General features: G+C 42.9%; 1 protein-coding gene across 11 annotated transcripts; it reads left to right on the top strand.

Moving 5' to 3' along the window:
• The first annotated feature begins 54,329 nt into the window (after window positions 1–54,329).
• Window positions 54,330–119,097, top strand: chl1b (cell adhesion molecule L1-like b). Of its 11 annotated transcripts, XM_028997806.1 has the most exons (32): window positions 82,428–82,559; window positions 89,491–89,713; window positions 90,225–90,242; window positions 90,954–91,062; window positions 91,630–91,820; window positions 92,270–92,392; window positions 93,218–93,388; window positions 94,217–94,252; window positions 94,440–94,551; window positions 94,893–95,074; window positions 96,034–96,165; window positions 96,241–96,381; window positions 97,650–97,761; window positions 98,170–98,336; window positions 98,422–98,587; window positions 98,856–98,980; window positions 100,628–100,729; window positions 100,977–101,174; window positions 101,426–101,496; window positions 102,350–102,572; window positions 104,218–104,333; window positions 104,725–104,929; window positions 105,028–105,150; window positions 106,554–106,733; window positions 108,319–108,372; window positions 109,805–109,876; window positions 112,993–113,106; window positions 113,271–113,432; window positions 113,798–113,929; window positions 114,022–114,094; window positions 114,963–115,044; window positions 118,293–118,429. In XM_028997806.1, exons 2-31 carry the CDS (start codon window positions 89,614–89,616, stop codon window positions 115,024–115,026), a joined length of 3,774 nt encoding a protein of 1,257 aa, XP_028853639.1. In that variant the 5' UTR covers window positions 82,428–82,559; window positions 89,491–89,613; the 3' UTR covers window positions 115,027–115,044; window positions 118,293–118,429. The 11 variants fall into 11 exon arrangements, with proteins under 11 accessions (XP_028853632.1, XP_028853639.1, XP_028853635.1 ...); XM_028997799.1 differs by lacking the exons at window positions 82,428–82,559; window positions 114,963–115,044 and adding an exon at window positions 54,330–54,658 and having other exon boundaries at window positions 118,293–119,097; XM_028997802.1 differs by lacking the exon at window positions 114,963–115,044 and having other exon boundaries at window positions 108,319–108,348; window positions 118,293–119,097.
• Window positions 119,098–144,179: the final 25,082 nt, after the last annotated feature.

Here is a 144,179-nt window from a genome sequence, read left to right as displayed (position 1 = left end):
AACTCATAAAGCCTGCTGAGCAGTGAACAAGATTAGCACAAAACCTGGCACAGGACCACAGAACTACCACAGGAGCTGGAAGCTGAGGCAGGAAAAAAAAGGCTGTGCTAGCCTGGCTGCTGCCGTGAACAGCAGCAGGTAGCAGGTGAGCTCAACCTTCCTTGGGCCCTGCCTCAGAGTTGTAATTATCTTTTTTTTATGGTGGTTTGTTACACACAAGCTCACAGAAGAAAGGCCACGCTCCCACTTCTGATTGTTATATTTGATTTAAAACCAGCAGTTCCACTGGGTCATAGCTCATTTCACCTCACACTGTACTGCACACTCTACCCTGTGAACACTGTATTTTTTTATTGTAATAACAGGATATCCTGGTGATATATCAAAGGGTCCCCAAGGCTAGTCCTAGTGGGCTGGAGCCCTGCACAGCTTAATTCTTTCCCTGTTCCACCACACCTGAACTGAACGAAAAGTTGAGGGGAATGTGGGTTAAATGAGGAGAAAATCGAAGCACGGACAGGGCTGTGTTTCACCACGACTGGGATTGGAGAGGACTGGTCCATAGGTAGGAGCTCATGTAGATCAGTAAGTACCGTCCTCGTGTAAGTCATTAAGTACCAAGGCAAGCCTCTTTGAATTATGCAGGGCTCAGGATGTGCTTGAATTTGTGTGATTTTTTTTCCTTTTATTGTGTAGTGTTTTTATTTATATTGTGTTTTTTTCATTATTACATCACCTGCATCACCACGAACTGCGGACTTAAGCCAGAAATATATTTGCCTGCGTATACGAACACAGTTGCTTTGTTAATGTTTGCACTGATATATATATATATATTGCATCCGTACTGTGAGGTGTAATCTATGTCCCTTTGAGCAGGTGTAATGGGTTAAATGCAGAGACCACATTCCATTGTGTTCACTGTGTTCTTGTGTTCCACTCCCATGCCCAGTAGCTACTCCAGTCAGACGCCTGGCTGCTACAAGAACTGTGTCTCTCCCAACTCTAAACTAATGAATGATCTCCTACATCCAATACATACATGCTGTGTTGCTGCTCTGAGAACAATAGGATTTACATTTTACATTTACATTTACATTTATGGCATTTATCAGACGCCCTTATCCAGAGCGACTTACAATCAGTACTTACAGGACAGTCCCCCACTGGAGCAACTTAGGGTTAAGTGTCTTGCTCAGGGACACATTGGTAGTAAGTGGGATTTGAACCTGGGTCTCCTGGTTCATAGGCGAGTGTGTTACCCACTAGGCTACTACCACCCAGGATAACAGGTTCTCTTTCTCTAGACACAATTCTGCAATAATAGGCTCAGTGAAATCAATATTTGATCACCCTTTTTGTTACGTTATCAAAATTGCTTGCAGTTTTGATTAGTTTTGCACAGTAATGCACATGTCAGTTTTTTTTATGTTCTTATCTTCTAAACTTGTCCTGGACTAGACAGGACAAGACCTTGAGAATAAAAAAAGGCCTTTTAAAATGATAAGAAAAGGTAAGGTATTAACATCTAATTCTTCTCTCTTCAGTTGCCCAGCGTTAGGGGTTGCCACAGAGGATCAGCCGGTCTGAACATCTGCAAAATTGGCCTGGCAAAAGTTTAATGCCTTCCTGACACAAACATTACCATTTGCCCGAGCTTCGAACTGTCCCCAAAAAATGCACTGTGATTGCATCCCCAGAGGCTGGGTTGTGGTTCTAATGAAGTTATTTCAAAAGTCCTTAACTTAAGTCATGAATTATTTAGGATGAGGGTGACAATATCAAGTCTTTATCGAGAATGTCAACTCCATCTTCATCAAAATAACCTCGGTTAGATGGGTATTATTTCTGTTATATTGATTGAATCTGTGTTCATAATTATTTCAAAATGGGATTGCCATAAAACTTTTCAGGGGTGCACATGATGTGGGTCCTTTGCATTGTATTTTTTGCTTGGATGTGGCAGTTTTGTATATTATATGTGTGTTAGGTTGAAATATCTATAATAAAAACACCAAAGAGCTCAGAACTGACATTTCTTTGCTGAAACATTTTTCAACACTGTTCACTTGTAGAAATCATTTGGTTTGAACTCCGCACACAGTGTTATGCAAACTGATGATCACAAATGAGCATTGATTACATCAGAGGTCTCTACCTTATGTCTGTTCTGTAATTCTACTGGAAGCTTTACTAAAAAAAAAGCAGGATAGACTTGGTACAATAAGTCCTAAAGAAAGAGCCATATTAATGTGTTTACTGGATCTTCTGTGTTTTTAATGAATTTGGAAATCAACCTGATTTTTACACAAATGATCTGATGTTGGAGCAAAGAAAAACGAGTACAGGTGGAAGATGGCACTTTTGTTATGCCTTTCGGCAACGTGTAAGGAAATACCTGGACGCTAAGTGTTTCTGATGGGCAGATATTCTATAGCTTTCATATTTTTCTCAGATCTTGCCAGTATCTTGTTTCATTTTGTTGAGGTTTGTGCAGTCCAGACAATGAGCTGTGACTGGATGATCATTAGACTTATTCATTACATCAAGCTTGCTGTTTGATTTCATTCTTCAAAATGGGATACAAAACATGGAGATTCGTTATCCATGATCTACATCTCCAGCTAACATTATTAATCATTTTTCAAGCTGTGAAAGAACCAAAAAGCTTTCGGAATATTATCTGTGTTTCTGTACTTATGAACAACATCACAGATATTCATGAACCACTGAGGATGTGTTTGGCCTCTACTTTGACTGCTCTATTTATTTGACCTCTTAGACATTCATAACTAAAATGTAAAGGCCCCTAGTAATTCCTTCTTCAGAAGAAATGTTGTCTGCCTCATGGACACTCATCGTATCAAAGGCCTGTTTATTATATGCAATATTAATTAAATGTTTTGGGTGTGTGGGTGTTAAGAACGCTCCGTACTAAGGCTCTGGCCCCCTTATTTCCATGTGTTCCCTTTTATTCCCAATGTGTTTCATGCTCAAGCTGTGATAAGACTGCATCTGATCCACACTCCTTCCACATTTTATTTCCACTCATGTTTCATTTTCCTCTCAGTATTGCCAGTAGTCCAATAGGTTCTTTTGTTGATTAGTTAGTGTGTTCAAAGCAACAGATTTCTGTCCTAATTGTTTGAGTGACATAAGAATTTAAGGGAAATGATTCATATAATAAACATTAAATATTTGCCTTAAGATTATTTTATTATTGTCAGGATTGCCTGCAGCTGGCCTCCACACCTGACTTTAATCCTGACGCCCCATAAATGCCGGAAGTTTCCGCCCGTTCGGGGTCGCTGGCATTTTCGTGAACTCGCTGCACGAACTTGACCTAGTTTTGTTTTCATGTGTTTTGAGTTCTGGCAATCGCCACACGCCTACGGGTTTGTTTAAGTTCTTTATTTACGTTAAACTGTTTTCGGCCACCGCGCCATTGTTTCTTTGAGTTTATTGTTTATTTGTTGTAGAATAAAAACCCCTCCCCAGTATGTCAGACCTCTGCGCTTCCTTCCCTCGTAAGTCCGTAGTCGTGACAGAATGCCAGCGACCCCCCCAAAAGCGCAGAGGTAAAAAGCAGAGGAGAAGAAACGCCGCGAAGGACGCAGCGCGGCGCGGCGAACGCGGACACCAGGGGAGAGACGCGCCGCCCGTTCTGGTGGAGCGTTTTCTCCCCGAGAAGCCGTGGTACGCGGCGCCGCGTGATGACGTCACCCCCGGGAAACTCCGCGAAACCCGGAAGCGACAACGTCGGCGGGTGAGTGGGCGGAGCGAGGACGTTGGCGTCAGCAGCAGCGAGGAAGTGACGTGGGCAGCGAGCGCAGAAGATGCGACCCCCACGATCTTCGCCATGTCGAGCCAAGAACTCTGCGCTCTGCTGGCCAGGCTCCCCATGGACTGGGACGACACGGACGACGACGAGAGCACGGGAGACGAGAGTTGGGCTCCGCCCATCGCACCAGTCTGCGATCGTCGCAAGGTCCGTGGGGACCCACGTCACTTCCAGGGGGGTGAGAAGCGGCAACAACAACGGCGGCGTTCCTCCAGCGAGGAGGTGGGCAGCCTCCAGCCCGAATGGCCAGAGTACTGCCCATGGGAGCTTATCGCGCCATGGGTCCAGGATGTCCGCAGGGTGGACGACCCTTGGAGTCACCGGTGGGAGGACACGGATGACGAAAGCGATGATGACGTGGATTTTCGGTGGGCGGTCGGTGCCGGGATGGCTCCGCCCAGCGTGCGCGTCCGAGATCATCGCGGCGTCCGTGATGACCCATGTGACTTCCGGGGGTACGAGGTTGACACGGACGACGACCAGGATGACGCCGTTTGGGCAGTCGGTGCCGGGATGGCTCCGCCCATCGCGCCCATCCAGGAGCGTCACGAGGTCCGTGGAGACCCACGTCCCTCCCAGCAGTGTGAGGAAAGCTGGTGGAAGAGGGCGACGGGAGGTCGCCAGCCAGCAACTGCGCTGCCGGGACTGCCTCGCAGGGAATCCTCCATTCCTGCTCCAGTCGCCGACCCGCCTTCCCTCTGCCCGGACGTTCCCCAGCAAAATGGCAGCGCAGCACCAGCGTCCACACCTGCTGGAGAAGACGTCCACCCCCCTCCACACCACACACCTACCACCATCTCCAGCGACGTGCCCAGCCCCGTGTGGGACCGCCCAATTGTCCCGGGACCCTTCAGTGGGGCAGCAGACACAGACGAGATCACTACCATCCTCACGTGTCTGACTGGATCAGCATGGGGCTGGAGCACAACCCTCTGGCAGCAGGGAGAGACAGACAGGAGTTTTCGGGACTTCCAACAGAGACTGAGGGCGGAGTTTGATCGGCCTGAGCCAGGGATCGAACTCTGCCCCTCCACCACATCCAGTGCCAGTCAGGATCCGGGGCAAGAAGACCCAGCACTGGTGGGCGACGAGAAGGTCGCTCCTCCCGAGATCCTGGCTGTGCCCCCTGAGGAGGTCCCGGAGAGCCCAGAGAGGGAGCCAGACGACCCTCTCTTCTGTCTGTCTCTGTCTGTGTGTGTCTGTGTGGCATATGTGTCCGTATGTCGCCCCCACTTCCCCTCTTTGTGTCCACCAGATGGCGACCCAGCCGCGGAGCTGAACCCCAGGGAGGAGGTTCCTGACCCGAATGTGCTGGTCCAAGGCGAGGTGGACAAGCCCCAAGGTACCCCTAAGTCCAGCCGGGGGGGGTGCTCCCCCAAAGAATTTTTTGGGGGGGTGCAGTTCGGGTTGGGGACTCCTCCTGAGGGGAGGGGAGGTGGGGAAGCGATGGAGCTGGGTCCTCCGGTAGCCAGTGAGGAGGGCGGGGCAGGCATGGGCCTGCGTCTGCCTCCAGAGGGGTGGAGCGCCATAGAGCCCCCGGGTAGGCATGAGGACCCAGCTGGGACAGGCAGGAAGAGGGCCTGCTTGTCCCAACGGACGCAGAAGGGGCTAGCCGGATGGTCTGGCAATGCCCCCCCCTTGGCACCAGGGCCGTGCAGCGAGAGGGGCTGCATAGTCCCAGAAGGCACCAGCCTGGGGTGCCTGGAACAGTCGCCGGAGGCTCTGGGACAATCTCCCTGCGCGGTGCAGGGGGTGACACAAGATGTGTCAGAGGGGACATGTGGAGACAGGGCCCACACGTACCCAGATGGATCGGCCCTGATTATTGTGTGCAGGTACGGGAGTCCGGGGCCGTCATGCGGGACCACGCCGGGGAGCCAGGCCGAGGGTCCGGGGCCGCCATGCGGGACCACGCCGGGGAGCCAGGCCGAGGGTCCGGGGCCGCCATGCGGGACCACGCCGGGGAGCCAGGCCGAGGGTCCGGGGCCGCCAAGCGGGAACCACGCCGGGGAGCCAGGCCGAGGGTCCGGGCCGCCAAGCGGGACCCGCCGGGGAGCCAGGCCGAGGGGTCCGGGGCCGCCAAGCGGGGACCACGCCGGGGAGCCAGTACGAGGGTCAGGGGCGCCCAAGCGGGACCACGCCGGGGCGCCAGGGCCGAGGGTCCGGGGCCGCCAGCGGGACCACGCCGGGGAGCCAGGCCGAGGGGGGTTTCCGGGGCCGCACAACGCCTGATCCACGCCGGGGAAGCCAGCCCGAGGGAACCGGTGGCCGCCACGGCCTGACCACGCCGGGGAGACCAGCCCGAGGGACACGTGGGCCCGCCACGCCTGACCACGCCGGGGAGGCCAGGCCCGTAGGACCGGGCCGCCACGCCTTGACCACGCCGGGGAAGCCAGGCCCGAGGGACCGGGGGCCGCCACGCCTGACACGCCGGGGAGCCAGCCCGAGGGGACCGGGGCCGCCACGGCCTGACCAACGCCGGGGAGCCAGCCCGAGGGACCGGGTCCTCCAAGGGGAGGATACAGCAGGGCAGGAGCCCTGTGGTTGCCGCCGTCCACCCCGCCGCCTCCACTGATGGTACTGTTGGGGCTCCGAGGACGTAGCCCTTGGAGGGGGGGCTCTGTCAGGATTGCCTGCAGCTGGCCTCCACACCTGACTTTAATCCTGACGCCCCATAAATGCCGGAAGTTTCCGCCCGTTCGGGGTCGCTGGCATTTTCATGAACTCGCTGCACGAACTTGACCTAGTTTTGTTTTCATGTGTTTTGAGTTCTGGCAATCGCCACACGCCTACGGGTTTGTTTAAGTTCTTTATTTACGTTAAACTGTTTTCGGCCACCGCGCCATTGTTTCTTTGAGTTTATTGTTTATTTGTTGTAGAATAAAAACCCCTCCCCAGTATGTCAGACCTCTGCGCTTCCTTCCCTCGTAAGTCCGTAGTCGTGACAATTATGTTTTTGAAATCCCATTTAACAGAATGAAACTGGAAGGGTTTGATCACAGCAGGGGAAAGTTTAGGAAAGATTTGTGAGATTTTATGTCATGTCACGACTCATCACATTGTCAGCAGACCAAACATTTCGAATTTGTCCTAATTTCACACAAAACCCACTCCTTCCCCCCACTCTCGCCTCCCGCCTCTGTCTGAATGAGTAGAAGGGTAACTTCTGGGCATCCTGACAGGTAAAGCACAGGTCTCCCTTGCGGGACGCTGCACCAATCATCCCCCGTCTTGGGCCCCTGCGCTTGCCTATTTATTTAAATGCGATAAATATTTAATTTGCGAATGTGTTGCAGAAGATCACACAAGCACCCACAAAGGACCCTCAGCTGAATATGCAGCGTTTTGATAAATATTTCACCACCCCATTCTGCCACTCCCCCCACCCTCCTCAACTGGCTCGCCCTTCTGCCTCGAGCTGATCCATGCAAGAATCTAATGTTTTGCTTGCAGTATTTATTCTTTTAAAAACAGTAAGCGCTCCTTCACAGCAGGACAAGCCGCTGTGAATGTTCAACACCATGCAAGAGCATGTTGATCTGATAATGAGACACTGAAGACACAGAAGTCTGCTCGCTGTATTCTGACTTAAATGATGTTTAATAATTCAGAACAGTGGAAATAATTCTCATACCACCCCTCTTTTTATGAATGATTGTAAGTATTTATGAATAAATTGATTATGTGAAGCAATGTGACAAGGATTTATTGCTGAATCCATAGGCTAATCCCAAATCGCAGCTGCAAATGTTTTTTTTAAACTCTGGTTAATGGATGTGGCATTACAGTAGTGCACAGTTTAATGGTGGACGCCCTAAAATATCATGGAGCTCTGAGTGCAGGCCACACCCCCTCTTGACTCCCACATCGGACGTCCTCACTATATAAGATTACCTGCATCGGGGTTTCAGGTTCTGGTATTGCATCAAAAGCACACAAAGCAAAAGCACATGCTGCTTGCATGCAGCCATGGTGTTTGTTGTTTTATTCATAGTCCTGGTCTGAGTGGTGTCCCTCTGGTGCATGTTAACTGTCTTGTGCTTGTCTTACAGGTTCGGCCATGTGCGGAGTGATAACCTGCCCTTTCCCGTCTCCACTCCCCCTTTCCAAATGCTTGTGCCTCTATGTTGGTTTGTCCCATATTGCAAAATTTACCACATTGATGAAAAATATCCATATATTATAATTAGGGCTGTCAATAGATTAAAATATTTAATCCCGATTAATCTCAATTAATCGCACATTAATCACACCTTAAAGTCTTTCCTAAACATTCTGTTTTTAATACTTGTACTCCAAGTACTTGCATGCAAGGTAGACCACCTCGCTGTGTGCTCCTTCATGTTTGGACCACCACCTCTGGGGACATTCCTCCAAGCCAATAGCAGGCTCTGTTCTGTAGCACTCCACAATTTTTTCAACACACTCCTCCTCGTCATCGGATTAAGAAGAACCAAGCATAAGAGCCAATACTTGGCTCAGACATTGCTGGTTCTCTCTGAGCAAGGCACCAATCAAGAGCCACACCTCAGCCCTATCAGGTTTGCTCAGACACTTAAGGTCCTTAAACCTAGGATCCAGGGCTGTTGCAACCCTCAGCCATGTGATGTTACACTTTTCTTTGTATTTCTCCATGTCTGCTCCGAAGGTGTCCTTAAATTTAACCACGTAGGCAGGGTCATCCTCAGACACCTCCATCACTCGCGACAGATGGCACAACATTGGCAGCTCCATTGAGCAGGAAACAAACTTCTCTCCTCCCAAAAGTTCAGTTATGTACCTTCAATATAATACAAAAGAACTTTATTCTTACTAGCCTGAAATAGTGCATTTACATAAATGAGACCTGCAGTGCTCCAGCAGTGCCTCCAACTTCATCAGTTTATCCAGCTCAGCTGTTGATGGCATCGTGATGTTGGATGCACGTAGGTCTAGCATGTAAAAGCATGCGACTTGAGTTCCCATTGTGAATCTCAACGTCTCCTCCACTTTAGCCTTCTTTTGTTGAAACAGGTTGTGTGTTTTCGCTACAGTAGTAGTTCTAGAAGGCAATTCATATGTGCAGTCATTGGATGCGACACAAATTATTTCAAACAGACCCTCGTCCTCTACGAAGTTAATCGGCCTGCAAGCTGTAGCTGCCCATGTAGCTACGGCTTCTGAAATGTTGTTGCTTGTAGAGTTGTCCATGCGTCTCCATGTGGTCTGCCTTTGGCGAGGTGGAGGAGTCTTTTAGACTCGATGTACTCCGGTGATAGCTTAGATCACTTTGACAGTACGTACAAATCACTTTAGTTTGGTCGACTGAACCGTCCAGTAGTGCTTTGAATCTGAACTTCCCATTCAAAATACTCCGTGATTTATCGATTTCTGCTGATCGAAAACCTCACTGATGTATAAGAATGTGCTTCCAGCGTAGCTTTCTGACATCCCAACCAAGAAAAACTACGGGCCACAGTGGCGCGTGCAATGCGCATGTCTAAATTGTGCGCTGTTAAAAGAATTTTGTGTTAACTGGTTATTAACGCGTTTAACTTTGACAGCCATAATTATAATAGATACTGAACGTGTTTCTGAGTTTCTTGGCGCAGGTCCCAAGCCCAGGTAAATGGGGAGGGTTGCATCAGGAAGGGCATCTGGGATAAAACTTTTGCCAAATCACTTATGCGGCCAACCGGATCAGTTTATCCGCTGTGGCGACTCCTAATGGGATCAGGCAAAGGGAGAAGATAATAGATACTAATGATAATTCACAGGAGAAACCATTGAAAGAAAGCTCAATAAGATAAAAAACAACCCCTTGACAATTGCAGGTCTGTCTCTGTGAATAAGCTGCATTTCCCCATTATCAGTATGTGGCAATAAAGGGAATGAGCCCATTTATAACACCGTACAGTAGGATGTGCCACCAAGGAAATGATAAATCATAACTTTGATTTAATGAAACTGGATAGAAGTGTACAGAGATCACCAAAAGAAGTATTACAGAGTATTGCAGTATGGATTTTGTCCTACTCACAGCATGTCTCATCTATCATATCTTTCACAATGTGTAGTATAATCTAAAATTAACCAAACACATGGATTTACATTTTTTTTACATTTCTTGTCAAAATGGTGCTCAGAAATCAAATATAACATAAGCACATGACTTGTCTTAAACATAGGGCATGTTTCCAACAAAATTCCCTAATGTCAGTTGAGAGTGAATCATTTGCATGACCCTGCATTGAAAAGCATGTTAGAGAATATACACCTGATGAAACGCCTCTGTCTCTCGCTTTGGCTACTGCTTCCTTCCCTTACATGTAGGGAATTCATCAATAAACCAATTGTTTAAGCTCCCAGCAGACTGGCCTGCTGCCTGGAAAATTTATGAGTAGCAGTACAAACAGACAGTGGATGGATCGAAGAAGGTCCCGGAGGCAGTCGGAAGAGAGTCCTTAGCAATAACAACACAATCAATCACATCTCACACACATCACGCACACTCAGGAGATCTTCAGCGCCGCGTTTTAACCAAACCCACCCCCCCGCCTCCCTCGTAGTCACCCCCATTTCAATCCCCATGTCTTCAGGCCCATCATCATGTCTCATGTTAAGAGGCTGTTTCATTTGAGGGATGGTGCGCAGATTTCCGCTACCAGCTTCACAGCATGGTGTTTCATTGAAAAGGCTCAGAGGCCATGGATGAGCTCTTGTTCTTTTTTTTCTCCTGCTTCTCATCTCTCCTGAATCAGCTGGTTGAAGGTTACATTCAGAGAGGTTCAGATGAAACCAACGAAGGAGACCTGAATGGAAAAAGAGGAGCCAAAGCTAACTGCGGACTTGAAGTCTCTGTGGATTTTTCCTTCCTTGCTGTGTGGTAATAAATTCAATTTTGTTTTACTGACCAGAGTTGGAGGTTAGTGCAAAATCATGAACCAGCAAGAGAACGTAGGCCTCCAACCTTGTAACTGGAAACAGTAACAGTGGAGTAAGAAATCAAGAAGGTAAAGTTTGAAGAAATGCTCAGACTGACAGAGAAAATCAAGGATAGAATTACTTTTATATTTGGACCAGTTACAATTCAGGGGGACTTTCAAGGGACCACATACGATGCTGTGAATTGCACGATTCCTGTCAGAATTTCCTGAGGTGCTGCCAGTGTCCCTGTACATTTGATATGATCATGAGGTGACTATAAGGGAACTGTAAGTGTTCCTAGTGTTGCTAGTGTGAGATCAAATGGTTTTGCCATAAATAGATACCCATCAAAATATGGCTTCGTAGTTATCTGTATCATGAAGAAAGGAATCGAGTAAGTATGAGTAAAGTATGAGTAGTGTTACTCCAAAATAATAATATTTATGTACAAGTAAAAAGTAGTGATCCAAAAAAATACTCAAATAAGAGTACAAATATCTAGTGATATCAAGGGATAAAACTACTCTAGGGCCTGGGGCACAAGAGTAGGCCTTTGCTGGAGGGATCGCTCGGGAGAGGGAGACAGAAAGGGACAGGACATACCGCATACTGGTAGGAGAAGGCAGCACGATGTAATCACGTTCATTCTGTGTCTCTGCTTTGTGTCTTGTTTGTGCTGCTATGCCGCCACGGTTTGTGTGTGATCATGTGATTGTATGGCTACACCTGATTGGTGAAATGGTGTCACATGTTGGCTATACTGGTGGCATCTGGCATCTAATGTATGGAATAAATGGTTTAAAAAGTTAGGAGTCGAGTGTCGCCAATGTAGCGTTTCTTATTCACAAATGTACTCAAGTAAAAGGAAAAAGTACTACTACTCTTGGAAGTGCATTTATTTAAAAAAGTTACTTAAGTAAATGTAGTGGATTAAGTGTAACTAACAGAGTTGACTAGCTGGATGCATTTTAGGAAGATGTCCTGGTGAGTTTAGCATTACCGGGACAGTTGGAAGAGGGTTACAGGACTGGCGTTAAATACCTAAATATTCTATATCCTCACTCTGTTCAGTGTGTTGTATTTTTTATTCATTTATAAGTGTATAATATGGGACCTTTCAAATAAAAATGGTTTTGTTTATTATTTAATTATGTGCTTTCATTCATCCATCCTGCCTTTGTTTTAATGTGATTATTATTAATATTCATATTATTAAAAAACTTAAATTGGAGCAGCTTAACAAGTAATTTATTAACAAAAAAGTAAATAAATAAACATTCGAAACGAATAAGGACGAACAAAAACAAACACAGACAAGCAGGAAGATACAAGGTGCTCCGCCTCCTAGGGGAGGGGCAGGGGAAACCGGAAGTGATGCAAATCAGGCAATGGTAGGGAGGTGGGTGGGCGGGGTGGATGGCACAGCAAGCGCAGCCCCTGAGAAAGGAAGCCGAGGCCCCTTTTATGCTGGCTGTCTGCAGCAGGAACCGGTGGGATCAATTGGTAATAACCAGGCATCCTGCAAACACAACACAAAACACAGAACAGAAACACGGCAAAAACACCAGGACGTAACACGTGACAAAAACTACTGAATAAAGTAATGCCCCACAACACTGTGCCCCTCCCCCTTTTTATAGCACCAGTCACCACAGTACATGGTGCATTTGTGGATCTAGTTGGCAGGACGTTACATTTACATTTATGGCATTTATCAGATGCTCTTATCCAGAGCGACTTACAATCAGTAGTTACAGGGACAGTGTCTTGCTTAGGGACACAATGGTAGTAAGTGGGATATGAACCTTTGATGAAGAAGTAAAGTGATTGTCACATGTGATACACAGTGAAATTTATCCTCTGTATTTAACCTCTGTATTTTGAACCAGCAAACTTCTGATTACGGGGCCGCTTCCTTAACCGCTAGGCCACCACTGCCCCATGTGACTCTGCGTGTTGCTCTGTGAGCGTTCCTTGCCTGCTTTATTCAGCTATAAAACTTTCTGTCGTTTCCTTTCCATTTAGGCTGCATCACAAGTTCATGCTGGTGTCTTCCTATTGTAAGTCGCTTTGGATAAAAGCTTCTGCTAAATAAAGTAAAGTAAAGTAAAGTTCATGATTTGGATTTTATATGCCTCAGTCCTCCTTACACTTCCATCCTCCTACTGCTGCGCATTGATGGCTCTGTGTCACAACTTATCGCAACCGTCCTTGTACACCACCCACCAGACCATCCTTAACAACTGCAGAGAACGCACGTATCGTTGTGAAGATACCAAACTGAGGCCTGAGCGTCCCCGTCAACTGGGGAGCCATGTAAAGCTGCTCTGTTGTCACATCTTGCTTATAATGCTCTTATGTTTTAATGTCACATGCAGCAAGTTAGTTTGGAGCACTATTGCGATAAGGTACTTTTCTTCATTCTTTCAATGTCCTAATTTAACAGCACTTGAACAATGCACTGTTGCTGGAAACTTGAAAGTAAATTACAAGCTTTATTTTCCCATTGTATTTTGGTAAGTGTTTCTACGCATTAGCACAAAGGATAGTTCAGAAATGACAGTCTGACTTTCTTCAATCTTTCTTTGTAAATTGTATAGACTGTTCTATAGAAACTCTAAAAATCATCACATGGTAGGACTAAATATCTATCCAAAAAAAAAACCCTCTAAAATCATTCATTTAAAATTTCTCTTCGTGTTCCTGTCATGCTGCAGAGGAAGGGCTGCTCTGCGGGATATGAAGCCACGAGGGTGTACCTCCTTCAAACACACTGGGGATGTGTCAGCTTGTGTTTAATCAGCCTCACTTACATGGCCCCACGGAGGGACTGGCGAGCATTGGGGCCTTCCCATTCCGCACTTTATATGCTTGGTGAGCCGCGGAGATAGCAGCATTGCCTTTGGCACGCTCATGGCCATTCTCATTACACAGGGGGGGAAATGGGGATGTAGTGGGCAGAGCTGGGCGGCGATCTCTTGTTTCAGAACTGGAGCCAGACGGCCGTCCGCTTGGCATCCAAACCGAAGAGTAGGAAATGATGGATGACAAGAAAATGTCCATTTTTATGTCTGTGGAGAAAAAAAGCAATGTGCCTGTAATGAGATGCCATGTAAAGATGAAGCCTTCATCCTCTCTCTAACTGAATTTCATGTAAACTCACCAAAAGATGCTGGCTTTTCTGGGAAACCATTAATACACCACAATACATCCTTCAATTATTTGTAATCATTTTCAAATTCTCCACTCTCTTTTGCACCCAATCAAACAGCCGCATAGAACAATCCACACTACTGGCCAGTACCACCACCCAGACACACACAGGGTACAAATACACAGACACAACCTATAACACTTAATAAAAGCCCCAGTCCTCTTGGACAATCGGCTTCCCGTACTCATCCTCATCAAATAAATAAAAGCAATAATAAAATAATAAAATCACAAAAATCTGTTACCTGTGTGGCCTCAGCCATCACACTATCAGTAATCTGCCCGAGAGCTTGTGAAGCTGTGAGAGCTGATGTGCAATTCTGATTGGCTCACATATTGATTCATGTTATGACAACCTTGCGCTATAGCACAAATAATTTTTTTTCTGCTATCAAAATTGTGAAATTTGACATGCCAACTTCATACTGTGAGTTAGATCGCTAAAGTAGGGCTATATTACTCTATTTAATTGCATTATTGATCAGCAGACACAGGCACGGCTAATGTAAAACTGCTGCATATACTATGCCTACACAATGCAATATGTCACATAATGCAGGCCTGCTGAGAATGATCTCTACTCAGCGGTTTTCCATGAAGCTGTGGTTGGTGTCGGAGGTGACACAGCAGATGGAGGGTGCGAGTGGTTTACATTCCAGAATAATTCATCATCAGACGGAGCCATGCACCTTTCCCAGCCAGGAATCCGAAACAATAACTGAGAATGTGCTGACAAATAAGAGCATGATATTTCATATTTTATGACATGCTTAATAGGTACAGGTAATTGCTGCCAATATGTGCTGGCAAAGCAGAGCCCCCGGTACACACCACTTATGAAAAATTAAACACCTCTGATCTCTCTCTCTCTCTCTCTCTCTCCCTCCCCAAAGGGACAATTTTTTGCTATTGACGGCAAGCACGTTGCTCCGATGGAACTCCTCTCAAATGCATAAAGACTCATTGTATCATAAGCAGAAGGGCTAGCACAGAGCCCTGGGGTACGGTTTAATGATAGGCTACCTCTTCTTCAAAGAGGCATTTTCTCACCCACTCACACCCCAAGACATTTGTCCTGCTGTTCCAAAATAGCCTGTCAGGCTTTCAGCACACAGACAATGTGCCTCGGATGGCATCCTGTCATACATGCACAGAGACGCGGCTCCTCGTGCTGAATTTCCCTTAGACGAGAGAGCCTGTTTGAGAGGAACAGATCTGAAGGTATGAGGATAGCTGTGGAAAAAAAAAAAAATATTGATTTTTTTTCTTTGCTTTTAATAAAAAGATCAATAGAACATTTCCCACACATATAAATTAAGCATTGCCAAGAAGCCACATTTTACACATTGTCTGAACCAAAAGGGGGAAAAAGTAAATACAGGAAGTCAGTGATTATATATTATGCCACTTAATTTAACATTTTTACAGTGATATTTGTCATGAATGTACTTATGCATTACTCAAGTTCATGACAACCTAAATTTTAAGTGTTGCCTAGATATAAATGTATTCCTCTTATCATGAAATCATGAAATCTTTTAACTCTATAAACCTTATACAAAGAGGATATTTGGCTCTTGTTTGGCTATTAATTTTAAAACCTTTTCACCCCAGTGTGTCTATTGCTTCTGCTCTACAGGGAGTGCAGAATTATTAGGCAAATGAGTATTTTGTCCACATCATCCTGCATGTTGTCTTACTCCAAGCTGTATAGGCTCGAAAGCCTACTACCAATTAAGCATATTAGGTGATGTGCATCTCTGTAATGAGAAGGGGTGTGGTCTGAGATATCTTGCAGAGGGATGCAGCACTCTTAAAATTGCAAAGCTTCTGAAGCGTGATCATCGAACAATCAAGCGTTTCATTCAAAATAGTCAACAGGGTCGCAAGAAGCGTGTGGAAAAACCAAGGTGCAAAATAACTGCCCATGAACTGAGAAAAGTCAAGCGTGCAGCTGCCAAGATGCCACTTGCCACCAGTTTGGCCATATTTCAGAGCTGCAACATCACTGGAGTGCCCAAAAGCACAAGGTGTGCAATACTCAGAGACATGGCCAAGGTAAGAAAGGCTGAAAGACGACCACCACTGAACAAGATATCCCCCTAAGATAGCTAAAAATAAAAACAAACTAAAAACTACTTCCAAAAACATTCAGCTTTGATATTAATGAGTTTTTTGGGTTAATTGAGAACATGATTGTTCAATAATATAATTATTCCTCAAAAATTCAACTTGCCTAATAATTCTGCACTCCCTGTATTGTTCTTAGTATTCTAGTATACATAAAGACATTCTTAAAGACATTTTACTCCAGTGATTCTTTTGCCTTGCACAGAAACAAACCAACAAAATAACCATCAAATGTACTTCATAGAACCTCAATGCACCAACGTGAACATTCCTGATGTGAACTAGAACACCTCTATTACTATACATTTAAAAACAGCTTTCTGATTCCATTCTTTCAATGCCATTCCATTTTTAAGTCATTGCATTCCATCCTCTTTTTTGAGGACTCTGGCCTTTGGTTTCTATGGAAACTAGTTTCTGTGTCCACAGCAAATTAAATTAAATATCCATTCACAGAAAAAAAAATAGCTACAATATGGACTTCAGTGGTATTTTTGTTAGTCACCTGTGAAAATTGCATATTTTACAAGTAATGGAACTACATTTTTTTATTAGCATTACGTCCCCAGCCCAACACTCAAAGGTCTTTGAAGCGTACTTTTTCCTGCCACTACCATTGCATTGTCATATTGTCAGGATATAAAAATTGCATTAGGGAAACTTTCAGCCAAAAAAACAGCACTGTAACCTACAAAATCTGCAGCTAAAGCAAATTAGAAACAACAAAGTTCATTTGCACTCAAAACCTAAGTGCCTCTTTGCTTTTAAATGTACTGTATGTCCCAAGGTTTGTGTAAAATATTAATCACCCAAAGGGCACAAAGTGCTAAAGCCAACAAAATGAACAGATGAAAGACGGATCATATTTAAAGGACAAAAATACATTACAGTCTTGAAAGTACAGCTTGGTTTTCAAGTCAAATGCTATGTAGACCTTTAACTGAACAGCTTCAAACTGATTACTGGAACTGAAACGGTGACTGGGTGAAGATTTCAAGTTCAAAAAGCAGAGTGTTTAATGTGAAGGAAAGCTGGGCCAATAACCAGGTCAGATTCAAAATTGTCACCAAGAGTAGTCACTTCAAAGAAAAAAAAAAAATAAATCACTCATTAAGCACGTCTTGCCATGTGCCAAACATCTTGGTAATAAACCGGGGCTAACAAGACCTTGGAACCTGCAGCTGTTCAGAAGAGACCCATGTTCCTTTGGCACCTAGAACAATCCAGTGAAAACTTCTAAGAAGTATACAAACAAAAATATTCATCAGGCATGGCATCCGGGACTAAATAAGACATGGATTTACCGCAGTAAATGCTGATTTATATTGGCTTGCTGTTTTGTGTACAAATTGTGTTCTATCTAAATGTCAAGCGCTTTTACGTTAAATAACAGAGATAAAATTTCATAAACCTGATCTTGCCTGTTCCTTTCTGAATATCTTAAAGGTCAATCAAACACTGCCTGCTGCTTTGGGGATCTACTTCTGTCTGTATTTCTATCCTGAAACTGCAGGAAACCTTCAGGTGCCAGGAGCCACACAGTAAAATCCCCCCTCATCGACTGCATACGTACAGGAGCCATCACGAGTCAAACTGAGATCAAATGCCAAACGAACCCCTGCCCTCACCGCTCCGGAATCCGCGTGGACGTGCCATGCACCCGAGTCGGCAGGCCACCTCACAGTTTGAATGTGAATTCAGAATTGTAAATGGCAGCCCCTGGTGTGCTGTGTTCTTAGAGACCTACTTCTAAACTGACTCACTATTCACAGAAATATTGGTTAAGCACACAATGCAAAAATGTTTTTACTTACTATGTAACCGTGGCAACAAGTTGCACATAATCAAATTCGGTTCATGGTACATTCAGATGTACACACATGCAAAACACATATGTTTGTACAGAAAAAGCTGAAGCCTGTTAAACAAAAACAGCCCTACCCTACCTGTTTCACAAAGCTGATTTAAAATTTTACACCCCTTTTTTAGGTAAAGAACATAATTTGACTTGATTTTACATCAACAGAATCAGAAATTCCTTTAGACTGCACAACGTGTTACAAGTCACTGTCACTAACAACCAAATCCCCATCTCATGCACTGATTTACTTGATCCTAGACTCCCCTAGCTGTTCGATGTACTACTCCTCTTCCTCCACTACTGAAAAAACAGGCTTGACAGAATATCTTCAGGCAGAAACAAATTGAGAAAACTCTCATGATCAAACATGGTTAGAGCTACTGGGCTGTTCGCCAGTTACAGTCTGGCTCAACAATCTGTTCTTCCCCCCTTGCCATCCTCCCTTATTGTCTTCTCCCAACCTTGCATGTCACCTTTGCCACTGTTTCAGAAGTACTGCTGGACATGCTGTGAATGAATAGGGAATGAAATATGCAACGCCGGCATTTGAATTAAAAAAATCCAGGGCATAACAAATAATGAAATGCATTTATTCCTGTGGTATGGCCATGTTATACTGTTGAAAAGTTTAAATATGTTTCATAAAATGAAGTCAAATGGCTAAACTGGATGTTGGTGTTTTTGTGTTCTTTTCATAGGATGTTTTGGGTCAAATTGTTGCAAAATTGTAGATTTTTAATACAGTGGTAGACAAAGGCTTTTTGAATTTCACAATTTTCTGTTTTTAATTTGTAATAAAATGTGATCTGAAATATTTTTGGGGTTTTGAAATATACAGTATGATGTGCCTAAAATAAAAACACAAAAAATATGATCTTCTTATGTTTTATTGAGAACCACCACAACTTTGAGAACAGCCCAAACATAGACTCATATTGCCAGAGGAAAAAGTATGTGAGTTAATGACCTCATAAAAGCTCATTGGAGTCAGATGTTAAGATACCTGGAGGCTTGTTAAGAAAGTGAGTTTGGAGGTGTGGACCAGAGTAATTGGAATTTATTGGCTCCACACAAGAAGTATAATCCTATGTGAGCCATGCATCGCCAAAAATGGCTTTCAGAGGCTCTGTTATTAAAAATGGTTAATTTTCACAAAGCTGGAAAGACTTCAGAAAATCTAAAAATGGAGATAAAGTTTGCTTTAATATGCAGAAAAAAAACACCTTTTGGAGTAGTCGGTTTTGATCTCAGACCTCAACCCAATAAAGAAAAATGTGGCATTAGTACCAAGTTCCATCATCATCAAGTCCAAACACTCGTGAGTGTGGAAGCCTTCACTGCATTAAGGCCATTCACAGCCAAAACACTGGCCAATCAAAATGAATCTAGGATCACAATAGACACTGAATACCATTTGAAAAGTATTCGTTATTATTTAATCAGCAAAAGTGCTTTTAATATGAGTGATTAGAAGGTAGAAGAAGGTTTTTAGTCATGACTAATAAATGTAATGCTGTCTGGATGATGTCTTGAAATCTATTTGTTCCACGTGTGATGAGGGAGAAGCTCAGTGCCTCGGGTTTGCAGTAGCTGAAGGGTGTTCAAACCGGAGATCATTTAGAAGTACACAAAAGAAATGATGTTTTCTTCTCTCGTCTTCTCCAGTCAGGGGTTGCCTCAGTGGATCAACGAGACTGGTAGTCCACGCAAAGATCTAGCAAAAGGTTTATGCCAGATGCCTTCCGCGACGCAACCCTCCTCAATTACCCGGTTTTGGAGTCAACTCCAAGAAATACATGAAAATATTTAAACAGTTGAATACACATTTAAATTTTTTCTATGTGCAAATATAAAAGCAATAATGACCACTTAACATGACAGTGGGCTCAGGGTGGGGACTCACCCAGGACAGGGCATCAGCCCATCGCAGGGCACACACACACAGACACACACATGCTACTAACTCACACACCCATAAGGCACCAGTTCATCTAGAGCACATGGTTAGAACGGCAGCTCACAAGCTTGGAGGCCTGAGGTCAGGACTAAGCGCCACACCACCATATGGCGGGTAAACCATTAGATACATTACATAAACAAATAAACGAATTCTACAAACTTTGGGAAAAAAAACGTTCTTGAAACACAGAGGAAAATTTTCCCACAAATCAAATTAGGTTGTGTGGTTGTATTTGCCCATAGGCGGTTTGAGTGCGTTCATCCAAATAAAGAAGAATAAAGAAAAAAGTAATTAGATGAGTGGTGCTGGTCTCCACACTGCAGAAGGAATGTTTCCTTAGATCCTTATTTATTTGTTTCTGTCCTCTGCTTAAGGACATTCTGACACTGATATTCACATTGAGTAACTTCTGAGATATATTTTCCCTTCCTTCGAACAGAAAGTGGGGAAAGGCAGATCCCTGCCACCAAAGGGGTCAGGACACTATCTCACGAGAGATCAGAGAGTCACATCTAAAAAAATGGCTGGACCGGAGGGACCGGAGAACTGAACACATTTGAAAGCTTCTCTGTGGTCATAAATCATCTAGCAGGCTGGAAAATGTGAAGCCAACAAAGGAAACAAACATTACATTTGATACGTCCAAAGGACAGTCAAGTTTTTGCCAAAGTTTATAGACCTTCATGTCAGGAAGCAACCAAAACTAGAATTCCTTTGTCATAATGCAGTGGGACAGCAGCCATGGACAGTGTAAAAGTAATTTCTTAGGTTTGCTGGCAATTGTGCTTCTACAGCACAATTCAGTTCCTGTAATAGCAAGTTCAATCTTCAATTGAATACTTTATCATAGTCACCTTCTATAAATGTGGCATTAAAGTGATGTACAGGCTTCTACAAAATGCAAAATTGCAAAAGACCATGGCACAAATGTTTTCAGTAATGTATTCTTTTTTCAGTAAATGTATTTAGAATACTTTAAATTGTACTTTAAAAAAAGAAACATATTCTGTTTTCTATTCCAAACCAGTCAGTTTGAACAGGAATATTTATATAATAAGATAGACAAATCAAGCTTTTCTTCATGTGAGCACATGCTCCTGCCCAAGTCTGACAAGTTCTCTGGCTGAGTCTCACAGAGTCTTCGCCATCATTTGGCAGATCACCATGGGCAATCTGAAGAGGAGAACCAGAGCAGTCACTGAAAAAACATCCCAAGTACAGCATGTGACGATGACTCTAGACAGTGACCAAGCGGCATGACAGTAGTTGCATTGCCTGCAAAAAGTTGGGGTGATTTCTGAAATTTGTATTCTTCAGTTTGTCATCTCTCCTTAACACACAGTTATTCTAACTTATCCTATGACCATTTACATTGGTAGATTCTCACTGAAGGCATCAAAACTATGAATGAACACATGTGGAGTTATGTACTTAACAAAAAAAGGTGAAATACCTGAAAACATGTTTTAAATTCTAGTTTCTTTGCTCTGATTACTGCTTTGTACACTCTTGGCATTCTCTCGATGAGCTTCATTTACATTTACATTTACATCATTTATCTGACGGCCTTATCCAGAGCGACTTACAATCAGTAGTTACAGGGACAGTCCCCCTGGAGCAATTTAGGGTTAAGTGTCTTGCTCAGGGACACAATGGTAGAAAGTGGGATTTGAACCTGGGTCTTCTGGTCATATAGGCAAGTGTGTTACCCACTAGGCTACTACCACACTAGGCTACTACCACAGCTTCAAGAGGTCGTCACCTGAAATGGTTCTCCAACAGTCTTGAAGGAGTTCCCAGAGGTGTTTATCACTTGTTGGCCCCTTTGCCTTCACTCTGCGGTCCAGCTCACCCCAAACCATCTGGATTGGGTTCAGGTCCGGTGACTGTGTAGACCAGGTCTCCACTTTTTGTTAAGTACATAACTCCACATGTGTTCATTCATAGTTTTGATGCCTTCAGTGAGAATCTACCAATGTAAATGGTCATGAAAACAAAGAAAACACATTGAATGAGAAGGTGTGTATGCATATATATATATATATATATATATATATATATATATATATATATATATATATATATATATATATATATATATATATATATATAGATATATATATATATATATATATATATATATATATATATATATATATATATATATATATATATATATATATATATATATATATATAAACACACACACACACAACACACACACACACACATACATACATACATACATAATAATATTTTGTATATAATATCAAAAATATACATTTGCCTTCCAACAGACATCGCTTCCCACATGGCATTAAACAAAAAAAAAGTACAAACCATGCAATTGCTCTTTTGATACACTTGGAAAGTGCTGACTCAGCACAATTCCAAGTGGCGATGAGCTCCCTAAAGCTCCCCAGTGTGCTCCTCTCAGTGTTATCACCAAATTAACCCTCTCGATAATGCTTATCTCAGCGTAGCAGAACACTGCATACCTGCTCCACAGAATCACAGCATCACTGTCGGGACATGAACGATCTTGACTTCGGCACAAAATTGCCTTAAAACGTCTGAGGCCCTTACGTTCTGAGACACAGCTGAATGCGCAGTAGCTCTGAGGCCGAGGGAACAAGTCGAGAGGGAATGCTGGCTAATTGAAAGTTTGCTGGAGTCCCCTGCTGTACCCATGTAAATAAAATGCTCTGGTTCTGGGCATGTAAATGGGTGTTGTGTGCAGACTGATTAACAACTGTCGAATATGGATTTTCTGTTAAAGGAAAAGCTTAGTAAGGCCTAAACTACGTGTATGAATGCTAATTAATGAGATTAGGCTGCCTGAAAATGTTGATTAGAACAATGCATTGATGACGCAAAGTGCAATAAAAATGGTTTTAGGGAACTGGCGAAGGCAAACTGTTGCCAGAGAAAACCACCACAACCATGCTGTACAACGGATTTAAATCATGCAATAATTCTGTGTATTGAACTGAGTGCTGTTGAAACTTTTCATTTGGTACAAAGAAACTGTGGAGAAGTTCAAGGTCCACCCCCCCCCACACACACACACACACACACACACACACACACAATCAGAGTTAATTATCAAATAATTCAGCACAGCGCAACTCACACAAAGCCGGCAATCTCAGAAGGCTCTTGCCATATGAAAGGACATGAAATAAACTCCACGGCAAGAATTGAAAGGGAAGTCAGCACACTTAAAAGTTTGAAAATTCAAGGTTAGGTGCAAGCGGAATAAAAAAACCGCAGAGCAGAGCAGGATGTGAAACATTTACTGTGCTCACAGTCAAAGCACAGAGATTCCTCTTGTGACACAAGATGTGAATAAATATAAAAACGGAAAGTACAGAAAGTCTTTGTTGGAAGGCCCTTGCTGAGCCGGTTCCTGGCGGACCACAGGACGGTTTTGTTCCAGTCATCGCTGCTTGCAACCTTTTACATTCAGTATATTACAGCAACATCCCACAGAACTTTCAAAACTGTGATTTTATGTCTTTCAGCATTCACTGTTCACTGAAATCTACGGCACAGCATGTGCATATCTAATGCACCACGAAAGCAGGGGAGCTGTATTTGGAATGTTTATTATGAAGGCATTTCGGAGAGCAACAGAGTTTCCCAGAGGTGCCAAGCAGGAACTCAGGCAAGGCCATAACTGACTGAGAACAACTAGCGACGTACATGCAGGACTCTGCCCTCAAGGTGAGCGACAAGGGCGTGGCAAGGCAGTAAATTGGAATAATTAGACACACATGCGAGGTAGACAAGATAAGGATTTGGCTTTACCTGGTGGGCCAGGGTTAATAAAGTGTAAGTTCTGAAGCTGGATTTCATGGGCACAAAATTGCAATACAATTAAGAGAGTTTTGCTGGAGTCATGGGGCACTTCCATGTCATGGCACACTGCCACATACTTTTTGTCCTGACGCACTGTCACACACATTTGGCAACATTCATTCATGTTTTGAAGTTCCACTACTTGACCACGATTTCTTTTCCCCTCTGGTTTCTCCCAACTCTATTGTGCTGCATGTCTTGATATGGCGTCTGAACAATGAAGATTTCTTCGCTGGTTTCAACCTGTTGGGAAGTGTCATGCATTATGCAGCGGTTACCGCAAATCTACAGCTGTTCAGCATTGCCCTGGATGGAGAAAGTGCCAGCGGATTAAACGTAAAATCTGGCTTCCATTATGAATGAGGGCCAGGTGCGGCTCATTAAAAACGGGCACGTTGTCGCGCCATCCTTCCCCCCGAAAGTGTGAGATTTCTTTGCCGTCCTTGCAGTGCTCTGTGACCTTACCTGCATGTTCACACAGAACTGAACCTCTTTAAAAACCTGTTTTTGCAAGATGTCATATAAAGGGCATAAAAAAATTCAGATTTAAGGTCTCCTTTCTAATAAGATACATTGTGACATTTTCAAACTTTTAAAAACACCTCATATATGGCAATCTCTAGCTGGACGTCAAACTTTGCTCTAATGTTACGTTAATATTCTCCTCTATTCTGTTTAATGTAATAAAGATGGACAGGGCCCAATCAAAGGCTGCACTTCACACTCTGGCCCAATCAAATCCCTGTGTCACAGTAATAAGTCTCTTTGTCTTGTGTTTGCCTGTGAATGGCCAAACACATTTTGATTTGGTGCCCTGGATACCCTGGAGAGAGTAGCCAGATGATGAAGTTCCGAGACATTTTCCTGTACTGGAGTGCAGAGACACCAATACAGGCAAATGGAGCACAAGTGCTGTAGTCCTTCCATCTGGTATCCATTGAGAACCCACTTCAGAGCACTGGCGGATGCCCAGAGTGTACAGGCTCGGGCCCAGCTGACTCCCAGTCCCTGGTCCCAGACAAGGTGCCAATCTGACCCGGTGCTGGGGGAGTGCCAGGCATTCAGCAGGGAGCTCCGCTGAAAATAACCCACCAATTCATCACAGGGGGAAAGCCAGCTGGGTGTGCTGCCTAGACACTTCGCTCAACTTTGCTAACTATTTGAAACTGACCAATGAGTCCATTCACTAGTCGGACAGAATCATTATTCAAAGGCAACCCTGGCCTGCATCCATCCAAAGCATGCTTCTTCTTAGAACTTGCTTTACATACGACTATTTTTATTTTAAATACTGTATTCGACACAAAAGAAATGAAGTCTGATAAACTATTATGAGAGTTGATTAAGTTGCTCACAGACTCATAGGTGCTTATTTTTGTTCACTCCTCTGACACTCAAACACTGATGAAAGCCTTTTGGTTGCCATCCATCATTTTAGATGTATCCCCACATCCCATTAATTCTCTGGAGTGTTTTGCCACTGAGAAGAAGAAAAGGGGCAAGAAAAATCAATTTGTTCAGGGGAAATAATTCTTTGCGGGCTGAAAGCTAGATGTTATTATTATCTGTTGAACTGAGAGAGTGCTTGCCAGTTGCCAAACTTTTTATTTTTTGGCTTGAGTGGAGGTAAAGTAAGATACATACAAATAGAATCTTTCTTCTTCCACAATATTTTGTTATAAATGTTTTTAATGACTTGTTTTGTTCATTAGATGTATAATGGTTGTGTAAACGACCATTCTACATTTAATTGAAAAATTCTGATTCTGTAAATCTCTTATGATTAGGATGCAGTATCATAATTAATGAGCAATAAAATTGATTGCAGTTGAGGATCTCAGAACGTGTTGACCATCTCGGAAGTCTATCAAACCTTTCACTGGTTTTGCAGATAAGAATGAGATTTTTTTTACAAGGGTCTAGGAATGAGTATTAAAAAATTTCAAAGGATTTTTATTCTAATAGTACCAAATTGCTAATGATCTCCTATCCAGGTCTACATCCAAGAAAAATCCTATATAACTATCGTAGCAAACTGTGAAGCAATTTTATATTTGAACATGCACCAAAGTGCTGAGTAACATTTGTGATATTTTATGCTTCCCTGAGCTATCATTGCAACCCATATCTCCCTACGCCTCGTGTTTTGAAGGTAGCTCTTAGTTTATAAGACATTCTGTTCAGTTTTTTTTGATAAAGTTGGCAAATTTATATTAAACATTAATGAATGAATTGGCATTTTTGCAAGGTATTCAATTGTTAGAAGACATAATTCCTTTCTTCAATATTGCCTCATCCAGTCCAGTACAGTACAATAGCAAAGAAAGTCACCAGCTAGCTAGCTGCTCATTAGCTATCATTCTCCTTAAACCAGACAAACAGTAGCTTGTATTATTGACCACAGTGTCTCACAAGATTAATGGTGCAGCCTTAATGATCTGAGGAACAAGCTCAAATAAGCCCACCAAGGTTTCTGTTATCTCACAGTACCTTTGGCCAGCATAACATTTTGTTATGAAGGTTTCTGAATAAATTCAGCCCTGTTTTTTTTATTTATTTTTTGTCTGCATATACATTGAAGTCACATGCGGTGTGCTTTGCAGTCATACCAAGTCTCCTGCAGATGCACGCATCATGAAAGGGGGAGTTCAGCCCACAGCTACTGCCTTTAGTAGTATTTGCCAATGGCCACAGTCACCTTTATGATTTTCCATCATTTTTTGCAAAACTTACAGTGTCATAGGGATGGGGGCATGCCTCGAGACCACAACAGCCAGGCTTAACCTGACTGTTGACACTGGAGGCACTAAGCCACACTACACATCTGTTTAAATGACTCAACTACTCTTCAGATTGATTTGACTTGACGGTTCCATGCCTGACCCTCTGTCAGAAACCATGACCTGCCCATGCACCCATCTGCCCCTCTTGGTGTGCCGCCAAATTCCCTTGTATAATCCCTTGTAACAGCTCCTGATACTACACACAGTTCTGATTTGTGTCTCTATCACATGGCCATAGATATTTTGGCTAAGGTTCTGAGAATTACCATGCATCTGATGCAGACTTTTCACAGATATCCAGCCATAATCAATTAGTAGACCCCAATATATTGTCAGTACGTAATTAAGAAGAATATGTTGGCTTAGGTCATTTACACAGAACAAATTTGACAAGCTTGACTGAGGGGCATCAGTTTGTGCAGGTTGACCACTGTAATCTCACAAATTGAACCTTCCTTGACTAAGTTCTTATTTCTAATTTTCTGAAAGTGCAAGAAAGTGAAGTGATAGCTATTGTGATACACAATGCACACGGTGACACAATGAAAACCCACCACCCTTAGTGAGCAGTGGGCAGACATGACAGGCGCCCGGGGAGCAGTGTGTGGACTTTACTTTGCTCAGTGGCTGCTCAGGGGCACCTTGGTGGATCGGGATTCGAACCGGCACGCTTCTGATTACGGGCCGCTTCCTTAAGCACTGGACCCATGGTAAAAAGTAAAATGTTCTACTATGACTAGACTTTTTACACCTGGCTTAATGTTAACAGCATCCCTGAGCATCTGCACACCATCGTGTACTGCCATGTTTGGTGACAGTGCACTTTGAATGAAGAGTTGTCAGTTGTCATCTTGGTGCCACTGCCTTGTCAAATCCCCCTTTCACTGATGGGTAGATAGTGCTGACCTTCCTGCAGAAGTGAGATGACTGATCTTGTTCAGGAATTCAGTTTGAACTCAGTAGTCCTTGGATCTACTGACCAGGATGACTCCTTATTGAGACTCCTTCCCTCCATACCTCCAAGCTCACCAGCTGGTCAGGTTCATTATGTCAAATGTGATGTTATTGAAAACTGAAAGCCCCCTGGCTATGTCAATTCTGTGCAAACTCATGGAGGAGAGACACATATTTCTACAAAGATTACTTGAGAATGGAATATGCTACAATCAAATTCTCTTTCCCACTTTGAATGATGAGACACTTGACTTCCTGGTGAGTGGAATTTTCATATCGACACTTGACCTGGTAAGGTGCTACTGGCAGGATGGCAGTGGCTCCCCCCAGGTCCTTGGGTGTTTCACACTGTTAGCTGCTCTAGTTTAAAGTTTTCTTTGCCACGTCTCAGATATAAATGCAGACCATTCTGCCAGGTCTGGGGTATCAAGTTTTTTCACAGCATTGTGGTAGTCTCATCATCATCTGAAAGATCTGAGGGGCTTTATTAATGTTAATGGAAGAAAGTAATATCTGGCAGTAATATGGCCAATGGAAAAAAAAAATCATTGTTGTCAATGGCAACAATCAACAATCATAGAAAGTTTTGTATTTCTGTAGACAGAAAAAAATGATATTTAGCTGAAAAGCAAAAATAATTCTTGAGTGATGGTCCTAACCTTGATTTGTACACACACATATGCAAACACACATATCATATTTAAAATGTGTATGTGGAGAAGTGATGTAGCAGTAATTACATTAATTACAGTAATTACATTAGTGGTAAATACGGCCATTGTTAGGCATTCCTATAACCATATTTAACACATATCGTTAGGTTACTTAATGTAACCCTGGATCTCTGATAACATTAGTGAGGTATCTCACTACGGAAACACCCTCAGCATGACACATCGCGGAAGCACCAATGACACCACGTCCGTCGCAGATGCACCAATGGCAGCTGTACACCAGGAGCCCCGCCTCCCCTATATCAGCTGCTGCAGCCCGCCGGAACGGCCTTCTCTAGCATGCTCTTCCCCGTGCAAAATGCAAGGAGGGGGAAGAGGTGAGATACCTCATTCATGTTATCAGAGAACCGGGGTTACGTTAAGTAACCTAACGTTCTCTTTTTTTAAACATTCACTCGGTATCTCACTATTGGAAAGATATGGCCAACTCCCGTATTGCATGCTTTCATGTAATCAATAGCACCGACACTAAGCACAGCATGCACGAGCAGCAGCACAAATACCATGTACAGAAACACCCCTGAATAAAGCCCAAGAGGTAGCCATGGCCCTAGTGGAATAAGCCCTAAGACCCTGCGGGGGCAGGAAACCCTCCACCAGCCAGCACGATAAAGGCTGAGACGTATAGTACGGCCACAACTCTGGATAGCGCCTCGTGAAGTGCGCAGATTCAGGTCCGAGATCATGCAGATCTCCTCCCAGGTAGCTGGATTGTGGTTGCCAGAGTCCAGCTGCTTCCCCAGCTCCTCGAGAAGTTTGGCTGGGTCCGCCGTCACATGACTTCAAAATCTTTTGGTACATGGAGGCGGTAAAGCGCTCCATTTTACCTGGGAGTGAAGGTCCTGCTGAGAAGAATGAGTCCCTCCTGGTCAGGTGGAGGTGATGAGCCAATCCCTCTACACTTAGACATTCTTATTACTGACTCTGTCATGAGACGTACATTTAGGACCTGGTGGGGAGTGATAGTCCTGGGGTCTCTGGGTCCAGGAACTGGCCGGCAGAGCCTACAGGTCCCCCACCATGTCCCCCTGGTGCTTCTGTATGTTTGCCCAGGGCTTTCCCCTCTTTGCCCTCTCCCTCCTCTATATGTTGACTTTCTCCCCAACTTCTCTTTTTCTGTCTCCCTTTTTCCTGTCCTCCGGCTGTAATTGAAACCCCCAGACCCTGGATCAGCCCTTGAACAGCACAGCCACCAGGCTGCTAACCTCCCCAGCAGTGCCGCCGGATCAACCCATCCCCTCCAAGTACTGCCAGAGCCCCATCCTAGCAGGCCGGTTGATAGTTGAGCAAATGAACCCTCTGAAACCTCTATATTATTGCATAGTGCCGGTTCTATATCCAGCCAAGGCTCATCTAGATGGGTAGCTTTTAACCACCCTGCAATGTGTTGTAGCCTGTTGGCTGCAATGTAGTAATAAAAGTCAGATTTAATCCTCCTTTGTTTTTTGTTCTTTGTACTGTTTTTAGGCTAATACGTGATGGTTTATCTTTATAAGATGATGGTTTGCTTGGGATCATTGCAAATAAATAGTTAATTCTTGGTAAAGCCATCATTTTTATGGAGGTGACCCTTCCCATGAGTGATTTCCATCTGGCCAGGTCATCTTCTACTTTCTTTAAAAGCGTTATATGGTTTAGTTTGAAGCGTTTTATATTTCCAGACTGAAGAGGGATGGAGGAAGGACTGTAGATTGTAACCAGTTTATTAAATAGTCTGACACTCTTGAGAAATTTTATCAATGTATTTACCTCAGTGAGACTGGTTTGTGAATGCTGAAGAAAAAGTAATACATCATCTGCTTAAAGGCTGAATTTATATTCCAAATTCCTGAATTTAATGCCTTTAATTGCTTTAGCTGGTCCAATTGCTGCTGCTAGCAGTTCAATAAAATGCCATTGCTTGATTGTCTGATCATTTCTGGGGGGCTATGTTTTCAAGAAACTGATACATTTTCAACCTTAGATGGGTTTATATATGGGGTGAATATAAAGATTTGTAAAAGTCCCTGAAATTATTTGTCATGCCGCCAATCCGCCAGGGAACGCATGACCATCGGCCAGTCACAAGTAATAAACTGTGAACTTATTCATACTGAGTACGCCTTTTGGATTTTCCTTCTGCCTGCTTGATCCAGATGTTGCCAACCCCTTTTTCTGACCAAGACCACGATTCCAGCGCGTCCTCAGACAACGTATCCACCCCAGAGAACCCCACAAACACAGAACACAGACAATATACCCATTCTTTAAAACTTTAATAGCACTGTTGTTTTTTTCTTTCTTTCTTTTTAACTGTTGGCTAGAAATTGACCTGATTGGCTACCATATTCAATATTGTATATTTTAAATATATTTTGCCAGCGAAGATTTTGTGATAAAAATGACGTTTTTTCTATTAATAATTTCATTTACATCTAGTTATACTTTGTGGATTTTATTCAGTACTTCCTGATTAATGGATTTAATGATTTCTTTTCATTCCTGACTACATTCTACATTTGTTTTCATTTTTCTTTTTGTCTGGTGAGCATGAAATTATTTTACCTCTCATCACAGCTTTGCCTGCTTCCCAGATGCTTCTGCAAACAGATGCTGATGTTCCAGGTAGGTCATTACAGCCTGAATATAAGGTCCACTCTTTTTTTATATTTGATAAAATCTTCCTCTTTAAGCAATGATGTATTATAGTTAAAGACACAGATGCAAGACCGCTGACAGCTATAAAGTGTATCTCAGTGTCTGAAATGTCACTCATCAGTGAGCTGCTGACTAGGAAATAATCTAGACAAGAATAAGAGTGATGGACATGTGAGAAGAAAGTATAATCCTTGCGGTTAGGGTGAAAAGAACGTCATGCATCACAAAGTCCCGTGTCAGCAGATTAATTTTACAAGATGGGATTCCACTAAAAACTTGGAACCTATGTATGCTGCATGCTACTACTAATAACGATAATAAGAGTAAACTTTTTCTTTCTTTGGCCACAGCGGATCGGACGGCTCTATTGACTAAATGCCCTTCCTTATTTAACCGGGCTTGGGACCAGCACCAAGAAATGCACTGTCATCTGCGTCCCTAGTGGCTGGTTTAACAACAATAATAGTAATAATGACAAAAAAAATAAAATCAAAGAAAAACACGTTGAGCGCACTTATTTCATTCTTGCAACAATTTCTGTACTGTGTCATGCACATGAACTTTGTCATTCCATAACTTTGTTTAAATGTAGCACCAGGTTCCAGAGAAAGATTGTGTCGTTTTATAATGTACTGTCTAACATGTATGTATAGCTGACATGACAATAAAGCTCAACTTGAACTTGAATGTAATATTTTATGTTAAGTAGTTAAAATAACAAAGCAAGCCACCACATATAGGATAACAACTTAATTATTAATAGCCCTAAATTCACACTCTCAAGATGACATGATGATAAAAAATTTCCTTGCAAAATTTATTTATTTTTTTTTTACGAAAAAAGCGCAACAACACTGGAGGTGACATTAACATATATAATAACACCAAATGGAAATATTACCGAACACTTGAGAGGGTGGGGGCAATTTGATCATATTCGGATTCATAAGCAAACCTTGTTGGCGGCCGGATGCGGATGAGGGCCTCGGAGTCGATGGGCTTTCATTCGATTGGGGAGTTGTCGGGAGCTCCGTGCCGGGATAGGATCAGAGAGTGGCGCCACTACAGCCCGCTCTCCAACCGAACCACTCCGATAATTGGCTCTTGCTGTAAAATCCCATTGCACCTGGTTCCCATTACTGGAGAACGCTGACAGTTTGTAGGGTGCTTCTGTGGACGGAAGGGTGCTTTAAATAGTGTAACGTCCCCCCCCCCCCCCCCCCCCGGGATTTATTTATTTATTTGTTTATTTTGATGAGCATAAACCGGCGGTCTTGGACGAGCGGCAAAATACTGAATACTCGGGCATGGGGCCTTCGCCATTTGAGAGCATTTTCATCTCCAGCATGGGGATTGTTCCCCAAGAGTGTGTGGCATCTCAGGGGGATTTGTCAGTTTTATCAAGGGCATAAGCAGCGCGCTGCGGTTGGGTTACTGCGTGTACTCTGTATTCTAAGCAGGTAGTCTTGACCCAGTTCCTTCAAGTTAATTGTGAAGCCTCCAATAAAAGACTGAAAAACACACACACACACACACACCCTCGCGATACACCATCTGCTCCTCAGGATGATGCCTGTTCCCTTTCTTGTCTTTCTCTGCGTGCTAAAGTGTGATCGTTCAGACAATTGGACCGTTCGGTACCTGGTCTTCGAGATGTCACGTGTGTCTTCCTCTTCCCGCCACAGTGGCAGCGATGTGGTTAGGTCATGACAACGCCTGCTGTGGGCATCTGCTTTCCTCTGCCACCCCCCGAAGTACCAGGACATGCTGCATCTGCTCCGCTTGCTTCCTTTGCCCTCATTTGTTTGTGGTCTGACACCCTTACTGCCGCACATTCAGGGTCATGTAAGCACTCTCATTTTTACTTTATGGAACTCTGAGAGCCGATTGTTCTGAACATCACTGTTCTGTGGTCTGGCCTGATATCTTCCAGAATCATTGGGAGTGTCTTTTAAGTTAGCAGAAAGTATAAGCTAGCCTTAACCATTTTATCAGAACTAGAAAATGCTTTATCCAGCACCTTTCAGCTAGCTACTAATGCTACTAGGGTGTTATATTTGTGCAATCTCCACACACTCAAAGCCAAGACCAGGATTCAAACTCTATGACCCACGTGGTGGCATGGTGGTTAACAATGTCAATATTTTGAATAGTTTATGTATTATACACTACAGTGCTTTTTAAATCACGATTCTTGCTCTTTTAAATCTGTTTGAAACATTTAATTAATTTCATTTGATCAAATTTGTTTTATCCGCATTTCCTCGTTTGTAAAGTGCACTGATGCACCAAAGGGTATTAAAAGTGCTTTCCTTGCTGTAAAGTGACATCTTATCAGCTGTCCTAAAGACAGATGAGTTTAGGCAGAACAGTAGAAACATTAAACTGTTCACATCTGTAAGAAAAAGACGAGGAACCAAAGAGACAAGATGAGATGTTAGTTTACTGCTAGTTAGTCAGTTAGTTAGTTATGCCTTTATTGTCATTGCACTGAAGCAGGATGCCACATGTACAATGGAATTGTAGGGGGCTACTTAACGCTGCAAACAGACAAAGGCTGTGTGTACTGCGACCGGCTCAGGAAGGGGGAAAGATAATTAATGCTTTAAAACTGAGTGGGGGCGGACAAGACTTAGCTCGGGGGCTCCCACTCACGCCTGACATGGTCACAGTGCACCAGTAGACTTCACAGTCCTCTGAGTGCCCCTCTAATGAGGCAAGGGACCGTCAGGGCCGATACCCCCACTAACCCTCAACCCACCCGCCACTGCCCGTCTCCTCCCAGCTCCCTCTGGGTGGGCCGCCTGATGCCCAAGCGCCGGCTGAATGTGCAGATTAATCAAACAAGGCCAGTTTTTTGCACTCGCGCTTGACTATTTTGGAAAATCACAGGGCCTCAGACTTGCTCTCCCTGATAGTCGGGGTAATTAGGAGCCCTGCTGCCCTTGTTAGGGTGATAAAGTGCCACATGGCATCCGCTTACAAGTTTCTTTAAAAGCAGTCTGCCTGCAAAGACGCCTTCACATTTCCATTGTGTTTATTGAATGTAATAGCCAGTTCGATGCAAATGGATCCTTGTTTTTCGTGCAGTGAACACCTTTTTAATGATGTTTAGTTTCCTGCTCAGTTTGCCTGCCAACCAAAGTTTGTCCTTTAAAATGAAGGCAGATTAAAACTTAATGATGCTCTTCTCTCGGGTTGCTTTAATGCTGCTCCCCATTGCCATCACGCAACTTATGTATGTATGTAGATGTATATATAGACTTCCTGTGCAGTGGTCTTGGGGTTCATGTGGAACAGATGATTAAAAGGAAAACAGCGGCCATTGTGGCAGGTCTCTCTGTGGATGGCCTGCATGCATCGGCGGCTCCTCTAAAAGCGTTCAATATGAGCAGAGGAGCGCAAGGCATGCTGGGACCTCATCCGCCAGAGCGACGGCGGCCAAATTAGTGGGCTGTTAGCAGATGGTGCAGGGTGTGGGATTACTCTGGCACTGGTGCACAGAACCAGAGTGCACCAGCCTCGGATCAGTCATGGTGGGTAGAAGGCCACTGGTGAGTGGTGCTGGACGCCATTAGAAATGGATCTGCTCGATGTACGGGCTCACACATGGGTGGACAAGGAGTTTCTGTGCCTCGGGGTGCGAAATGCTAAATGAAGCATATGCCCTTTATAAAAATGTGAATGGTCAGTGCGCAGTGCAGTGGGTCCTGTTTACTTCTGGGTCGCTTATATGTCCACATGGATTTTTCAAATCTAGCTCTAGCTCTTTTTTTTTTTTTTTTTTTTTGGTGCATTTTACATCAGCAATTTAAATACAAACAGAAGAGGCACGTTCGTGATCAGGGCTCCACTACCACAGAAATACTTTACATGGTATTAGAGAAAAATTCATTGTTGTGATAGACCGACAAAAACCAGAAATACATGCTAGTCTGACTGCAATTGCACAAAGTAAAACTTCTTAATGTCTGACTAATGCCTCTTGTAAGTCGCTTTGGATAAAAGCGTCTGCTAAATAAAGTAAAGTAAAGTAAAGACTAACACGCCCAGCTATTGCATGCTGAACTACAATGATACTGCAGGAAGTTGTGCAGCTTTATGTTTGGAGAAGCTCAGGCAGAAGCAGAAGGAGCTCAGAAGGGCATTCAAAGTTTAAGGTGGAAGCTACCAGAATTATGTTTTTTTTTTTTTTTTTTTTTTTTAAGCTCGGAATTTAGGATTTACATGCACGGTTTATATACAGTACAGGCCAAAAGTTTGGACACACCTTCTAATTCAATGTGTTTTCTTTATTTTCATGACCGTTTACATTGGTAGATTCTCACTGAAGGCGTCAAAACTATGAATGAACACATGTGGAGTTATGTACTTAACAAAATAGTCGCCCTTTGCTCTGATTACTTCTTTGTACACTCTTGGCATTCTCTCGATGAGCTTCAAGAGGTCGTCAGCTGAAATTCTTCTGGAGTTCCCAGAGGTGTTTAGCACTTGTTGGCCCCTTTGCCTTCACTCTGCGGTCCAGCTCACCCCAAACCATCTGGATTGGGTTCAGGTCCGGTGACTGTGGAGACCAGGTCTCCACTTTTTGTTAAGTCCATAACTCCACATGTGTTCATTCATAGTTTTGATGCCTTCAGTGAGAATCTACAAATGTAAATAGTCCTGAAGATAAAGAAAACACATTGAATGAGAAGGTGTGTCCAAACTTTTGGCCTGTCCTGAATAAATGATCAGTTTAGACGTAAAAGAAAGCACCGATGAGTTGCTAAGTAGATGTAAATCAATGTGTAGAGCAGTACAGCATAATTAAATCTGATTTTGGCACACTGAGGTATGCACAATATTTATTGAAAGGTTTACTAGAATCAGGTCTAACTTGTGCATGTGGAACTACAGATAAATAATTCATGCTGTTGGAGTTCATCTGCCATAAAGATTTTTGAACAACCAATTTGGTGTAATGCAATATCTATCTATGCCGCACTGTATTTACATTCCGCCAAAAATTGGACCGTCAAGGATTTCAACGCCTCAGACTTCCCTAGCCGAGCTATTTTTTTTGTTGTTTATGTAATGTGCTTAGAGACAGTGAAGAACTGACAAAAAAAGTTTGGCCACTGTACGCTGAAACTTGTCATGAGGCTTTTATGAAAGCGGTGTTAATGTAACACGATTTACAACAAAGAGGCTTTATGTAATGACAACAAGACACTTTATTTAATGGACCTGTTCATGTTTCTGAATAAGTTATGGTGTTACTAGGTTGTGCACATGCGTGTGCATTCTGCACGATCTATTGCTCCCTGCTCATCACTTTAGCCATTTGTGCAACGAGAATTATTCACTGGCAATTAAAGACGAAAACCTTGTCCAAGGGCAAAGCTTCATGTCTCCCGTGGGACTTGACTCAGAAACATTAAATCACTCGTCCATTGCTTCTCTGCAGTGTGGTATCACATGCTGACACAGTCAGAAAATCGTCTTAATTGCGACTGTCGGAAATTGGTACGGATCGTAATGACATGGGGGCCTTAAAAGTCAAGGGGATCTCTGGCTCTACATGGCAAATGTGCAGCACACTTTGATATAACGGAGAGTTGAGGTGAAGCCCTCCACGTGTTAGATAAGTGACATTTGGCCGGTCCGGTCCTGTGGCTGAGTGCTGCTCTGACACTGGTGCTAAATTAAAGTGGCTTTGATAGTCCTTCCTTTCTTCTACCGCTGCATAATGACAGCAATAATTTTTTCTCTTGTCAGGACTGTCTCGCTGTTTGACTGAACCATTTTTATAGAATGGATTTTTTTTGGTGACATTGTTGCAAATGCTAAATATGCCTTTTGCCCAGCAAACAGTGTTCCTTGTTGTCACATTATTTGTTACACTGAAAAAAATTCAATTCAATCGCTCTGTTAAGCAACGTCATTTTTGATACCGGTGCTTGCTGTGCATCGGTCCCAGAATGTTTCTACTAATCACGAAAAAGGTGCGTTGTCTATTATTTTGGGGCTGGTATGGTGAAATTCAATTAAAAAGTTAGGCCTCAGTACACTAACTTATAACAAGATATTCTGATATTTAAAATGTACAGACGAGCATTTATGCTAGTTCCACAATTTAGGAAATGAAATAATTATGATCAATTACAAACGTGTTAGAATTTCAGAAATTGTTCCTTGACCTGGTTGTAGAAATACATCTATATATGTGTAAATAAAATTTCTTACCATTGTTCTGATAAGATATTATTTACTGATTACTGCTGTGTAGGTGTGTAGTGCCTCCCCAATGTATTCTAACAAAATTTAAATAGCTACTAGAGACAGAAGAGATAGATAGAGGACAAAAAAGAGTGAGATAGTCAGGAAGACAGAGTGGCAATAATGTCATAAAAATAGTTCCCTCCAGTACACAGCAGTACCCTGTAGGCAGAGGAAAAATAAAAGTCCATTTTTATTTTGACGTCTGGAAGGTGGTCTCTCTCTCCACAGGACACTGAATGGCTGAGGAAAAACTGACATCAGTCACATGATATGGCCTTCAGCTTTGACTCTGCCAAATCACACTCCAAATTAGGGAATATCTTAATCTTAACCAGAGTGGTTGCCATGCCTCTAGTAGAGTAACAGAGACTGGATAATTAGGGCCAATTAAGGTGTTTTGATGTCCACCATGTTACATATACATCTTACATCTTCTGCTAAAGCAGAGTTCATGTAAGGTTGTTCATGTCAGATTGCCTTGTCTGATTTTCAACTGGCACTAAGATATAACTGCATGGTAGTTATGTCTTGGTTAGTTTCTTGGTAAAATAGTAATAGTAAAACTAACTGTCCGGCTGTCCGGTGTATTGGTGTGTAAAGATGTTTTATAAACAGAATATTAAAATGGGAGGAGTCCATAGCAATGACTGACAGCTCTCACGTGCACTTCTTCCTCAATCTTGATGGCTTGAGCTCACACCTGTCAAAATGTCACATATGCAAATGTCATTTGCGTCTGTGATTATTAATGTTTATCCTTTGGACAACCTTGACACACAAAGTGTGTGTACAAAACCCATGTTTTTCTCTCAGTTTGAAAATAGTGCTCTTACTATTTTAGCTGTTTACAATAAATCAGGTTTAAGCCAGACTGCTGAATTTGATGGTGTTAATATGGTAAGATTGGGGTCGCAAGCATCTTGTCAGAATTTCTTTTGTCAGAATATGTTGGCTTCATGGGAAATGGATCGTTGACACAACATGCATGCTTTAACAACAGATGCTTCATGTGGCGATATATGGTTTGGCTGTATAGTTGTTTATGTTGGCCTGTAATAATTTTAGTTTTAGTCTAGTCTTTGCGTAAAGCTGTCATTTTAGTCTTTATTATTCTTAGTCACTTCCATATTCAAGTTTCAGTATAAAAGAACATTTAGTCTTATTTTACTCAGAATTATCCATGGCTGTTTTAGACTAGTTGTTGTCAACAAAAACTGATGAGTTTTTAGTCTAGTTTTAGTCAAAGTGCTTAGTGGAATAGGCAAAAACTCAAAAATCGCTTCGTCATTTTCTCCCAACCGTCTCCTAACCCACCACAAGTATCAAAAATCGAATTAATTCCATGAATACGTATTGGGGGAAGTGACGAATGGATGAGAAACTGCATAAAAAAATACTGCATAAAAATAATGACACAATTAAATAAATGGAAATAACTCCTCGTCTTGTGAAGAGGCATTTTAGTGTAGTTTTTATTTTGTAAACCTCATTTTGTCTTTACCTATAAAAACAGCCTTAAAGTTTATCTTGAGGATATGAAAAATAGTGACACACCATGAAAAAGTGCTAGGAGGGTAGTGGCTATAGGAGAGTGAGCAAGTGGACGTCTCTCCCTGTTTATGTCCGTAAATTCTGTCGGAATTGCTGACAATGTTACTCCACTGAGCCTCACAGCAGAGAAGCTTTGATGGAACAGGGTTCTCTGGTCTGGTCTGCCGTGATAATGATCTTCGGTGATCATGCAGAACAGCCCTGTAGGGGTGCTTTTAATTGGGCATTGAGTCGGGGACCGGTGAGGTTTCTGGCACCGGTCTGATGCACCAGGCGAGGCCGTGCGCATCCTGGAGGTGGCATTTCTGTGCAGAGGCCTTGTTTATCTCGTGAAGCAGTGTGAAATACATAACGGAGAAATCGCTGCGGATAATGACCGGGATGTCGAGATGCGAACACCTCTTCCACAGAGAGAACTGACAGGCGTCCAACCTCGGTTGCTGCTTAGTGTGTTATCAATGAGTCCCTTTGTGAGCTTGATGCTCTGCTTCCTTCCAGGCTGTTTCTTGGCCTGATGGAATGCATGTCTGGCTTGGGCAAACTTCTGCTCGTTGGCAGCCACATCAATCCTTTTAAGCTTTCAGGGGGGAAAAAGCAACACTTTTTCCTTGCCGGCTTTTTTTTTTTTTTTTTGACAAGCCAAGCTTTGTCTTTTGGGGCTTTCTGGTGGCCAGACATTCGCAAGGAATTTATTGTTCCATAACCTAGTATTTTTTCTTGGGAGGGCAGGGATTTTCTGCAACAGAAGACTTTCTGACAGGCAGTGGATAGAATACAGTCTCTTGTTAAAACACAACTTTGGCAGAATCGTCCTACTGCCACACTGGCATCTTTTTGGGTTTGGCTCCGAGCAGAGATCCATCTTCGCTTCCGGTCGATGGTTTTGTGAGGTTTTTATTATTTATACTTTTTAATAGATCAGGGCTGCGTTAAATAATGCAGTGGCTGAGTAATTTTGTATTTTACACTGCACAGTGTTCTAATTGCCAACTGTGAGGATACTGAGGTCAAACTATGATTGACAGCCTGGGTGAATTTGAAACAATGGTGAGTTTTTTTGTGTAGAACCAGCCATTGTCTTGTATGCTGAAAACAACGCTGCCCATCAGCCAATTACATTGAGTTATTATTGAGAAAGTGAAATGAATCATTTTTAATTGGGTGAGAGCTACCTAGGCAAAATATGTACCGTGTGACTGACGGCAGATCGTTATAGCCGTGCTGCACACGGTGACGTTTCGGTTGTAAGGATTTCAGCAAGCCACGCTCTCTCAGACAAGCAAGAAGTTGACAGTGTGGTGTGATGTCATCATCGTAGGTGTCAGTCACGTATCTCTCATCAGTATCATTGTGTGTGAAGATGGGAATACATTGAAAATAGAGTTTTGGTAGAGAGTGGTGGTAGAAACTTTGATTACTTCAGCCAAAAAAATGTATCTACAGAGTGCCAAAACCATCTGAAAAATGTTTTACTGCTTTGACTGCTGCAAAACTGCTCAGGATCCTGTCTTCTGCTCTGTTTATCTCTGGTTTCTGTCCTGGTAATAAAAGCTGCTCAGACACACAACTAAGCGGTTATGGAGGGTGAGTGAGGAAGAAGTCTGCATATTCTCTTCTTTAATATCGGCCCTCTGGAAGCTAAATCGGAAAAAAAGAGTGGTTGATCATTTGCATAGTGCTGTACTTCTATCTCACCCTGTGAAACTGATGTTAATCTCTTCAGCTCTGCCATTCACCGATAACACGTACACTAGTGTACCTACCTGCTGCTTGAAACCGTTCACATTTCTTTCTTGACCTTTACTCAGCCTTGAATGCCAGTCATCTGTTTCATCTCCACATCTTTTATCTGCTGATTTTGAGCACTGCTGGAGTCCACTGGAGGTATTTTCTGTACTATAGGTTTTCTCACAATTAAAATGACCACATGCTTCTTTTCTTAAATTCCTTCATTTCTCTACAATCTGAAATAAAATGATCAAACATAATATTTTAAATGACCTGAACGTGACCATAAGTACTCATAATGCTGTTAGAATCTTTGTCCACCAGAGGGCACCTCAAACATCAAACCAAAAGAATTGAGAGAATGAATGTTTAAAGAAACAAACTAAAGGTTTTGGATGAAAAGCTTATATGGCCATTGTGTTGCAAAAATACTATTTTTTTTTTCTCCCAAGATTTGTATTTTCAGTGACAAGGCAAGAGAAAGACTTAGTTTATATCTCAGAAAGCTGTAATTTTTTTATATTTTATTGTATATGATATATAATTATATTGTATATTGTTGTTATTTTATAATGTTGTGACACAATCAACCGGAATCAAATTCCTTGAATGTGTTCACATACTTTGGCCAATACATGTGATTCTGTTTTTTTTATTATTTCGTGCTTATATTTTATTTTTTATTACTGGGAAGGGCATAGATTTTTTTATTTTATTAGTCCCTAAACAGTAACATAGTCTTACTGTGCTGAATTTCCAGTAGGGGGCAGCAAAAGACTTCTTATGCAACAGGCATTGCTCCAGGATTGGGCATCCTGTTAAAATCCTTATTTCCTTTAAGTTTATTCAGGTAAAGCTTCTATCGAGGGAGTGTGGATTGTGTTTTGATGTACAAAAAAGGTAATAGGTTGAAATAAATAATCTCATTTATTTCACTTTGCCTCAGGCATCATTTTTTCCCCTCTTTGCTATCACTCCACACACAGAAGATCAGAAGGATAGAAGATAGAAGAGATTTGTGAAAATATAATCTGAGCTGCAGAAAATGGCTGAACAGGTGGGCCATTGGACAAAAAAAGGGCCACTTGATGCTGGGATGTGGTTTCATTTGGGCAACCGCGAAACAGAGAGCACACTGAGTGTATTGTGTGTGAGTCCCCAGATTCAGCGCATTCAACAATTCAATTTATTTGCCTCAGTTTTCCTTGCAGCGTGCATGTCATCACCAACAGCAAACATCCAGTCGATAGACAGACTGATTTAGTGGGTGAAGGGGTCGGTGTCGGGAATAATTTATTCATTATGCAGTTCCTAACCCGGGCTCTCCCCAACCCAAACACCATCAGACGTACACACACAATGCATCCAAGGCACAAAAGGAGCCAGACAGGAACTCGATTTGCGGCGGGGGAACGTGACTCCGCTGTCAGGGCCCCGCTGACAGCAGAGGTTGACGGTGTGAGGGGCCGCGCCTGATATCATCAGAGCCGCAGCTTTATTTGTCTTGATGAGACGGAAATGCCACATCTCCAGATGCCCCGGCGGGGTGTCCTGATGTCAGCCCCCCGCTGTCAGCCCCCCGGGTGACGGGAAATCCCACCCAGCTGCACTCGGCGACGGCGCGGCGCTCTAATGAGCCGGGTTAGGGGAGGACTGAACCCGTAAGGCCTGAACGCGATCCTGTTCTAGTGAATTTATAATATGGTGAAGCAGGCGAGCCAGTTCCTGTTCTTTTGTGTGACTTATTTTTGGGGTGCACATGCAAATGGCGTTCAACACTGGCGTTCTTTGTGTCTATGGGGTGTGTGCATGCAATAGAAAGAAAGGGAGAGAGAGAGAGAGAGAGAGAGAGAGAGAATACGAGAGAGAGCAGACATCCTTTCATGGCAAAAGGGCGGGTACATTGTTGAGCAGACAGATTTATCAGTCAGCCCTTTGTGGCCGTTTTTTAGCCTCACTATTGGTATTTTCCGTAGATGGTCTGGAAACCAACACATGTGGTCCATCAAGATAAAACCTTGCCGGGGTTACTCAACGGATGTGTTTGAACACCGATCCTGGAGTTTGTGGAAGATTATGGGCTGTGATGTACAGACCACTCTGTGTTTATTAAAGTTTAGCCACACAACAGCAAATCCCCTCCGATTCAGTAAACCCCCCCCCCCTCAAAAAAATACAAAAAACCTGCTGCAATGTTGGACTTTATCTATTGATATGCAACCAGTCAGTTCATTAACTTTGCACGTTCCTTCTCGCCTTCATCTCCATGGCTACTGCTCTTTATTTCCCCACAAATTTGCAAAGATTGTGGAGGAGACCTATAATTAACACAATCCAACGTGCAACATGACTTGCCACCATAAGCTGGAAAAAGCAAACAAACAAACAAGCCCAACTGCTCCACCAGCTGGGTGTACAGATAAACACTGATGCCTCCATCTTCTCCTATCCGGCCTACATGTGAAGGAGTTGCTTATCCGCGGTTTCAGCCTCCTGACCCACAAAGCCTTAATGTCGCACCCGACTCACCTCCCTCGACCTTGACGCTCCAGGGGTCTGGATGTAATTAGTGAAAAAGAGCGTTAGGTAACAGAATCGTTACAGTAGAACATGCTTTTGGAGATGTGCTGTACAGTCCCTGACAAAAGTCTTGTCGCTTGTGTACAAATTGACCTCAAGTGCCGCTGAAATATATTTCTAATCAAGATATTTTTTACAAGAAATGGCTCAGCTTTTGTAATAATATTTCAGTTCAAAATGAAACTGTCAAAAAGTATTCTAATATTCAAAGCTTGGTAAAGAACATTGAGTCCATTTTTGCGAAGACAGAAGTGTTGTCTCCTTGTCACATGAGCGTCACCTGGATCAATTAGGTCTCAGGTGTATAAAAAGACCCCCAGAACACTAGACCTTCACATCAACTGCAACTAGACCTCTGCAAACATGCCTAACATTCACCCTGAGACTAAAGTGTTACTTATCAAGAGGCTGAAGACCAGATCCACTGCTGATGTGGCAGACACCTTCAACATGAAGTACAGAGGATAAGCCCAGGTCAGGCAGACCCTGCAACACAACTGTTCGAGAGGACCAATTGTTGGCTTGAAAATCCAAGGCCAGCACATTTTACACTGCAGCAGAGCACCACGAGACCTGGTCACCTGAAGTCCCTGTGTCAACCAGAACAGTTTGTCAGATACTGTCCTGAAATGGCCTCCATGGTCGAATCAGTGCCCAGAAGCCAGGATGAAACAAAAGATTAATCATCTGTTGAATTACACTACAGACCTACTGGAGCCCACATGGATCCAAGATTCTCCCAGAAAACACTGAAGTTTGGTGGTGGAAAAATCATGGTCTGGGGTTACATCCAGTATGGGGGTGTGTGAGAGATCTTTTGTCTTGCCAAAATTGAACCTTTCAATCTTGATTAAATGAGATTTAACATTTCAATCTTGATGAATTTTTCAGTAAAACTAATTAATTTCAATGCATTAAACATCATTTGGTAGGGTTTTAGCTTTTCACATGAGCTATTTCTAACACCAATTGACTAATTAAGTCAGGTTAATAGCAGGTGTTTCTACAAAATAGATAAATGCCAAGACTTTTGTCAGGGACTGTATGTAATCAGATATATTGAGCTTTGAAACCGAAGCGTTTGAGCATTTGGTAGTAGACTAGGAAGTAAAACACCGGCCTAGAAAGTCACAGGTTCAAACGCACTTACCACCATTGTAGGAGGCAAGTGTCTCCAGGAGGACGGTCCCTGTAACTACTTATTGTATGTCCCTTCAATTGCTATTTTTGAACATTTTAAGTTCTGAGTATGGGATTTGTTTACTCAGGATTTACATAGAGTGATAAAACAAGAAAGAACTTTTTAGAAGTAACTTCTACAACTGTGTTAGTGTGTAGCTGTTTCTGTCACGCAGAAAATGATCTTTAATGATGATTATAAAAAAAATGGGAGGAGTCCATAGTGAGGTTGGACAGCTCTTTCATTTTCAAGCATGTCAATATGTCACATTTCCATCTACTTTTGTCCATTGTTCAATTGGAAGCATAATAAATGTTCATTTTACTTGGGCAGTTAAAATATTCATATTTTAAATGATTTTAATTTCATTTTAAACATGGGTCAGTGCCATTCATAACGAAATGTCATTAATTACCTGCAACTGTTATGCTCTCATCATGAGACACTTTAAAGTTTTAGACATGTTACTGGATGATTGTCAGGACATGTCACAGATCATGTTGGACTGGTTCACGTTTCTTCCAATAAGTCAAGGTAATTTCTCATGGGAGCCTTATTTTCATCATTTTCACTCTGCTAATTGGTGTTATTAACTTCAGATGATGTCTAAGGTCTCCACGTCCACATTTCTTAATTGGGGTGTACTGCCATAAAATGGCACTTAGGAGTCTCATTACCGTGTTTCAGCTTTGTGGTATTGCAGGAAATTTACACTTGCACATCTGCTATTCTGGACAGTTGCTAAGACACAGAACTGATTTGAAACTGTGCAGCATTTTGCCATGAAGCGGCATATTCTACAACTGCCAGCGTTTAAATATATGTTTGTACTAAAAGCACTTTCCCCAATCACATCCCAGCTATAGCTCAAATCACAATGACTTTCCTTTTATTTGAAGTGCAAACCCATGAATATGCATATACTACATATTGACATGGCCAATAACAATATTACTGTGAAGAATAACAATATTACTGTGCAGTTCCACACTGGCACAATAAACAGCATTAGAATCATGCATTAATGCCACAGCAGGCTTATACCTGTATTAATTCACGAAGGACACAGTAGAAGCGGGCAATGGAATAAGCAAATAAACACACAACACCGCAATATTTGTACTACTTTTAGTTTTTTTAGGATGTTTTTTGTATTGGGAATAATTGTGTGGCCTATAAAAATGTGAAGCTTTCCCGTCACAGGGGAGCCAATCACTTAGCTCCCTGGTAAATCGAAACCATAGTTTACACACAACATATCACGAACTCACCTCATGTTCGATTGTGTTCCTGTCTCAGTTTCCCGTTTGTAAATCTGTCCCCCATACATACCCGTCCTGGTTTATTATGTCCTTGTTTCATATTTGTGCCTCATTCCAATCCCTCCTAGTGCTTTTGTAGCGTTAGTGGGATTAGTGGGACAGATTAGTGGGACAGGGTTCTGTCCCCACAATCCTGAACGAGGAAATGAATACAGAGAGGAATGTACAACCAGAATGACTGTAACTTGTAGGTGTTAGAAAACAAGGATCTTCAACACCTTTTCAACAGTCAGTGTTCTTATCTGCACAATTCTTGTAGATAATCTGTTACATGTGGTAGGCAGAGATGGGTAGAGTCGCTGGAGTTAGAAAGAGACGTTCTCTGTAGCATTTCAGTCGCTGCCTGTTGACTCACAGTGGGTTCTGCGGTTTTGACACGGTGATTCATTGAGATCTTTCCCCTGCGTCTCTGATCGTGCTTCATTATGACCCGGGATGTGACACAGAAGCAGTCAGAAGGCGTGCACGTTGTCACTTGATGACCTTACCTACCACGCGCAGACAGGACGGACGGCCGTGAGTGGCAGAGCCGGTGACAGTGAAGGACGCCGCCGCCGGGCCGCGTTAGGTGGATGGTGGGGCGGGAGGGGGGAGTCTGTTGTCAGCGTGACGTGATCCGAACAGACGCCTCTCGCCTCCTCCGCGGCTCGGCCTGTCACGCGCAGAGCTGATCTGCGCTTGTCGCGGACCTGCTCTGCCTGCTGTCTCGCCGGCGGCCCATCAGAACGCGCGTATTCATAATACGCATCCACATCCAGGCCGAGACACAGAGACGTGTGGCAGACTGGATCTGTCCTCCTTGAGCTGCTTGAAAGTGTTCAACATTGCAAGCAACGGTGCGATTAGTAGATTGTGCCGCCTTATCTGTCTGACGTGTAAACACACACAGACACGCGCACACGCTGCCCTGCACAAGCACAGGGGTTCTAACCGGGGACACGAGGCGCCCTTCTCTGCCACGAATACCTACAGCTAATGCGAATAACATTTTTAATTAACCGGTTGGTCGAAACAGTTGAGTTTTACCTATGAATCATTTTCATGGTCAGGATTTTTTTTTTGGGCAGGCCATAAATCTTTACCAGCACAACATCATCAAGTTATTACGCTTTCAGGTGGCTTGCTGGCAGTGCGTTTGTCCCATAAGTGTAATTTACCACTCTGTGTTCTTATTTGTCTTGCCTATGCTAGTCGGTGAGGCAGAATATTACACTGTATGCTATATATTTACTGATATTTTTAAAAAATCTTATGTATTTGGCTGAATGGTTAATGATTGTGCTAATTGTTAATCATATTTATGGGCACACTTAAATTTCACTTTTGTAATGCATGTCAATAAATATGCTCTGCCTGATGACATGAAATGACCACATCTTAAAAACTTGATTTTTCATATCTTTAAACTGAAGTGCAAACATGACAACTATTGTAGTGTTTTGTTTTGTTTTTTATTACCTACGATACGCCTTCGTGGTATTAAGTCATGCTGACCACACAATTCATTTATCTAAAGATAAAAATTCGGGAACCAAATAAGTTACAAAAAAGTTAGATTTTCAAACCCGTAAGCTAACAGACACCCTCCATCACAGTTTTCTCGCCATCTTCTGAAATTCATGCATCTAAAGGGCCAGTTCCGGGGCTTCCGATGACTGCCAGCCAATCATCTCCAGTAAAAAGGCCGCCTGAGAGCCAACTGCGCTGCAGGGACGGTGCTGCCACTCAAGTACTTCTGTAGTAATTTAATTTTTTTTTTTCCTCATCTCTTTTCACATCTCCCTTGCGCACACATACGCCCACAAACACTCCCCTCCCCTCCCCCAGCCACTATTGTCTATATCTCTTCCTTCAGTTCTGTGGGCCAAAAAACAGGGACAGCCTTCATACATATATGGTTTATATCTATTTTCCATCTTTTACTGTTAATTTGTGTGTTTTAATCCCTGATCGAATCAGGCCTTGTCTCCAAATGTATTGATTTCTTCAGCCCGACCTCTAAAACTGCTTGTCGGTGCGCTCATGTTTTCTGCCGTCCCTCGGGTGCCCTGTTTGCCTTGTTACTAAACATGTTGCTTGTGTCTGACAGGTCAAGAAAGCCGTCGGCTGAAAGTGACAAAATCCCGCAACCACCGTCTCTGGGGGGGACAGCACCATTATGCCGTACGAAACAGCACTTCTGGTGGCTGGGGATCGCCAGGGCTGTGTTCTCATCTTTAAATCTCATAATGGGAATTGTGCTGGATCTCTACAGTCTGCCCTGAGCACGCGGGGAGAGGGCATGGCGGTATATTAAAATGTCCCTGACGTGAAGCAGCAGAATATTACACGGATATAAAGCCTGTCCTATCAAAATGTTTCTTCCATGCCACTGGATTTGCACAATAATAGACTGTGCACTACAACACCAGTTGGGCTGATAAGCCCCTCCAACACTAAGCCCCTCTCTCGGTTTGCTTGGGGTAGATTCACAGTTTGATACAATGCAGTTGGCAAATCAGAGCATTAAAGAAGGGGTAATTATGTGCATGGCTGCACCGTGTTTGAGTGGCAATTATCCAGCAAGAAATGTAATTACGTAAATTGATATTCTCTGATGGGATTGATAGAAATGCTCAAAACATTTCAAAACACAGCCATTTTTGGTTGAGTACCACTGTTTTACCACATTAGCTGTAGTTCTAACCCATGAAGTCTAAATCCTTTTCTTTCATCATAAAATCTCATTACTTTTGCTACAGAGTGAAAACAAAGACCAAAGGACCCAATGGTGGAAAAAAACCTTTAATGCAACTCCAAGCAAGATGAAATGATGCCCCACACCAGCCAAACCAGAGTGCTTTATCATAAAAAAAACTACAGCACGCACAAGAAATGCATGTGTAACCATGAGGCTAGGCAATGAGTGACTGCTTGGCTCACATATGTATGGCAACTGCAAATGAGGTGTGATCTGTAGAGGTGAAGATGAATGTGATAATGAGGCTGAAGGCTTTTTATCACATTATCATGAATGCTTTCCACTGCTTAAAAAGATTTTTGTCTAAAATTAACAATATGGCCCATCATGGCAGTCAGTGCACAGTCTGTGCCGGCTGCCCGACCCACTCTTTCTGTGTAAGCAGTGTAAATGAGGTACTGTCACCAGACTGTGTTTATTGAAGTGTTATGCGGCATGCCATAAAAAAAAACTGTAATCACATTCCTTATTTGAACAGTGAATCATTTAGTTCACCCTTTATCAAAATATATCAACATGTTTGTTGAACACTGTTAATAATACGATTTTACTGCGTTTGTCAGGAATACAGAATTGTCATGTAGCAAGATATCATTAAATGTACATGTCAATAAGCTTCCTAATTTAGCGACAGGTTTTTGAGGCATAAATGTATTTTTGTCCCTATGTCTATGTTCTACATGTAGAGTCAGTTTAATACTTCAAAAGCATCAGTAAAAATAACATGTGAAATCATCAACTCCGAACCGTTGCCTAGTTATAATGCAAAGGAATAGAAGTCTTGGTTTCTCCTCACCGCTGCAAATGTTATATTATTATGCATGCAGGCAACATGTTTCATTTCCATCAAGGGATGGAAATTAATGTTGGCAAACAAACGCTCCTTTGTTTACCCAGCCACCTGAGAGAAAAAAGGGACCCAAAGATGTCTAAGTGACGGGTCTAATTCAATATGTAGTTTGGGTGGCATTTTGATCGCTATGGCAACAGCAGCAACAGCCATCAACATCATTAACTCTTCCCGCGCTCCAGCCCCTGCTCCAAGTCAGTGCTCTTTTTTTTCTCTCTCTCTCATTAGAATCCAAACGATTGCGGGAAAGCACACAACGAAACCCCTCGCCAGAAAACAAATAATTTCTCCTGGGACTTATCCCTCCATGCCATGCAATACGCCTGCTGAGGGCCCCTGCCCTGCCTTCCGCAGATCTTAATTACGCGCCGAAGATGTGGAATGGCTTTGGCGACTCCTCCCAGAGCCACGCTCGGCTAAATCCTTCAATGACATCTTCTGCTGCCATTTGGTTGGTCTAAATATACAAAATGCCATCAGCACAGGGGTGGATTATTACGGAAGCAAAGTTCAAAAGCCACTGCTGCATATCTAACTCATGTGCACCACAACAGGAGCTGAAAGACCAAACCGAGTCAACCAAAACTGTTCTGAAAAGAAGACTTCTCATTTGTTTGCATCCTTTTTATCTCTTGGATGAATTGGAGGGTGAATGCACAATGCCTAATTTGGAAAAGAAAAATGCACAAAAAGCCATTGTTGAGTTCCCTTTTTTCCTGCTTTCCCTTGTCTGTCCCAATTTGTTAAAAGCACTAAATGGATCAATCTGTCCTTAGAGGGAATTTCTCCTTCAATTCCCCAGAGTCCCTACTTGATGCTGGTGGGTCCAAAAATAAAAAAAAATACACAAAATCAGATCCGCCGGTGTGTTCTGATGCAAGGTGCATCTGTATCTATGTATGTGTGTGTGGGTGTGTATCTACCTGCCTTTGTTCTGGGTGTCTGAGCAAGCTTTGACTCGTCCTCCCCTGGGGAACAGTGTGCTTTTAGACTGATGAGTCAGACGCCGCCGTGTTGTTCCCCCCATCCAGTCGCTAAACAGGCATAAATAGGAAGTAAAGTGAGAGATTAGAGGGCCTGCTGAGCAGGGTTAGTGGTCTGGACCAATGCGGGCTGCTTTAAAAGCCTACATCAAAGGTGTTCAGCGGACTCTGGCACCCAACAAAATAATCCCCTTTATTCTCCAGACAAAACGCCAACGGATTAACTATTAATGCTATTTCAAATGTGAAAGTGATGCCAGATTACTCGAAAATCAGATGCTGCTGTGTTTCGCTGAGATTGTTGGCAGGGTTCTAATAAACCAGACTTTCTGGTTATATCATTGTAACCCAATATTGTGAGTTTTTTTTTGTTTGTTTTTGTCAAACCAGAATACTTTAACCACAGAATTTTGGTTCGCATTTTTTTGCAAATGCTCTTAAACACATGCTCTTTTTTTAAGCAATTTGATATCTATCATTTCCATCCTTCAGGTGTCTGTTGGCACCTGAGGAACGTTTGTTTGCCATGATCGGTGTGTACCATCTGCGTGATTGGGGCACTATATCACCAGGCGGCACCGTGGACGGGGCAGAACGGATCTCCAACACGCAACCCGAGGGCTCCCTGTGTCACCCTCTGCCTGGTCCGTGCTTTGTGTCTTCCCTCTGTGCTTATACAAAATGCAGGAGCGTGTGTGTATCCTGGACTGCTGGCCTGCAGGAGAGCAGGAGGGCAGAAGACTTCTGAAGGCGGGCAAGCGGGGAGCAGCAGAACCAGAGGGGACCGTTTTCAGCACATTTTCATTCCCGTTGTTCCCTCACATAAACTATAAATGTTTCCCTACCCACGGTATCCATCCTTTCCATTCCCCCTTTCGGTCGTGGGACTTTTTTTTCACACCCGGAATCTAGGGAATTCCAAAACCAAAGGAATAATTTGCACCTTCTAAAAAGGCAAACACGCCCCCTCATTTACAGATAAATATTAACACCCTGCCCCCCACCCCAAAAGGCTCTCATAGCCTTAACCCTTTCAGCCAAAAAAAAAAAAAGAAACCTATTTTTATTTATGATGTCAGTGTATCACATGACTGGTGAGGACCGCCAGTGAGAAACCAGGCTGCATGTTTACTTCCACATCATTTATTCTCATTATGTAGCCCTCAGGATGTCAATGGAGGCTTTCTACTCTGCTGAGAACAAGAGGTGTCAGGCGGGGGTGGGGCTGGAGTGGGAGCTGGAGTTCACTGAAGAGACACACGAAAAGAGGCTAGAGAGAGGAGCGCACACGAAAGAGCGGGAATAGATGGATGAGAACACGGGGAGGAAGTACCGACAATCAAAGTTTGACCTATGACCTCTGACACCCCTAAAAAAAAGGTTCCTACTGTTCCCTGACCAAACGCTGAAGGCACGCAGCCGTTCTGTATCCTCTATATCTGTAGTGGAATCCCACTGCTCCTCACAATATATGACGGGGTTTGAGTCCCGGTCTGAGGGGACCCCTCCCACTAGGGTCCTCCCAGCGTTGTTTCGCTTTAAGCAGCAGATGTGAGAGAACACGAAAACCACATGTTACCAGCTGCTTATGTGATTGCAAAAAAAAGGCAACTTGGGGCAATAATTAAAGCAACTTCATTGCAAGTGGGGGGATTCAAGGCCGTAAATCCAATTTTTTACACAGTTAATGATTTCCTCTGTTCACATAGAATCAACATTTGAGAAACGACTGCAGAATTTTGCCAAGAAGACATCACAGGCATTTTTGGTTTCATTTAACAAATTTCACTTTTAATTGAATTATGGAGAAACTCAGATGTTTATCAGATGTTTACTGGCCAAGTAAGAGATATAGTTTGGGCTGTTTGTGTCTTTCAAGCAACACAAATAATTACATATATTTGGGCATTTGATTTTTCAGATCAAATGATTTGTCAATAAATTTGAGTCAACAAGTTTTTTGATGTCATCACGTTGATGTCAATAGTTTAATGTAACAATTAAACAGAAGAAGACACAGGCTAATACCTCAAATTCTCTGGTAATCACAAATTGACGTAGAAAGGGTAGGACAGTTAAGTAAAAAATTATAAAAAAAAAAAAAAACACAAGAAACAGGGATAATATGTCAGTTCTACTTAACCTTGAGGTATTAACAAAAGCCGATGTGAAGAGGCTAGAGAAAACAGCAATTTAGCACCACGTGTGGCCCAATTTGAGTCTACAGATTTTCCATTCAGTGTGCGGGAGGCACCTCCACATTTTACGCTATCGCCACAGCTGGATGTGTGACAGGAACAAGGCTGATTCAGTCACAAGTCACACCACTCAGTGACACGTTCGCAGGTCGCCATCATAGGTGTCCAGGTGTAAAAAGTGAATGCAAGCACAAAATGTATCTAAAAATGAATCAAAAAGATCGGGATGGGGCTTTTTTTCATCTGAAGTTCACCACCAGATGAACATTAGAGATGAAGACCCATGGAAAACCCTTTTCTGGAATCCCCAGACGGCGAAACATCCATTCTTGTTGTTTAGATCTGCAGATCACAGGATGTAATTTGTTTTCTGAGTAATGGGCATGGAACGGTCAGTCAGAACTCCTCGTGCACTCAGCACAGAGTCTTAAGTGAGACAGGTGTCTCCAGACGGGCAACAAATCAATTTGGAGCGCAGAGCGCTTCATAAAGGGCTCCAATTACATCCGCTGCAACGCAAATGTCATCTTGTAAGCCGCTCAATAAGGCAAAATTGGCCCAAATTGGATTAGTTTTGATTGAGTCGGTTCTTCTCCTTCAGCAGGGACAGCAAGTGCCAACCGCAAGCAGATAATGACACTTTTGATTTATTTAGATTTAATACTGATGCATTCTACATTGCATTAGGACTACACATTAGGAGTAAAACCATATATGAGAGCAAGGAGAATGAGGTGAGTAGTGATGCTCATATTGTCCTTCATCGAATGATGAACATAAGCAATTGAATAAAAAAATTTAATTCACAGAGACTGAAAAAGAAATTATTTATTGTGAGTGAGATTCGCCATGGGAGAAGTGCCTGTGTGTGTATATGTGAGTGTGTCTTATTAACAGTTTATTAACCTTATTAACAGTTTTTACAAACACTTTAACAAAATGTTGTATTTGGTACTGTTTTGAGGAAGAAAAAATTGGTTTGGCTGAAGGGAATCCTGGGAGTGACAGTATCTCACCATAATGGCCCTTTGACAAACTAATGGCATCATTAATGCTTGTTTACAGTCCCAGGGTGACAAACCTGCTTGCATGATGTTGCTTAGGAACAGCTGGATTGGAGATTTCAAGAGAAAGCAAATTTAGTTTTTTTTCCCCATAATAACCATAAATAAATTTTACTGGCCTCATGTCTACCACCACGGTGATAATATATATCAGTTAAGCACCCCTCCACTTCCTGCTGAGAAATTCTCTATATATAATTATATTGTTTTAAGTAAGAAGTTTAATGTAGTATACAGTAAAGAAAAAATAAAATTTTATGAACATTGTTTTGTGAAGTCGCTCCTGGATTCTTATTTAGTCTGAGACTTGCCTCATTGATTTCCAGTGCATAAAGAGCCCTGGGTTCCACCCTCGTTTGCAGATGCTCACTGGATTAAAGTCCTGCTTGCTCTCTGCCTCTGTTTGCTCTGAAGCTCTGGAATCAAGGTGGGCCCTGTGGGAGCCAAGGCGTAGAATGAAGATCTCTCAAACCCAATTGCCATGCTGTCTAAGGTGCTGAAAAGTTGACGATAGATGACCCCTTACGTGACCCCGCACATCATTGTCATGTTACGGAATAATGTCATTATAAACTGATGCCAGATGACCAAATAAATTACATAGCAAAATACAGTACAGGACACAAAAGTTTGGACACACCTTCTCATTCAATGTGTTTTCTTTATTTTCATGACCATTTACATTGGTAGATTCTCACTGAAGGCATCAAAACTATGAATGAACTCATGTTGAGTTATGTGGTGAAAAAAAAAACTGAAATAACTGAAAACATGTTTTATATTCCTGTTTCTTTGGTCTGATTACTGCTTCAGCATAACTATTAATCCGTATTACTACTGTTGATTGTGGCTGTTGCTATTATTTTATTAAAAGCGATGGTGCTGAATCGCCCCTCCCTCCCTCCCTCTCTCTCTCTTCCTCTCTCTCTCGTCCCCTCCCCCCCCAACCCCACCACGTTTCTACCTATTCTGCGCGCCGCCGAGTAATGTCGCTGTCACTGGGGGGTGTGGTGACCCGGACGCCGCGCGCCGAACTTGTGTCGCGTTTTCTCGGTTGCCATGGATTTGTGAGGCGGTAAAAAAAAAAAAAAGAAAAAGAAAGAAAAAGGAAAAAAGAAAAAAAAAAAACTATTGTCCGCTATCGGGTCCTTTCTCTCGACACGTCTTTGTAGTGGGGGAGTCCCCCCGTTTCTTTTATTTATTTTATTCCATTTCATTTCGCACCGCCGCGTCTCGGGAGAAGCGCTCGACTCCCGTGTCGGTGCTCCTCGTGGACGGAGCTGCGCAGCGGGGACCCCAGAAAACTACACGGCTCAAGGTAGGGGGCTTGTTATCTAACACTTAACCCGTTATTACAACGTTTTAATATCAGCTCGACCAGCAAATAAAACCTCTCATTTAGGTGCTAAAAAAGGCAGTATTTGGGAACGCATTTGTGTTCGCGCGGGTAATTATTTTACGCTCCCCGCTCAACTTTTACCCTGTTGAAAGTAGTGCGTTTTTAACCCATGGTTTTTACCCGTCGTCGAACCCGCGACCTCGGATCGGGGTGATGAAGGCGCCTCCGGAGCGCCGCGTTGCGTAGCAACCTCTTCTCCGGAGCGGCTCCGTCTCGGGCGGAGCGGACCGGACCGACCGTGGAGAGTTCTCCTTATCTAAGGTCCCGTCCAGAGATATCCTCCACATCCAAAAATACATTTTGACCTTTAAAGTGCATCTTTAACCATTTTTTTTGGGATTGAGATGATTTCTCCTTCATTCAAAATTCCAACCAAAGGACCTGGAACTGAACGTGTTGCACCAAATGAACCCCCCTCCACACTGTGCCAGTGCCGGGGCAACAGATTGGCTTGGTTTTTCTGTTCTGAAAAAAGAAAAGATGCAGATCTGCTTGTTTGACATCGTGGGAAAGAAAAAAAAAAAGATATAATAAGAGCACATCAACCACACCATTGCAGTTCTGTGTTTTCATTACACGGCGCGGTGTGGGGGTGGTGGTGCCGGTGTTCTACCGGTGGCGGGTCCTTCTACACGTACATTCAATTATAGAATACGCAGTAGGCCAACACTGGATATAACTGCCCTGGGCTAAACAGACTAACCATTTTCTCCGGGTTGGAACACGGTGTAGAGCGTAGAGCTTCACCTCAAGAATTAACGCCAGAAAAAACGACAACACGTCTAATCTTGGGATCCGGCGTAAGATTCTCTGGTGGCCTTCTTTCGTGCCGCTCATTCGTCTGCCAAAGTCTGCCTATCTAGGCCACTAGAGCTCTGGCTGGGGGGGGGGAAATGGGTCAGCTTCTCTCTGTCCTGGACTAAGTTGAATGTAACCCGCTAATTGGTCAAGCTTGGGGTTCACAGGCTCACGGTGAGGCAGCCTGGGCAGGAATCCCACCCGTATATACCGAAGGGAATGTTATCAGAGGTCATGTCGGGTCGACGGCAAGTTTCTGGCGCAGTGGTCATCCAGGCCATCGCAGGCCTGGAACTGTTTCTGCCCGTGTGAGCGGAGTCCAGATTGAGTCCTGCTCAATCATAGAAACCCACTTCAGGAACACACGTGACCTCCAAAAAAAAAAAAAAAAAGAAGAAGAGAAAAACGAATACAGCGAAATCTCATTTCCATTCGCTTGCAGTGCTCATCACATACGTGGAGCGCACCTTCTGAGGAAGAATCGTTCTATTCAGAGAAAAAAAAAGAGAGCTGGAGGATTTCTGATGGTCGGATAGCGAGCGACCTTTGGAAAAATAATGGAAAGATACGGCTTTGCGGAGGCAAAAGCCATAGGAGCACGTAAATCCAATTTTTCTCGCGAGAGGGGGAACACAGATGTAGGAGTGATTGAATGCAGGGGTGAAATGTCATTGACAGGCTCTTGTTGACCTACTTGTAGCGCGTCTTCTAGTGTATTTATGCGGGCGAATTATGCAGCAGTTCTGAATATTTGGTCTGGGGTCACAGTGTAGTCCACAGAAATATGTATATATACATTATATATAACAATAATTTCTCATAAAAAATCATTCATGCATACAATTTTCAGACTAGGTGCTAAACGTGGGGCTTGTTCAGTAAGGTAGGGTACGACGTCCTCTGGATGTACATAAACTAAAGCATTTCACTGCATAACATACCGTGTTGTGGGGCAGTGGTGGCCTAGCGGTTAAGGAAGCGGCCCTGTAATCAGAAGGTTGCCGGTTCGAATCCTGATCCGCCAAGGTGCCACTGAGCATAGCACCGTCCCAACACACTGCTCCTCGGGCGCCTGTCATGGCTGCCCACTGCTCACTCAGGGTGATGGGTTAAATGCAGAGGACAAATTTCACTGTGTGCACCGTGTGCTGTGCTGCTGTGGATCACAATCACTTCACTTTATTGTGTATGACTGAATTTGAAACTGAATTTGAATTAATAAATGAAGAGGGAACCACTTGCTAGTTGTGTGTTTCTTGATGAAGCTAAATGACCTCCCCTCGTTTCTGCTGTCCAGAACACACATAGTTCAGAGATAGGAATAAAAATTTCATGTAATTGCACCGACGTCATAGCAATTTGGTAGCATTTTACCAAAATGAAGTCTCGAACCTTTTATTCACCAGCTTGCAAGTGTTGCCAATAAATCCAGTTAAAATGAATCGGCGTATCAATAGGGCTCAACAAGCATATATCCTGATATCGATGCACTGAAGGCAGCCGTGGCAGCTCATCGGCGAATGGAAGCCAATTTCTCTGAAGCGGCTCGACTCCGGTGGAGTGCGTTTGATGCCTGACACACTACGGCATCCCGAATTTAATTGCGCTTCAAGCATGGCTTCACCGGCACAGTCAATTATAGTGATGTTCACGGCTGAAGGGGGAGTTCAAAGGGGCACGGCTCTACCTGGACCCCCCCCCCCTCAGATTCCAGTGACTGCTACTGACGTGGGGCCATGTGTGGTTTGGTGATGTTTGGTTGCAGGAGAAAAAAAACCTTTTCGGGGTGGGAGGCAGACCTGTTCCACTCCGCTTTGAATATACGTATTAAGGCTGGAAGGAAGACATTCTGTCCATTCAGCAGTCCGCGACAGGAAAAGAGTGACGAAAATGAAATGATTTGGGGGCCGTGATTGCCGGGAACTCACCTTCATATCTTATTTAGCGGGGCCACTGGCTGAACATGATCAATTGCCGCCTGCGCTGCACGGACAATTAATCTGCAAAGGTAACACTAAAGGACAAACCTGAAAGGGAGGTCAATGTTATCACGCGTGTTCAGGGGCGCTTTCTCCAGAGTGTTCTGGCAAGGACGCAGCGTGAAGATTTGTTCAGTGAAGCCTCTCCTATAGCCCAGGCGCAGGCTTAGGCATCCACGTTATTTTATGGACGTGTAGATACCGGACTATTTTTGCACAAGAGTGGGCAATACTCTCCTATCTTGTATCTATGCCTGAAAATGGCCCCTGGCTATTTGTTCCATGTTTTGTAATATACCACAGATTTATGGTCGCGGATGCAAAATTACCCTTTTTCAGGGAACTTGTTGAATTTATATAATTTTTTTTTCTTCAAATAAGCAGATGGCCTCAGGGCAATTCCCCCAAACCTCTTTTCTGGCCTATATGTCTGCTCTCCTGCTCAGCCAAGCGGCAGCATTTGCAACAGGCTACTAAATAAATGGGGTACAAATGAAATGGCCAATGAGCTTTTGCCCCTACCAGCAAGGCAACAAAAAGTCATTATAGTCAGAACCTTCTTGTATTAAATAAACAAATGCAAAAATTAATAAAACAAATGAAAAAAATCACCATGCTACAGCCATTGTGTCCCTTGGCTATACCGTTATCCCAGCAGGCACAGTCCATGTATTCACAGTCCATGAATATGATTTATTGTCCCTACAATTGGCATCATATGTACATGTGTTCGGTGCACCATCCGCAAGACAAACATTAATTAAATGAAAAGCTCTAACTTCATAATCATAACCATTTGCATTGTATTAAATATTCAAAAGATAATAATATGATAATGATTAGATCGGTTGCCATGTTAATAGGGGGTTAATGAGGGGGCACATATGATCTAATTTGTCCTTCTGTCTTCCTCAGTAGGGGTAAGCCACTTGCCTTATGGCCGTACCTTAAATCATTTATACCTAGGCTATAGATTGTGTTTATTATGGAGTAAATGAGCTGCGTGTAATTTTACCGGAAAGAGCTCGTTTCAGGCGTCCGTACCATGAGTAGGCTGAGTCACGGTTCAACTGCGGCCATTCGGATGCAGACTGACCCTGGTGAGTCACTGCATAATGCTGCATAAAGCGTGTACAGATGCTGATATCAGCGCCAGCCGCAAGTCTCCCGGGCTGCATCTATTAAGTTTAGGTTTGAGCTAATGACGTCACAGCTTTCGATTGAGGCATGTAAATGAGTGTAATGTTACACTTAAACCTAAAAACACGATGCATATTTAAAAAAAATGCACCATGCTTCACCATATATAGGTTATACATTTACAGCATTTATCAGACGCCCTTATCCAGAGCGACTTCCAATCAGTAGTTACAGGGACAACTTAGGGTTAAGTGTCTTGCTCAGGGACACAATGGTAGTAAGGGGGATTCGAACCCGGGTCTTCTGGTTCATAGGCGAGTGTGTTACCCACTAGGCTACTACCACCCTTATACAGCATACTTAAAATCAGCCCCAATAATTTAAATAAGATGTCCTTGTGTGTTGACACCACATCCATAAATCTGAGGGACGTTGTATTTAAGAATTATTGCAGAATATGTTAAGCAAATCATCTCCAGCCAGTGAGAGGGACAGTGTTGGTTCTCAGTGCTGAATGCAGTGGAAAATGTCTAGCCATTCCATAGTAAGGCTTGAGGATATACTTGTTTTTAGGGGACACATTATGCCTACTGGGCCTCATGGGCAAGGTTGTAGGGACACCGTACAATGGGTGAAGGAGGATAAATGTGACAGCCATGGGGACCTAGGAGTTCATGGCCGTGAAAAGACTCATTGTATCTGAAGACGTGAAATGAAACATGCAGGAACCTCCTTTTCTCCAAAGCGTTTGCAGTGTAAACAGCAGTGTATCGTTCCCAAATGACCCGATCGCGCCCATATGTCTGGAATAACTGCTACTTATTCATCAACATGCCAGGTTTATGCTGTTGCACCACCCGCTGTGAACTTGTCCGTTGATTAGGGCTGCACCATAATTACTTTTTTCCCCTCTTCCACCTCATGACAGATAATAAAATTACATTTAAATTGTGTGTCACAGTGTGTGTGAGGTCATGCCGCCATTCTAAAAAGCAATGGGGCTCTGAGCGCATGGGCGTGAATGCTGATGAACTGACACCGTTCTAGGTTCGGGTTTCAATTCAAGGTCATCATTTTAATGCAACGAATTCTGCTGCCAAACTGCCAAGAACATGAATACTTGGTGTTCGCCCGCAGTATGCGCAGCAGAGCATTGATGTTTGTTCGCAAGCTCAGTTTCTTCACTACGATCCCACAGCAACGCTTAATGAGACCTCACCGTGTGTTAAATGCGAGGAATGTCCGCTATAAAAGCCCCATTCCTCTGCAAGAGTGGCCGCATAATGTCTCTAATTGAGGCCCAACCAGCTGTGGGCCTGGCGCAGGCCCCTCCCCCGGGACATCATTACACCCACCAGCCCCTCCTGCGCATGCACCCTGCGAGAAGCTGGACCGACTCCGCTCGCTGGAAGGGTCTGTTTACTAGCCACGATGCAACCCGAATCAGTCACGCTCATCCCCAGACGGAGAATCAGCACACCGATCAGCGGCGATTAGAGCACGAGGCCGGGGTCGGCATGCTAAGTGGGTTCTGGCCAAATGCAGGGACTAGTGTGATTTTTTTATGTATATATTTTTTTTTGCTGAGGCACATACCATTGGCACTGCAAGCCACCGTTCTGATAAATGTCTCCAAAAACACACTTTCGCCCAAGTAAATATAATGATAGCATCAGTGATCATTAGTAGTTTGTCCGCTGGATCGTTTCATTCCTCTGCCTCGGAATGAAAGCCGCTGGCTCTGGCAATGTGACCAACATTTGGAAAATCTTCAAGGTCATTTAGTGGCGCTCTGGGTTGGAGACCAAGCTCTTTGTGTCTGTCCTTGGCATCGCCGGAGGTGTCTTGTGGAAATTGCCAGTGAGTGCAGCGACACCCTAATTCTTAATGTTTGCCCTGATAGAAATCGCAAATCGCTGCGAGAGCACTGCCAGCCTGCCGAAAGTGTGCGGATGGGGACCATCTCCTCGACACGCCCCCATTTTTTATTGAATTGTTTCTGGAACACGTCCAGATTCCTCACTTGGCCTATTTTTGTTTTTTAAGGCCGAATGGTTTGATCGGGGCTTTTGCCTCCCGCAATGCCCTGGGCTTTGCTGACGGGAGTGCTGGGGCTGTCTAAATGTGGATGGTGTTTGATGGCGTCTGGCAGGACTCCCGGGGAATACTCCACTTTAATGTGCGTATTTGAGGATTTCCCTCGGTCTGCGGTTTCTGTAACGTCAAACATGAAATCAGTAATATTTCTGGAACACGGGAAGTGGAATGGAAGAATAAGATTGCTTTAGATCTCCCCTTAAATCTTCTATAGCTGCTACACGATTCACCCATTAAAGGATAAGCTTTAAAATGTGATTTTTTTTGGGGGGGGAGCGCAAGGATTTTGTCCTTAACTGTGGAATGTTTAATCTAAAAAGAAGTCAGGAGGGCATTTCTCATTACAAAATCAATCAATAAATAAATAAATAAATAAACACAAAAATACGACCGATACATCAGTGGTGTATTCATTCATAATCATGCAGAAAATGAAAAACTGCAGAGGGTACAGAGACGTCACATTTATCAAATGATGGAACATTACTATGTACATTAGAGCGGTGCCTTCAGCATGATGATGGCTTCATCTGCTGCACGTGGGCACCAGCCACAACATTAACACCACTTGACTTATACTGTGTAGGTTATGCTTGTGCAGCCTTACTGGCCCTGATGTGTTAAGGCATGGACTTCAGTATCCCTCTCAGTGTGTGCAGTGATATCTGGCGTCAAACAACTTGCAACAAAGTTAAGGGGGATGGCCTCAGATGGTACTGGCACAGATGCTCAATCAGCTGGGGAATATGATGGTTATATCAACACCTTGATCTCAAGGTCCTCAAACCGTTCCAGAAGCTGTGATGTACTGTGTGTGTTGACACCTTTCTATCATGCCACCCATCCGCTTTCTTTAGCATTTTTAACTATCAGAAACATCTTCGCTGAAACCTTTGAGCCTATATTTGGTTAAGAGTGTGTCATCCATCGGTGTTTCTAATTCTAAGCAGTATTGCACTCTAGGTTAAAAACATGTTTGGACCTGTTTTCATAGATGAATGGACAAAGCTGCACACAGTCGACAGCATCATTACATCATTTGGGTCACCCAACAAAGGGTTTATGCCAAATTTTTCTGTTGTTCCATTGCTTTATTTTAACTTCAAATTGTCAGATAACGGGGCATAGGTTGAGGTAATCTCCATGGTGAATGCAGTTTAATTGCATTACCTAATCAGTCTGCTGCAGGTTGCCCAGAACACTGTGCAGAGGTGACTAACGTGGAGCTGACTTTCCCCCAGAATTTTCATGACAGGGCTTAAAATAGAAGTGAAGGGATCCAGGGCCAGAGAATGTTGCATACCTTCCTTCCCAAACTCATAAACTGCAACATACACACTGTATCTGCTCTGCTGCCACTACTTTACATTATAGTACAATCTCGCACCAGTACACTAACTCACTCATTCCACTTGTTTTGCACACTCTGGTACAGATTGTATTTTTATAGATATATTGCACCTCAATTTTGTAAGTATGATTGTGCAATGCCAAAGTCTTTAAACTTAAACCCAAAAACTCAAATTAATTTAACTCCTAGTCTCGAGCACTATGCATATTTTAAAATATCTAAATCTAACTGATGTCTCATCCAGCTGGTCAGGGATCCATCAGGGCAGGGAAAAATGGACGCAATCACTCGACTTTTCACGGACAAGTGATTTAATTACAGCATGGTACATGGACATCAACACACAGAAAAGGATAAAAATGCAATGACCGGATGTGGGCTAGACGCATTTATACACATGACAGCAGGAGCACACAATCAGGAACGCAAGCAGGAAATTAAGAACACGCACAATAAACATGAAGCTTCGGCCCGGAATGCGAACAAGAGTACTCAGAAAAAGTCAGGATCGTGACACCAGCCACATTCATTTATTGCATTTGTAAGGCTCTTCTAAGTCCTAAGTACACTCCTTATGGCCTGAACACATTCTAGTCATGTAAGTGTCTCTTAATACACAAGTGTACTTCCTTAATATTTAAATCCTAAACATGTGGTAGATTTGCATGCATGATGTTCATCCATCCATTTTCTAAACCTGTTAATCCTATGTCAAAGCTGGAGCCTACACAGGAACAACAAGTCCATCAGGGGCGGTCTGTTCATCCCAACAGTAATCGCATTTGCATTAACCTGCAAATAGATTAGAAATGACTAATATGAGGTGAGATCAGTCAAGGAAATACAGCCACTGTTTTAATGAAAAATTAATTCCAATGTACGTTTCTGGTTTGTTGCATTAAATGATCGTGAAAATGACTGGGAAAGATGTGATGCCTTGGAAGGGTAAACAAACAGCTTTATCTTCAGTTTCCCCATGATGCCATTACTTGTAATTACACATGCCCTTTGGGTTCCGTTGAGTCAAAAGCAGGTGACAGAGAAGCATCCGCGTGTGGCAAATGATCTGGCACATTTTCTGATCTCGTCAGCCCTAGAGAGAAATGAGTGAACTATTTAAAACATTCCCCGAAAAATGGTCTGCATTTATCGAGGGAAGTGAATCCTAAAAGTTTTATTCTAGCCAATGACTTTGGCAACAAAACACAAACAAATTGTGCCAAAATAGGGATGACAAGTTATCAGAATACCATACTAGTATATATATACACACACACACACTCACACACACACACACACACATATACACACACCGCAGAGTGAAGGCAAAGGGGCCAACATGTGCTGAACACCTCTGGGAACTCCTTCAAGACTGTTGGAGAACCATTTGAGGTGACGACCTCTTGAAGCTCATCGAGAGAATGCCAAGAGTGTACAAAGCAGTAATCAGAGCAAAGGGCAGCTATTTAGAAGAAACTAGAATATAAAACATGTTTTCAGTTATTTCACCTTTTTTTGTTAAGTACATAACTCCACATGTGTTCATTCATAGTTTTGATGCCTTCAGTGAGAATCTACCAACGTAAATGGTCATGAAAATAAAGAAAACACATTGAATGAGAAGGTGTGACCAAACTTTTGGCCTGTACTGTATATATATATTCCTCTGCAGTGAGACTTCAGGTTGTACACCACACAAAATCAATAAACAATAGATGTTCCTGTAGATAAAGCCCCCTTTGATGTCTGACATCCGAGAGAGGATTGCACCAGGCTGAGGAGAGCGTGCTCCTGTCTGGAAGAAACCAGCCAATGCTCCTCCAATTCCGTTGACCCCTTCGGCTTCAAGCTGAGCCTCAAAGTGAGGACATGCCACATTCAGTACAAAAGCGGCAGGGAAGGGCTGCATCGCGTGACTCAAGCCTAGAACATGGCAGCCAATTTGCCCCTCGAAAGGTTCTGAGGCATTGTTCCCTTTGTGTGACTGAGACCCACCATAATAAAACCGTTTTTTTCCTTCTTCTTCTACTTGCAAGCAACTTGAATTCTTGATTGTGTCACGTTGGGGACAATAGCTGTCTGAATAAGAATGTTTGAACTGCAGCCGGCCATGATTGACAGTCATTGTCGTGTTTCTCAAAACATTTGCGCTGCATTAAAATGGAAGATTGTGAAACTGTAAGTGCACCGGGTGCGGCCGCTTTTCTACACTGCCAGTCACGCCGCTCTGGAATCGGTGTTTACCAGCGGCCGCCTCCACGTAGGCTTCACTTTAGCAGAATTGCTGGTATCAGAACAACCGAAAAGCTGAGATGTCCATCAGATAACAAAATCCTATCTTGGCCCCCCAGCACTGACACGGGCCATCGGCTGCGACTGACAGCCACCGCATTGCATTAGCCTGGTGGCAGCTAGCCGCCTGCATTCCGCACGGTGACAAAAAAAAGGCAGTTTTGCTTCTTATTCCTGCTGTTTTCCTTTGGTTTAAGCTAAAATGGTTACCACTGGCAACCGGTGTCACCTGGGGACTTGGGCTGTGAGGTGCTGGCACACATGCTGTATTCTCAGCAAGATTGCGGGGTCGTGAGAGCCAGTGAGCGACACGGGAATCAAGAATGTTCTTCACACGGGGGTAAATCCACAGAATTAGCATTCAGGGGAAACCGTGCTGGCTAGAAGGCATCGGCAGATAACGCACTCAGTCGGCAACCAGTGGGAGAGAGCAAACACGTGCGGCTCACGTGCAGTCTCTGGGAGGGGGGGGGCGCCGCCCTGACCTCACCTCAAAGCCCCCACCTATAACCCCTAGTGTTCCGTATCTAATGACATTACGGGACCACCGAGAACCGTCGAGATGCAGGCACGGTGCCCTGGCTGCCCCCTAACCGTGCCACCTGCGGCGCCAGAGGATTTTGGGGCTCAGGTCCCGAGTGCCAGCTCAGCCACGAACCCCCTTGAACATAACTACACATAACTCTCCACTGTGCGGCCCTATTTAACTCAATATACTCTCTCTTGGCACTGTACAGTAAAGTACAAGATAATGATGCAAACATGTCTCAGACTCAGAGCCAGTTTACCACACTATTCAGACAGAATCGAGGATCAAATTTAAAATTCATGTCTACTGAAGGTTTATCAGATGTACCTTACAACTGTGAGCCGGAAAAGCGAAAGCTCTGTTTACGGCCATAAATGCTTAAACATCCAGAGATGTTTCAGTTCAGTTCAGGGCCAGAGGACAATGATCCACCTCACAGTCCACCTTGTGTTAGCTTGTTAGCAATATGTATTATTAGCATGGTCTATCCATGGAAGATACACTCGCAAGAATAAGTTATATGTGTCTGCTGTGATGTCAGGTGTAATAACTCATGACAGAGTGAGAAAACCACGTCATGTCAGTGTTCCAGCGCATCATGGAGACCATTATTAATGGCCTGGCCAAAATGTCGTATGTAATTAACAGTTATTTTTCCGGCGATGGTTTTCTATCGCGTGTAAAGATCTCGCAACCAAATGCTCTCACTGAGCAGTGCAGCTGTTGAAAAAAACACGCTTTCATCTCTCATTTCTCCTTGGCCGCACTGTAAATAATAGATACGGATTTGGGTGATGCCTACAGATAGACAGATGCCGGCAGGAGGATCCGAACATTGCCAGTGAAGTCACGTCCACCTGCCCCGGCCCAGCCAAGTGAGGCGTTGCTTCTAGGCTGCTAGCGCAGCATGCTAAAGGGGCTGTTTCCACTTCAGCAGGGACCCGGGGACGATCCGTTTCCCTGTGCAGGCTGCCGCGGGTGCCACTGTGTCGGCTACAAAAGCAATGTTTGTGATGGGAATTTTCAACTGATTAATGGGGGCGGGTGAGACACACCTTCACTTTAGCCCGGTGAGGACTGTTGAGCTGAATTCGCGTTGATTTCGGATATTTTAAATTCTTTTTTAACAAGGAGTATGACTGAAATCTGAAACCCAGTGTCTCACACTGAGTATAAGAGTACAGGCACCCATAATATTCAGCTAGCTCATTGTTATGTGTGCTAGCAATAAGTAAACTGTCCTTGCTGAGGATTAATAAAGAGTAGATGTCTTACAAAGAATGGAAATCTTACAAAAAATTTGTGTTGGGTAACACACTCGCCTGTGAACCAGAAGCCCCAGGTTCAAATCCCACTTACTACCATTGTGTCCCTGAGCAAGACACTTAACCCTGAGTGTCTCCGGGGGGGACTGTCCCTGTAACTACTGATTGGAAGGTGCTCTGGATAAGGGCGTCTGATAAATGCTGTAGATGTAAATGTAATGTAATGCTGTCGAACTCAAAATGTAAAAAAAAAGTTAACCTTCAAAGACGTATATTCATTACATGCAAATTGCAATCATATAAAGGGTCTTCATTTATCTGGCCCTAATATAAGACGTTCTGAGTAAATTATGCACACAATACCCCTTTTCACAATATTTAATATATACAATGGCAATGGCGGTACATGTATTCTGCTTGGAATTCAAGAAAAAAAATTGGCCCACATTCATGATTTATGGGTGATTCTGGTATTTTTGCCATCACAGCTGGATTCTCACTGCTCTGGCCACATGAAAACCACGGGGCACCGCCAGCGGGAATCTTGATAGAGGGGGGTGGAGTTCCTCGAAAAATCGCTCAGTCAACACGTACCCCACCCCAGCCGCTTCACGCACGACAAAACCCAGAAGATCCTCTCTGCTGGCACGGTGAATGAAGACAGACAGCCCCATCAGCAACACCAAGAGCCTGAAGTAGGGGGTTTTGGTCACCATACCAAACATGGAACATGGTAGCCAGTATCAACACACCAAATAGCCATCATTAGAGCGCCTGAGACATAACCTGCTGGGCTCTGCTTTTTTTTTCCCCCTGCTTGCCTTGTTGGAGACCAACGTGTGCACAGGAGACAATATTAATTGCCACCGGACCTGTCCGTTGGCTCAGCAGCCTGTCTGAATGCCTAGCGACCATTTCTGTCCAGAAAACCCCCCACTCTGCCGCAGCGGCGTTGGAGTTAATGTCCTCTCTCAGCAGCCCCAGCCTCCCTCCAGGCATCTAATTGGAGCTTTAGTGCTCATTTATCTTCATTTATGGTGAGTAGAGGATGGGCTGTTTACAGTTTTCAGTATTAAAAATTGAACTGAGGAGGAGAGGACGGAGCTGTAGGCTACATTCGGTTTGGTTTGGTTTGATTTGATTTGGTGGGGGATGGGCTGCTGGAGATGTTCACATTTGAGCTTTCCCTCGACTCCTAATTATACATTTCTAAAGTATAGTAATGTTCCTGTCACCATGAATAATAAATTTAAATATCACAAATATGTACATATGTCTGACAGAAAAGCAGTAGTCAAGGTTTTGATGAGCTTCATGGAAAGACTGAAATGTGTTTGGAGGTTTAGCGAAAGCTTGCATATCTTCTCCATAGCCATGGGGCATCAGATGCTGTTGAGCGCTGCTTCATTATTCAACATGTGGTGTAATGATGATGTATAGCCCATTGTCCATCAGAAGTGAACTCTTGCACCGCGGACACAGAATGTGAAAGTAACGAGCGCAAATTTCATTAAAATCGTGACGCATCACCTACGCTGGATCCAAGGAGCCTCGCAAAAGGAACGCTTTGAGATCAATACGTTTTGAAGACAACACTCATTAATCATCTTAATTTCAAAAGAACTGAGCAGGCTTCAAACGCACCCTTTGGAACGTCTGTCTCTGAAGCGGTGATGGGTGGATATAGATTTTTTTTCTCTCTCTCTTTCTCTTGAAACGTGCAGTTCATTGGAGAGCCTGCAGTCATTGTGCTTTGCACGATTCCCAATACCAATACCAGCCAACCCCCCTCACATCAAATGGGCAGTCTGAGAATCAATACCTACTCCATTAACACTTGCAGCTCCAGAGAAGCTGGACATCGGAGTGCTTCTTGTATTAAACACAGTGCGCTGGTTTAATATTCAGCTTGTGAGGGTATTGTTTGGCGACGGACTGTATTATATCGAATTCACTGAGATAGGATGATAGTCGCCAGGGCTTCCCATTGTTCTCACCCCGTGCAGCTGGGGTCTCTGAAATAGAAACTATGCAGCCAATGCATTCATTCATCTTTCTGTATTCATAAGATCATACTACAGCCTGAGCAAGCAGATAAGAAAAATTGATATCACTGCATCAAATAGGCTGCTCTATGCCTTCAAATCTGATAAATCAGAACATTATGAGGTTTTGAAATAAGAAAGACACAATTATTTTTCTTTGTTGCATGTGTATAATGCATGAAGCGTGCCTAGCAACGGTGCCTAAATTATGGGAGCATCATAAAATCACCAGCGACCATTCTTCTTAATGTGAGCAATGTTTTTTTTTTTCTCAAACCGTCAGTGAGCGGCTCACCTCTGACGGTTAATGAATCATTCATAGCTCTGGCCGGTGGTTATTTTCATGATGGGGAGACACATTAATTATAATTAGCCTGGCCCTTCTTGGCCTTACCTACCTGATGCGGATCAATAATTTTATCTGTTAAGGGCCGTTTGGTCGTAAGCAACAAGGTCGCCTTGTGACTGGAGCCAGTGCTTTGATTCTCGACTGCTGTTTTTTTGTGTAATCTCATTAAAAAATGAAACGCCTGGCATGGTGGTTGCACTCAGTTGAAGCCCCATGGGCGTTCGCTGACTGGAGGCTACGTTCATCTCTCTTGGCCTGTGGAGAGCTGGTGGCATTTTCTCATTTCCGCCTCCCTCTTATCTGTGGAGAAACAGCACCTCCAGCTTGGGCCCAGAATGTTCTCTCCACCGCAGGTGGATGTCTCGGTCTTATATTCTCCATCTGAAGGTCTATCTCAATAATTGAATTGCTCCTGAAGTAGAGGCAGGAGGTCTAACATGATGCGTGAATGCATTAATGACCTTGGATTATTTGCCGGGAGGGGATGTGCAGGGCATAGATATCGGGTGGGAGGGCTCACCACTTCACCAAATGCTTTTCTGCAGAGTTATAGATCTGGGACCCCTCTGGATCTCTCTTTAATCTGCTTATGGCGAGAGGGAACCAAGCCAGTATAATGCAATGCAAAGTAAGAAACCTTTTACGGCTCTTTCTCGCTCATGCTTAATAACATACTGATTGATTGAATGACTGTTGGCTCCTTAAAGAGCACAATAAACCTAATGCCTAATGGAGCACAGCCAGCTGTAATGGCAAGTGCACGTAGCCCGAGACGACCATCAGCAAGATCTTACACCAGCACTTTTTTTTTTACTGTTGCAGAGATGTCATGTGCGATTTACAGACAACAGAACCAAGTGTTTCCGACCACAGGCAGCTTTGATCTCCCTCAGGATGAAAGTGAGATGGACTGGGGTCTAGCTCATGGCCCGGACTGACCAGTGGCCCTGCTGTGTGCACAGCGTGGGCCCGAGTTTGCGATCAATGGCAAATTTCATTAGTGCCTGTAACAGTGGACAGGGATACTCGTCGGTCTATTACAAAGGCCCTTAAAAAAATGATTAAAACATATAACAGCGGCTGTTTGAACAGCGAGAGGGCTTTAGATTGAAGTTCAAATGAATGTCAGGAAGGGTTGCAGAGGGGGAGAATTCATTTTGAATTCACCCTCAGTGGGGTGAATTTTTTTCATCTTCTCCATCTCAGTTAAACTTTGCGAATAAGGATCACTTCAGTACTCGGAATGCAACACTGTTTCTGTCTGTCTGATACAAATTTTATCATTAAGGAAAATGATGACGGCAATGCAAATTATGGTCCAATTGACCCCAAAAGTTTAGTAATTTGCCTTCCGTAAAATTATATCCAAATTCATTATCAAATCTGTTCCTTCTACACACCGAGGCCCACACCTACACACAGATCAGTTACAATAATCCAGTAACTGGGAAAGACCTTCCCACTACACCATTAGACATTTTGGTAATGCCATTCTGCAAAGCAGTTTCATGCTGCAGCCTCAATCTGGCTTGCCTGCTGAAAGTGTACGTCCCCTACAGCTGGATCAGAAGCTTTTCTCATGAATGCATTCCAAAGATTCTTGTTGTCTGGGATGTGTTACCAGATTCATTGTACATGCACGACATGCTGCATTCAGTGGCTGTTTGTTAGTGGGGTCAGGCATGAGTTTGCCAGATTTGAGAGATAAAAATAAGAAATATTGTGATGTGGCCAATGATGTGCCTGCTCCCAGCAGTCCTCCTGTGTTTCTGTCTGGTAGAACATTGGAGAGGTATATAAGTAATGGCATTTTTTTTTGTTTCACATAACACTTGCAGCCAATTAAATTGCATTGGATTGTTTCTGTGTAATTATGAAACAAACATCTGAGGTGATTAAAGTCATAAGTTGAGAAAATGTAACAGGTTGCAACAGGTTGCTTTCAATCGTGGGTGGCTATGAATTTTCAAACCTGTTCAAACTCTGGCCCCTATTAAAAAATGGCCCCATTTATGTTTTCTACATGTTCCTATCTAAGGGTTCCAGTTCCTTATCCTCAGTATGGATCTCCCAATTATTTTCACATATAAGCCCTTCACTGTCAACAGGTTTTACTAGAGCCCCACTTGCCTCACAGCTCTCCTGCAGAAAAGCTGCAGACCATTTGCATTCAGAGCATTTCCAGGTAATGGATTTGTGAGTCTGTTTGTGAGGGGGAGAAGAAAAAAAAGTTATTTCACCCTCATATCCCTCATAGCCCTGTATCTAGGGAACTTTGAATAATCTCCCGGGGAACTTCACTGAATGATGGAAAAGGGAGGAGTGCGTAACTCAGTCAATTAGAGGGGAAAAAAGTCACCAGGGAAAACGTACTTTTACTGTCAAACTTTCTCTCCTATAGCGGCCCCAACGTTAATATGACCGAAGCAGAGCGATCTCTAAACCTCCGTTTAATGGAGTCTTTCAGGGTGGTACAGGAAGAGGAACAAACATGTTCATTCAGCTGCTTCCAAAATGCTAATGCCTCTGGCTCTTAACACTTTTTATTGGGGTTCCCATGTCACAACATAGTACAGAGTGGCCCAGTGGCAGATCCCAGCTTCGTGGAAAACAGCGTATTTTCAGAATGCCAAAAAAAAAAAAAATTCCCAAGGAACTTCAGGCCAGTTACAAAACATGCAAAAAATTCTTTATGCAACATATCCTCATACCAATTGATAAATAATTTGGTCAATAAATGTTTGCTTTCAATTAGATACTTTTTTATCCAGATTTTTAGAGCTCCATCCTGGGTCAACTCTGGACAGCAGTGGTTTATCAATTAATTGATTGTGTTCATTGTTTGCACTCAGTTATACATAATGAATCACATGCAACAGTCACATTATACACTGTAAAATGATTGATGTTAATTGAGAAATGCAAATCACTGGCTAACTACGACCCCAACCAACAGGGGACATCTCCCATATGTGCATTGGACATTTATGACACCCCCAATTGATCTCCACCATAGTGTTCCCTGAATGTTACTGGGCTGTTACTGGTATCTGTAGCATCTATTTTATCCTCATGCAATGTTCTGCATGAGACTTAATCAAACCTTCTCGGTAGGTCCTCTGTATTTAACCCATCACCCTTGGTGAGCAGTGGGCAGCCATAACAGGTGACCGGGGAGCAGTGTGTGGGGACAGCGCTTTGCTCAGGGGCACCTCAGTGGCACCTTGGCGGCTCAGGATTCACAACGGTAACCTTATGATTACGGGGCCACTTCCTTAACCACTAGGCCACCACTGCCCTGCAGGTAGCTGCCCCACAGGTAGCTAGGTAGCTATTCATAAGCTTTTGAGCAATTTTAAACCAGTTGTTGTTGTGCAAGATCATGGACAACTCAACAAAATTAAAATGCACTTTTTTTTCATTTATCATAAAATTACGTAATGTTATTATGACGTAGGTCTAATAAAAAATAGTAGCATTTAAAGGTTGGCAGATTATACAATATAACTGTGGGGCATGACTATTTTTTAAGATTTTTTTCTGGGCTTTTTAGAGTTTAACCAGTGAAGTAATTAGTCTGTGTTTTTAAGTGCAACAATTGGCCCATTCTTCTCTACTTCCCTTTGCTCTTTACCTGAAAGCTCTACCAGACCAGCACACTTTGTTCTCTGTCACTATAACAACCCTGGATCATCCTTGTGCTCTGTGCCCATCTGTGTTTTTTCAAAGAACGAACAAAGGCGTCGTGGCGGAAACGAAACAGGTGCTTTTGTTGTGACTTCAGGCAATTCCCGGGGACGGAACTGAATTCCAGATCCCCCCAGCTTCCTTTGTATTAATGTGCCGCTCTCCGCGTATTTCATGAGGCGCAATGCCATGCAAGCTAATAAGCAAGCTAGGGGCCAGTCATGGCAGGCCAAGTTAAAGTAATTGCTTCCTTATCTGAGGAGAGGCCAGGCAGTGACTGTTGCTTTGCTTCGGGGGAAAGCTGTGACTTCGGTGGCTTTTTAAATGTATTTTTTATTCAGTGTCCCACTTTCGCCAGCACATACAGAAACCTTCAGCAACTTGGCTTTACCCCAAACCCCCTGAATCACCTTGGAAATCAACAGACTTGCTGATCAAAAGATGCGGCGGCGCTAGAATTTTTGCGTGACGCAAGCGTCCCATTAGCTGCTGCAACTCTAGCAAACTATCGACTGTGAACGACTGTTAATTAGATCATTATGCTGTTCCGGGTGTGTGACAATAGTGGTAATTTGGACAATATTTTTAATAAACGCGGTTAAACACTGACACACAGCAAAAAACATTTCAAGCCTCACTCTCCCCAGCTCAGTGCACAATACCGTACTGTGTCTAGGCTCCTCATGAATTACCAGTTTGTATCTGCCTTCAGCCCGAAAGGAGAACAGCGGAAATGTCAAGTGTCTCTTGCACGCTCAGATCCTGTCGTCTGATTTGATGGCGCAGGAAGGAGCTCGGAAGGAGCGAACGTTTAGCACGCTCAGCGCCCGCGAATGGGCCAGTAAGAACCAGAAAGCCGCGGAATAAAACGTGCCGTGGCTGCTTGTAGAGTGGGAGGAGATTTCTATTATCTTCATCGTCTGGCACTCCCTGAAGCCCTGCGGCCCGGGAAACAAATTCCATTATTCATCTTGACAACATGGGCCTCAATTACAAAATATTAACACGTGAGAGGATTTTGGAGTGCATTTTGGCAAGGCATTTATCGGAAAAGAAGGGATTTTTTTTTTTAACCAACGTAAAGTCTTATTCTGTCTGAAGGCTTCAAAGAACTTTTCTATTAGCATATATGAATTTTTATGAGTGTTATCGAGGGACATAACCTATTTTCCTTTTGCCAAAACATGATTTTTTTTTTTTTTTAAACATTGCACGAGTTTCACTTCCCAGGAATCATGTTGACTTTTTGATAAAGGGCTCCACTCAATCGAGCAACTACACCCCCATAAACCAATTAATTCGAATGGCCTCTGGCTGCATAGTATCCCGACTAAATATGCCCAATAATTGAAAACTTTTTTTGTGGGTGTGCATGTGCGTGTCAAGTGCTGGAACATTCCCACACAGTGGAACAGCTGTACAAAGCCAGCGCTAGTGAACGTGCCCAGTAACTGGATCAATATTTGACATGCTCAACAGAAGCAAACAAATGGACGACAATACATCATGTTATCAGATATTGTTGTTGTAATCCCCCCCAAACTCGTGCAGCTCTCATTATTTGTTGTGACCTGGTCCAGCATTCCTACATTTCAGACTGATTGCACAGCTTTACACCGTAACCATGGTGTTGCAGCGTCTCACATAATAGGGAAAAGCAACCGTCTTCTTCCCTGTGGCTAATGCACCTCTGAAAATTGGAATATTGTGCGTAAGAACATGTTTTTGTCAAAAAAATGCAAAATTTCAATGCTTCAGAACCAACCAAGTACTGACTACGTAACCAGACATCTCTACATCGCTGCTCGGTTTCTCCTGTCAGGGGTCGTCACAGCGGACCAACCGGTCTGCTTGTCCACACAAAGATTGGCAAAATTGTTATGGATGCCCTTCCTCGTGAAACCTTTTTTCCTAACAAAAGCGGATAATGGGATATTTCGGAATGCTGGATTTTCATGAATTTATGACCTAATATCCAACAATAAACATGAATAACTTGCTAGATATGGAAGAAACTGTGCACCTTTCTATAACTTCTTTCAGCTATTTAAGTATTTCCTCTACTGGATTTGAACCACACATGCATCAATGAGTTTTGACAGCCCATGACCCTGTCACCAGTTCACCGGCTTTCCTAACTTGGATCGCTTTTGCTAATCCTGACCGCTGTAGACCAGGAACATCTCACAACAGGTTTGGAGATGCTATGACAACTGACTCAAATGGCTTCTGTTGCGCATTGTTTCCGCTTCCAATCACATTTGCCGTCTAGTTATGTCATGAATGATTCTGGTGTCTTTCGTGTTGGAGCTCAGCTCTGGCATGGAGCAATTAGTCCTGGCAGCACTTTATTGCTTGTAAGTGAACCACTTGATGAGGTTAATTCAGTTGCATTCAGATCTAGTCATATTGCTTGATAAGTGTTCATTAGGACAACGCCCAAAGTGGGGTGAGTAGAGCCCTTGTGCAGATGGCAGGTCACCGTTAATCTCACTCAGGTCACGCTAACCACGCTAGTTCTGATTTTGTGATTAAGCAAATGCAGGGGTAATGAGATTACGCTCCTCTCAGATCGCATTTCAAAATGGGCCAGACGAGCTCACGGCCTTTAATGGAATATGTTGGGTTTTTTTTTTTTGGAAAGCATCTCACACTTTGTTTCGTGAGCTCCACAGGCTCGTCCCCTGCGGCTATCAAGAGGGCCGAATTAAATCCGACTCTACAACGCCGCAAACAGCCGACCCCCGTAGCCCCTTGGAGTTCACTTAACGCTCTCTTTAACCCATCCTCTCCCGCTCATGCATAATACATGCGCAGATCCCGGATAATGCGGCCCTCTAGTGCCGATGCCGAGGGCCGTGGGATCACGGCTCAATGAGGAATTATATTATCAGCACGGCCCGTATCGCAATCAATATCCTCACACCTGTTCTCTAGCGGTAAATGAGCATTTGGCTCCCGCAGCACCCCGGTAAATAATGGATGGAGGGCTGGGATAGAGCACAGCGTGTTGACACAATGTGCTCCGAAGTCGCCCGCTCTCATCGCTGTACAACTCATAAAACAGGCAGATTTTCGTTGTCGTGGGCCCATGCCGTATGAATAATTCACGTTGTGGTACCAGCATGGTGTTGCATTTCAGGTGTGGGGTATACCTCGCTGAGGTTTGGGCCTGAGCCTGGATAATCTCTAATTACCCCGTCTGAATGAATGTTTCGAACAAAAGGAACAGTTCGAAACTATGTGGTCACAGCCTGTGCCGCAACAAACTTCCCAGGCACTTGCTGAGGACGCAGGAGCCGGGCTATTCGCTTTCCAACGGGACCTTTGATGTGACGGTGACAATGGCATCCTTTTAAAAAAAAAAAGGCCCTTTCACTCGGGCCCTTTAATGCTCTGTCTGTCCTTTAACAAAGCCGCACCCCCCAAAAGATAACTTTTCGGTTGTGTGCAGAGTTTCTCTGAATCAGAGGCTTGTTTCATCCCGGGGAGGGTTCTTTCAAGTGGCACAGACGCCGATGTACAGAAATCACAAAGGCCTCGGCTTCGCATTGTACTGCCGGATCATTTTGTACTCTTGTCCGGCACAAATCTCCAGAGGACGCCGGTCCGAGAGTTTTATGAAACGCATCACATTTGACCGCCACCACTCTAAACCTTCATTGTAGAAAGATCCAATGGGGATCTATTTTTCACTTTGCTATATAAAGATGTACCTCCCTGGGGATGTTTGCAAATGTCAGATTCACCAGTGCAGCTTTGAGAGTGCTACAGTAAAACCTATGCAAATTTGGCTCGCTAGTGGACGTGGTCCCGTAAAGATAAGAGATTAGATATGTGATGTAGGTAAATGGGTGTAGGGTGGTAGTAGCCTAGTGGGTAACACACTCACATATGAACCAGAAGACCCAGGTTCAAACCCCACTTACTACCATTGTGTCCTTGAGCAAGACACTTAACCCTGAGTTGCTCCAGGGGGGGACTGTCCCTGTAACTACTGATTGTAAGTCGCTCTGGATAAGGGCATCTGATAAATGCTGTAAATGTAAAGGATGCCATAAACAAGTGATGTTATGAGCCAGGAAGGAGAAAGGGTTTCCAATTCAGAGGTTTTGAATATGAGATTTTGTTGAGAAAAAGGACGCAAGTTATCAGATAGGCACCATTTTTTGGATGATTTCAGGCTGAAAATCATTTTCATCTGGCAATGCTGTATGAATGGGGGACGGTTTGATCCAGTTTTAAAGGTCCTGTGACCTGACATTTTTTTCTGATTCCAAATCAGTCTTAGTGAAGACTCTTTGAAAAAAAAAAACTGCCTTGGTGCAGAATTACAACCACTTTTATCCAGTCACTCAATGAGATTTCCCCAGGATGCGCCGTTTCTGTGTCTGTAGCTTTAAATGCTAATAAGGAGGAGAAGGAGGGGTGGGAAAAAGCATGAGAAACGGGAGGTAACCTTTCCCCTTATGACGACATAAGAGGCTAAATTATAAATCCTACCGTCTGAGCTGCCGCTCTCTTAACAGTGAAGCAGAATGGACAAAGCACGCTTTACACCTATCGCCAGGCTAGAGGAACTCATATTAATGTTAAATCATCTGAAATCAAAGTGAAATTTTCATGCCATGGCAACGTCTTGGTTGAACTCAAACAAAAACTCTACAACCCAACACGTACTCCTTTCTTCGTTTTATATGTTCATTTTTGCAAATCCAAGTGACATTAGAGAACACGCTCCTGGAGTTCCACCCGTTATAATGCTTTGAGCAATTTAATGTTTTTTTTTTTTTATCTGCTGACACTACAACCTGTATTTGTTCTCAGTTGTTACTCATATGGTGCCAACAGGAATGGATCAGTCAGCCAATCAGCTGGAATACCGGAGGAGCAGGGGGCAGAGTAATGGGTTTTGTTTGCTTAGCGGCGCTCTGCCTTTAGGCCTCATTTACCTGACTGCTACTAATTGGCAAGAGCTTTGGCTTGGGAGCAGAAACTCTCACTTTTTCCCATAACGGGGAGAAGCCCATGGGCATGTGTGTGCAAGTCTTTAATATGTGCAATAAAAAATTAAATTAATTCATGTTCTTTCTTTGTTCTTTTCCATTGTGTACCACACATTTCCTCTGGGCGCACCAGGAAAGTGCTGAACATGTCACAGGAGGATTTTTCTTCTTATTTCATCCTTGTGCTGCTATTTAAATTTTCTAACTCTGTGGGTGGAAGGGAGAGAAAGAGATAAGTTCCCTCATCATCGCTCGCGCTCACCTCTGCTCGACTCTTGATGGAGGCTCGGCTTAGCTATGTCTTGAGCCTGAGCGGGCTCCTTGTGACCGGCATATCAATGTACCTCTTCAACTCTCCACCGCCCGCCAGCGCTGCGCCCCTGTCATGCACTCATGTGAATCGGCCCCAAATGCCTTTTTCTTCTCCCTTGGAGGGATTAGGGTTGAACCGCGCAGCCTTCTTCTCCATCTTTGGGTTGTGACCTTGCCTCCCGGAGCACAGGCCGCTTGTGCTGAGGTTCACCTTAAAAGGCATCCAGTGGTCCGCACTCCTATCATGGCTGAATTAGGTGAGAGAGAAGGAGCGAGGTGGGGGCTGGCCGACGGATAGGATCGAAGCATTAATCATGCCGGTTGGAAATCAGTTTAAAAGCACATCCTGATGCTGATGGGCAGTGTGGCTTTATTACGGGGATTTCTGACAGGTGGGCTCAAGCCCTCACCCAGAAGATGGCAACGATAGGCCTCAATGACTCTATGGACTGCAGCATGTGGAGAGATAACTCACGAAAGATTTAGTGGAGGAATGGTTGCCATGCCCACACATCTGACTGAAAGCCTGAAATTCATTTTGATGAATTTGTCTTCCGACCTCTGTTTGTGGAGGGTTCTCCATCCACTTGACGGCCGTTTCCTTTAGATGGGCCTTATTGATTCCTGCAGGTCACATGATTAAAATGACTTTTCAAGCAGATTCCTCAGCTGGAACTCCAAAGCGTGGACTCCAGGCTTAGGAAGAAGGTAGAGCCAGTTGGAAGCATTGGAGTAGGCGCGTGTCTCAGGCTGGTTGCCCCTCGGCTGCTCTGCTTGTAATTCCCGAGCCAGTGATGTATGGGCGGCAGACGTCTGTTTGCGAGAGGCACTCGAGCGGGGGGGTACTAATCATGAAGACTGATCACATGACGGCTGCCATGATCACGGAGTGCGCCATCTGTGAGAAGTGGTGCCCGACGGGGAGAGCTGGATGCCACATCATCCTGCCCTCTCATTGCAGGGCGATAACCATAATTCTCCCTGCTTTATGGGCCCTGCTTAGCCACCAAAATGAAACCGGTTCCCTTCAAATGTAAAAATAGGCTAAAAGCAGCATACTATCTCCAGACGTTGTGGTTAAATGGATCATTTGTATCTTGAATGCAATGTTTGGTTTTTCAGGATGAAACATGCCTTCCTCTTCTTGCCTTGCATGCGGGGTTCCCCTATAAACCCCTGGAAATGGTTACACGACGGTTAAACCGTCACACTTAACAGACGTCTGTATATACAACACATGCAGCTCGACCACTTTGCGCAGACATAGCGTACGCATCAGATATCGGGCAATTACACGTCTTTCTCTTGGGGAAGGAAGTCGGGATCCAGAACTCAGACACCTGCTCGCTTAGTCTTCTGCACAACACGGGCAAGCGAGCAACTGTAAACAGTACCATTCAGCACCACGCCAAAGACGGGGAGAGGGCGTCGCGATACGTAGCGGGAAGCTCATCTGCCGTCGCCATGGCGACGCACTTACTACGCCGTGAAAGGGGAGACTTTTTTTTTTTTTTGCTGTTGAACGCTCATGAATTATGTCCCCGTAAACGCTAATGTTATGCGGGGCTGCTGGCAATCTGTGCAATCTGAGAGCATTTCAGGAATTCAAAATGCAACGAGAGATCAGAACAAGCATCAGATTTTTCATTTTCTGCTCATTATGTACATTTTCTCGGATGAAAACGAGTAATTGCAAATTTAATGGCAACAATGCCCTTCTAATTGGTTTTACTGGTAACGTCTCAGGGCACACGGGCTACAAGCCTCTTATTTCAGGGAATTAGTTTTGCCTTTACTCACGCTGTTCCCACTCTATCAATAAACTTTAAGGAACACGTTAATTCTAGAACATACATCACCCTGACAAGGCAGTGGGACCTGGTCGGGCCCAGGCAATCCTGTCGTTGCAGGGCTGGGATGTTGGTTGAAGGTTATGGGGGGGTTTGTTTCCTGCGGAGAAACCCACCTGTGCTACCCGTTTCCCCTGTCCTTCACTGTAAATCATCCGACCTGGATCTTGTTTTTGCAGGTTGTGCACTTTTCCCCCGGCCAGTTCGTTAGTCCTGCGTCAACCTAAGGGAATAACCGATGGTGCTCAAGGGTCTCTGTTCTATATTTGTGACACATTTAATTTACTAGGTGAGTAGGCCAAGTGTCTCCACTGAGGCTTTTTAGGTTTCAGCTGCTTTTCCTTAGTGTTACAGCTCGTATCTATTAAATTATCAAGCCTCTGAAGACATAGAACAGAACCGAAGTGTTGTTTTAAAGGTCACTCTGTCTGCAGTTTTGCACATAAAAAGCTATTTATATTAGTACACATCCTGTGCATTTAAACCCGTAATTTCATGGACAGCAGCAACTTTAAACATATATTTAATGCAATAACTTTATGGAATACATATAGTACTGTAAAGAAAATCTTGAGCCGCCCCTATTTCATTTTGTTTTGCTTGGAAAAGCAAACATTAGGTACAGTGATTTATTATGTGCAACCATACATGTAAATATCATGTAGAAAATTTGTATTGTACCAACAAGGCCGTAGATTTGGAACTGCGTGGTGGCTGTAATGCAATTAAATCGGATGGTGCTTACTGACATGCAGCCACAAGCCTCCACTATAAACTGGTTTTAAAGATTGCTGTAGACTTGTACTGTTGCCTCTCCTGACCGCCTCTTTACATACTGAAAATGATGACAAAACTTGCTCAGATCAGCCACCACTGATTTTCAGTCCAGATCTTGTATAGTGTGTGTATACAGTACATCAGTAGTTTTTTCCTGGTACCCCTCCGTAAAAATGGCCTTTTGAAATTAAAACCTGAAGAAGTTACATACTGGAGTACTGGAAAGCACTGTAAGGGGACAGGGTAATCCTGATCAATCAGTCTGTACTTGGACACCTTCCACCAGAGTCACTAGTTTGTGCACACTGAATTGCTTTTGATTATAAGAATTATACAATTTTCCCACACACTAAGTGAGGGTTATAACAACCCTCTTGCTGTGAGTCTAAATGTTTGGTTTAAAAAGCCATAGGGCTCCATCCAGGGCGTTAGAGTGTGTAGAAGAGGAGGTGTGAATGAGCTGGAGGAGCAGATTGAAAGCAGTGGGGGTTGGGGACTCGTCCCCTGGGCAGTGCCCTGGACAATGCCAGGTCTGTTGGGCCTGAGTGCGTGAACACTAAGCCTTCTGGAGCTGGCATGGTGCCCCGCAGCCTTCCCAAAGCTCTCGGCTCCGGAGCTGTCCGGCTCTTTGCGTGGCAGTAAGCATTTGTGCAAAGTTCATGAGGCTTCCTTATGTTTGTGCAGCTCCATCCTGCCTCCACTCAAAGAGAAGAAAGCCTTGAGGTCTTGGAGGGAATTGTATGTCTTCTCAGTGTCCGACATTGGCAGTGTGCTCCCATTATGCCCAGCTCTAAAGTTCATTTTAATCACGTTTAACTTCCTGTGATTAGACATTGCACTGATTTGTGTGTCATCACCACTTTTCAGACTTATTTAAAGATAAAATGTCTTATGTTCAGTCCAGTATCAACTAATTAATCAAAATAACCAAGATATACTTGACAACATAAATAAATATTGAGTCTGAAGTTTCTACTGTGCGTTTGATAATGTCATCGCACACAGTATTGATGACAGTTTATAGTATTATCTAATGCATGACTTGCAATTAATGCACGTTTCATTACCTTATTATGAGCGTAGTAGTCAACTGAACCTGTAAAATCCTGGTAAAATCTCCGGTGTCAGCATTAAAACGAGCACTGGGATAGGTTGTAGACGGTGTTCTGCTAACGGGCCGTGTTGTTGACAGCTTGTGGTTCTCGGCAGTGTAAAGAGCGCGCATCAGCATAATTTAGTTGCGGCTCTATTCCCATCCCCCTTCCCGAATCGTTTTTTTTTTTCCCTCCTTATTTTCCTCCCCGCCAAGGCCCCAGCCTCAGAATCCCGTCCCATCGTACATCATGCTCACTCGGGAGCTCCCAGCCCCCCAGCGTCCAGGGAGAACTGCTGGCTTGTGGCTTTTTGCCGTTGGTTGGTGGTTATTTGCTACGTTGGTTTCCGCTGGGTTTTTGGTGCGCATTAATTTATTTGGTGGCCATGCGTACTGAAGTGTGTGTGCCGGACACCCGTTCGACTGGCCCCATCTGTCTCGCCTTGGACAACTGTGACCACTCACCAACTGGTGTCAATCAGGCACGCTTAACAAGTCAGACCTCATTCATGACCAGCCTGATGTATTATTTATCCAAGATTGGGCGCAAAAAAAAACTGCTTTGGTGACATAAAATCAACAGACTGTGACATAGTGGCATAATGTCCCTTATTTTCAGGACACGTTCGCCAATCCGGACCAGCACTGGGAATTAAGTGGCTTGACCTGATGCCACACAAAGGATTTCACTGAAGCGAGAGGTTTTCCTCCTGGAGAATTCACTCAGCGCCACTATGGTGTCCTCATTAAGGCACAGTGCAGCGCTCCATCAGCAATGATGTTCACAGCGCTACGGAACACAGCAAATTGCCATACGCAGATCGTTTCGTTTTGCTGGCCAAGAGCTCGAGGGTGAGGATGCCGGGTCCGGCATTCCTCTGCTTTTTTTTTTTTTCTGTACACTCGCGATGAATAGCCTTTAGATCTGGCTTTGTCCGTATGATTGTCAGTGGCTTAATGAGCTCCTTTGCCAAGAGAGAGGCTTTGGCAACATATGTCTCCACTGCGCCTCAGACTCGAACTCGGCCTCAGCTCATGTGACGGGATACACCGGGAAAAAGGGACCGTGTCTGTATCTGCACCCCCCCCCCCCCCCCCCCCCCCCCCAAACTGTCTCAGTCTCTCCCTCCTCTCTCTGGCTCTCTCTCTCTCTCTCCTCTCTGTCATCTTGGGATTTGGGAGTGTGTGTGGGGGAGGAAAAGCTCCATTCATCTCACTCGGGATCGTCACCGAGAATGAGCCTCTATCCCGTAAGTACCGCCACTTGTTTTTTCCGCCGCGTTCGAGTGAGTGCCGCCCGTGAGGCTGTGTTCGTGATTAGCCTGCTCCGGTACTGGCTTGTGGTGGAAGGCAGGCAGGCAGGAATTTTTGTAGAGCTTGCTGTCTGTCTGTCTTAAAGGCTCGAATTGTGTCTGAACGGTGGTGATCTGAGTTGAACAAAATAAAGATGCAGATTTGGCAACAAATTGCTGTTCTACTGACATCCTACACAATTGCAGAAGCAATTTCCACTCAGTTTTCTGTCTAAAACAAGTGGAATTAACTGCTGGAGTTTTTAAGTCATTAAACAAGCATTTTGCACAAATAGGTAAAAACAATGTATATGCATAAAGAACAATAATAACTTTAAGATTTTTTTCCCCAATTCCATCCCCCATGTATGATGAATAGATGAAACTGTGCAGAAGATGAAACTGCACAGATCTCAGTTTTGGACAGAATTTATGTTTTCTTTAGTCCAGCCAGGACTCTGTAAACTTTCACAGTTCAGAGCTTAGACTCGTCCGCTGTCTCAGTCATACAAGGAGACTGTAATTGAAAGAGGGGGAGGTTTGTGTTATCAGAGAATGATGGTGCGGTACGGAACAGTGACACATTTCTAGCCTCCACTGTCAAACAAGAGAGGAGCGTGTCCAGATGTTCTCAAGGCAGGATGCAGGAAGCCGAAAAACAAGTGACATTCACAATAAAACCGATCACCAGCCATTGTCTTGATTTCATGTGACAAATTGGAATGTGGAACTTTTTTTCTCGGTTGACAAGCAAACTTTATTTGATTGAAGATTGGTCTGACAAGCCATCCAAGGTCTGTGGAATGAGTCCCATCCATCATATCCAGCTGTGGCATCCTGGGAAATCGCCAGCATCAGTCAGATGGAGTGTTGGCAACATGGCGTGTTGATTCGGGCACAAAAAAAAAATTCCTGTCCTCGCCACGCTCACTCTGATTCCACTTCGCTGCCGGCTACTCTGAGAGGATCACAGTCTAAGATGATTACTGTGCTGGGCATGCCCTGCTCCTCTGGGACTTAGGACTTCAAAGAGTAAAAAGCTATAAAAAAGGGAGATGGAAGGGGGAAAAAAAAATTAAAAACCGTTCCCTCACCCTATCGCACCAGCAGAGGAGACACACTTTTCCCAATGGTTGCTTCCTCAGGCACATTAAGGTGTGCATTTTTGGAAGTAGTCCTAGATTGCTAATCAGAATTATTTAATAAAAGTGCTGATCATTTTATCTGCATGTTTGGTTTGGTGGTGGACGGGGTCCTGAGATGATTTTTTAACAGACATAAGCTTTCAGGGCTCTGCACTGTGAACAAGTTTTATTATGAGGACAGAAGCCAGAGGAAAAGAGTACAGGAGGGAGGACCAGGATCTTGCACAGCGTTGCCAGATTGTTTTATTGAATTTTGGGAAAATATATATTGATCTAAGTATTGGATTTATGTATGACAAGAAGTCAATGCAATGTTGGCTGAAACAATTCGTTATCTGGCAACATGTGACGTTTTGACTGGCATGGACTGAAATCATCCAGAATGAAGAAGTAGGGTGCATGACAGCTGTCAGTCATTGCCAGAGACTCCAATTTTAAACATAAAACAATTAAAAAATAAATCATTAAAAATAATTACACACTGACTGTTACAGAAACAGATAACTAGTACCTTTACATCTACAGCATTTATCAGACGCCCTTATCCAGAGCGACTTACAATCAGTAGTTACAGGGACAGTTCCCCCCTGGGTCTGTGTCTTGCTCAGGGACACAATGGTAGCAAGTGGGGTTTGAACCTGGGACTTCTGGTTCATACGTGGGTGTGTTACCCACCAGGCTACTACTACTAGCCCCCCTGACTCTAAGCTCTGCTGCCGCTTCACACCTTCTGCGTTTCCCATCATTGGCTGAACACTTCCTGAAGAGTTCCGGCTCCTTAAACGCTCTGAGGCTAAACTCTGCACCTCATTCGTGTTTTCGTAGCGTAGCTGCCGGAAACGGTGTCCTCCTGCGCCCGCTTCCAAACAATCGCCTTTTTCCTGGTGCCTGCCGAAGTTAATTAGGCGGAGCGTCTGCAGTTTCCCAAGATGTGAATGAATGCTAATGGCGAATGGCTTTAAAGCGCTGCCTTCGTATTTGCGTTTCGCAGTTTACAGCCCCGCTGTGCCATAATACACCCAGCAGGGCTCCATATTTAAGGAGAGACGAACAGGGCCTTTTATAACGGAGCGGCTGCATGGAGCTGTGTGCATGTCACGTAGCGACACCTCCAGTTCTCATTCATCCGGGTGGAGTTGACTGGATTTGACTTGAAAACATGCATCATTTATGCCGCTTTTTTGCATGCTTCTTTTTCTCCTTTTATCTCGTTGCGGAGCGGATCATGAGCCGAAATCGCTTTAGATGTTTATGATTATATTAACGTTCCAGCCAGCACAGAGGGACGATGCTGATTGGCGGAAAGTTGTGCCCAATGCGCTCTAATGACTGCGTCCGTTAATTACGCTGCTTATTAGAACTTTCAGAGGCAATTTACCAGTGACCGCTAACTATGGCCAGCTTGCACTATTGCCATGTAACGAGCACAGAGAACCAGGCTGGACTTTTTTCTGTATTGTTTTTCACATTTTTCACAGTGAATATAGCTCCACAATAATCTATTTTATTTATTAAAAGTACATTATTTCCTATTCGCACTGCAGTGCACAATGCTAGCTAACACTTTACTTATCTATGTGCATTATTGGTTATGTTGGTATTTACTTATGAATTATGGGGGCGTGGCATCTGTGTGGGGGTAGGGGCGTGACATCAAATTAATCACAACCAGGCTTTGCACATTGTTCCTTCATTTTCACAGAGCTTTTACTTAATGGAAAACTTAATACTTAATTAGAAAATATTGAATCTTTCTGTGTTCTTAATCATCCTCTGCATTGTGTGACATGCAAGAAATAAAATGATGGATCCATGAATAGAAAGTGATTCGATTCAGTATGATGATTTTGTTCTTTGCATATAACAATAATCTGTGTTCTATCGTCATTTAATACTTCTTAAAGGATTCTTTAAAGGAGAGATTTCACCATTGTTACTGCAGTATTACCTTACATTTCTTTACATTTCCCATGGCAGTGCCTCTATTCTCCTGTTACCATGAGGACCATTTTATTACCACTGTCCCTATTCCAGCAAAATATTAACTGGAAATATTTCGCTGAAATGAGCTGGTATTTGGTTGCTTGTGCGTCCAGATGGGTGGCGCTCTGGAGCCCTGATGCCGATAAAAGGCATGAAGCTCTGGCTGGTGTCTTCATGCTTGACAGCTCTGAAGCCTTCCATGAGTTATTGACCTGGGATGTGGTGGTCCGCCAGGGTGACCGCTTCCCTCATGGGTCGGTGGAGGTTGTTTGTCATCTCACTGCCTCAAACTGGAGGTCGTGAACCCTGCAGTTCATTTGCCGGGAAACGCTTGACATGCATCGGCATTCCGACTCCATTCCTCCACATCTCCCCGGTCAACCCCTTTCCTCTCTCCTCCTCATTTACTCCTCCTCTCAGCCACCTCCCATCCCCTTTCACCACTCCCCCGCCCCGTCCCCTCCACCTGCTACCAGCACGAACCCCTGAAATATTAATGGTGTTGAAATTGAATGGCTTTCTCCCAGGCGTGCATCTTGAAGTGGGGTGAAATTGAGCCAAATCTCAATTAGTCAAGGTTATTATTTAATACCACTCCGACTTCCTAATCGCATTAAGGACGCTTGTTTTCTGTTTAGCCGGGACTGCATAGACTTTAGTAATAAATGAACTGTAGCTCACAGGTTTGCTGGGTTCGGTGTAGAATTTATTTTATTTCTACCAAATCCTGGGTTGACGTAATTCTGACCAAATTACAGCAATACACATGAACTGTGTATTTCTGTTTCTAGTTGTACTAATTCTGTTTCAGTTGTACTAATTCATTACTACTAATCCCTCTGAGCATTCAGACCCAATACTAAACTGGGATCTCCTTGCATCTCTCTAGCCCTCGAGTAACTATGTTGTTACAGATGATTTGTTACAAACGTTCGTGCAAACGCACAGTTTTAGTTCCTAAAATATATGCTAATAGTCCAATTCATTAGGTAAAACAGTAAATGGCGCTCAAATGCTTCTTAATGTTGTAAAGCCGACCAATTCTTTAATTATGTGGAGATTAAATCGACTCTGGGTTTTGAGCATGGCCAGACGTGTGCCTGTGGATTCGCACTCCTTCCGTCCCAGAGTATTCTAATCCATCCTGACAAGATGGGAATGGATTTAATCCTATTATAGGCTTTCAGAGAAAAAAAAATCGCCATCACAGCCACCCAGTTTGTAAATCTGCAGCATTTCAGGCCAAAATGCAGAAGTGAGGCCAAACAGGCCAAACAGCAACTTTGACCTGCCGCGTTGTACGGAGGGAATCTTAACATGGCGACGTGTAGAAGTGTGAAGCGAGCCATCGGGTGCATGCTGCCAAGTCTCCTGACGAGAAGAAAGTGGGCGTCCTTTCACGCAGCTGAGGGCCCTCAATCACGCGGAACAGCGGGGCGGCGGTGGGGGGGGGGGCGCTCGCGCCGAGCAGCCGTATCCCGTCACCTTAAATTTATGCATCTTTTCACTCCTGTGATTCCCCGCTCATTCTGGGAGCTAAACGGGTTTTTTTTTTTTTTTTTTTACTCCCTCTGCTTAGCTGCGTAAGGAGCGATTTAGCGGAGCGAGAGAGTCTGCACTCGTTCACTGACTGGACTCCGGGCTACGTCCCATCCATCCGCCCGGCCGCTTGCCGGCTCGGCCCGTTATCTCCGCCACGCAGGACGACAGGAGGTCAGAGGTTACACCAGCCTGCATGCAGCGAGAAGATTTTAGCCTCCCGGTGTTATCAGTCTGAAGATTGAGGCTGGAGGAGATGGCGGTGGGGGATTAGGAGCAGCCGACAGCCTAAACGGGACTCTTTCTCCGAGCCAGCTCAGAACGGAGTGAAAAACGCGCAGCCCTCCATTCTACGTGACCCCGGTGAGCCAGATGGCCACGTAATATCTCGCTAAATGCTCGACAAAGGGGGAAAAACTGCTAATTAAATCTGATGGCGAGCAGTCAAGCACAGTTTGAATGGGGTGCAACCCATCTGAACAGCCTCGGGTTGATGGAGCAACGAAGGCCGGGCAAACTGGGGGCAACCAGGGGCCGTTGTCATGCAAGGGGAGCCACTTTATAGTTTACTATAAAACAAAGATAAGGCACCCCAGAGAACCACGATCCAATTACTGCAGTCTCCGCCCACCTTTTGATTTGAACCCGGCTGCCGCTGCATCGGACCACCGTCGGCGGGAATTAACCAGTTGTTGCCTCAGGAAGCAGATGAGAGGAAAATGTGGGCTCAGTGCTGCGATTGGGAAGGATCACGGAGGTCACTATCAAAATAAGCAGCCGCTGAGTCACGGATGCTCCCAGACGGTCTTAATAGGGGGCAGTGGTGGCCTAGCGGTTAAGGAAGCGGCCCCGTAATCAGAAGGTTGCCGGTTCGAATCCCGATCCGCCAAGGTACCACTGAGGTGCCACTGAGCAAAGCACCGTCCCCACACACTGCTCCCCGGGCGCCGGTCATGGCTGCCCACTGCTCACTCAGGGTGATGGGTTAAATGCAGAGGACAAATTTCACTGTGTGCACCGTGTGCTGTGCTGCTGTGTATCACATGTGACAATCACTTCACTTTTAACTTTAATACGGTTACAGTCACAATTAGGGGGCACAGGAGAAGCCCTCCTGCTACCGGAGGAAAGGATGGATTGGCCCGTTCTCTCTTTTATTCCATCTTTGCACGCGTCCAATTCGATTGGTTAACAGAGGCCTGCGGATTAAGGACGCAAAAACCCCCGGCACTGCGAGACTGGGAACCCACCGTTCGGAGGACAGCAGTCCTGACGGAAAATGAAGGGAGGGGAGGAAGGCACCAGCGGAGCATGGCTATCTGCGACGAGCAGCGCCCCCCCGTTAAAATAAAGAGCTTAGCATCGAGTTATTCCTTCATGTGCAAATCCCCTTTCTGTCTTTTTTTTTTTTAAATTAAAGGCTTCATCCACGAGGAAAAAAAAGAAACATGGTGACTTTCTCCAGGGGGCAAAGGAAGTCACAAATACCAAAATGTTCTTCAACCTGTACGTGCGCAGCACCGCGTGCGGTTTTATGAAGCTGCAGCATTAGCCGGCGCCACATGCGGCATGCGGCGGTCAGATAAGATCTCTGCTTGGCAAATTACCGATCAGGCTGACCTAATAAGCCCTGTCAGGGAGCGCATGAGGGCAGATAATGAAGTCCGAGTGCTGGGACTCGGGGAGCCCGTGGGTGAAACCGGCCAGCGCCGGGGAGCCGGAACGGTGCCCTCGGCCTGCTGCTTGCACTCCGCCAGCCCTGCTCGCACATTAGCGTGAGTACATCAGCCCGGTGTCACTGGCCTCATGCGGGTTTTTTTAAGAGCACCAGAACCATCCAAGAGAGCCAAGCGTCTATGACTGTAGTAACGTCTAATAATCCAAACCGGTCTCTGTTGTGAGGGCTTGAATTTGTAATTTCCGCATCTGCCATGCATCTAAAGCACAACAGGCAGTCTCAAAGATGGATTTTATTTTGTTCTCTTTGCATATTTTCAAAAGAAAAGCCAATAAACAGAAGTTCTTGTCTTCGGGGGATGGGTGATACAGAGCTTTAATATGTAGATCATATTTCCAACAGATGCATTTTTCTGTCTCTGGAGATGATCGTCCGTTTGACTGCGTGTGCTGCGCGTGTCTGTTTGAGTCTGTTGAGTTTGCCGTGTGGGTGGAATCGCTTCAATGCCCTGATTTCGAGTGTGTGCGCTGGTGTTTCCTGCCAGGTCCCGGGTCCGGTGCACGGCACAGACTGAGATGAACTGAGGTTTGGATGAAGAGCAGTGCAGCAGCAGCGTTCCTCGCATCCTCTCCGAACTCTGCGTGGGTGTGCGTTCCTGCGTGAAGCCATGAGGCCGCTCTATAGCCCGGGCGTGGCCTGTGTCCTGGGCGTGGTCCTATGTCTCAGAGTCTTTTCTTCTTCCGCTGCTCTTGACATCCCCCTGGAGGGTAAGTTGACAGCCATCAAGCGTGACACTTAATAAGATGACAAATTTCCCAAAATATCTAAACTAGGCTGTCACGTGTATAATTAGTCTTTGATTGCACTACGCTTTTCAATTTGAATTATTTCACTACATTTTAATTGGTGTCTATTTTTTGAATGATGAGGTTTTATGGGCAAGGGAAATGAATGCCAGTGCAGTAAAATAAAAAAAAATGAAAAGATCTCACTGCACAATGCATAGCAGCGTTTTGTTTTACAGACATAAGATATGAATGAGAAGGCCTTTGAATTAGCTCACACTCCCAGCAGGTGGCTTTCATGCTGAAGTATTTTACCGTTGCCTTGGTTACAGGATTCAAGTTTTTGACTTGTTTTGAATTATTCAGCATTGATTTCCAGGACCTGTATATATATATCCTTTAATAAATAAATTGTTTTATATCATGATGATGATATGACTAAAAGAATTCAGTGTATTTATGTTTGTTTTCTCTGCTGCCGTGGACCTTCTAGTTTTAGCTCATATAAACAGTAAGTTACATTATTATTACTTCTTGTAATCTTTCACCTACATCATCATCTTCCATCTTCATAAATACTTGGCGTAGGCTGCTGTAGATTGTAGTGTGCTTATGTGGCAGAATATGCTATTTCCATTGTGATCAAGCACACATCTCTACGCATATTTATATCAAGAGACAGAAAGTACTGGAAAAAAAACGAGATGCTCGGCTGGAGACGACGTGTGGTAAGTGATCAGTCAAGGCGAGAAGGTGAAAAGTGATGAGACTGATCCTTAATGGCAGGCCGACCCGGTGACTAATCCTTCCCCCAGATGATGTGTGTGGGTGATAAAACTGGGGTACGTGTTTAAAATAGAGGAAAACAATGTGGCTCATTCATTGGATCAGTCAGGCAGCAGGACCAAAGGAAAAAATCCATATGCATTTCAAACCATTTTGCTACAATTAATGCGTGTAAAACTCATCTTTCATCATCAAAGAGGGTGCTGTGGAAGACACAGATAAGACTTAGCACAAGGGATATGTTCACTAACATCACATGAAGTCAATGAAGCAGCCAAACTGGGACTTTTTTTACCCGCTTTTACCCGCAAATGCAAACGTGTCCCATGTGCTAAGCCCTACTTGTGCTAGTAAAAAAAAACACAGAAAATACTGATCACATTTCAGGGCCTTATGTTCCGCAGGTAATTGTGGTTCTTTCCTTTATTTGCTGCAGTTGAACAGCTTCCCACGATCATGGAGCAGTCATCGAGCCCAATGATCGCCGCCCCCTTTGACGAGAGTTTCACAATGGAGTGCGAAGCCAAAGGCAACCCGGAGCCGGAGTGAGTAACATAAGCTCGTGCATGGCTGGAGAGGCTCTAACTCATTAGGCAAATGGGAAATGGGAAATCTTTTCTTTTTTTTTAATGGGAAATGGGAAAACAAAAAAGTTGATAGTGTTTTGTCTCTGCCACCAGCTGCAGGGATTTGGAGTCAACACACCATTGCTTTTTGAGAGTTCTGTCATAATTAAGCGGATTTATTGTCATTCTGGTGATATGCTCCACAGTTAGTGCTTATGAATGACTGTACGACAATAAAGACACAAATTATGGTTGGTCATCACAATGGTTTCTGGAAGACTTATAGTTGATAAGACAAGTTGACGGAAAAGTATGTTTGCCGAACTTTGGGTGGTATAAGGTAATAAAGTGTACATGTTCCTCCATTGCTGTTTTACTCTGGGAACAAAAGGTGCAGTTGTATGTTACACTTAACAAGCAGCTAGTACTGTTGCTAAGCAACAACAGCCATCAGGTACATAGCACTTAGCACAGGTATTAGCTAAACTAGTTAAATTCTAATGAGCCGTGGTGTAATGTGAAATCTATGGTGTTATTGTTTGTAAGGTTCCGGTGGACAAAAAATGGGCAAGAGTTTGATCCGTACCAAGACTCTAGGCTGAGGACTGAAGATGGCTCTGGGACATTCACAATTCCCAACAACGGGAACCTCTCAGACTTCCAGGGAAGCTATCGCTGTTACGCCTCAAACAAACTGGGGACGGCCATAACAGAGGAAATTGAATTCATCGTCCCCAGTGAGTAATGCTATAACTTCTGTCTATTACAGTTCAATCATTGTGAATGAGAACATGCTCCTCTGTGAGTTCTCCAGTGTACTAGTCAAGGAGAAAGTCTCAGAAAACCCCGGAACAGTGATTCCCCTGTTCCCCTTTCCAATGGGAGACCAGAGGGACAGGAAAAAATGACTTATATGCCCCGTACATCATTTCCCCAGACATATTTTTCATTTTGCTTCAGAGCAAAACGACATCAATCTTCAAAAGATAGTCCTTGCTTGGAGCAAACTCTGCCAGCTCTCAGTCAGTCGGCACAAAGTTCAACAGTAGTAATGACCTCCTTTTTACCTCCGCACTGTGAATTGTCCCGTAAATCAAGACTGATTTGACAAAGCCTCAGCGACGAAGACGTTCGCTATGCCACCTGCAGGAGATGTGGTGCAACTGAACGTTTTTACCCTTCACAGATGTTCCGAAATTTCCTAAAGAGAAAATTAACCCCATTGAAGTGGAAGAGGGCCAGTCTGTCATTTTAGAATGCAATCCACCCAAGGGCATCCCACCACTGCAGATCTACTGGATGACAATTGGTGAGCTGACAAACACAAATTCACCTGAGTAATATATAGAAAACATGAAATATTATGAGATATTTTGAAATAAGTTAAAATAACGAAAGAAAAAAGTTGCTCTTTTATGGTTTGGAGATAATTAATAATTGGAAAATAACGTCTTCACCATCAGAATTCTTCAATGTATCTGCATATCTGATTTGCTAGCAGACGTGATACTGCAATGATAAAAACATTTGGACATGATGTCCAACATGATGTCCTCTGATGGCACCATGAAAATGTTTATGAGAAATGTTATGAGAAATGTATTAGAAAATGTTAAAATGAGGAGGAGACCAGATCTTTTGATCAGTGTTTTGTCTTTCGGGAGGAATTGCTAATCAAAAATAGGTACTATAGAGGATCCCAGTTTTGATTTAAGCATGTTAAGCATGTTAAGCATTTAAGTTAAGCATTTCTTGCAATTAACTATAATGGTTAAACTAATTACACTCCAACCATAGGGTAGTTAGTTTCTCTTTCTAGATTTTATCTGTTTTTAAACTCTGAGGACCACAAATATTTTATTTGAAAATAAGAGTCTTTTTGTCAATACCTATAACTATGATAAAATATTTGCATGAAGTCTGCATAAATCAGTGTTCACTGGGATTTCCAGAGCTATTTGGCTGTGAAATTGCTTAAATAAACTGAACCTTTAATGTCTTTAGACTTTTGACTTCAGTTGGATTCTTCTCATTAAGTAGAAAGCTTTTAATCTATGCAGGCAGCCTCTGACTTGCAAATCCATTACATTACCCAGACACTGTTTACAGCTTTCCCTCATTTATATTCTCTCAGACCTTCAACACATTGAGCAGGACGAGAGGGTGTCTATGGGCCTGAACGGGAACCTGTACTTCTCCAACGCCCTGCAGAAAGACAGCCGCAGGGACTACTGTTGCTTTGCCTCCTTCCCCAGGATACGGACCATTGTGCAGAAAACGGCCATGTCCGTCGTCGTCAAAAGCAGTGCGTTTCACAGTTACACACACAGTTATACAGGTTGAGCTCTGCTCAAGACTGTACTGAGGTGTGCTTTCTGCACACTTCTACAGGGTGGGCCATTTATATGGATACACCTATTAAAATGGGAATTGTCTGTGATATTAACATCCTGTTTGTGGCACATTAGTATATGTGAGGGGGCAAACTTTTCAAGATGGGTAGTGACCATAGTGGTCACTACCCATCGGTCATCTTGGATCCAACGTTTTTTCAGTAGGAAGAGGGTCATGTGACAGAAATTTATTGGTGATTTCACAAGAAAAATAATGGTGTGCTTGGTTTTAACGTAACTTTATTCTTTCATGAGTTATTTACAAGTTTCTGACCACTTATAAAATGTGTTCAATGTCACCAACCATTCCCATTTTATTAAGGTGTATCCATAGAAATGGCCCACCCTGTAGTCTATAATCTAGTTCTAGGATCACGTATGATTGTTTCTGCGGCAGCCACTTTGCCTAAAACCGGCATCACTTTGTAGTCTAATTTATACACTGCAGAAAGTGTTCCCGTTCTCTCATTGATTTTTTGTCATTGTCACACCTGCGCATGGACGCATCTGGTCCCTCTTTATTCTGGTCACTTTCACATTTGTTCATCACTACCCAGTGCCTGATGTTCTGAGATGTGGCAGATGAAAAGGAAACAGCATCAGCATCAGTTTGCTTTTATAACATTGACCATTACACATACCATTTATATTTGGAAAATGTTGGGTTTTTTTTTTTATTTTTCTTTGCACGCCTCCATGTTTCATTTTTATTTGTGTCTTCCATCTCTCCATCTGAGCAGGGTTAAATGGTGACCCAGAAAGCAGTCAGATCCGTGGTGAGTGGTGTTTCCAGTCAAACACTCATCTCCTTTGAGCCATGTGCTGTACTAGATGATGTGTCACTCCGTACATAGTTATCAGGCATCCAGTGGAAGTAGTCAAACCCTCTTGGTCACAAATGTGCAACGTTTTGCTTACGCCGTGCCTTACGTACTGGATCTGATGTCTCTGCTGTTGCCATAGCCAACGCCATTCTGGAGAGGAAACCTAGGCTGCTGACGCCATCTGGTGTTAAAACATACACACACCTCGTGAAAGGAGAAGATCTACTTCTTGAGTGCATTGCTGAAGGCTTGTAAGTACTGCTTTCTATAAATACTGGAAGTGATGAAAGTGTCAAATTACATGTTATTATAAAAATAATAACCCAAATTTTAAACTGCTCTTTTGCATGTTTCTATATAAGCAAATACATTAATAATGATTAATACATTAATGCATTGTATTGCCATGGTAACATTAATTAGAACTTTAGTCATTATGGAGCCACATAGGGATACGTGTTCTTAGAGACAGAATGGGAACGGTAACCGCAGACTTTGTAAGTTGATGTGCTACTAGAAGCCTTCCACGTTAGATAAATTATATTTTTAGATTATATAATTATTTGTCTGTGCATTTGATATCTTCTCAAAGCCCAACCCCCAACATTGAGTGGGTCAAAGTGGGTGACAAACTTCCAGACCGAGCACTTTTGGAGAATCATGGGAAGCTCCTAACCATTCCGGAGGTGCAGGATACAGATGATGGGAAATACATGTGCAAAGCAAAGAATCCTCACGGGGAAACTACTCACTACTTTCACGTGACTGTGGAGGGTAAGGGTCTTCGTTTAAACACAGACCACATCTTTTTTATTTATTTTTTGGGTCAGTCGCCTCAGTTTGCCTGGTTCAGTCAGACATTTGACAGAAAATGCAACTTCATTAATAAAACATCTGCAATGGCGCAGCTTGCACACAAGGTCACTGTCTGATACTTATAATTATGTTATGTGCGTTTGAACTGTGTTACTTTATTAATTGTTAATTGTGTGTGACAATGGACTATTATGGGGACTACTCTTTGGCTAGTATTTCATTTTTCTTGAAATATGTATTAAAAAGTAACGTCGTCAAGACTAACAATGCAGAACTCGTGGATGGTGCGGGTGGTAGTAGGGTGGTAGTAGCCTAGTGGGTAAAACACTCGCCTATGAACCAGAAGACCCGGGTTCAAATCCCACTTACTACCACTGTGTCCCTGAGCAAGACACTTAACCCTAAGTTGCTCCAGGGAAACTGTCCCTGTAACTACTGATTGTAAGTCGCTCTGCATAAGGGCGTCTGATAAATGCTGTAAATGTAAATGTGGTGCCAAATGTGTGCGGATTTTAATTAGGTTCAGAAGATGCATCATGTAACTGTTCACAAGTCACATTGAATGAAGATGTGAGCCTGCCGCTTGCATTCTAGTGAAACCAGGCTGAAAAGCAACATCTCTTATGTTTGTTGGTTGTATGTTTTTGATATCTTGCCATATGTGAGTATTATTTTACCTGTGAAATGTGAGTGTTTATTTGGCAGTTAAATGATTAAATATGGATTTTATCTTGCTTGGTTCCATTATGTCACATCAGTGCTGTGTGTGAAGAGAAAAAAATAGAGGTTCGTGTGTATCGGCCCTCACAACATAGTTTTGCTGTGCGATTGCCTTAAAGATGATATGTTCTTCATTTAATAATAATAATAACAATAAAAAAAATTATTACTAAGTGATTTTTTTTTTTATTTTCCAGAGCCACCCCGGTGGGAGTTTGAGCCTGAGAGCCAGCTGAGTATGATCGGCACCGACGTGCTCATCAAGTGCGCCGTGACGGGCAACCCCAAGCCCACCGTCTCCTGGAAAGTCAACGGCCTCTCTCTGAATGGTGCGCCCATCACCTCCCATCACCAGCCCTGACTGTGCAGGAACCTTGTTGACAAACCTCTGTGTCTCCCTCTAGATGTCCCCGCCTCCAACAGGCGAGTGTTTGACGATAAAATTGTCCTGCGCAGCGCCACTTCCAGTGACAGCGCCGTTTATCAGTGCGAAGCCTCCAACAGGCACGGGACCATCTTAGCCAACGCCAACATTATGATCATGAGTGAGTACGCCCACAATTGTTTAGCCTCGCGTGTCTTTCAATAGCCCCTCCTTTGTGGAAAAGATGCACCATTGTGCTCAGCGTTGGTGCGATCGTGGTAAAATGTTATCTTTCAATTTGCGACACCTCCTGGTCTTTCCCTGGCAGCTTCGAATAACAGCGCAAAATGAAATGCAGCCTGCAAAGAGAAGGAAGAATGTGTTGCTTAGTGACAGCAGGTATCTGTTGCTTTGTAATTTGACAGATGTAGGCATCAGGAATGGGAGATATGGCGAAGCGATGCTGCGGAAAAGGAGAGGTGGCTCCTAGCCTTTATTAAAATTTCTTTTTCAGGAGAACAGAGGGGCTGGGCTGGTGGTCTACCTCACGTTGTTTTTTTTTCTTTGGCTCAGCTCCCATTGGACCTTCCCAAAATTTAAAAAATAAAGAAAGCGGCTCTTTTATATGCTAACAAGTCCATCCTGCCTATTTTCATTCAGCGGCTGTAAGCAGAGCATGTGCTGCTTTCATCTCGAAAGATAAAACAGAAGCAAGCATCGGAGAAGAGAGGGGACAGTCCCCGTCTCCGTGTGGCTTTTCAATAAATTGTCTGGGAGTTTGTTTATAGTCCTGCAGCCGCTGACTGTCTGTGGTGCATTTTTTGAAACGATGCTCATCTCTCTCTGGGGAGAAACTGGGGGAGAAGACCGAGGACAGCTGGAACTCTGGTCCTGGAAGGACATTTACAGTCAGTGTTGTTGGGTGTGTGTGTTATTCAGCAAAGCGAGTCACGAACCCACGCGACGATATGCATTTCACACCCTGACACAGACGCACAAAAAATACAGACAAAGTTGGCATGTCTGTAAATCCTATGAAATCCTATGAATCCTTATATTAAAAAGCATAGCTAGATAGATAGATATATTGATAGATATAGTTTTGAGAAGATATTGAATATTGTGGAGTGTAAAGAGAAACAAGAATGAAATATCTGCTTTGTACCTACCCACCCGGCTCTTTTTGTCATTATTTCTGTCACCCAGAAAATTAACTTTATTGATCTATACGACACATGCATGCCTGCTAGAGTCCAAAACAACATATAAATTATATAAGTATAAAAATTTTACAAGTTCAATACCAAAGCAAATGTGCTTATAGATTATTCAAGAATTGAACTAGTGAACTTGTGTCATAATAGAGAAATTTTCAGGTTCTCCAGTGTTTTTATCTTTTATTTAGACGTTGTGTGCATGTGTATTACTTTGTTTGCCCTTTCCTTACAGACCTGAGACCTGTGATTGTGACTGAGGACAGTCAGCAGTACTCCGCCATTGAGGGGAAGGGCGTGGTCCTAAACTGTAAGGTCTTCAGCTCCCCGCCTTCCACCATCTCCTGGTGAGTCTCTTCATTTTGACTTTGCACCAAAACGCTGGGCAGAACACGCTCAGCATGCACCCTGTCCCCAGCGATTACGAATGAAGCGCTGAGCGATGCTCAGGTCTGCTTGCTTTGAGGTTCACCTTCCTCTGGTGCCCATCCCGGAGCCCTGCAGCGCCCAGCAGGGTGCAGCATAGCTCCAGCTCAGCGCGTTCGGTTTCATCTCCCTCTCGCTGTTTGCGCAGGCAAATGGGCTTTGATTACACATCATCACCTCAGTCTCATTTCACGCCGTCAGGCTCAGAGCTTGGTCCTTGATGAATCGCAGGTCGACCTTTTGCGCGCACTGCAGGTGTCAACGCGAATAAATAAATCAAGTAATAAAAGGCCCTGAAAGACAATTCGATCCGACCTGTTCAACTCCAGGAGCCGAGAAGACAGCGCCGATCCTGTGAAGGGCGAGCGCTTTTCTGTCCACGAGAACGGCTCGCTGGAGATCCACAAGATCGAGAGAGACGATGTGGGAGAGTATTCATGCATCGCCAAAAATACAGAAGGCTCGTCGGCCATTACCGCCAACTTAGACATTAAAGGTGGGCTGCTGGAACACATCTTCTGTACGTCCTAATGTGTACAGTGCAGTTGTCAAATTGTCAAAATTCATTTGGGTTGCTCCAGATCCCACCAGAATCATAGATCCACCGCAAGACCAACGGATCCTGATAGGAACCACTGCACAGTTCTCATGCCAGGCCCGTTTCGACTCATCCTTCAGCCGTGACTTTGACGTGTTCTGGCTCAAGGACGGCATAGTGATAGCCCTCAATGAGACTGAGGATTCTGGGTAAGACACCAAGGACACTAGGTGTGCATGTATCATTAAAGATTGTGTTTCTTTCTGGTTTTATCCATTTATCTATTTAAATGTTGAGGACATCTTTGACTTTACACAAGTAAACAAGCTTTTTGTGTAGCAATACACTTTACACAGCAGTTTGAAAATAGCGCACCGAGTGATTTTTCTTATTCTTTTGGCAAAAACATGAAATGTTTGCGGACGGGTGACTCTGCGAGTGACTAATCGATACTTGACTCCGTCATTGGGTCGGTAGGTATCTTGTGGAGGACGGGGTTCTTCAGATCATCAACGTGAGCTTCAGAGACCAGGGCCGATACTCGTGTGTCGCCCGGACTCCAGTGGACCAGGATATTGCATCGGCACAGCTTATTGTCCTGGGTGAGCAGGCTTGCATCACACCAAATGCACATTGCGCAGCATGGCCTTGAGCTAGAAGTAAACATCGACTGCAGCCGCCCAATTTTAACACAATGCACCGAAAGACGCATCAAAGAGACATAAAAAACAGAAAACATTCAGGCTCAACTCAGACCCTATTCATCAAGTAGGGATTACACAGCCAAGCGACTTCTGATGTGGTGCTTGTACACTTGTCTGTGCTTGTGAGATTATATTGAATTATTTGCATAATGTACATTTAATTTTTAATAAAATTTTGGAGAAGTGCAATGCATAGACTAGGGAAGACACAAGACTTTGCAAAAAAAGAGGGTGTAATACATACAGGGGTTTTACCAATCCTACGGACTGTTACAGATGTATTCTACGACTGGTTTTACTTATCATCTTTACTTATTTACACAGGTATGTACACTAAAAAAGTGAACACTGGCTAAACTGCTCATATGCTCAGTGCACATTGCCATTAACATTACGCTGAAAAAAATGAATTTGAAGTAGTCTGTCTCACCTAATAGTTTAGCATTGCCGTAATGTAAATAAACCAAACCTGCTGTAACCTCTGTATTTACATTACATCAATGTTAAAATATTAGGTTTTGACAGATTACTTCAAATTAATTTTTCACATGCAAGCAGTGATGAATATAACCTTTAATTAGGTATAATCATATAAGCAGTAGAGACATCATTAATTACACCAATATCTGTTTATTTTTAAAGAATTATAAGATTCAGTATCTAAAAATAACAACCTTTATAATGGCATGATTGTAACACAAGGTTTTGCAGATGTTTAAAAAAAATTAACAAATTTTTTATCTCAATATATTTTAAACTATTTAAATGTTTATATTTACTAGTTAATATTCTACTCTTTATTGTTCTACTTTTCAGTCTACAGCCTACATCTCTATATATGCATCAGAAAAAAATGTGCAAAATAAGAAAAAATAAATGAGCATAAATTTGTGTTTTATTTAAGTTTGAACTGTGGATGGAAGTAACCTATAAATCAGAAGGCCACAAAGTGACGCGTTCAAACCCCACTTACTACCATTGTGTCCCTGAGCAAGACACTTAACCCCTTCTGTACCCTGTAACTACTGATTGTAAGTTGCTTTAGATACGGATGTCGGCTAAATGCCGTAAATGTAAATGAACATTTTTGGTTAATGCTCAGCTAAGATGATTTGAAAGAGGGATTACACTGCGTTAGAAGTATACATTTTGAGAAACTGAAAAATAATAACAATAATGATGATAAAGACACACCGGCTCTAGACCATAGACAAACCCACAGGCTCCAGGGTGATTTGTTTTGTGTAGGGCATTCTGCTGAAAGTCATTGCTTAAAAACAGCCAGAGGCAGTTTTTCTTTCTTTTTCTTTTTTTCTTTTGTTAACTGCATTTTGTGTAATTGCTGTGGTTGTGACATTTCATTAATGCAAATTGTACTCCAGAGTAGAGCAGTGCAAGGTGAGTCGTAAACGCATTTTTTTTCTGAAACAAGCTGTGGAATTTTGGGACATGCGTATGCAGGTCACGCTCTATGTGACATCAGAAGGGCGGTCAATTTTTGGAGGGTGAGCTACCATCAAAGCTGCTTGTTGTGTTGTTTTCCAGATGTCCCTGATGCACCAGAAGACCTGATGTTGTCAGAAGACTATGGTAGGAGTGCAAAACTGAAATGGATCCCGGGGGATGACCACAACAGCACAACCTCGGGTAATTGGACCATCCGGCCTGCTCTCTGCTAACAGCAGCCTACTGTAGGCTCAGCGAAGGGAGGCTGGTTACAATTAATTTGTGAGCGTAACGGGATCGACACACTTTATTTAGACCTGGTTCATTATTCATACCATGGGGTCAATAGAAGTTATCTGCATAGTCGGCCATGAAGAAGCTTACTGTAATGAGGGTCATGTCCAGTGTGTGGAGTTACTTTTTTCTCTTTTTCTCCTCCTCACTACAGAGTTCATTATAGAGTTTGAAGACAGTCAGCGGGAACCAGGGAATTGGAGGGAAGTGCTGCGCATCCCTGGCAACCACGCCTCTGCGTCTCTGAAGCTGCACGGCCATGTCGAGTACCGCTTCCGCGTCAAGGCGGTCAACGCCATAGGGAAGAGTCGTCCGAGCGAGCCCACCGAGAGCTACAAAACTCCGGCCACAGGTCTGCAGACGCTCGACAATTCTTCTGTGGCTTGTTTCAGAGCTCCACTGCAGGCATAAGATGGACAGTCTTGGTGCTCGGTGAACTTTCAAACATTCTGAAATTATGAGATAATTGATCCCCCAACAGCCCATCTAGTTAAGATTCTGCTCTCTAATGGGCACATTTCACAGCTCTTTCTTTTCTTCTCTCTCTCTCTCTGCTAACAATTTTGTCCCTGGCAAAATCCATATTCCTCCTTTCTCTCAAAGCTCCTGACAAGAATCCTGAAAACATCAAAATCGAAGGTCATTTGCCGCATGAAATGGATATTAACTGGGAGGTAAGAAACTGAAGATGTCGCACTATTCTTAGAATGTAACCAGGTTACTGGAGGATAAAGCAGAGCTACACTCAGAAGAAAAACAGGTCTTTTATTATATGAGATTAAGAGACCCAATGCATTATGACTGGCATAATTAAATTATTATAATGCAGTAACATCTTAAAAAACATACTGAGTCTGTCTAGTCAAGTGATCCTGTTCATGCAAATTCAGGTTTATCACAAAAAGATGAATGTTGGCCTGATTATTATTCAGCTACTTTATAAGATGAGCCATCTGTTGCTTATGGATCTGTGAGGTGGCTTTTTGTTATAACTTCATCATACGATCTAAGTCAAATCAGTCCAATTCTAGTTATTCTAGCAAGTGTGTTAAAATATAAGCCTTCCCTGACATTTTTATAAAACGTTTTACGAGGCCACTTCATGAGATGCTCATTAACATGAGTGAATGATAATAAAAGTGGTCAGCATAATCCTTCAGGACTGTTGGTCAAGAGAAGACAATAGTAGAATAGAAATGCCGCCATCACAGCAAAAGAGCCCTTCTTTGGAGAGATGCAAATGAGATGCATAGTCCTATGTCTTCCAGTTTTTTCTATAATGTAAAAAGTGCAAATCCCTTAAAAGACCAGGAGCAACTGGTACTGTATAATAATATAAAAAATAGCATTTCATATTTGGCACCATCTAATGGTATTCCAATTTTTGTCTAGTCCCTGAATGTAAGATGATAATCTTATATTAGGGGCAAAATGGTCAGTCAAGTTAAAAATACAGAAACGTGTCAGCATATATAAAACTTTAATTAAAACTCTAAATCAGACTTGGATTTTTTGTGTCTTATGCAGCCATTGACTCCAATTGAGCACAACGGTCCCGGCTTGGAGTATAAGGTGAGCTACAGGCAGCAAGGTGTCGAGGACAACTGGCACGAGCATGTGGTGAAGAGACACTCATTCGTGGTGAAGAACACTCCCACGTTTGTCCCCTATGAGATCAAAATCCATGCCAGGAACCACCAGGGGTGGGCGCCGGAGCCCAAAGTAATCATGGGTTACTCAGGAGAGGACTGTGAGTTTTTCATTTTTCTTTTCCGCGTTAGATTTTGCATACATTCTGACTGGATACTGGATGCTATTGATATCCAGTTCCCTGGGTGTCATTGTTCTGTCGACTCTAGTGTTTATAAATGGCTACAGAATGTGTAGAACACTTAGAAGAGTGCTGAATATGCATTAATCGCTTTTCCCCAAAGTAAGATTGCATTTTTAACCAGGAAAAAAGTGCCACTCCTTTCCCAGGATGACAATCAAACTGAACTACATGTAATGAAGCAGATGGCATGTTATTGGTGAAAACCAAGTCACGTTGCTCTAAAACGAAGGGAAAAAAATGTGATTGGCTTCAGAGGAGCAGCAGAATGCATTTGAGTCCCATCTGAAGAGCCCTAAAGGACCAGGCAACAGTGATGAGAGACACTTGTTTCGGTTTATGTGGTTTCTTTAGACCTTGCTGATCCCCTCAGGTTTTATTGAGGATGCAGGATGGTGCACAGACAGCGCTGCCTTTACTCTGCCCGTGTGCTCCTCCACACGGATAAATTAAATATTATCGTGCCCACGAGCTATTTACATTCAGAGCTCTAATTATTCTCGTGCCCTCAGTTTTCTTCTGGAGTTGCCCTCCTGATGATATTGCAGGTCACTACTTTTTTTTTTTTTCTATGTTCATCATTTACCCCCTCCCCTTCCTTCTCTCTTTCACTCTTTGCTGCAGGCTCTGAGCTGTTTTTTTTTTTTTTTTTACACTCCTGTCTTTCTATTTCATTATTTTCCCCTCCATCCCTGGTCTTTGTTCGGTTGTAGCCAGTAGAGTTACCTTGGGTCACAGTCTATTTTTGACCTGAACCGAATGTCTTTCAGATCCCATAATTCCGAGCGGTGTAGAGCTATCACATAGGAGCATGTGAATCTTTGTCGAGTGATGGTGTTATCTGTGCTGATACCGCTGCCCCTCGCTGGCGGGGCAGCACTAGCATGTAGAGATCCTTATCTGGAGAAGTAGATACGCCGCTACTCCGAAGGTGACATGCCACATCCCTGTTGTAACCTGCAGTAAAAAAGCTGGTATAGAGCTTAATTCAACGCTGAGCATTCAAACCTTCTACATTTTGCTGCATGTTAAAGGTTGATTAGTGTTGCCCGAGATGGCAATGACGTTTGTTAGTGATGAATATATTATAAGAAAAATCAGAAGTTACAACATTTGCTATTACATTAGACAGTTTGCTACCAAGCTTCCACAGGTGGGTTATCCTAGTCAGTCATATTTATTAGTCTTCTGGTCACTCACATATGCATAGCTGTACCAGTCAAATAAAACTCCTAGTGGATCAGCTAGACATTGTAACTGAAAATTGCAGAGGATTCTGGCCTTTTTTACAGAATAAAATTTTGTTAGTGTTTTTTTTTTTTTTTTTAAGAATTCAAATTTGTCTGAAATTCAGAACACATTTACATTGTTTACATAAGTTATTGATCAGCAGTGCTTATCATTGCTATTGTTTTAGTTTTATCAGTTTATTCATTTTAAAACATCAGCGTTGAAGCTAAGCTGGCTTTACACCCGCATTTTACCCAGTAGGTAGTGTGTCGGGTGCAGTGTTGTGGTGAATTGGTGCAACTTTTTTTAACAAGAGCCCCTGTGGATCCTGCAGTTCCATCCGCAGCCCCGGACGACGTTGCAGTGGACGTGATGAACAACACGGCGGTGAAGGTCAGCTGGACGCGCGTCCACAAGGACAAGCTGCGCGGACATCTGGGAGGCTACAGGGTAATTCCTCAAAAAAACATGGCTTTGCTTTTTTAAGACCCAGTTTAAAGGGATTGACCCCATCCAGAGACACAGAGCACCTACTGTGTACCACCAGCCGCCCTCGGGGCAATCCATCCCGTTGCTGCTGCTCCACACACACACACACACACACACACAGGCCTGGAGATCAGCTTCGCTCAGAGTGTATTTATTCACCCCACACTCCAGAGTCACATGACTGGCAGTACTGGGTGAGAAAATAGACAAGCTTATATACTCACCGCTCCCAGAGGTGTTTGCCGTTCATTTTTTTCTCCGTCTTCTTCTATAGTTTGAGTTTTTCCTTCATATCCTTTACCTGACCAAGTTTATTTGGGCCGGGGCTCCTTTCTTCCTCTCTTTTCTTCAGGTAAACTGGTGGAGGCTGCGCAGTCTCCTGGATTCAAGGAGATTTCACGAGGACAAGCACACGCTGACGTTTCCCGGAGACAGGGGGCACGCCCTGATTCCCGGACTCCGGCCCTTCTCCGAGTACAGCCTGATCGTCATGGCTTTCAACAGCCGGGGAAACGGACCGGGCAGCCATGCTGTCAACTTCAGAACCCCCGAGGGAGGTGGGATGAGCAGGAAATGTGCCACATAATTATAAACCGCCACTCGCAAAAGAAAAGAAAAGTTCTGACCGCCCGCTGCCTTCTTTTATCTTTCAAAGTGCCAGACCGGCCATCTGCTTTCAGAGCCGTGGACATACAGAAACACAGCGTCTCGTTAAGCTGGGCCCGTCCGATAGAAGCGCACGGCCTCCTCGTGGGATTCTTACTCCAGTACCAGATGAGTACGTGTGCTGTTCCGCCGCCGCCACTGAAAAGCATGTAACTGCATCGCTCTCGGCTCCGCCGCTCCCTCGCCTCCCCACTAGGGGATATCGTCGCACTGCTTGTCTATTCTGATCGTGTACCGCGCCTAGGCACCTCGCGAAGCAGATCTGCGGCAACAGAGATGTTAATGTGAGGAAAATGTGCGTGGATTAGTGCTCATGCTGCTGAAGTGCAGGGCTGGGAGGGGAGGGATGGATTGGGAGTAGATTTCTGGGAGGTGGAGAGAGTCAGGATTTAGAAATTGGGGCTTCCATATGGAAACACGTAAGACATACGGAGAGGATTTGGTCGGGGTGCAAGGGGACTTCAGCCAACATTTGTTACCTTTTGCTGGTTTGGGTTATTCCGTGACGAGGTAAAGCCCTGGTTCAAAGCCCAAACGTGGCAGAGACCAAGGCTGCAGCCTCACCAGCTTTCCAGGTCCTGGCTGATGACCCCCATCCTGTCTGCAGAGGAGCGCATTACAATAAAACATTTGCCTACCAGGCACATTATATCTTTGCTACCAGACTGATGATTAAGCATATTAGGACATTAACGGCCTATGGAACACCGTTCCCTAATTGGACGTGATGCTGCGCCTGCTGCTATGATGCTTCCGTGGCCAAGTGCCACCTTTCAAAGATAAGACAATTTCCAATGTCACAGGCTTGGTAGAGCCAAGGTGGGCATTTTAAGTCCCCTTGAAGGAAGTCATGTGTAAAATGTTGGGGATAATGCACACAGCTGTCAGCGTGGCACAGGGAACGCCAGAGGAGCTCTGAAAGCCAGCAACACAGCTGTCTCTGGGCTAGGCCCGGCGTCGGAGAGGCCTGGCAAAATTAATATTTCACAGATTTCTGCACAGGCCCGCAATGGCATTCACAGCCCGTTTGATCACACGGGAGAGTGCTCTCTAATGCGAACTGATCGGCCCCAGCAAATGGAGCCAATTTGACCACCGCTTAGGAAACTCATAAACCATCTGATGTTTTAATGATGCTGCCTTTTTCTCTATTGCTTTTTAACTTAAAGTCTATCAGGGGTGTTCTTCAGAAAGGCTGCTTTGTGCATTTTGGTACAATTCACAGCAAGCGTTCTGTAAAAGGCTGGATGGCTCATAGAGGCATAGCTCGTGTAGTGTTGGGCAAGTTACCCAGGAAGAAAAAAAAGTGGAAAGTAAGTGACAAGGGATCAAAAATTAAGACCTTTTTCTCAGCAGTGCTGAGTATTTTGTAGTATTTAAAAAGGGAAGTTGTTTCATTCTGGGGACAGTACAGTAATAATATTTCATTACTGAATTACACAGGTATTGGTTATTTATAGCTGCTTCATAGCCAAATGGTATGCATTGCTTTTTTTTTGTCTCTTTTTGAACTAGTCAATGACACAGAAGAAGTGGGGCCACTTCTCACCATCAACATCAGCAACCCGGAGAGCAGCAAGTGGCTCCTGCAGGACCTTGAGCCCGTGAGCAAATACAAGTTGTACATGAGAGCCTGCACCCGAGTCGGCTGTGGCCCTGCGGCCAGCGAGGAGTGCACCACCAGCACAGAAGCCCGTGAGTTGCCTGTGTTTGTTGGGATTGTTGGGCAGAGAGGTCAGGAATGTGGCTGGATGCTGAATTCCTGTCATGAAGGACACTGTTTCACTACAAGAAGCACATCCTGATGGAACCTTTTGTTCACTTTTGATATATTGAAGGCTGCTTTGCTCTCTTACAACTAACGTTATAAATGTACATTACATTTACATTTACAGCATTTATCAGAGTCCCCCCCTGGAGCAACTTAAGTAGTAAGTGGGATTTGAACCTGGGTCTTCTGGTTCATAGGTGAGTGTTATGCACTAGGCTTCTACCACCCTCATTAAAGACTTAAACACAGAAGACCCAGGTTCAAATCCCACTTTGATACCATTGTATCCCTGAGCAAGACAATTAAGTTGCTCCAGGGGGGGTCTGTCCCTGTAACTACTGATTGTAAGTCGTGTATAAAAACTCACTTTACTCTTCAAAACCTAAACTTGAAGTGGTCTAAAGGCATGTAAACTTGCAGGGAGGGTGACAGAGGTGCTGTGGGGGGTTGGGCTTGGGGTTGTATTGGTTTTCCATTCTGCTTGGCTTTTCATATGTCCATCCGACCACATCTTTATTGCTAAACAATATCAAACTGGGTGTGTGGCTGGGTTTCATTTATCATAGTCATGAAGGACCAAGTGCTTATTGATTTGAAGGTGTAAGCCAGCCAAGGGGAAAGACGAAGAAAAAAAGAATGCTCTTGGAAAGGCAACAGCAGATTTTGCCTGTTATTACGGAGCAGTAATTGAAATGAAATTGTTTTCGATGCGTATTATAGTTCTGATGATAAGCTAATACCTGTTGCTATTCTCTTTCACCCTGCTCAAACTTTCCACAAAAAGTACCACCCCAAAAAGTACTGCCACTATGACTAAGTTATAACTAGAGTACACAGGAGGCAATTATATTATTATTTATTACTTACTATCCATTGTCACTACTTCAAACACAATAAGTATGTATTCATCAGGTCTACATTGAGGATAAGATTAATAACTCCTCTACATTTCAACATGCAGCAGCAATGAATATTAGGTATAATCTCAACTTCCAGCCCTCCACTAGAAGGAGACCAAGCACCACATTTTGAGAACCAAGGTCTTAACACAATGCATATAAATATGGTGGTGAAATATGGTTCTTAGATATGTGTGTGTGTGTGTGTGTGTGTGTGGGGGGGGGGTGTCTTGTCTTAGAGAGGAACCACCATGAATGTGCTATTGAGTTTTTTCTTGGTGACCCTAATTATTTCAGAGTCTCTCCTCTTTCTGCCTGGCCTGCTCCAGTGTTAATATGCTCTGTATTTAAATGCCACTCTCTGTGCCACTGATAGGCCTCAGGTTCTTTCATCATACCGTCTACACGTCTATTTTTCTGCTGTGAGAACTGTTCTTTCTGTGTTAGAGAGTGTGTGTGTTTGTGCATCTACCAGCTGATGCAACCCTTGCTGAAGAAAGCACAGTAGACATGGGGATGCGGTGGCTCTTCCCACATGTCAACTCTGCAATGCATTTTTCTGTCTTATTTTTTCTCTCTCCTTTCCCTGTCTCTGTCTCTCGCTCACCAGCCTCGCCAGAAGTACCAACACGCTGCTTCAGTATGAGCATGTTTTCTTCCTGTGGTAATTTATGTAGCATCGAATCTAGAATCTGCCTTATCTACAGGGATCCAGTTCTGAATCCAGTTCACGTTCAAAATGTCTTATTCCAGCATCCCCTGTGGGAAAAGATAAAATAAATAAATAAAGAAGACAACAGCATTGTCACCTTAAACAGATAATGCTGGATTGTTGGTGCTAGATTCATTGCGCCATTCCTTGGAAACTCAGAAAATGCCTAGCTGGTTAGGACATACGCTTTTTAGTGCTTTTTTTGTGCTTCTGAAGCTGCCGTAGCAATACGGACTAAAGGATGGTGTGACATCTCCCTTCTAAATTAACACGCCGCTAACCTGCCTGGTAATTACCCAGCAATGCACATGCCTTTTTTTTCCGTTATTGAAAGCGTTCATTGCCCCATTATTTATTTATTTATTCATTTTGCCTTTCTGCCCTGCTTATTTCTCATATGGCAGGGTGTACCTGCAGAGATTATTGTCACCTGTAGGTAATTGTCCTTGTCAGAGGCGCACCCTTGCCATCAGTGCTGAGCACTGCATTGTCACACCGCTCAGGTGGCGCCTTTCATTTTCCACCGTGGCGTGTGCATGAGCGTTTTACCCGATTAACAATAAATACTAATGCACACCCTCTAATTACCTATCCATTTCTGTCAGCATTAGCAAGTGTCACTGTCAACACTGATTTCAACGCTGAGCAAAAAAAAAAAAAATTATAAATGCATCCCCAAAGCACTGAGTGTGATGTAGAAATACAATTATCCCATGTATTAGTAGTCGTAATTCCCATTATTTCATTTTGATGTGACTTACTAAAATCTGTTTATACTTACAACTGCATTGGCGCGTGATAATTTGTGAACCCCACACAAAAGTAGATAAAGAGAACCCAATTATACAAATGAGAAAATTTATATTTGTGCTGTTCATTGCTGAAAAAAAGGAGTCATTGTCTTTCTGCAGGACCCACTTTATCAACTCTTAGTTGGTAAAAAAAAAATCTGTTTTCTGGTATGAATTGCAATTCAATCTTCCTTCAATGATGGAAAGCTGTCCTGGTCCAAACCACGATACTACCACCACCATGTTCTGGTTTCTTCATGCGATCACTAGCACCCTGCAGATGGGTAGCATGATTCTTTATGGAAACCAGTTGCCTTACAAAGACTCTTTTTTTTTTTAACCTTTGCCAACCTAATGAGCAGTAACCCCCACTTTTTATGTCCTCAAAATGTTTTTATGCTGTGATATTTTTATTGGTTTCTCTTCTAGCACTGGCATTTATGTAGGAGTCTAGAGAGTTGTAAAGGCTTTCATAAGTTTCAAACTCCCCTGCACTTTAAAAATAGTTATTAATAATTAGACATTTACCCATTCCAGTAGTGTTGGTAGATGTAGTGGCAAAACCAATTCAAAGCTCTGATTTCTCTCTCCAGGCAAGTCCACTACCCGCTCTCCTCCAAGCACCACAAGGTCCCGTGCGACCAATGCCACTCTGTCCTCCTTAGGTATAAATCTGTGTCTGAACTGTCGACATGATTACACACGACCTCAGCGGTAAAGGTGAAACGCGCTGCACATTAAGCAATACGCATTAGCTCTTACTCAAAAAGCAATGAACCTGTGAAAACTGCCTTTCAGTGGGAGAGCCTTGCCAGGCAGATGGGGACTCGTGCTCTAATTGTGGGGAACTGATTTGTTGCTGTCCTGTTTTCCTTCCCCCCCGAAAATTGGCCAGGGAGTCACCTGGCATTTCGCTTAACTTGAGAAAGTAGATCAGCCGTGTTTCCACGGGACGAATTAAAGGCATCTCCCCCGTGTTGTTCACGCCGAGGATAACGTGTGTAGGTTAATGTTCAGAGAGGGACTTTCAGTGTGTCTGTGATAAGCGCGAGCCGCTGAAAGCTAGAGGTCAGAGCGGTGGAGTGGCTCTGGGCTTCCGGTGAGAGAGCGTCCCGGGTCCGCTGTTTCAGGACACATGGTGGAGCCTGGGCGCCCTGCTGGGACAGCAGATGCTCCTGGCGGCGCTTGGTACGACTCAGCCGCCGGGTATTTTTAGTTCCCGCTTCTGTGTCACTTCAAGTCACTGTAATGCACCAAGTGATCAGCCTAACGATTAGTGACGTCATGAAGGAGCTGGTCATTGTAGAAACTGGTGTCCCTGAAAGATGAACTCATTCCGAAGTAGTCAAGGGTGCATTTGTCTGAAGTTCCTTCTTTCAGGGAGTGAGAACAGTCTGGCGTATTTCCTCACAAAAAGGGCCATAATATCCGGGCGCAATCTAAGACATATTTGCTAATGTTCCATGAAGTTTGTCTTCAGGATTTACAGAAATAAACAGGTGACAAGAAACCGTTATTTTTATTGTGGTCAGTTTTGTTGGCGATTGATTTATACGTCTTTTTATATGCAAAATGTGAAAAAGAGCCAGTGGACCATATTAAAGCCCCTCTTGTCAGTACGTCACTCATGTAAGTGTAGCATGGCATTCATTGGCATCCTTCTCCTCCATTTCCCTCTATCCTCGGCACTCCTAATACTTCTCAGGACCACACATACTACCAAAAAAAAAAAAAGTGCAGATTATGAGAGCTTTAATTCAAGCCGTTCGGTGATGTGAATGTGAAATCACTGGCAAAATTTTACCCCTGGACTAAAAAGTGTCAAAATCATGGAGAAAAGTACAACAAAATTCAACTGATTTGTATTTTGATGGACTATAAATCATATTCCCATCATGTGAATGCCTGTAACAAAGAAATACATTAATTGATTTTAATTTCAGATCTTGGTTTTGAAGATTTCTGAACAGTGGCATCTCTGTGTGGGGGGTACATGCAAAGTACTCTTACAAAAAAAAAATAGCTCCTGAGCAGAATCACAAGCATGCATTAAAATTGCGATTACAATATTTTATAGCTCACTGACATTTCTTAAAACCTTGAGTGTGAAAAGACCCAAAGCAAATCCAACAAGAGAGTAGAATGACAGTGCTGCCAGCCCACAAAGGAAGGACCAGAGTATCTGATGAATTTGTTTTAAACATAATAGTGTGAAAGTGAAAGTCATTGTGAAAAGCTGCAGCACAGCACACGGTGACACAGTGAAATGTGTCCTCTGCTTCTAACCATCACCCTTTGTGAGCAGTGGGCAGCCATGACAGGCGTCCGGGGAGCAGTGTGTGGGGACGGTGCTTTGCTCAGTAGACGATTACGGGTCCGTGTCCTTACCCGCTGGGCCAACCACTGTGTATGAAGGCATGAATAAAATGTAAAGAGATGTAAAGATGTTTTTATATATTATGTTCATTAGACCAGTGGTTCCAACCTGCCCTGAGGTTACCGAAACAATATTTGTAAAAATTAAATGGATAAAATCCCAATAACACACACAATAGGCTAATGAAAACTGCATAATCTTGTATGCTATATAGACTAGAGCTGTAAATCTTGGCCCAGGTTGGGTCAGGTGGGGTTCGTATTCAATTCGTACTCGGGTCAGCTCGGCTCGGTCAGCAAACATGAACTTCCAGCCTATACTGGTTGGTTCGGCGATTGATGAAAGTGTTTAGCTTTTTATAATTTTGTTTTATTAAATGTTCACTTTATTAGATGTTCATTTGATTTGCAATTCTCGGCCTCCGTTGTCACGTGATACATTTTGATGATCTCGCAAGAGATGCAGAAATGGATGCTGAGGAGGTGAAACGGAGGCAAGCAGCTGCCAATATTATTTTAAACTTGCAAATTTCCTTCCCTTCGTATTGCATGCAAAGAAAGATGGGATTTTAAAAAGCTGAGCATTGCAAGGCTGTATGGAAATGGCGCAGTACAAACACTGACTCTGTGACTGTCGTTTATTTAAACGCACCACCAGGCATAACAGTCTGCTGGGGTCGGGCTGAATTCTGTCGCTTGGGGCGGGTCAGGCCCATCTTTTAAGGCATCAACACAGCTCTAATATAGACTCCATGTTGCCTCAGTGTAAAACAATGAGAATAACAATTGCTGTTTATTTTTTTTACAAATAAAAGTTTGTTATCATTTTATTCTTTTAATGTGTGTATGTGTGGGAAGGAATTGGAGTTGGGCTGTGCTGGCTTTTCTTGGACAGAGGCAGGAGGCTTCAGGGAAGAAAAGTTTATGAACCACTGCATTCAACATTGTTAAAAACAAAATTAAAAAAAGAATTTCAATGACATGAAGCACAAATGGTTCAGTAATTTAGAAAGATGGAAGCTTGATTGGGGGAAAAAGAGTGAATGGGCACCCAATTTTTTTATATTTTCACATGAATTTACCCATAAAGCATGGCAGGTCAGATTTGCTTTGGTGTAATCATCTCATTTTGTTTAGGCTATTTCCCCCCTCATTTCCATTCATCCAGTTTTATTCTGAAAAAAATATTTGCCTTTCAAATTTCTACAATTTACTGCTGCTTGTGTGCATAAAGCGAACACTGCAGGAGACTGTATCTTTGTGCAAAAAAAAAAAAAACAATATTCAAACTAACCATGAACTTTGTAAATGTTGCATTAAAAAAGAGAAAAGAAAGGGAAGAAAGCCCTTTGTCTTTACTAACTACCTCTCTGTTATTTCCTCCTTTCTCTCGACCCTCTGTCAGTTCCGGCCTTGTTGAATGTTAGTTCGTCAGTTAGCCACAACTTTGCAAATATCAGCTGGATTCCGGGGAGCGCGCAAAAGGACTCAGAGTTGTATGTTGCATATATGAACAACCGTAAGCCAACCTTCCTTCTTCATTCGTCTTGTGTTTTTTGTGCCTGTGTGTGTGTGTGTGTGTGTGCGTAGTGTTCTTGGAACTGTTTACTAGAGAAGTGTCATGGTCTGTGTGCCTTTGTGGTCATGACTTTGACAACTAACGCTGTGATGCACCTTCTGTAGGTAAAGGTAACTGGAAGATATCCGAGCCGGTAAACGCCTCTAAGACTTTCCACGTCATTGAAGGGCTTGAACCTGGGACTGAATACACTGTGCGCCTTATGGCTAAGAACTGGGTTGATAATTCTAGTATTTTTGAAGATGTAATCAGGACAAAGGCCAAAGGTGAGGAGAGACCCACCGTTGACACAAATGTCCAAAAAACGCACACACACATCAGTCTTGAAAGTGGAATCTTGCCTCTTCCGAGAAAAGTTTGGAGTCTTTGTTTGAAGCTTTTCCGTCTCGAGGGTTTTCTGTTCAGGAGCTCAAGCTTGATGAGCGGAGTTACACTTAACGGCTCCTTCCATCAATTAATTAGACAAGCAGACTGTCTGTTTAATATTAATACCGCTACATTTCCATTCTGTTGCCCCCCCGCTGTCTCCGGTTTAGCGTCCAATAGCAGTTTATCGATGCAAAGCACTCAATCAAGATGCCTGGAAGAAGGTTGCGTCGAGTGAAAGTCACACAGCGCCTTCTCTCCACAGGTCTGGCCAGCATCCATGGAGGAATCTCCAATCAGAGCTGGTTCATTGGGCTGATGTGTGCGGTGGCCCTCCTCACTCTCACTCTGCTGATTGCCTGCTTTGTCAACAGGAACAAAGGAGGAAAATATTCAGGTAGAATTTTTGTTTTTCATCGTTTCTAAATCTGTTTTTCATCACTTAGGTGGATCACATTCATCTATATATTTTTCTTTTGTTTTATACAGTTAAAGAGAAGGAAGACCTTCACCCAGACGTGGAATCTCAGGGAATGAATGATGATACATTTTGTGAATACAGGTAAATATCTGAGCAGGTCTGCAGTTTATTTATTTTTATTTTTCTCTACAAATATTTCAGAAGAAAGTAAATAGACAATAATAATGTGTGAAATATAAAGTGTAGAGAATTAATAGTCACATTACTTTGTGTTTTTTGATATTTAATGTAAGCATTGTTTTTTTTTAGTTTAAGCTGTAGCATAAATATAGTCCTTCAAGTTTGAATCATATCAGTAAGTGTGTATGGTGGCCCCTTCTCACTCGGCCTTCTGACTGAATGAGTGTGGTCTTGACCTACTCTTTATGATTCAATGCTCTGTCACAGACAGTGTGCGATTGTAGTGTCTTGCGATGGGCCCTGTTTAAAGGTGCCGACACGTCTTAACATGGCCATGTCCCTTTGGAATACAAATAGCAGGTGAACAGCTTCATTGTAAACTCAGTCAGGGGTTCACTGTGCAGTGGAGTACGTGCGGATCTGTGCATGTTCCATTTCCCTGTTGCATCTGTAGAACACAGGTCATCAGTTGAGTCACAAAGTGTGGTTATGACATACTGTTTCACTTTTTTGTTTTTTTGGTCTTTTTTTTAACTTAATGTACCTCTGAACTCTTGTGTCTGTCATTCTGGTTGACACTCTTCAAGCCCTTGTCCCCTTTATTGGTGGGGTTAAATACATTTTTTGGTCTTTGGATATATTTGGCACAGCCCTAATACCAGTAATAATTTTGTTACTTTTATCATCAATTCAAATGAGAGAGTTTTAAATTTGAAGAAGTGATGTTGGCAAGCGTGGAACAGAACATGTTGATGTCTTGTTTTTTACTGAACAATGGTTATTATTATATAATTACATTTATAACATGCTAATTTGCATTTTTCCTGAGACATCTAACACAAGCAAGCCTTGCTCGGACTACCAATGACACGGCCATACAGGACACACACTGAGCTGAGTAATTGCTGAATGTAGGTGGCAAATAACAACCATCCAATGACATGTTGTTTATGCACATTGGATGATACTTTTGCTGCTTTACTTTACTGTGACTAGATGTTGTAGTGTTCATTAGATGAATGGTGTCTGCTACATCTCTATAGAGGGACATCATGAGGAAAGGTAACATTTTACTCTATCCAGCCTTAACTTCCATGAAAAAAGGTGTAATTACAGCATGGTGAAAAGGGCAATCTCTCATTTAACTTGTTTTTGATGTGGCCAGCTCAGAGCAAATGAAATAATTTTTGCATTAAATGATGCATTCTAGGATTTTAAATCAACCATCAGTTGAGATTTGACAACCGCCAGTCTGAACAGTTTTTTTTTCCTAAATGCATGGAATTTAGGCTTTACAGTAAAGTGTTGCCTAAGTGTTACACTCCCTTTATCAATCGATTTTCTGGGGTAGACAATATGGATATTTTTTTTTGCATCACTGAATGTTAAGGACTCTTTGTATGATATCCTATATGGCTATTGTGATGTAGTTATTGCACTTAAAATACTTTGTGGTTAAGTACAGTCAAATTTAAAAGTACAAATTCTTTCACTGCATTTTTGCATTGTTGGCACGACACATAAAATACCCAATTTGTCTGACTTGTAGAACCCATAGAACAGGGGTCGTCAACCTGCATGGGACTGTTTCTTGAAAATATATAATAACGTTATTGTATTTTATTTTTATCTACTGCTTTTTTATTTGTAGTTTGAAATTTGAAGATCATTATGCTCTTGTAACAAGAAAACCCAGTGTTTAAATTTTTTGTCGCTCACAAATACCCTATATAAGTTTATGCCCACAACCCCGCCTGGGCAACCCCACCAGAGCTGTTAATGACATTGGTCAATTAGAGCATTGTTCTATGCTGGCATAGCCACAAAGTTATGGTGACCAGATCTCCTCTTTTTCTGTCAACATGCAGTGTTCACCCCCCCAACCAATCCGCACACGAGCAACTTTGCATAAATACAATTTCACAGGCAGTTTTTTTTTTATACATAAAAATAAAAATAATATATGCAGTGTTTTATGTTCATGTGGCTCCTGGTGCTTTCTCTTTTGTGGAAACCAGGTCCAAATGACTCTTTGAGAGTTAAAGTTTGCCAACCCCTGCTCTAAAATATGGAACTGGTAAAATGTTATAGAATTAAACACAACCAAGCTGACAAAGAAGTTATCTGTTTTTTTTTTTTGTACGAAACAGCGTGGTAGGTGTCCTGACATCAACCATTTAGCATCTTCTACCAAGGAAGATCCAGCCAACTTTAAAACACTGGTGCACCAAACGTAGCCAAAACCGAGAGCTTATTTTTCTCTTCAGCAGTTATTTACACATATTATATAGTCATAACATTTTATTCATGTTCGTGCTAGCTTTATAAATTACAGTAATTAAAAGACAAGCCTTGCCATATGTAACCCTACTGTTAACTGATCACATCCAATTTCAGAATTAAAGGTAGAGAGTATAGAAACGTAGCCAAGTAAAAAGCACAATATTTGCCTTTAAAATCTAGTGAAGTGAAAGTCATACGTTCACCCAAAAATATACTACGCAGGTGGTACTATTACAGATACCCCAAAAGTCTACGACTGTCCACCTCTGAAAACGTGTTATATCATCAGGAGGGGAAGGGAAGTGCACAGTTGCAGACATGTGAGCTGAGCTGAGCTGAGTCTGGCCTTATTGGACGGGAGCAGTAGAGGCTGCGGCGGGTTGCGTGTCTGGTGGAGGAGACGGCGATGCATTCTGAGCCAGCGTTTTGACACCGTCAAATAAGCGCAATGTTTTCTGCTGAAATTCTGAGGAGCGTTACACTTTGACACGCAATTGGCATGTCACACGGCAATCGAGCTACAAAGATTATGGTGTTAATTGGGCGTTCTTTTTGGAATCCTACCTGAAGCGGAGCAGTGCCCAGACCAGAGGGTCACAGTCACTACCGGCTTTTTTTTTTTTTTAAATGCTGCCACCAGAAAATCGCCAAGCAACATTATCATGATCAATTATGTTCTGCACTACATCGATGCAGAATCATCCACGTCTGCATCGATTATGAGATTCATTTCGGATCTTATTACACTGTAAAAAAAAAAAATGTAAGGAAAAGTTACAAATTTAAGGCAACCGGCTGCAGAGCATTTTTAAGTTCTCTCAACTTCACGCCCATGTGTTGAGAGACCTTAAAAATGCTTCACAGTTGGTTGCTTTAAATTTTTAAATTTTCCCAACTTTTTTTACAAAATAAAACGCTGGGATTGCTCTGGGATTTTCACCCCCCTCGGCTGTGGGGGCCAATATGAAAGAGGAGGAGTGTCACAGTGATGTCAGTGAAATGGTCTATTATTTGCTGTAAAGTTTGTGGAACATGTCAGTCCCTAGATACAGGTCAGAGGTCAGTTTTGGTCATCGAGTGAATATTTGTTTGGTTAAAGCTGTTATCAGTTGATGAATGTCTACTTGCCGTTAAATGCTTCATTCAGTCTTCTGCAATTTAAAATAACAGTCATATTGCATATGACATAGAAATGTGTATTCCTGTAATCAACCGGTTCTCAATGGAGCGTGAACCTCGATCACAAATGCACATGATATAAGACCGGATATAACATACAGGCCCATGGATCGGAAATGAATGCGTTGACTTAACCTTGTCTTGCAAGATGAGATGTTGTGCATGTTAGCCTTCACTTGGGGTCCACAGACTAATGCTCCTGATCAAAGGCTGAATTCTTTTTCAGCGATATATCAAATTAGACACGAATGTTCTCAAAGATCTGAAATGCTTCAAAAAATTGCTTCCCTCTATAATAACATTCTTTGAAAAGAACATCTTTTGTGCTGGTAATTATTTTAACTTAATGAATCTCTTTTTCTGTACCATTCAAAATGCTACAGTGTGAGATGTCAAGGCGTTCAATTAGTTTTCTTCGTGGCTGATGACTTTTTCAACATGTGCATGAAATTTGAAGGCTATTTATACAGCAGTGAACTATTCAAAAAACTGCCGCCTTCGAGGGTTCCGAATACCTCTTCAGTGTTTGCGTGACTTTGCCCCCCCGCTGCTGTGTCACACGATTGTTATGCCTAAAACATTTTAACTATTCATCCTGACCTCAATACCGCCTTTCATCCGAAAAGGTCTAAGTACTTAGCCATGCTGGTGTCACCACCTGCTTTTGAACATACAGTTTCTTTGTTCTGTTGTGCAGTGACAATGACGAGAAACCGCTGAAGGGCAGCCTGCATTCTCACAGCGGGGACATTAAACCAGCAGACAGCGGGGACAGTCTAGTGGACTATGGTGATGAAGAAGGCCAGTTCAACGAGGATGGCTCCTTCATTGGCGAATACGCAGGACGGAAGGAGCGGGCGTCTGTTGAAATCAAAGGGACCGGTCAGACTGCAGCATAAAGAGCGGTGACACGATTCATCTTAGGGACACACTCACATTTTGCTTTCTCTGCAATTGTAAAAAAAAAATAAAATAAAAATGACACACTACATCGGCACAACTTCATCCGAATTAATAATTTGTCATTGTCATACCACACTGTCACATTCATTTTATAAAGGCTTAGTTCTGGCATATTGTAACAGATCAGTCTTTTTTCAGATGTATATATATGTGTGGGATGTTTTATATTACCGGGAATCAGTCAAAACTTGTGAGCCGCCAGCACTTTTCTTTGTCTTTTTTTTTTTTTGGTGTAAATTCTGCATCTGTTTGTAATCCTCTGGGTTGGAGAAGAAAAAAAATGTTCTGCTGTTATCAGTTGTTACACTCAGCAAGATTTTCTTTTTATGTCTGTTTCATAATGTAGCAACACAATGTATGTGACCATGATTTTTTTTTTCAGTTGATTCAAATTTTATTGACATTTTATATTTCAGACACATTCATTAAATGTGACTTAATGTGTATGGATTTTCTTTTATTTATGGGGTTTGATATTTGAGGCAAACGCATAAAACCTACAAAACAAATAAAAACAATAAAACCTCATATTTTCAGGACTGACCTTGGATTCTGAGACTTGTATTTGCGTACATCATATGTTAATATGGATTGCAAATATTATAAGTTTCTGTTTTCTATTCTAAGTTTTTGTAGTGTAGTTGTTATCACGTTAGCTAATACGCGAAAGGTCCTCGGTTCGATACCGGGCAGAAACAGACTTCTTCTTTATTGGGCCAGTGGTGGCCTGAGGTGCCACTGAGCAAAGCACCGTCCACACACACTGCTCCCCGGGCGCCTCTCATGGCTGCCCACTGTTCACCAAGGGTGATGGTTAAAAGCAGAGGACACATTTCGTTGTGTCACTGTGTGCTGTGCTGTGTATCACAATGATAACCACTTTCACTTTTTTATAATAATGTTCAGAAACGTGTTTCACACAGAAAGAAAGTGAAGTGTTTTATATACATCACCATGCTTCATATATATATCTATATATATATATATATATATATATATATATATATATATATATATATATATATATATATTTTTTTTTTTTTTTTTTTTTTTTTTTTTTTTTTTTTTTTTTATATTTTCTCAGCCTAGTCCTCAGAGAACAGTAGATGTTCCCAACTCCTGTTGATGTGTTCCCACCTTGAGGCATATGTCAGTTCACAAGTGTATGAGGTCACACATTTAACCTATGTCTCTTGCTTTTTAAAAAATAGGCAAACTTGTATAACTTGCTGTCAAAATGTGACGTATATAAACAAACCAGTATAAAAAGTATAACAAAAAATGGTTCCCAGGTGTTGTTCTGGCAAGTTCTACCACAAATCACTGTCAATGGGCCAACGATGAGTCAAACTCAATGACTGAGCACAAAGCTGTGGACTTTAAACTGTGGGAATCACCTGCTTTCATATTCCTGTTGATACAGGATGATAGTAGCCTAGTGGGTAACACACTCACCTATGAACCAGAAGACCCAGGTTCAAATCCCACTTACTACCATTGTGTCCCTGAGCAGGACACTTAACCTTAAGTTGTATAAGAGCATTTGATAAGCTGTAAATGCTGTAAATGTAAACAAACAAAATTTCCTATCTCTTCATGCCTCCTCAAGTAGCTATGTGAATGCATTCAGAAGCATTCTGGGCAGAACAAAAGAACAAAACGGTCCAGGATCCAGGATCACCCAAAGCGCATCAGTGGGAGTCAAGAATGCACTCTACGGGGTGGGCCGAATTGAGAGGTGTTACAGTCAGGCACAGGCTCCAAAACGATACAAAGGCGTATACGATTTATTGCCAATAAATGGTAAATAAAAACACACAGGGGTAAAGGCCAAACGGTCAAGTTGTAAAATAGCAAGGGACAACAGCCACCATGCAGGCCAGCACTCTTCTCTATAAAAAAGGGCAAAGCAGGCTATACCTGCTGTGGAGGCTCAGGTCTTTTGGAGTACAGGGGCCACTCTTGAAGACTTTTTATGACTCAGCCATCTTTCATGTGGTCTGCTGGGGCAACAGCATCTCCGCTGGGGACAGAAAGAGATGGAACAGGCTGATTCGACGGGCCAGCTCTGTTCTAGGATGCCCTCTGGACCCAGTGGAGGTGGTGAATGACAGGAGAATGGTGGCTAAGCTGTCATCCTTGTTGGACGACATCTCCCACCCCATGCAGGAGACCCTGACAGCACTGAGCAGCTCCATCAGTGGCAGGCTGCTGCACCCACGATGTGGGAAGGACAGGATCAGAAGGTCTTTTCTACCAACTGCTGTCAGACTCTACAACAAAGACCTCACAGTTGGCCACACACACACAGACAAACAAACACACACATCAAATACACCATGGTAGTTACCCATTGTACAGGTGTACCCATTGTACATGTGTAGATACCAATTGTACATTGTGTAGATAAATACATATACCTATTTATTTTTTGCTGCTCTTACATTTGTTCTATCCACTTTCTGCTGTGACAATGCATTTTGCAACTTGTGGGATTGATAAAGGTTTATCTTATCTTGTCTTATCTTATCTCTCACAGATGTTTTCATTGGTTGAGTTGTAGTTCAGTTCTTTTATTTTCAGTTCAGTTTATTTTACTCTCCTGCCACACTCTTCACATCCACTGTTCGCATCCTGTTTGTTACAAACAGCCTCCATTTGAGTGTTCTGCCCGATTACAGGACACCTATCACACCAAAAGGGGGCGGAGTCCTTTCCAGGGTGAATGAGTTGCCATCCAGAATGGCTGACAGAGTCAGAATCGTCGTGGCCACAGAATGCCGCCCCGTCTCCTGGTCGGGCAAGCCTACCGGCATGATGATTTGTCGTGGAGGCACCATAGGTGAGGGTAATGCGTGGGCTCTCCCCCGGTCCATTGTGTTAGCCGCCAGGGGTGCAGGCCAAGGTGGAGAGTGAGGTGGAGACCACCGGGATTCTGGAGATGGTGATGGAGTGGCTGGCCTGAGTCGCAAGAGCAAGTGGCCAATCTGCATGAGCAACTGGAATAGTGCTTCATATGAGGTTGGCAGTTCACAGCTGTCTCGTACCTGTGGTGCCAAACCCTCATAAAAATGTTCTAGAGTGGTCTGACTGAGGACAGACAATTTTTTTTAGCGAACTTGACATATATGAGGGAGGAGGCAGAAAGTTACATTAAACTGGCTTATGCTGCCCAATATGAGCACATTGAGGTGGATAGTGTGTGGGTTGCAACTCGAAAATGACAGAGTAGGGCATAGCATCCTCTATTGATGCCATTCCAGCGCTCAGGGAGTGCCAGGTAGGGGTCCGGTGTGACTGGCGGTGGAGCAACACGAGCTGGTAAAGGAATTGTTATACACCAATTGCTCACTGAGCAGGATAATATGAAAGAACAGTTCGATTAAAACTGTTACCATTATTCTTTATTTATTTTGTCACTGACTGTGTGCACTTGATAACTGTGCCTCTTACAGTACTTCAGTACCACTTCCGATAGCCTGACATCATAAACCATGTCAGCACACAGTAATCATCATTAAACTAATTGCCGTTGGAGAGGAGACACGGTCATGCAAAGATCATCAGAGAACTGGCAAGTGTGTAAAAGGGCAAAAAACAGACCTGCACCTGAAATTACACAGTTTATAGTGCTCCATGTTAGTACCCTCAAAATACATTTGAGTAATTGTTATATATTATTATAAATACTCACACACACACAAGGGGGTTTGATTCAACATATTAGAATATATTGTGATACCATTTGTAAGGCAGTACACATTATGAAGTCCTAATTTGAAAGCATATTTGGGATAAATTCCCATTTTTTCCTGTTGAAACAATTCATTAAAATATTTAAATTTGTATAGGTCAACATATACATAAATAACTTTATATTTTATTTTGTACAAATTTATTCTTGATTTCATTGTTCATTCTCGGCATGCATGTTCCATGTGGATATTGTTATGAAAAATGTCAGTTAGGAAAAAAGATATTGATAACTGAGAAGGTTGTAAGAGTGTCAACAAATTAGTGTCTTAACTAGCAAATAGGTGATTCCACACAAAGGAGCGTATTTTTGGATGTGAGTTTAACCCCAAGGGACAAAACCTGAACTGTAAGAAGAACCATTCGAGCTTGGGCTTGGTTATTTTGTGCACATTTATACAGTACATGTAATATACATTATTTACTGTTTAATTTATCATTTAACAAGTTTTATGCATCTAATTTTATATAATACACTTGAGTATAGTTTATTTCTGAACTCTATTGAGGGCATCCATGGGAAAAAACCTTATAATTTCTGTCTCTTTCATGGCTTCTAAAGTTGCTGGACATAGGAAAAAATCTATTGATGAATGAAGCCCTTATATAAAATGAACTGCTGACTGCTCCTGAGACTTGGGGAGCAATTCATTTGCTGCACAAATAGGACGTGCTAAGATCATTCTTTCAGACGTCCCACAAGCACCTGAGATATGTGGCAGTGTCAGCACTCTGCAAGCTCAAATAACTGTAGGGTTGTGATCAATCCGCCCATTTTTTAACCACCAAATAATGTTGGAACTCTGTTTAATAATATACAACAGTTTACGATAAAGTATGCCATGTATTCTTGGCAACATGAAAGTGATTGTGTCATTGTGATACACTGCAGCACAGCACATGGTGCACACAACAAAATGTGTCCTCTGCATTTAACCATCACCCTTGGCGAGCAGTGGGCAGCCATGACAGGCATCTGGGGAGCAGTGTGTGGGGCCGGTGCTTTGCTGAGTGGCACCTCAGTGGCACCTTGGTGGCTCGGGATTCGAACCGGCAACCTTCTGATTACAGGGACACTCCCTTAACGGCTAGGCCAACATTGACCAGTAGTGCCATGAACTACTCTGTAATTAAAAGCAGAACAATTTACGCTGCATGAAGATGTTCTGTTTTACATTACTTACATGCAAACTTTAAACATCCAAAAAACATAACGATGGCTTTTCATTAAATATCAAATCGAGGCAAAAAAAATTTCATGCTTATGTTTCCTCTTCCAGCAGTTTATTCAGCCAGCTTCATCAGAGAAGCACTAAAGCTTTCTGCTGATGGACAAGCGAACTTACGAGCCAATAAACAACTCTCCCTGGGATACTAAAGCAAGATCGATCGAGAGGAGCATAATTGCGGATGTTTCGGGGGCTTAAAGAGTTTGTCTCCAGTCATTTTTTTGGACCACTACTGTACATTGGTTGTCTGTAGTTTTATTTATCTAACTCTCAAATTGATAATCCCCTAAAGTGCATTTTCAGGCTTATGCGGCCGTGGCTAATCAGCTCTGTTTATCTGGAGAGGTCTTGGTCTTTCTTATTTCCACAGTATTACCCCATTACTCTGAATTATTAGCTTAGCTGATGGGCCTTTAATTCAGCACTTCCATCCAGATCCTGACTGACACCATGGGACCGAATATTAAAAGAAATGAAGGAGGCATAAATTCGCAAAGTGACATTTTCACTGCCTCTTCTCTATCTCTCTAGGCAGCAGAGCCTTTGTCTTAGCAAAACGAGTAACGTTAAGAACATAAATGTCATTCTGCATCCACAAGCCCAAAAACAAGCTGTCTCACAGCCTTTACAGGCCTATTCTGCAGAGGTTCAGTCACAAGAGGGGGCTGTGAATGGATCTGACTGTAATGCGTCAGTCGTTGGCTGCTTGAGCTGGCAGCTCGTGCAAATATTATGCACCTATTGCATGAATTTACTGCATGAACAGATGCGGTGTGAAGGGAAAAACAAACGACAGAGGTGAGAATTATGTCAAAGAAATCAAAATGCTTGCTTTTTATAAACAATTAAAATGAAATCAAATTTGCCTTACTTTCCAGTACTCCAGTTTCCCATTGCTCTGCACAGGTTAGATTGAAACAGTTACCTTCGGTGCAAGTGAGGTCCTGTGTCGTGTTTCTGTCTTGCTTGCATCGGCAACATTCTCCCATGATGCTGAAGTAGATAAATGTGTTTGTGTCTATTTTCTGGAAAGAGTGCAAATAAAATGCCTTCTATTTAGCACAGCTTACTGTTTGCACATTTATATATACATTTTTATGCATTAAGCATTTAATAGTTTGTGCTTATGATATCATTCCATAAATTACTTATCAGTGTATCATAGATAATAGTCACAATTAAATGTAAATGTAGAAAAACAGCCTTACTCTGTTTACATTATATATTCAAACAATACAAAAAGGATCCATCTAAAATTTAAATAACCACAAACTGGTGTTTTTCAGCATTTAATGATTGTCCACCAACAGAAAAATATGCACATAGTGGAATATGTGAGAGTGACAATATTTCTTGAAAGTCATAATTTTTCAGCATATGTTTACATTGTATAAAAATACACTGTATATAAAAGACATTTCAGTTTTAGGCCCGTTCAGATTCCCAAAATAATTTCTATGTTCTAAAATAAAAATAATGTGTGAGAGAATTTTTGTACCGACATGCGCTGAAATGCTACTCGCGAGGAAAAAGCCATTGCTCCAAAAGCAACATAAAAAAACAGATTACACTTTGCAAATGCACACAGGGACAAAAACCCTAATTTCTGGAGGCATGGTCTGACAAAACAAAAATTTAACTGTTTGACCATAATGACCATTGTCCTATTTGGAGGAAAAAGAGGCCTTGAAGCCTTCAAGCCTGAGAATACCATCCCAGCTGTGAAGTACGGAGGTGGCAGCATCATGTTGTGGGGGTGTTTTGCTGCAGGAGGGACTGGTGCAGGTCACAAAATAGATGGCATCATGAAGAAAGAACAGTATGTTGAAATATTGAATCAGCATCTCACGACATCAGCCAGGAAGAAAAAGCTTGGGCGCAAATGGGTCTTCCAAATACACAGAAAAAATTGGTTTCAAATTGGCTTTAGGACAACAAAGTCAATGTTTTGGAGAGGTCATCACAAAGCCCTGATCTCAATCCCACAGAAAATTTGTGGTCAGAGCTAAAAAGACATGTGAGAGCAAGGCGGCCTACAATCCTGACTCAATTACACCAGTTCTGTCAGGAGGAATGGGCAAAAATTCCATTAAGCTGTTGCGAGAAGCTTGTGGAAGGATACCTAAAGCGTTTGAGTCGAGTCATTCAGTTTAAAGGCAATTCTACAAAGTACTAAGCAAACTTCTGACTTTGAAGAAAGTAATAAAAAATCTCTAAAAACTTATTTTGACATTTAGCAAATCGAAATTATTTTTAGAATCCAAAAAGGCCTAAAACTGAAAGGGTTTTGTATGATTTAATATCAGACAGTTAGAAAAAAAAAGTTAGATGTCTTTTTATACAGTGTATGTAAACCTTTGGTTTCAACTGTAAGTACAGTGAGGAACATAATTTAAGTTTTTGATACACAGCCAATTTTCCCATGAAGAGATTGGTTATTTTTATTGTAAGAAAACACAAACTCTGAAATCAAATTCCCAAAAATCACATTCTATGTGTGCCCACGTCACCACTCCTTAACTCCACCGTATCTCCTGTTTCTTGCCCCAGACCTTCAGTGCTTTTGCTTCCTGTCTCTTATCCTCATTCCACCATGTCTGCACACGCCCATTGGTACTCCAGCGATGACAGTAAGAGTTGGTGCCGCGGACACAGCATCTCTTCAGGACACCTTGGGGCAGCTCATCGCATCACTTCAAATGCAACAGCGCTCAATTCAGCATCAGCCGTCACAGGTTTAACTGCCCAAGTACAGAAACTGCAGTTCCCCACTTCCCTCCCAGCCCCTGCAGAAGCTACGTCCGCCCCGTATGATGGCAACGCGGCTGGGTGCTGGGGATTTCTCACACATATCCGCCTGCTTCTCTGACTCCAAGCTGTGTGTTTCCAGACCGACGAAGTGGCGGTCGCTTATGTTATAATGAGACTAGACTAAGCTACAAAGTGATGAGACCTTCCTGGACCACCTCCAAGCGGCTTTTCAGGGTGAGGCGGGGAGGCGAGTGGCATCATAACATCTGATGGCATTCGCCAGGGTAGCATCGATCCACCACTCATTGCTCTCTACCCACAGTTTTGTCCCGGGTGTGCTTAGACAACTCTTTGGTCTTGTTCATAGTGGAGAGGTTGGACATGTGTCTTTTATACAGGTTACAAGTAGGTGCAGTTCATACAGGTAATGAGTGGAGGACAGGATATTATCATAAAACGAAATAACAGTTGTATGGGTGTGAGAATTATTGCTGGTTGGTAGGCAATACGACGCAAAATGCAAAAATGCAAAACAATGTTTTTTTGTCTGTCTAAAGATGAGGTGTACAATGAAATGTACAGATCTCTCAAAGTGTAAAACCCAGCAGTGTTTCAACTACTTATTTCCTTTATATAGTGATCTGAATTATCCATGTTTTAATTAATATGTTCTAAAAATAAAATAAATAAAAATAGTACAATCATCCAACATATTTTAAATATTAGCAACATTTACTGAATCTTGGCAGTATTACATTATTACAACATATTACAATATATTACAAAAAATATATAATCACGTGCATCCATCAGACCTTTTTCAAGACCTTCCTGTCACTGGTGTTCAAGTACCGAACAGCTGCTTCTCACATGATGCCAAATTTCAAAATGCACCATCTGCAACAGGGCAACACACCAACATGCCCACCATGGTTGTGGAGGCCACAGGAGTTCAGAACCAGGCAGCAGGAGCTCAAGACGGGCAATGGACAGCAATGCGCTGCTGCTCAGTCTGATGAAACAAGATGAGACTTGAGGAGATGCTGTCACTTTAGAAGACCTTGTGGATGGAGGGAGGAGTGTGTATGCTTTTACATTTCTTTTAAACCTGAATATTTAAAGCTGAATAATGCAGTAATAACATGCATAAGATCAGGAGCCCTAAAGGCAATAACAGAAATGCAATTTAAAGATAATATATTATTTAGAAGGTTGTTGATGGCAGGGTCATCAGATGGACCTTCTGCCTCGAGTGGTGTTTAAATATCCTGGGACTCTACTGGGAGTCTAATGACAACATGTTTACAAATTCTTAGATGTTATATCTATATACTGAGCAAGAGCAGGTCCGGAAATTGCTGCTCAGGTCTCACCGGCTTGTACATAAGGGATTGGAAAGTGAGAACACAGGAAGGAGTGTGTGGCAATATTGGCCAGTATGGCTTCAAGCTCTTTATTGCTTATTTCTTGAAGCAAATATTCACTGAGAAACATTCATAAACTCTATAAATGTGAATTTTCGATTATAATTTGTTAACATCACTTTTTTGTTAACATTATTTGGTAGTCAAAGAATGTTTTTGTGAAAGTAAGATTTCATTGAATTAAACATCCTTGAATTAACAGTGTTCACAACGTCGCTTGCACCCAGATAAAAGTGAACACAGTAATCGGTCACACCTATTATTTTAGCAATGACATAATGTAAATAAACAGCTAACAGCAGGTTTGATTGGTTTACTTTACATTGCAGAAATGCTGAAATATTCGCTGTGTCAGACACAACAGACAACAGACATCAACACACTACTACCTAGCTACACTCCTGCACGCTCTCTCAGATCGGAAAACGAAAGGAGACTAAAAATTCCTTCTTCACGGGGTCTCCGATTCCAATCATGTCTGTTCTCCGTTGTTGTCCCTGGCTGGTGGAACAACCTGCCCTCCTCCACACGACTAGCCGAGACCATCACCACTTTTAAGAAGAAGGTGAAAACCCTCTTATTCCAAAAATATTACAGACAAATCTAACACTTACACAAGCACATGCGTACACATTGAACAAACAAATACAAAATGTATAAATACATTATAATTTTTCTTAGTCTAGCACCCAACAATCTCCGAGCACGCTCTTCAATGACAAGTCTAAGCCTTATCAGGGCTCTTAGTTTGTAAACTCGATATTCTATAGAAATCGAACGAGAATTGCTGCTGTCTTCCTATTGTAAGTCGCTTTGGATAAAAGCGTCTGCTAAAAATAAAGTAAAGATTAAAGAAAAAGGAAGAAAGTGAAGTGAAACACTGCAGCACAGCACACGGTGAAACAACGATATGTGTCCTCTGCCTTTAACCATCACGCTTAGTGAGCAGTGAGCAGCCATGACAGGTGCCCGGGGAGTAGTGTGTGGGGTGCCACCTCAGTGGCACCTTGGATCATGATTTGAACCGGCAACCTTCTGATTACGGGGCCGCTTCCTTAACCGCTAGGCCACCACTGATCCTATTTTCTCAATTGTTGCATATTATAATTTTCATGAGCACAATCCAGGGTGCAGTAGTGCTGGCGAATGTGCTTAAGAACCCTACACCTTCACTGTCAGGCCTGATAACACCTCTGAGATGCAGGGTTATCCATCAATTATGTGGACTCAGTTATGCTTTATTGTCTGAATATATCAAACAAAACAATACAGCACAGCTTCTTCTGTTCCCCCATGAGCTCTTTCTGCCAAGGAGGGCATTACATAGTCCATGCATGCAGTTGTATTATACAGCTCCAGTTTGTAATACCACACTTGACAAATTCGTTATGAGATTTAACATAGAATTATTTCATAATGAGCCGCCAAAACTAATAGAGATAATATATGGCCTACTATTTTAAATGGCAAATATTTTTTTTATTCTTTTGATCTGCTGCCAAAGCAGACTTAAATGAGAAGTCAAGCTCTGGCGGGAGCTGCACACCTCACTGATACCCCTGAGTGGCGAAGGCAAAGTCAAGTGAAATACAATTACTCAGATAAATAGAGCTAATTGAGCAAAGCAGGTCTGGGGTTTATTGAACTATAAATCAGCACGCCTTGGTTGCGGTAGAATCTGAAAAACAGCTCTGGATGCATCCATGCTGTGAGCTTGAGCAGGTACCTCTGCTTGATTGAAATGGAGCACATGTAATCATATTTGCATTGTGCGCATTCCCACAGTCAAATCAGCCGTTACATGGTCTGTTCTCTTTGAGATTACAACAGAAGAACATGGTCTAATATTAACACATAATTAGGCAGAATCACTCACTGCATGGCCCTGAGCATTAGTTTATATGTTTGTAAAGTAAGGGTGTTAAATAGTATCATGGCTATGGAGAACTTTGTGAAGTGTTTTAGCATGGAATGAGCCAATTGTACTACAACGTGAATAGTAAGACAAGCTTGGAAAACATGCTTTTCAATTACATTCAGTGACAAAGATAGAACAGCAGAACTGAGTGTTTATCTAATAAATACAGGCCACACCTTGTGCTGAATGCAGTTAAGTGGATTTGTTGCTCAGAGTGAGGACCGGCTGCTTGTTGGACGTGTTAGCTGAAGGTCCATTGGGTTTCAGCATACCACTTCTTTTCTGAATTATTCAAGAGGCAAGCTGGGAAGCACAGGTGGAGACACAAGTGTGTCCCAAGTGTGTATATATGGAAATGTTTCCTTAGAAGACGCAACAGGAATAGACACCAACTCACCTCAACTGCAATGGGTGCAATGGGTGCCATTACGGTGAGGGGACACAAGGAACAGACAAACAGACAGCACAAAAATGGCATTTTAAATGGGAAGAAATCCAGATGAAATCAGAAGGATGATGAAGGTGCTGTGAGACAAAAGAACCCCAGAGGGCTGGTGAGAGGGCTGCATGGTAGTCTTGATAAAGTGGAGGTAGTGTCAGACTGAGGGATAAAAAATTAAGTGCTTTTCATTTTGGGTGGTTCAGAACAGAAACCTTTTTTTTCTGCTCAGTTCCACTGTTCTAAAATCTTATCAAATTAATTACTGTCTAGAACAATTTAGAACAGTTCAATGTTATAATGTTTCTCAGAGGTTTTACTATCAGCATAACATGTGAAAATATCAATGTGAAGTACCACCTGTAAAGAAAACCGTAGACAACTGTCGAGTGAACCAGAGACAATGTCTGATGAATACCACTAGGAGGAGCCAAAGTACCACAGGGTCACATACAACAATTTGAGAACCAAGGACATAGAACCATGGTTATAATAATTATTTTGTAAGTGATTACTGGTACAGCATGACCTGAGAATACCAGGACTCCAGAGGGCAGGGGAAGCAGGGGAACAGTATTATAGGGTCATATTATCAAGTAACATTACGTAAAGTACTATTTGTTCAGTGTAGACCATATCAGACAAAAAAATACTATTAAATTCATTTTATAAATTATAGCATTATTTTACCATTCAAGCAGTTAAAGTAGACAACAGGTGGAAATTATAGGACATCCCCAATAAAGGCGTGGTTCCTCCACAGTTATAATAGTTTTGGATTTTTCATTAGTTTTAGTTTTTATTTCGTTTCTTCAAATTCAGTTAGTTTTAATTAGTTTTTAGAGGCAGATTTACTAGTTTTTATTGATATTTTGAAATTGCTTAGTTTTAGTTTAGTTTTTATTAGTTACAGTGTTAGTTTTAGTTTTTTTTTTTGTAAATTAGGATATTTGTCAGGTGCATGAATCAAAATCACCAGAATAGCCTTATCCATCTTAGCTCCGATAAGGTTATTGACTCATGCAGCTCTGGGTGTTTTGAATTTTGGTTCGAGTGAAGTGGTGAACTTTTTGAAGGTAATCGAGTCACACAGTCGTGTAGACATTCCAGTCTTAATAAACATATTTACCAATGCTTCTTCTCATTTGTGGTGTTCCTGCGTATTTACTAGCCAGCAGCTATTTGGTCCATTCTGGATGCTGTAGTATCACGTTCCTTTCCCATGTTACCTGGCCTGGCGAGAGGCTAGCTTGTTCAGGTACTCTTAGTTCGCCTTTTTGTGTGAGCTTTTCAAATGGACTTTCAGATTCGTGGGGTTTTTCCCCTTGAGAAGTATTCCACATATTTTATCACCTGCTTCTACAACAAGGTACTTACTTTTATTTTCAAAGAAATCCCAAATAGGACTTTCTTCCGCTTTCTTCCGACTTCCGCTGCAGCCATCACGCTAGCCGGCAGCGTCACGGACAGACTATGGACACGTGACGTCACAGACCACGTGTTACCATAATGGTCAAAAACCTGGCTTAAAACTGGCAGCGTGAAGTAAATAGATTTTAATTCTTATTACAAAGACGAAAACGAAGGACGTTTTTGCTATAATATTAGTTCGTTTAAGTTCGTTTTGTATACACACAAAACAGTTTCAGTTAGTTTTCGTTTTTCGTTTTTTTCAACTCTTTATTTCAGTTAACGAAAATGCTTTTTCAATTCTAGTTTTAGTTTTATCGTTCGTTTTCGTTAACTATAATAACCTTGGGTTCCTCAGGTGGTGACCACAGAACACTTCTCAGTTCCTATGCTTTCTGGCTGATGTTTTGGTCACTTTGAATGCTGGCGGTGTTTTCGCTCTGGTGGCACAACCCACACAAGTGGCTCAGGTTGTGCAGCTCATCCAGGATGGCACATCAGTGCAAGCTATGGCAAGAAGGTTTGCTGTGTTTGTCAGAGTACTGTCCAGAACATGGAGTCGCAACCAGGAGACAGGACAGTACATCAGGAGACGGGGAGGAGGCCATAGGAGGTCCACAACCCAGCAGCAGGACCCACTGCTACCTCTGCCTTTGTGTAAGAAGGAACAAGAGGAGCACTGCCAGAGCCCTGCAAAATGACCAGCAGGCCACAAGTGTACATGTGTCTGCTTAAACGGTCAGAAACAGACTCCATGATGGTGGTATGAGGGCCTGACGTCTTCAACGGGGGCTTACAGCTCAACACCATGCTCTCAGGCCCCTTGTGAGGCCTGGTGCAGTTGGCCCTGGTTTCCTCTTAAAGCGAGACAATATGCAACCTCATGTGGCTGGAGTGTGTCAGCATAGCAGTTGATGCTATGGAATGGTGTCAGGAATTACAAAGTGACAAATGACAGCAAACTGAACATCACTTTCAATCATTTAAATACCATAATTAAATTTTAGAAGAACCCTTAAATGTAATAACTAATGTTATTAGTAATATTTAATGTTATTTACTATTGTAATCTTTAACATTAATTACAATTCATTTGACTGTGTATGGGCATTTTTTTCATATTTATTTATTTCTGTTTACTGTAAACATTCGTCTTACAATTCTTACAGAGAACAATTCATTCGGGTAGCATAATTAGATTGCCTTAAAGGATTCATTTGGTTAAGCATTTAAAATAGACTTGGATCCAATCTTTAAAGGAGTCAATAGTACTTCAGTCTCTCCAGCCTCTTTTTTTGACCTTGCGATAAACGCTTCCGCAGTGCTGTTGAGCTGTCAGGTAACAGATACTCAATTCTACATCCTCAAAGCAATGCTAAATAATGTTTGATTTTGTAATGTTATGAAGTCACACAGCAACGTAATCATGTAGCCAATGCAGTATCATGTGTAAAATGCAAAATGATGCTGTAGAATGTAACTAGGGCCATATAATTTGTTTTTTTGCATGATTTTGTTGAAAACAAAACAGGATATACCAGGATGAACACAGACCACATAGGCTGTGACTTTCTTGGAGAGCCATTAAAAAGACAAAGGCCATGTTAACAGCTACAGCCAAAACAGCAGTTCTATACACACCAGAATCAAAATCACATTTATTAAGTTAAAGTGATTTGATGTAATTGTCACTTGTGATACACAGCAGCACAGCACATGGTGCAGTGAAATTTGTCCTCTGCATTTAACCCATCACCCTGAGTGAGCAGTGGGCAGCCATGACAGGCGCCCGGGGAGCAGTGTGTGGGGACGCTGCTTTGCTCAGTGGTACCTTGGCAGTTCGGGATGCGAACTGGCAACCTTCTGATTACGGGGCTGCTTCCATACCCGCTAGGCCACCACTGCCCCAATATTAGCCAAATATGCACAAATATGCACAACAGTATAAAAACAAAAATATAGTCAAAATCTTATACACTGAAAAATACTAAGATTACAGAAATGTACATAATGTGCAGTTGCAATGTGTTGTTTAGGAGGGTGATGAGGGGAAAACAATTTAAAGTTAAGAGATTGTCATTGTGAAACACTGCAGCACAGCACACAGTAACACAACAAATGTCCAGCGTGACAGAAATGTGTCCTCTGCTTTTAACCATCATCCTGAGTGAGCAGTGGGCGGACATGACAGGCGCCCGGGGAGCGGTGTGTTGGGATGGTGCTTTGATCAGTGGCACCTCAGCACCTTGGCAGACCGGGATTAGAACTGGCAACCTTCTGATTATGGGGCCGCTTACTTAACCACTAGGCCACCACTGCCCCTTTTCCTTTGTTGACTGGTCCTGGTCTGCATGCTTCTATATCATCTGGGAGATGGCAGAAGGTCCAGTAATACATGGTACACAGGACAGGGGAAACATCACCAAACAATGACCCGACGGCGAACACACACAAATCAGATAACATTACACAGGACCAACATGAAACTCCAGTCCGAATTCCGGACCCGGAGTAACCCCTGCCGGACCCGATCATGACAGTCCGGTACATTGGCCTGTACATTGTATTCTGACTCCTGTCTCAATAACAGGCAATCAAAGCTTTGTGCTTACAGTAAACAGGCACCATTAAAAAAGAAAACAGTCAAATAAAGGCCACACCAATCTAATGATTGTACGTTATCAAGGGCGGACTTGCAGAGTGAAAAATGAAATGAAATGTTTTCCTCCAAGCATGTTCGAGTTACAACTCATTGGTAAAGTAATGATGTATAGTATGGGTTGCACCCACAGCAGACAATAATGATGACAGTCATTTAACATATCTGCCGAAGTAGACTGGCCAACCATCTGCAATTTTACGGTTGATTTGAAATCCCTTTATCTTCTTTTTATAGCAGTGGCTACATTATCAAAACACACGAAGCACGTTTTATTATGCTGTTTATTTTCCCATGAAAATACTTTTGAAAAAATAAATAAATTGTATTTTTCTCCAGGGACAGAATGTAAGGATCTGAAGCATCTGAGTGCCTGAAATGGCTATTAAATCAATGATGAATGTTGGTCACTCGCTATGGCAATAATGTGGTGAATCAAGGGAAATGTTTACTTAGCAGTGGCTGTTCGAAAGTATTTTAAGGGCCTAAAAAAATAGCTGTTCCGCTCTCTTATTTCCTCTCATTTTAAGCATGGGATGATTCATAATCAGAAAAGCTCATGCATTAAAAACCAAGAAAAGATTTTTCATAAAAAGGGACTAGACAAACAGTAACTCACTGTTGTAGAATGAAGTAGTGCAAAGTGTAGATTCCTGATTGTACACAATGAGTACAACAAAGCAGTTTAGTTTACAGCAACTAAATATCTTTTACTGGATTATATTAAACAAAGCGAAAATATCTGCAAAGTCTAGTTTACATATTTGCTATTGGTAATAGATGACTGTTTCAAAAACCAATCAATAGCTTCATGGGCTAATCAACAATTAGTCTCATTAGTCACAGGCATAAATGCTAAATATGAAACCTAGCAAGAAAATATTTTAATGAAATATTTACCAAAACGCTGTGTACTTACATGATATGCTTAATGTATAAGGCAGGAAGCTTGTTTTTTTTTTTTTGGACACTGTTCAAGCCACAGTGTCTCAAAGTCCAGGTGCTGCATTATGTTGACAAATGCATCTATATGGAGGTCATCTGGCTAAAAACATCCTTTTGTGACCAAGCTGAAGTCTACTTGATTATGTGCAAACACTGCCAAGCATATATATTATAGAGGTGACCTGGCCAAGGCTGCTGACCAGGCACTCACAACCTGCAATGGATGACCAGGGTTCCTCTCCATTTGTTTCTTCATTGCTTGATTCTTTAAGGGTCAAGTGTAAGTAAAAATGAGATGGAAATATATTTCTGAAATAAATTTAACAGCTGCTTCGATGCTTAAAACTATACAGTGGTAGCTCTCTGTACTTGAGAAGGATACATATGAAATGACTGAGTAAAGGTGGCTGTCAAGATGTCTGATCCATGATGTCTGACGGCTTTTCATTAGAACCCATTTTGACTCATTTGATTACATGCTTGTTAAATTATAATTAACACCATGGTTCCATGCAGGAATTGCAATGCACTACCAGAACTACCATGACCAGTACTACACACACAAATATAAATGAAACTTGGGGTTTGTCCAGTTTAGAGCACTTATATGCATATACATAAATTAAGAATAAATAAATCACTTAATTATTTATTAATATAGCAAAGCGTTTTACATAACCAGACAGCAAGCACACAACCAGACAGCAAACACATATTTGATATTCATTTCATATTAATTAACAAACATTTGAATAATAGCATGATATTTTAGATTCATATCTGACTTTCACGACACAAGTGAACATTGTCCAGAATGTTTAACAGAATGCATGTTTTGGCACATTACACAGTCAGATATCTGGCAACACTGCCCCACCTTTGTTACAGCAATTACATCTTTTATAACACCTATATGTGCCAACAGTATAGCTCTGGCACATAAGACATCTGATGTAAAATGTCCAAAGCAGAGCCCAATGTCTATTGAGCTGAGATACTGGTAAAGTTTGTGTTTATTATATCTTTGAAGTTACTGGGTTTCTCTCTGCTACAGTTCATTTGCCATATTGTGTGCAAGAAGACTACACTCACCTAATGCTAAACTCTCTTTTACCATTTCTGTTTCTCAGCATGAGCCTTGCCATGTGCATTTATGGCACCCTGATCAACTTTAATTGGTGCAGTGGCTATACCCCTTCGGCGCTGAAACAAAAGGATGAAGAGAGACATAAAAGAGAGATGGTGTAGATGTTGCTCTGCAAAAGTATATGACATTTTAGAGAAAATTGGATCCTGCTGTTGCCCCCAATGGCTGCAAAAAATATGAGACAATATCAAGGAGGATGGGATAGAGAAAATCAAACTTTTATATGGTTCCCTTTTCCCTTTATTATTTTTAAAAGGACAAATAATTGGAAGCTGGTATAGCAAAGGCAATTTCCTTCATGTAACTTGAAGTGGATCTGAGTCTAAAAGAGCACACATTTATACAGAAATAAAAATAGGCAATTAGCCAGGCAGTTTCTCATTTAATGGAACATCAGTCTGACCAAACACACTTACCCCGGTCAGCGTGAAGTGGAGCAGTTCTCATGGTAAACACACACACACACACACACACACAAACCAGGACCAACCAAACATTTCACCTAACCTGGATGTCAATAAAGAGAACATGCAGTGAATAGGTTCTCAAACCTAGGGCTCATGGTATTGCAAGGTATCAGTAATCATTTTGTTCCTCACGTGACAATTTCTACCTTGCTCAAAACATAAAAACAAGTGATGATGAAAGGAGTGTTCTCCATATCACAGTGCTTTCAAATGCTATTAGAGAAGAACTCTTTTTTTTTTTCTCCACCAAAAAAGCAGACAGATGGAGAGGGTATTACACTGTACTAAATCATTTCATTTTTGAAACTTATTTCTAACCCCCTATAATGCATTCATATAGTGTAAAAGTGTAGAAGATGAGTGAGAATTAGAAATTTTTGTTCCAGGCTCTCCTTATTTGGATCTAATGTGAAGGACATTCAACTTTTAAAAATAGAAGGAGAGTTATGGGAATTCCAAATGATGCTAACTGTACTGGAGAATAATGCAATCAAATTTGTAACATATATGCCATGTTCGTATACAGTGCATGTATGGAAAGTATTCACAGTGCATCACTTTTTCCACATTTTGTTATGTTAATTTTTTCATCAGAATTCTACACACAACACCTCATGATGACAACATGAAAACTGAGAAAGCAAATGTAATAGAGCTCACAGCCTTTGCCTTGGAGCTTCCCCTGATCATCCTTGAGATGTTTCTGCAGCTCAATTGGAGTTGAAAAACAGTTAACTGGAAGGTCCCAATGAGCACAGTGGCCTCCACCATCTGTAAGAGGAAGAAGTTCAAAACCACCAGGATTCCTAGAGTTGGCCGGCCACCTATTGTCAGCAATCAGGAAAGAAGGGCCTTAGTCAGGAAGGAGACTAAGAACCCAATGGTCACACTGTCAGAGCTCCAGAGGTCCTGGACAGAGGAGAACCTTCCAGAAGGACAACAATCTCTGCAGCAATCCACCAAAGCCACTCCTTAGTAAAAGGCACATGGCAGCCACCATGGAATTTACTTAAAGACCATGAGAATCCAAATTGTCTGGTATGATGAGACAAAGGTTGAACTCTTTTGTGTGAATGCCAGGCGTCACGTTTGGAAGAAACCAGGCACTGCCCTTCACCAGGCCAATACCATCCATATAGTGGTGCATGGTGGTGGCAGCATCATGCTGTGGGGATGGTTCTCAGCCTGAAGGGTTAAAACCTGCTCCAGAGCACACTTGAACTCAGACTGGGGCGATGGTTCATCTTTCAGCAGGACTCTGCACACAGCCAAGATATCCAAAATGTTACAAAAAAGTAAACTTTTTAGGTTGCCATTCTGGGGTGTTGTGCGTAGAATTCTGAAGGCTGAATTCTGAAGGCTGTAAAATAACAAAATGTGGATAGAGTGATGTGCTGTGAATACTTTCCAGATCCAAACAGTCACTCACTTACAATCCATAACTGCTTACTTTAGAAACCATCCTGGGATACTGGGCACAGGACGGGGCACACACACACACACACACACACACACTCACACACACACAAGGACAATTCAGAGTCAACAATTCATGCCTTTGGACAGCGGTAGGAAACTGTGGGACCTGGAGGAAACCCACAGCAACACGTGAAGAGCAAGCATACAAGGCCCTGTTAGATGTGAGGCCACGTCTTAAACCACCACACCACCGTGAAACCCCTTGTAAGAACAATAGAAGCAATACAATGAGGACAATAAAGTAGAGGCCAGAATCCCCATCATGACAGCATCGGTTTATGGCATCATTTGCTCTCCCTGCCATGCCTTTCCCTCCCTTCTTTCATCTTTTTCCCTCCCCGAGTTAAATTACAAGGGCAGTGAGTGTTAAACCTAGGCATTTTATGATGGAAGACATGGAAGACCGGCTTGCTGACTGACAGCAAGCTGTTTGTGTGCTTACCCATGTCAGCAATCGCCCTGACTGATCAGTCATGATCACAAAATCCGTTTTTCACATGTTACACACACACCTGCCTGGCTTACAGATTTTTTTTCTGAGTGGGGCCATTTCAAAAGCACATGCAAATTATGTAACTTTGAACAAATCAAGCTCTGACTTCGGGTCTTGCAGTTTTAAGGGATATTGAGATTAATGTTTGTTAGCTGGAAAATGGTTGCATTAAAGCACAGGGCCCTACAATGACCCTGTGTTTACTGTGACCGATATCTAACTATCTATCTATACAAATCTACATATCTATCTCTCTCTCTCTCTCTCTCTCTCTCTAGATATCGGCAATGGTGAAAGTTTTCTCAGCATATCACCGTTGGTACAGTTGTATATTGTAGAAATTATGAAGGTGCAGGTGTTTATGCAACACCTGTATCCACACCTGCTGCAGCAAAAGAGCTGACTTACCATCGGGGCCAAATATAAAACACATAAATCCTGAACTACAGTGCCTTCCTTCAGGGAGAGAAGGTGCAGAGTTGTTGCAGAGCAGTCCTCTGTAACTAAGGCAACAGTTGTAGGAACATTGCTATGTTGTAGCAGTTAGATGTTTTTATGCCTTCTGATTGAAATTGTATATTTTTATATGACAATATTTAATGTTTCTAATTACATAATGATCATTACAGTTGGTGTTCAGTCTTCCCTGTGTTGAAGGACGTATTCGCACAACATCACGAAACAGGGGTTTTAATTCATGATGAACTGGACAGGGGCGACATCCAGTAACAATGAACATGTAACAATGACCCGACGGTGAACAGACACAAACCAGGCAGATTGTGTATCTCAAGTATAAAGTATACTAAAGTATACAATATAAAGGATATTGTCTCACCCCACTGTGGCATGCCTGCTTGTTTCTAAATGAAGCATATCAATATAAGTTGATTGAAACAAACATATTTTGTCAAAACCAAATTTAGTGTTCTGATTCAAAATTCTTTTGTAATGTCATACGTAAATGAGGAGTTTTCATCTCAAACAAAAGAAATGGCTTATAAGCAGAAAACACAAAGAGATGACCGCTGACAACACATATAACAGTCAATGAATGACAGGGAAGTGAGAGTAAGCGGCAGAATTTATCAATTTTCTTAACTACCCCAATTTGAGTTTTCGGGACTGATTCATGCGCGATTCTTGTGTCTCGGATTTCTTGGTGCATGTTTGCCCTGTTAATAATCCAAAGGCCCAAAGTCCCATTCCATGTATTTATTCTATAAAGTTGAAGTTAAACCAAATGCACACTAGATGCTCCTGTCATTTGAGCCAAACATAAACGCATTTGTAATCATTGTCCAGTAAGATTCCCCAGAATCCCGTCTCCCTGAATATATCTTTCCTCAAAAGTGTGTGTGTGTGTGTGTGTGTGTGTGTGTGTGTGTGTGTGTGTGTGTGTGTGCATGCAGGTTTTGTACTGTGCAGTGCATGACGTAACACCCCAAGCATGTATACCAGTTGTCAACTCATCTTATCTTGTTTGCTCATCTCAGCTGCATTTAGCTTTCCGGCTTCAAAATTATTAATGAACAATACTATGTTTTCCGATTTTTTTGTTAATAATCTTGAAGCCAGCCCTGGATTTTGCACACCTTTCCTCATTACAGTGTTTCCTGTTCCGAGTATAATGCAGAAATGCAAATTTGCTGTGGTTTTGAGCTCTAAGGCTGTGCATGCATTCTGATAAAGCAAGTCATGTCTGAGCAAACCTTGTTGACAGAGAAAGACAGATTACAAAGCACTACATCACTCTTTTCTTTTGTGCTCAAAAAACATTATCCATGCTCATCCATATAGACAAATTTGCCTTTGCCACTGCCAAGCTTCCTGTCAACGAGTCTCCAGAGAAGCCAAAAATGAGGAGGAAGGAGAAATAAACAGAACGTGACATCTCTCAAATCTCTCAGTGGCATGGTTAGGTAAGAAAACATTGAGAGAGGCAAATCCACTGTAATCCTCGCTTATCTAAATAAATGTCATGAGATCTTCAAGCTGTCCTCTAACTTTCACAATCCAATCTGGGGCTAATCTTTACAATGAGTCTTTATTAGAATCAAATGATTCCCAACTGACAATAAGAAAGGTGCACAGATTAAAAACATGTTATTCTCAGATTAAAATATAAAGTTCTATTATTATTCTAAAATTGAATCCTAAATCATAAAAAAAGTCACATATGACTTGGTTTGCAGTGTGAAGATGAAGGTCAATTGGTGAAGTAATCCACACATTGTCGGAGATTATTCCTTTATCCTGTCCAAAATTGCTTTCCCTGGGGGACTGAAATCGGCAAATTGCAACAACAGAGTTTGTAATCCCAGCTATATATAGCTGACCTTGACAAGTACTCAGTGGGTCAAACATTTTCCCTTTTCAAGAGTCTAGTAATGTCTGACAGAGCCGGTCAGATTTAAAGCAGCTTTCATTCTTTGAAACTGTGATCTTCATCAGTTTGTGCCATTGTGACATAATACAGTGTGAGATCCCCGTGAGTTATACTGTTATGATCTCAGACCAGACAACTCTGTGACAGGCACCGTGAAAGTAAGACTGAGATGCTCTCGGCATATTTAGTAGATTCATTTTGAAATAAATAAAGTAAAAAGTTATTATGCAGGGGAAAAAACTATATGCCATGCAAAATATTATCAGTCAAATAATGATCCATAATATAAAAATTCATATTCTTGATGCCCTGCTGGGCCTGAAGGAGTTTTATTATATAATTAAATTGTCACGCCGGCGAGCTGACGGGGGAAGGAAGCGCAGAGGCGGGACATAAGGGAAACAATGATTTATTAATACCTACAAATAAACAACGGCGCGGTGGCCAAAAACAGGGAATAAAGGGGAAAACACAAACTTGCCCGCAGGAGTGTGGCGATTGCCAGATCTCAAAAGACTAACACTAAGTTGCCAGGTCAAGGGTGGTAGTAGCCTAGTGGGTAACACACTCGCCTGTGAACCAGAAGACCCAGGTTCAAATCCCATTTACTACCATTGTGTCCCTGAGCAAGACACTTAACCTTAAATAGCTCCAGAGAGACTGTCCCTGTAAATACTGATTGTAAGTCGCTCTGCATAAAGGCGTCTGATAAATGCTGTAAATGTAAATGTAAATGTAAGTTCATGACAGTGTCGCTGCTGCAGAAGGGGCAGAGTTACAGACTTTTAAAGGTGGTCAGGATTGGCTTTAGCTGTAGCGATCACCTGGAGCCAATCCTGACAGAGCCCCCCCACCAAGAGCCCCAGCAGTACCATCAGAGGAGGCGGCGGGGCGTACGGTGGCAACCACAGGGCTTCTGCCCTGCTGTGTCCTCCCCTTGGAGGACCCGGACCCTAGGGCTGGCTCCCCGGCGTGGTCCCGCATGGCAGCCCCAGACCCTCGGGCCCCAGTCCCTGGTGCCAAGGTAGGGGCATTGCCAGAATATCCGGCTAGCCCCTTCTGCGTCCGTTGGGACAAGCAGGCCCTCTTCCTGCATGTCCCAGCTGGGTCCTCTTGCCTATCAGGAAGCTCTGTGGCACTCCACCCCTCTGTAGGCGGACACAGGCCCATGCCTGGCCCGCCCTCCATACCGGCTACCGGAGGACCCAGCTCTGTCGCTTCCCCACCCACCCTCCGCTCAGGAGGAGCCCCCAACCCGAACTGCAACCCCCCAAAAAAATGATTTGGGGAGCACCCCCCCCCTGGCTGGGTACCTTAGGGCTTGTCCACCTCATCCTGGACCAGTGCAGTCAGGTTAGGAACTCCCTGTGTTAATATTACTGTGTTAATATTACTTTAATGTGTTGCATATTTTTAAACCATTATTAAACCACCATTATTTTCAGTCACACATGCTGTCTGAAGTACTTTCTTCATTTGATGTATTTATTTTATAATGTAATATAAATCATAAAGATAAATCAAATGCAGAAAGTAATGCTTACTTTACTGCAAAAGGGGCATAATTTACATAATTACGTGACAGTTATTTTTATTGTTTAAGGAACAAAAGGTGTTGCTGAGTTGGACTTCTCCAGTTGCATAGTAATATGTCCAAAGACCAATTGTTAGCCCAACTTCACAAGTTACAGGAAATAAAAGAATTTGATGCTGACAGCATATAACCTGTTGAGATGCCCTGCAGCAACCTGCTGCTGCACCACTCACTCACAAATACACACACACACACACACACACACTCACACCGGCACTCAAGAACTGAGCGGACCCGTTATCGGAAGGTTGCCGGTTCAGATACCATACCGCTAAGGTGCAGCTGAGGTACCTTGATTAAAAGACCGTCCTCACACACTGCTCCCAGGCGCCTGTCATGGCTGCCCACTGCTCACCAAGGGTATTGGTTAAAAGCAGAGGACACATTTCGTTGTGTCACCGTGAGCTGTGCTGCAGTGTTTCACAATGACAATCACTTCACTTTCACTTTCAATGCACCACTCCTCTCCTAATCTCCCCTTTAAAGCGTGCTAGTGGGTGTCCATGGGTTGTGGGTGACTTTTTTTCATGTAACTGCGCCTGGGTCCTGCACCTTTCCTCCTACATTTACTGACAAGTCATGTAAACCACAAACATCAAAATCCCGTACAAACTTTTCTAATAGATTTTTACCATTTGAAAGCTATATACCATTAAAAAGCTTTCTTGTCAAGACAAGGGAGAAAATTACGCAGAAAGTTTCTGAATGAAATCTACCCATTTGTAAACGCTCTTTAGTAAACGTTCGACATAGATGACAGCTGAAAGAAGACAGCTGCTCGGGAGCAGGTCCCGTCACAAGCTGTCAGAATGAAACATAAAGAATGCATGACTGTCGGCTGTACTGTAATAACAGAGGGGCATCATAATCACATCCTGCAAACATCGGCCAGAACGCAGCTTCACACTGCCTGCACAGTTTGTCAGGAAGGAGCCTGATTGATTTAAAGTGCTGTAATTACTTTGGAATTAAGAACCTGACACTCATAATTGCAGCCTTCAGTGGCTCTTCTTCAACATTTTATTTTAGAATTTGGCTTTTGTCAAAACTTAAATCTGCCTCAAGAGTACGCTAATAATTTCAACTGAACCAATTCCATGCAGGGTCTCCAGAAGAAATTGCAATCGAGGCTCGTACACAAAGGCGTTAATAAAAATATAACCTAGTTTAACACACATGATCTTCCTGGCAATTTTTGGGTTGAATCAGGCATGGTAGAGCATGGATCTAAGATCTAAGGTGAGAAGGGCCTATGCAGTTGAACTCAATTACATGTATTACCCTTCTAGTCCATCCCTCCCCATCTCTTCTCAAAACTATCCAAATAAACATAATGCAACGTCTAATGTTTTTCAAATGTACATTGAGATTGTTGCTATTCCTGTGATGATGTTGTTACTGAAAATAAAGAAAAATAGGAATAAAAGAAGAAAAAAACCCTGAAGCAATGGCGGTTGTAGAAGGATTTGTGTGTCAGTCTTTGTACCTTAGCCATTTACAAAGATATTGTGTACTTTGGTGAAT

Source organism: Denticeps clupeoides, chromosome 12 (assembly GCF_900700375.1).
Source record: "Denticeps clupeoides chromosome 12, fDenClu1.1, whole genome shotgun sequence".
NCBI lineage: Eukaryota > Metazoa > Chordata > Actinopteri > Clupeiformes > Denticipitidae > Denticeps > Denticeps clupeoides.
This window is presented reverse-complemented; position numbering and strand designations above follow the sequence as displayed.

What these genes read in the sequence shown, in the direction of transcription:
- chl1b (XM_028997799.1), top strand. Translation starts at nt 89,614, where the DNA reads ATGAGGCCGCTCTATAGCCCGGGCGTGGCCTGTGTCCTGGGCGTGGTC. An exon ending in CAACGGCCTCTCTCTGAATG is followed by an intron (nt 96,166 to 96,240) that starts GTGCGCCCATCA and finishes GTCTCCCTCTAG; the next exon opens with ATGTCCCCGCCTCCAACAGG. An exon ending in CGCCAACATTATGATCATGA is followed by an intron (nt 96,382 to 97,649) that starts GTGAGTACGCCC and finishes CTTTCCTTACAG; the next exon opens with ACCTGAGACCTGTGATTGTG.